Consider the following 144,179-nt stretch of genomic DNA (forward strand, 5'->3'; position numbering starts at 1 on the left):
TTAAATTTGCTGAAATAAAACACTGAAAGTTGTGTAATAAACACATGAGAAAACAGAGGGTGCTTCAATAAGATTCAATTACTGTTACCATCCTGAGGCTGATTATTATAATATTTAATATACCAACAATAAATATATATAAAACCAATAAATATATTAAATATATTTATTTAATATACCCACATGTCATGTAGAGTTTGCTATTTCACATTATTATTTTTAGTAGAGAAATAAAACAATATTTTGTATTTGTTTATATTACCATTGATTAACATGCAAACTCCAGGAGACAATTTATTGACTTTTGCATTTAGGACTACATTTGTCTGTTGTGTTTCATAAAGGGTTTGTATTGAATGTTTTACATTTTAAACATTTAGTGTTTGCAGATTATTTATTTCCTTCTTATTAGTGTCAATTTTTATTTATTTATTTTACAGTTCTTTTATTTTATTTAATAAAACATTTTTTTTTTTGGACGTTTCTTAGTCAACCTATAAATCACAATATATGCAATGTATTGTTGGAATGGCTGAAATAATCATATTATACATTTGTCATGCCTGCTGTTAACTTCTTGCTTTAATTATTTAATGACAATTATACACTTTTATTTAGATCAGTGCCTGAGGCTTGGAGAGATGACATTGCAGCTGAATCCAAAAAAACTGCAGCTAAAATGGTTAAACTAAAGGAATGGATCAAGAGCAATCACTTTAGTTTAATGGAAAAGTAAGAACAGGATATAGATTATTTACTTTATTCAGCTTTTTCGAAAATTTTGTTTGTAATGTTAAACGTAATGAAAATTCTCTTCAGTTTATCCAAACTTCAAGGGACACACAAGAAAAAAAAAACAATTGTAATAGACTGCTAGGTTTATACATTTCATTACTAATATGGAAAAAAGTCAGAAAGGAGGTACAGTATAATCGGTACTTTATTTATGTTTTATAATGATAAAATGCCTGTTGAACAATGCTACTGAATGATTAAAAGTTATATGTTATGAATAATGTTTTAAATGAATAATCTTCATAGTAGGTGTTGCATTGTTAAACACTGTGTTCTTCTCTCTGTAGTTACCCGTGTGAGTGGGACGGAGTCATAGATGGAAAACCGTACGTAAAAGATCTGGATGATTTTGCCAAGGCTGTGATGAAAGATCTGTACTTTGCAATACATAAGCTTTTTGTTAAGGTCAGATAGTAAAATATAAAATAATAATTATAAATAAACGTGTGCTTTGAAATGTAATTTAATTCCTGTTTATTTATGTTGTGGTTTTAAACAGTCATTGACACATAGCAGCTTCAAAAAATAAAAAACCTAATTAAGGAAATTACAGTATTTTAAAATATATGAGGAAATAATAATCAATCAAAATTATCAGGTTGAGAAATCAGCAGAGAAAGCTGCCTCTCAGTACATGAGAAACAACTGAGAAGCAAAGGATTTATAGCTGACAACAGGTCAAGAAAAGTTGCAGTAAAAAATGCAAAATACACATGGTCAGTTCAAACTAAGTTTAAGTTTAATGTTAAATGTAGGTGTGAAATGCATGTGTTTTTTTTAATGTGCCTTCACTAAAACATGCTGTCAGCTATCCATATGATAATGCTGGCCACATTTGGGATTATATCAGTGTCACTGTGTGTGCCTGTGATGGGCATGCACCCAAATCTACTATTGCTCCTCGCTTACTCTGTAGGCTCCCTAGATAGGCGGCACCCCCTTCTGCAGGTATGCAAAGGGACGGAGCTGCCTATGTGGGCCAGCTGGCAATAATTAATGTTAATAGGATCTCGGGCTTGCGCCGCATTATAAAAGCAAGGCGCGGAGTTTAGTCCAAGGTCTGGGAAGTACGTGATCCAGTGGAGCAATAAAAAAGGGGCATGCGAGTGAGGTGATGTGATCATGAGGGAGCGTGCGGTAGCACTGCCTCCGCGTGTGCCGTTTTGCCACTCCGGCCACCACCACCTATGGTTAGCTGTGTGCTAGGGTCGAATCTAAAAACAAAGTAAGAGATACATGCAATGCAATTAGAAATACAAAAAGAAACAAACACATCAAAAGTAAAACTAACTTTTAGAGAATTACATATCACATGCACATCTTCTCTGGTCCAGAAAAAAAGGCCAGGGGAAGATTGGTAAAGAGAATATGAGCAGAGATACATCTATTTAAATTTGGAAGTTGTAGATAATCGGCCTGTGAGACAACCAATCTGGTCTGGGTATCAACTGACAATTTAAAGTCAATTTGGGTAGCAATAACAGATGGATTTTCGATTTTTTTGAGCTGAAGTACCAGGCTTTGGCCATATATGCTTCAAAGCACAAGGAGATTGACTGTTTTCCTCTAAACAAGAACTCACTCTTCCTGTAGTAAATGCAGCAGCCTGATTAGTTGCAGTTTGAGAAGGAGAGGAGTCCACATTGCCCATACTATTGCAAGTGGTTTGTCTTTGCTTAGCTAAAAGATTATCATAAAGTAAAATTAGAACAACAAAGGAATAAACATTAAACTGTGAAATAGTAACAAAAAGATTCTTAAGCATGATTTTGGTCTTGAAAGCTGAACATACAACCAGGAAAATAGAAAAAACTAAGCACAGCCCTGTTATTTTTAAGATTTAATGCAAAAGGTTAAAAGATAATGGGATAAATGTGTATAAAATGGAAGAAAAAGGAAAACAATGAGAAAAATTATAGACATAAAATATGGATTGTGTAAGGAGTCAAATGACTAGGAAGATGATGTAAGATAATATGGTAGAGAAGTTAAAACATATTGGGAAAAAAATGAGAATTATTTTGGTAAAAGTATGTAAAAAAGAGAACCAAGGGAGGAGATAATGTTTGAAACCCTCCCCGGTGAACTGTATATAATCAGTGTGCATTGTACTGCTTTTCAGTCTGCTTTTGACCTTGCTTTGGGTTTTGACCTGAACACAAGTGCAACTCACTTGGGCCTTATTGCTGCAATAAATACTGTTTATTTTATCCAAGTCCTGAGTAATTTTTGGTACTTTTCTAATTAGAGATACAGTTATTTTTTATGTTTGAATTAATTAAATAAGCATTAACTAGTGAAAGAAGAAAAATCTCCCACATTTATTGGTGACCCGAAGTGATTCCAGCATGGAGAGACTCTTTAGGGACCTGGGACCAGTACCAGCCAACAGACCATCAACTTGTGGTCTGTCATAGCAAAGGTGAGCACAAAACCTGTTTTATCTGATTTCTTCATTGGAAGTCCATGGTCTGTTGGTGTGTGCATGGTTCCTAGCCAGAAGGAGTCTGAAAGCAATCCGAGGACATTAGGAAAAAATGCTGAGCCTAAAGACTCAGGACCAATAGTTAAGCAAGCAGCTGAAGTGACTTAGTGTGATTATGGTGTTATTTTAAAATAAAATGTGTTGAATTTTTTGTTGCTTAAAATGTGCGTCATAACTGCTGATGTGCGGCACCCGCTGGCAAGCGATTAATACAAATAGTCCGTTTTTATTCAGGTTGATGGCTGGCTGCTGTGACAACTTTCAGAAAGAGTCTTACTTTTCCTTAAGGTTTGAATTGTGGGCAGGGCTTAGCTACATATATTGAAGGTGAATCTAGCTCAAACGTTAGTGTGCTTTAGTTTTCTAAATTAGATTCTTCTCCACGGCTAAGGTAGGTTTTTAACTTTTGTACTGTTTTTAAAACACGATTGGTTCTTACTGTATACTGTACCTAGGTTTTGCTGTTTGGTAGTGTTGATTGCAATGTGATTGAAGTAGGTCTAAAGCAATTTGTTCTCAGGTAGTTAATCAAGAGTAGTTTCAGGCCTTCTTAAGGTGTGAATTGTGGGCAGGGCTTAGCTACATTTACATTTACATTTAGGCATTTGGCAGACGCTCTTATCCAGAGCGACTTACAAAAAGTGCTTTAATGTTTACAACATTGGATACATACTTACACTGGGTTAACTAGGTTAATAACTAAGTACCATTAGTCCAACACAACTGAGGTTTTTTTTTTTTTTTTTTTTTTTCGGGGGGAGGGGGGTTAGTCCAAGTACTGGAGAAACAGATGCGTCTTGAGTCGTCGTTTAAAGATAGTCAAAGTCTCTGATGTACGGACATCTAGAGGAAGTTCATTCCACCATCTAGGTGCCAGAACAGAAAAGAGCCTGGATGAATGCCGCCCTCGATCCCTGAGAGATGGTGGGATGAGGCGAGCAGTGCTGGAGGATCGGAGGCAACGTGGTGCAGTGCGTGGTGTAATTAGCGCAGAGAGGTAAGTGGGTGCTGGGCCATTTTTGGCTTTGTAGGCAAGCATCAGTGTTTTGAATTTGATGCGGGCAGCTACAGGAAGCCAGTGCAGGGAGCGGAGGAGTGGGGTGGTGTGGGAGAACTTGGGAAGGTTAAAAACGAGTCGTGCTGCTGCATTCTGGATCAGTTGCAGAGGACGAATCGTGGACAGAGGCAGGCCTGCCAGGAGTGAGTTGCAGTAGTCCAGTCTTGAAATAACAAGGGACTGAACAAGCACCTGAGTAGCCTGTGAAGAAAGAAATGGGCGAATTCTTCTGATATTGTAAAGAAGAAATCGACAAGAGCGAGTAAGGTTAGCGATGTGTGGGGAAAATGACAGATGATTGTCCACGGTTACCCCAAGATTGCGGGCGGTGGTTGAGGGAGTGATTTGGTTGTTGTCCATGGATATCACAAGGTCTTGACCTGGAGATGAGTCACAAGGGATAAACAACAGTTCGGTTTTACTGAGATTGAGCTTCAGCTGATGAGCAGCCATCCAAAATGAGATGTCTGCCAGACATGCTGAGATCCGGGTGGAAACCTGAGTGTCAGAGGGAGGAAAGGAGAGGACAAGTTGGGTGTCGTCTGCATAACAGTGGTATGAGAATCCATGCGATGATATGACCTTACCAAGAGACCGGGTATAGAGGGAGAACAGAAGAGGACCAAGTACTGAGCCCTGCGGGACACCAGTAGAGAGTCTACGTGGGGCAGATGTAGATCCCCTCCATGTTACCTCATATGACCTATCTTTAAGGTAAGAAGCAAACCATTGCCACGCTGTTCCACAAATTCCAAGGCTTGTAAGGATAGATAATAGAATCTTGTGGTTCACGGTGTCAATACATATATTGACGGTGTCTCGATTAATAAGCATATCCTGAAACAAAGTTAGTCAAGAATCTAGATAGCAAGTGCACAGAGAATTGCCTCAAACCCCTGTTTACCAAGAAATTACAAGTTTTATAGACAATTACCTCAGTCTAGCATGTGTCTTCAACATCTCTGTCAGTTCTCACAGACCAAGATGCTTTTACTCGCAGATCTCCCAAAAACCACATCTACCCTCCAGTACTGTCTCATTGCCCTGCACTGGTGGTAGGTGGGCTCTGGAACTGCCAATCTGCTGTAAAGAAAGCAGATATTATCTCTGCCCTAGCTACCTACTACTTTTTGACTTTCTGGCACTAACTGAGACATGGATATCCCCTCAGAACTCAGCTACACCGGCTGCCCTATCCTCTGCCTATATATTCTCTCACGCTCAACGAGAAACTGGTAGAGGTGGTGGTACGGGTTTCCTGTTGTCCAAGAGATGGTCCTTCTCGCCTATCCCCCTGTCTCATCTCAGTTTTTCATCATTTGAATTTCATGCAGTTAAGGTAACCTCTTCAATTAACCTCCACATCCTGGTTATTTACCGTCCTCCTGGCTCTCTAGGAAACTTTCCAGATGAAATGGATATGCTTCTTAGTATTTTTCCTTCTATTAACACTCTTCTCACTGATTTCAACCTTCCATCGGACAAACTACAATCCTCTTTCCTTCTCCCTCTCCTTAACTCCTTCTCTTTAACTCTAAACAGTTGCCCTCCCACACACAAGGCAGGGAATTTTCTCGACCTCGTTTTTTGCCGCCCTTCCCCAGTCACAGATATCACTACTATTCCTCTTCATAAATCTGATCATTACCTGGTATCCTTTACCATAACCCTTTCTATTCTATGTAAACCTAAACACCACAATGTCTCTCTTACCCGCAGAAACCTTCACTCTGTCTTCCCTTCTTCTGTGTCTCCCTGCATCCTATCATCCATCCCAGACCCAGACTCTACCACTAGAGACTGCGACTGAAACTTTCCTCTCATCTCTTTCCTTATCCATAGATCTCCTTTGCCCGCTGTCATCTAAACCAAGAAAGACGTCTTGTCCTGCTCCTTGGCTATCTGATGTACTGCGCAACAACAGGAGAGAATTAAGAACTGCAGAGAGAAGATGGAAAAAAGCGCAACTTGATGCAGATCTCATGTCTTACCAGACTCTTCTTTCCAAATTCTCATGTGACGTGACTTCTTTAGAGAAAAGCTAAAGGGCCTCTGCACATGATCCTGGCAAACTCCACAACATCTTCTCCTCACTACTCAACCCACCAATTCCTCCTGCCCCTTCCTTTCTGACTGCTGATAATTTTGGCACATTCTACAATGAGAAGATTGCAGCAATCCGCCAGTCCTTCGCTCCCAACCAAACTCCTACGGCAGAACCTCAGGACCTTCCCTTCCCTCCCTTAGCAGAATTCTCCATCCTGTCATCTGATGAGATTCAGCAGATCTTCTCGTCATCCAACCCAACCACCTGTTCATTAGACCCAATCCCTTCCACAATGCTCTAGGCCATCTCATGAGACCTCCTTCCCTTCACCACAACCATCATCAACCATTCCATATCATTTGGTCATGTTCCTGCTGCTTTTAAGAAGGCAAGGGTTATTCCCATCCTCAAGAAACTCTGCCTGGACCCATCAGAAGTTAACAACTATCGCCCGGTATCACTTCTCTCTTTTATTTCCAAAATTCTTGAAAGAACTGTTTATAACCAAATGTCTCTTTATTTTTCACATAACAACCTTAATGATCCCAACCAATCTGGATTCAAAGTGGCACATTCTACAGAGACTGCCCTTCTGTCAGTCACTGAGAAGCTCCATGCTGCTAGATCTGCTAAACTGTCATCTGTCCTCAACCTCCTGGATCTGTCAGCTGCATTTAACACGGTGCACAACAAGCTTCTATTATCTATTCTTACAAGCCTTGGAATTTGTGGAACAGTGTGGCAATGGTTTGCTTCTTACCTAAAAGATAGGTCATATGAGATAACATGGAGGGGATCTACATCTGCCCCACGTGGACTCTCTACTCTCTACTGGTGTCACGCAGGGCTCAGTACTTGGTCCTCTTCTGTTTGACCTCTATACCCGGTCTCTTAGTAAGGTCATATCATCGCATGGATTTTCATACCATTGTTATGCAGATAACACCCAACTTACTTTCTCCTTTCCTCCCTCTGACACTCAGGTTTCCACCCAGATCTCAGCATGTCTGGCAGACATCTCATCCTGGATGGCTGCTCATCAGCTAAAGCTCAATCTCAGTAAAACCGAACTGTTGTTTATCCCTTGTGACTCATCCTCATGTCAAGACCTCGTGATATCCCTGGACAACAACCAAATCACTTCTTCAGCCACCGCCCGCAACTGATCCAGAATGCAGAAGCACATCTTGTTTTTAACCTTCCCAAGTTCTCCCACACCACACCACTTCTCTGCTCCCTGCACTGGCTTCCTGTAGCTGCCACAAATTCAAAACGCTGATGCTTGCCTTCAAAGCTAAAAATGGCCCAGCACCCACTTACCTTTAAATAACACCACGCACTGCACCACGTTCCCTACGATCCTCCAGCACTGCTCGTCTTATCCCACCCTCTCTCAGGGATCGAGGGTGGCATTCATTCAGCCTTTTTTCTGTTCTGACACCTAGGTGGTGGAACGAACTTCCTCTAGGTGTCTATCTTTGACAATCTTTAAACGACGACTCAAGACGCATCTGTTTCCCCAGTACTTGGACTACACCCTAAAAAAAAAAAACTCTTCCCAGTTGTGTTGGACTAATGGCACTTACTTATTAACCTAGTTAACCCAGTGTAAGTATGTATTCAATGATGTAAACTTTAAAGCACTTTTTGTAAGTTGTCTGGATAAGAGTGTCTGCCAAATGCCGAAATGTAAATGTAAATAACCTTTTCAGGAGTAGATAGAATTAGGGCAACACAGAAAGAGAAACTATGGACAAAGCATCCCACAGATGTAGGATCAGTTAAGTCTGAATGACAAGCTTTGATAACATGAAGACCAGACACAAGATCACCATGTCAAAAACAGTAACCACTCAAGCTATACGGGGTATTTACCCTACATCCATCCATCCATCTTGGAGGCTCTGTTATCCAACTAGGGACTGTGGAGGCCAATAGTGACCATTGGAGGCCAATGTTGACAATTGCATTTATCCCAGTTTGTACGACTGTGATAGGACGTTCGGTCAACATTAACACACATTTATACACTATGAGCAATTTGTGAACACCAATTAGCCTAATCTATGTAGCGAATAACAGGGCTCCCATAGAGAGAACAGTCAATGGATCACATTCCTAAACACCCTCTTCCAGCATGCATGGCACCATCCTGATAACCTTATCTGGTTTGCTATCTTAAGGGGGACGTCTGTAAAACTAAGAAACTCCACAAGGCCAGATGCTTTGAAGTAGACCCCAAAACTGAGGGTGTAAATCGGCGATCCGGTAAACAAAGAAGACAGTTTTACAGCTCCACCCCAAGCTGGGGAGGAAGAGGCCTCATCACACCTGGACAGTCTCTTGACCTCTGGAAGACATGCCTTTCCATGAACAAAGGCATACGGCATGGACACCATTTTAAACATCTTTAAAGTGTGCCAGTAGGGCAAAACGTATTTACATACAGTATATTTACTCAGTTCCTTTTATTCCTGTGTATATGTTTGATTAATCTGCATAACTTTAAAGGTGTAATCAGCATTTACAAACCTTTTTATTAGATAAAGGAAGGAATGAGTGGGTAAGATATGTAAGGTTTGGTGTCAATCTCAAGCTGGCTTTATTTCAAGAATGTTGGTAAACATGGGTAATTGGTAGCATAAACAGAGCTCATGCAAAATTACTTTTTATAAAGTATTAAAAACTCCAACCGGATGGGTCACACGTGACAGCCGAAACACCTGGCTAATTTATGCACGGAAGGAGGAACCACGTGAGGCGTGGCTAAGCCCTGCAATCACATCCGATTGGATGAATCACCTGTGGGACGGACTGACCCCCAAGGGACAAAAACCCTCAGGAAGTCCACAGTAAAAGAAGAGGAGAAGTTATCATCACAACTGCAACCTACAACATCTTCCAAGCAGCTCGGGCTTCGCCCTTGCGGGCGCTGCGCTACCGCTGCAGGCGTCATCCGCTCTTTAAGAACTCTCAACGAGACTTCATGCCAGAACTCCAAAGTCCAGCAACGAAGGAAACCTCAGGAGAAGTTTCAGAGCGCAGCCATCGGTAACCAGGCAACCAACGCCTCACCGAAGGGCTTTTCCGACTGACGTCATCTCTACAACAGCGCACCAACCAATCAGCAACGACGTGATTCCCTTCGCTGGAGGCGAACGCACGGATGAGAACGAAACATAACGCAAGTAAACAAACAAAGCTGCATACCTTGCTGAAGTTGGTGCTCGTTTCATAACTAAACCGTAAGATTGAACCCAAGACTCTGCTCTTGTGACTTTCGTTGATCTAGTAACCAGTACTAGAATAACTTCATTCATTTTCACTTGCCAAATTGTTTGTGTGTATGTGTGTGTGTGTGTGCGCGTGCGTTCAAGTAGTGTAGTTTCATGTATCGTAGATTAGTCAAATAAATTCTCGTTTCTTTATAAAGTACTGTTGTCTTGGTCATGTATTTTAAAGTCTAAACATTTGCCCAGATCGTGGTACCTTGCTCATAAATTGCTTAATACTAGATTTTGTGTTATAGCTGTTGGCCATGTGATAACCAGAACTAGTAAGATACACTATATTGTGCTAAACGCTGGACGGGTAGTCAATATAGTGTACGTTATAAATTTTGATTCAATTAATCAAATTAAACCGAATCGTTAAAAATTCGATACAACTCTGACCCAGAGCTAAAAATTACTTATTAATGATGACGGATGCGTTGGCATTGTGTTCACATTAAAATGTCTATATTTATTGGTGGACAATGCAACCGTCATTCGTTGTCTTGATTATGTAAACCCTACGTATTAATGATGAAGAATGCCGGAAACTATTCATGGTCATTATTATGTTAAAACTCTACCTATATATTATGGTGGAGAATGCCGGCAGCTATTTATTGTCATTATAACGTTAAAACGCTACATATATTATGGTGGAGAATGCGGGCAGCTTTTCATTGTCATTATAACGTTAAAACGCTACATATATTATGGTGGAGAATGCCGGCAGCTTTTCATTGTCATTATAACGTTAAAACGCTATATATTATAATGGTGGAGAATAAAAGCGGGCATTGTTTGGCTTAAAAATACATAAAACCAAGACTGTTCACTGTATCTCTTCTATTGTCCAGAAATAGATTAGAGGCGGAGAAACAGATTTTTGCGATATTGTATACGTACTTGTCTCGCGGCACACAACTGTGTGAATAAATGAAATGCAACACGAACTTACTTTCGTGATTGGATGGTTCAAAACCACCTTTAGTATTGTACTTTAACAGCCACTATTTGTCCGACATTTAGTCATGGTTAATGGTTAAAGTAAACTTGTAAAGACGAAGAAATCTCTTTACATTTTAATATTATAAAGATCGCCTGTTGGAACGAAGAAATCTTCCTTCACCGCGATAAAGATTGATTGGAGCGATGTTCCTCCTATCATCTTTTAAAGGCCTTCATAGCGAGCGCGAGATGCTTGTTCCATTTTCAAGCTCAGCTATATGTTAAAGTAAACTGCAGCTTATAATATTAAACTTGTACTGTAAAGACGAAGAAATCTCTTTACATTTTAATATTATCAAAATCGCCTGTTGGAACGAAGAAATCTTCCTTCACCGCAATAGAGATTGATTGGAGCGATTTTCCTCCTATCATCTTTTAAAGGCCTTCATAGCGAGCGCGAGATGCTTGTTCCATTTTCAAGCTCAGCTATATGTTAAAGTAAACTGCAGCTTATAATATTAAACTTGTACTGTAAAGACGAAGAAATCTCTTTACATTTTAATATTATCAAAATCGCCTGTTGGAACGAAGAAATCTTCCTTCACCGCGATAAAGATTTATTTGAGCGATGTTCCTCTTATCATCTTTTAAAGGCCTTATATTATCATAAAAACAGCGAAGAAACCCTGTTTTTAATTGTAAGTGTGTAGGCAGCGAAGAAACCCTGCCACGCATCTTTGTGCAGCTAATTTGCACAAACCCTAAAGTCAAATTAGTGTGTAACAAACAGCGAAGAAACCCTGTTTGTAGTTCTAAGTGTGTAGACAGCGAAGGAACCCTGCCACACACACCTTTGTGCAGCTAATTTGTCTCAATGGTGAATCTGCCTGTGCGATGTTCCACTTGCAAATTCACTCAAGTAAAATGTGCAGTTAAAAGCCACGTTTGTTTTTTGTGTTTAATGTCGGTATGTTTGTCTGACAAAGGGCTGAGATCCGCCGAGATCTCAGCAACATTGTTGTCTTAAATGTAGTACCAACTAATTTGTGTGCCCTACTTTAACGAGTGGAGTTGACGTCGTTCAGCTATAAAGAGCTAACTAGTGTTGTTCGGGTTGTTCATTGTTAAATGCGCTGCCATTGTCACTGATCACCCATAACTGTTGAACTAGCATGCTCGTTTAAGTGTACGTAACCATAGCGACGTAACCATAGCGACGACTGTGACCCGGAAACTCTAAACGACCTCTTCCGGGATAACCTTTAAGTGCGCAAGCACAGTCCGCTCGCGCTATTTAATACCAGTTGTAAACGAAGTCTAGCATGAGCTACGTCAGTTAGCAAACCTAGCGCGTTTACATTGTAGCCTGTGTGCATGTAGCATCTGTGCTAGTAGCATTTAAGGCTAGCGGTTAGCACTGTTCGAAAGTTGTTAGTGACCTAACCTCATTACACCCAACTTTAATTCACACCAGTGGGTCTTTTTCCTTTTTCTCTTCTGACCCCCTCCTGAGTTCTTACCTATACTCAAAGGATTAAGCAAAATTACTTTCATTGATTTTGATGACATCATGAAATGTTGATCATTGTCTAATTGTTTTAATCTAAAACTTTAATTCAATTTCATAAATTATTACAGATTCGGTGTTCATCGTACACTGTAACTGTAACTACTTATATGATTTTGATGATAAACATCTTTTAAAATTGATCATCGACTATCATTATTAGTTTGAAATTTGTTTTAAATTAAGTAATAAATTAGAAGTTGTGTCTCTAATTTAATGATAGACGATCAATGGAGTTAATAACAAATTGCTCCTACCAATTTTAGTGCTAATCAAGGCTCAATAATTAGCTTTAATTCATAATTTAAAATTCAAATTTAAGAGTTTTTGCATTATCCACCAGGGCTTTTGTCACCCAGTTTTAACTAACTTGGTCAACCCTGTTAAGTGTCCTCACATTAGTAGGAAACCCCACACTTTCTTTTTCTCTTTTCCTCAGTTTTTCTTCTGGTTTGACTACTGCTGCTATTTTAGGATCGTACCTGTGAAAGTCACAAAAGCAGAGAACGGTAGAAACGTTACATATTGTTAAAGCGTAAATTCTTAAGTTCAAAGGCGCCCGACTCTCACCGTACCTTCCCTTTTCGTGCTGGGATCCTACCTAGCCAAGGTTAAAGCAGGTCAACTAGGAAACCGTCCATAAAATTTTGAAGACGCGTTTAAAAGTGTTTCAATCTGTGTATGGTTGCCAACCCTAATGCTGAGTTAACTAATACTGTCATTGTTACCGTTTCTTTCGCCTAGAGGAAATCTTAAATAACAATCACATACTGAGAAATCCCCATCTCGAAACCCCTTCTCTTAGGAGCACCCTTCCAAATCAAACTTAATAAAAACAAAAGGGGGGAGGGAAAAACAAAATTTGGTATTGAACTTATTCTGCCACAGAAATGCGGTTTCTGTTTGTTTTTCCTCAGCTTATCATTAGCTCTAACCTTTCCTTACACAAAAAAAAGGAACCTCCTCTTACAGTATAGGAAAATTGAAAATTACCCTTACTACTCTATCCCTTTCTCTGTTATTGTTCTTGTTCTTTGCACCTGTTCTCTAGCTGTGCTAACTGTGTGTTCACTAGCTCTTCCCACAGAAACTCCCAGTTAGTAGCACGCCCACCAGAGGACCACAGTCACAGAGAACCACACTCGGCAGTAGCCCACACTTACACATCTGTTTGCTGTGTCTGTTGTTTTTTTTTCTCTCTTGTTTTTCTGTTTTGTTTCTTTCTCTCACATCTGTGTCAGTCGTGGTTCTAGAACCCCAGCAAAACATGTCTCGCACCACAGACCTGTCAGTCGCTGAAAAGATCTGAAGACATGGCCAAGTGTTGCAACCGACAGCTTCCTACCTAAGGCTGCCAAAACACTGAAGTACCAGACGCCAGACCAGCTAGACCACAACTTAACGAGCCGTATGAGACAAGACCCGAGTCAGTGCTACAGTCCCAATGAACTGTCCAACATCACCGGCTCCTTAGTTCTCACACTCATCGTCGCCCTCAAGCTGAGCAACAGGCACGCCGCCTATCTACAGCAGGAGCTGGCGTGTGCAACAACGCATCAAGCAACTGAACCTGGAAGCTCAGGAGCGACGGAAAGGGGGTGACGAGGTAGAGCAGGACAAAGTGGAAATCACTGTGCTGCAAGAAATTCTGGCAACTACTACACGTGAAAGTGAGCAAGGCAAGGCAAACTACGCTGATCTCCCCGACAGGCTGCAGTATGCAAAAGAACTACTAGGAAAGGCCACGTCTGACCCCAGGGAGAAAAATGGCAGAATTAAAGCCCTCAAAACTCACCTGGACAAGCAAGGAATGAGATCAGCTACCTCATGCGACAGCTGGACCATAGCAAAGAAGAGTCCTACAGCGTCACTGAGGAACCCAAGCCCGCCTGTGAATGGTGTGACCATCCGTCAAGGTAACTACGTGCACGCATCTTACCCCTGTTGAGCAGGACCAGGTCCCCTGTTCTTGGACCGATACGTAGTGGAAGAAGCGACGGGCGGGGCGACGCATCCCCCAGCCCCCTTCAAAGAACCCTACCTCATGGCAGAACACAAAGAAACTAGTCAAAAGTCTAAGCTAATCCAGCTCAAGCCCAAGCCACAAATGAGCTGAAGACATCACCAATGTCAAGACGTTTAAGAACTGATGAGAAGGATGATTAAAGAGTTGTTCCAAACTGAAAAGGGGGGAAGAACAGACCACTGACACAGATCAACTGTCACAGATCAACTGTCGTATACCTTTCACCACAGTAACATACTTTGGTCCTTCTAGGAAGGTACATACAGATATTTTATTCACTTTTGTAAACAAACACCTAATCACCCTCCTCTGTCTGCACTGCTAGGCCCAACCTCTGGTAGAGAGGAGTTGCTCCACACATGCGAACCTAGTTTAGTTTCCTCAACCTATTTGTGTCCTTGTGGCCCTTTCTCTTTGTGTTTGTCTATTTTTTTTTTCCCCTGCGTTTTCTCTTTCTTTGATCAGGGAATTATCTTAACCAAGCTTGAGTACAGCTCCCAAAAATTAGGTTGACTCTTTCCACCCAAAGTGAAAGTAAATCGTTGTCTGCCAATCGAAACAACCCGATTTGGGATAAAGCCTAGCCAAAAGCACCCCATGTCGTTTTAAGTGTTCGTAACCAGACCATACGAGGTAACTAGGTTATGCACCATGATTCAGTTGGTTATGGAGGTGTTGTTTGTGTCTTGTGTGTGCCTGTTCTCTCTCTCTATGTTTCTACTTCCAGTGCCCGCTGATGTTCACGAATGGAACTTCACCGAGCAAAAAGGGGGATATGTAGCGAATAACAGGGCTCCCATAGAGAGAACAGTCAATGGATCACATTCCTAAACACCCTCTTCCAGCATGCATGGCACCATCCTGATAACCTTATCTGGTTTGCTATCTTAAGGGGGACGTCTGTAAAACTAAGAAACTCCACAAGGCCAGATGCTTTGAAGTAGACCCCAAAACTGAGGGTGTAAATCGGCGATCCGGTAAACAAAGAAGACAGTTTTACAGCTCCACCCCAAGCTGGGGAGGAAGAGGCCTCATCACACCTGGACAGTCTCTTGACCTCTGGAAGACATGCCTTTCCATGAACAAAGGCATACGGCATGGACACCATTTTAACGTAAAACGTATTTACATATATTTACTCAGTTCTTTTTATTCCTGTGTATATGTTTGATTAATCTGCATAACTTTAAAGGTGTAATCAGCATTTACAAACCTTTTTATTAGATAAAGGAAGGAATGAGTGGGTAAGATATGTAAGGTTTGGTGTCAATCTCAAGCTGGCTTTATTTCAAGAATGTTGGTAAACATGGGTAATTGGTAGCATAAACAGAGCTCATGCAAAATTACTTTTTATAAAGTATTAAAAACTCCAACCGGATGGGTCACACGTGACAGCCGAAACACCTGGCTAATTTATGCACGGAAGGAGGAACCACGTGAGGCGTGGCTAAGCCCTGCAATCACATCCGATTGGATGAATCACCTGTGGGACGGACTGACCCCCAAGGGACAAAAACCCTCAGGAAGTCCACAGTAAAAGAAGAGGAGAAGTTATCATCACAACTGCAACCTACAACATCTTCCAAGCAGCTCGGGCTTCGCCCTTGCGGGCGCTGCGCTACCGCTGCAGGCGTCATCCGCTCTTTAAGAACTCTCAACGAGACTTCATGCCAGAACTCCAAAGTCCAGCAACGAAGGAAACCTCAGGAAAAGTTTCAGAGCGCAGCCATCGGTAACCAGGCAACCAACGCCTCACCGAAGGGCTTTTCCGACTGACGTCATCTCTACAACAGCGCACCAACCAATCAGCAACGACGTGATTCCCTTCGCTGGAGGCGAACGCACGGATGAGAACGAAACATAACGCAAGTAAACAAACAAAGCTGCATACCTTGCTGAAGTTGGTGCTCGTTTCATAACTAAACCGTAAGATTGAACCCAAGACTCTGCTCTTGTGACTTTCGTTGATCTAGTAACCAGTACTAGAATAACTTCATTCATTTTCACTTGCCAAATTGTTTGTGTGTATGTGTGTGTGTGTGTGCGCGTGCGTTCAAGTAGTGTAGTTTCATGTATCGTAGATTAGTCAAATAAATTCTCGTTTCTTTATAAAGTACTGTTGTCTTGGTCATGTATTTTAAAGTCTAAACATTTGCCCAGATCGTGGTACCTTGCTCATAAATTGCTTAATACTAGATTTTGTGTTATAGCTGTTGGCCATGTGATAACCAGAACTAGTAAGATACACTATATTGTGCTAAACGCTGGACGGGTAGTCAATATAGTGTACGTTATAAATTTTGATTCAATTAATCAAATTAAACCGAATCGTTAAAGATTCGATACAACTCTGACCCAGAGCTAAAAATTACTTATTAATGATGACGGATGCGTTGGCATTGTGTTCACATTAAAATGTCTATATTTATTGGTGGACAATGCAACCGTCATTCGTTGTCTTGATTATGTAAACCCTACGTATTAATGATGAAGAATGCTGGAAACTATTCATGGTCATTATTATGTTAAAACTCTACCTATATATTATGGTGGAGAATGCCGGCAGCTATTTATTGTCATTATAACGTTAAAACGCTACATATATTATGGTGGAGAATGCGGGCAGCTTTTCATTGTCATTATAACGTTAAAACGCTACATATATTATGGTGGAGAATGCCGGCAGCTTTTCATTGTCATTATAACGTTAAAACGCTATATCTACATGTCATTGGACTGTGGGAGGAAACTGGAGAACCCAGAGGAAACCCACCAAGGGAGAATATGCAAAGCATGCACACAGGCCCGATGCAGGAATCAAACCCAGGACCTGGAGGTGCAAGGCAACAGGGTTAAAAGTGATTTATATGAGGCAGTGCAGGTCCAGAGACTCGCGTGTGGCATACGAGCTGTAAACCATACGTCACAACATGTTCCTTGAGTACAAATACATGTTGGGATATATGGTTTACACCTCGTACGCCATGCACGAACCTACTCTCTGTAAGCTGATTTATCATGCTTGCTGATGAGGCCCACAATGGTCATGTTATTGGCAAACTTGATGTTTTAATAAAAATAAAATATAATTAATTTGCTCAAGTTCAAACTGAGCATCAGGTATTCACTAATTAAGTTTTGGGATGCAATATTGATACCATGTTAATCTGTACATACAATACTGCACATGTATAAGCATATGGCGCGAGTCTCTGCACCTGCACTGCCTCATGTAAACATCAATATACTTATGAAACATCAATACATGTTGTCACATAGGGTTTACAGCTCATAGGCCATGCGCGAGTCTCTGGACCTGCACTGCTTCATGTAAACATCAATATACTCAAAGAACATCAATATACCTACACACACTTACCTCAGGGGTATCATGAGAGTCCATCAATATTTAATCAGGTTTTAATTTAAGAGCAAGCTTCTGTAAATTTTGAAAGTCAGATAATTTAATATTATGATGCTCCTTAGAATTGCATTAAAACCCACGGTGGTGTAAAGCTGATAAAAAAGTCAGCAAATACAAGCTGCGATTCTATAAATGTAATAAGGAATATTTAGGCAGAGTATAAGGAGGAACATACAGATACATATTTCCAAAACAAATAGAAACAATGCAAAAAAACTCCAAACCCACAAAATTTAAAGGAAATCTTTTCTTGTGACTTTGCATTTAACACAGCACCTTTGAGAGAATTAGATGAGATAGATGGAAAAGGAAAAAACAGTGCATTACTGACATGGACTCCAGAAGCATTAAATACTTTTGGACACTTAAAAAGAGAACTCTATACAGCACCAGAACTAGCTAGTCCAGAATATAACAAGCCATTCCATCTGTACGTTTCAGAGCATATGGTTTGGCCACATGGGGTACTGACTAAACAGCAAGGTCCCAGCAAACAATAATTTGCTTACTATAGTATAATATTGAGAAAGGCATGCCTTCCTGTTATTCTATTTGCTTATCACTCCATCAATTACTATGGGTCCTCCTGTCACACTGTACACTATCCTTGCATTGCATGCACTCCTGATTAGTCAACAGAAAGAAGGCAGACAGAAAAAGGAGCAGATTAATAACCTGAGGATAAATAACTGAGAGCTTTGGGTCAAAGCATTTCATGTCCCTGATGTCCCCATGTTGCAGAGCTGAGATAGATGTCACTGGCACCACCTCCCTAGCCAATGCCATGCATCTCAAAGGATGCTTCTTGTTTTAAATTGTAATTGTACATTTATATTTATGGCATTTGGGTTTATCCTGGTTATTGAGCTGTTGACCAAGGAATTTGATGTTCTTTATGATCTCTATGGACGATTCATTGATGGTCAATTGGAAGTGGACCTTCGGTGCTCTCCTGAACGCAAAAACCATCTCTTTAGGCAAACGTTTTGCCAATAAAATGACCAAAGAAATTGATTTGCTGAAGTTCAAGAAGATTTGCCAAAATGACCAAAGAATTGATTTGCTGAAGTTCAAACTGAGCATCAGGTACTCACTAATTAAGTTTTTGGTATGCAATATTGATACCATGTTAATCTGTACATACAATACTGCACATGTATAAACACCATAAGAACACTCAGCTATCATACTGCTTAGAAAGGGAACATTGTACATTGATACCAAGTACAATAAAGTAAAAAAAAAAAAAAGACACTGGACAAAACAGTAAACACTCCTATATGCATGAACTAAAAGGTTGCTTAGCATGCAAGAAGCCACTATATATCAATGAAACAACCAACCAGGGAGGATCTCATGCTTCCTTTTAACCTTCCTAGTAAAGCAGTCAGAGAAACGCACTACCCGTCCTCTTATGGATGCTTGTGTTTTTTGTGTTTTTTGCCATTTGAGAATGAAGGTTTCCTCATACTGAATTATTGTCCTCTTACTTTGCAGCACCACACACATATGTTGTGTATTGAGGAAGATGGTAAAGACAGCCTGTGGCTGGTGACATAAGAAGAGGACATGCTTACACTGGGCTACCTGGTTAGGATACATACATTGAACTTTTCCACATTTTGTCATGTTACTGTTATGTTCTCACTATCACAACATTTAAAATACACTCTTTAATGCACTACGATAACCAAGCACAGCCACAACAGGGATACTTAACTTCTTCACTTCACGTTTTATTTTTAAGGAACACAACTACTAATAATTAATAACATGGTGGTGCCACCTACAGGCACTGGGGGGAATGGCAATATCACATACATGACATCTCCTATCCTCTTAATGAGAAACAACTCCAAAACATTTTCAAAACCACAACTATATATAATGCTTTTAATTATTCTACTCTAAAGGTAGAAGGTAGACTGCCTCTTGCCTCGAGCCAGTTCAGGGATTATTCTGCCCCATATTAGAAAAGGCTCACTAACATAACTAATTATAGTTTAATCCAGCAGTTTCCCTCATAACGTCTGACCTGTGTTGATGTAATGTCATGCTTGCCATGCTTTGTCTGACACTCTTCTGATGTGTCACTGTTAACATCTTGTTTCCTTGTTGGTGGTGCAGAAGAAGTGTCATCTACAGAGGTCTGCACAGGAACAGACATTCTTGTTATCAGTTAATTCTATAGAATTTCAGTTGTTTGTTTTGGAATGGACAAAAGTTAATCAGCATGATGCCTCCTTTCCTCAGAAGTACCTACAGTACATCCACAGTATAAGATACTGGACCACTTTGAGCCGTCACCACTCCTGATGTCCATCTCTTCCCCAAACCCCCGTAATCACGAGCCAGCACTGCATCGCCTACTCCGAAATGTCCTGGCTTCAAGCGACCAGACCGGTGGAGAACATGAGAGGCCTGGGAGAGTCGCATGGCAGTTGTCACACTGGGTTTTAAGGCATCAAGACGTGTGCGCAACTGGCGCCCCAAAAACAACAAGGAATTTGTCGTCGGATGTGTCGCATGTCGTCGCCAAATATGTTATGTTTTCACTATCACAACATTTAAAATACACTTGCATTCTACGATAAACAAGCATTGCCACAACGAGGATACTTAACTTCTTCACTTGTTTTATTTTTGAAGAACACAACTACTAATAATTAATAACATGGTTGTGCCACCTACAGGCACTGGGGGGGAATAGCAGTATCACGTACATGACAGTTACAACCACAAACGTAAATGAATTTCATTGGAATTTAATGTGATAGACCAACACAAAGTGGCACGTAATTGGGAAGTAAAAGTAAAATGACAAATGGTTTTCAATTAAAGGGGAAGGACCATCAGCAGCAGGATGAAGACGACATGAGAGCAGAAAGTACAGCATCACGAGACGAGAAGTACGGCATCATGGCTGCTGCTTTAAATGCTGGTGTGTTAATTCTTTCACAGACTAAAGAGCAGCCAATTAATACTGTGTGTGTCGAGCTTTGTGTTAAACACTGCCTGTGTTTATTCCATCATAAACACACATGGTAAGACATTCATATGTTTAATTGTTTTATCTACAGATTTGGTTATATGTGGAGATTGAAAGGGTCACATGTGGTTTAAAAAGACGCTGACCCTGAAGCTGTGGACTCCAAGGAGAAGTGTGAGTCTAATTATTGACCATAAACTTTTTATATTTTAGTTTGTCTTTAAAGTTTTTATCCAACAAATAGCATCATTTAGTTTTACTTAACTGATTATCTGCTACTGTGACTTCAAGAGCGCTTCACTTTGCACAGCAATGTCACTCATTATATTGAGGAGCTTTTACATCACATTGACATCACTGTAGATGTGATGTAAAAGCTCCTCAATATAATGAGTGACAGGATCATCTCTGCTTCGTACAACAAAACCATCAAAATGTGGGACAGGAAGACTATCAGACAGGTGTGTGTATGTGTGTGTTGTAGTATAGTAATGTACAGTAAAACCTCAGATTACGAGTATTCTGCAAGACGAGCAAAGATTTATTTATTTTTTACTTGAAAAACAAGCATTGTATTTATACCACCGAGTATCATGTATCACGCATGCACTTCTTGTTTTGATGCCAAGCATCGTGTGATTACAACTAAGCCAATGGTTTTTCTCTCTCTTGCACTGCCGAATGGTGAGTAATCGTCTCCCCTGCTGGATCTTAGTGCTCGTCTCTTACTGGTATAATCAACATAACACTGTGACCACGTGTATGTGTAAAACGGACCACTTGGTGGCCGCGTTACAGGACGCACTCGATGACAGCTCAGATGATGACGTCAGTGTGTTTACGAAACCAGTTGTGGGATTCATTGGGAAACTAGCGGAGGATACCGTGCGGAAAACGACTATCAGAACGTTTTCCAACCAGAGGCTGTGGGTGGATAAAACCATTTGCGACGCTCTGAGATCTCTCAACGCTGCCTACAATGTGGGACTTGCTTTGGGGGACATGGAACTGTACAAGGCTGCGTCATACAATGTCTGGAAGGCGGCGAAAGAGGCAAAGCAGCGCTACGGAAGGAAACTAGAGTCACAACTCCAACAGAGTGACTCTAGGAGCCTGTGGCAGGGACTGAGAACAATAACAGAATACAAAGCACCAACATCTGGTATGACGAACGCGGAGGTGACTCTGGAAGACGAGCTGAACACTTTCTACGCTCACATCAAGGCTTCAGCTAAAGACGCTAGCAATGCTAATGCTAGCGGTGGTAATGGCTACAGACAGGAAGACACTTCCAGCACCGGAAACGTGTTCATCATCACCGAGCATGACGTGAGGAGAGCCTTCAAGAGAGTGAACAACAGGAAAGCAGCAGGACCAGACGTCATCTTAGGCCGTATCCTCAGAGCCAGCGCAGACCAGCTAGCACCTGTGTTCACATCAGATATTTAACATCTCTCTATCTCAGTCTGTAATACCCACATGCTTCAAAGAGTCTGTCCCGAAGAAACCTCATCCTGCTTCTCTCAATGACTATTGCCCAGTAGGCCTCAACTCAGTAGTGATGAAGTGCTTTGAGCGCCTGGTCAAGGACTTCATCATTTTATCTCTACCAGACACACTTGACCACTACAGTTGGCTTACCATCAACTGATGATGCTACCCCTTATCTCCTCCACACATCACTTACTCACTTAGACACTAGAAGGGGGAATTATGTTACAATGCTTTTCATCATACTCTTTGTACAAGTATGACTGTGTGGCCACTACCAGCTCCACCACCATTATTAAGTTTGCTGATGACACCGTCGTGGTGGGCCTGATCCATGACAACATTGAGTCGGCCTACCTGAAGGAGATTGGGAATCTGGAGAACTGGTGCTAGAGGAACAACCGCCTTCTAAATGTCAGTAAGACATAGGAGTTGATAGTGGACTTCACAACTAAGCAGGAAAGGAACTACCAGGCCCCCATCATCAACGAGAGCCCAGTGAAGAGAGTGGAGAGCTTCAAATACCTCAGAATAATTTAGTTCACATCACACAGGACCTGTCATGGTCCTGTCACATCAACACCATAGTGAAAAAGGCCCGACAGCGTTTCTACCACCTCAGATGCTTGAGAGACTTCAGACTGCCCTCCAAGGTGCTCAGGAACTTTTACTCCTGCACCATAGAAAGCATTCTGATGGGAAACATCTCAACCTGACTTGGGAACAGCACCATGCAGGACAGATGAGCTCTACAAAGGGTGGTGCGATCAGCTGAGCGCATTATCCGCACCGAGCTCCCTGACCTGCACTCAATCTACAGCAGGCGGTGCTGGACCATGGTCAGGAAGATTGTAAAGGACCTCAGGCTCCCCAACAATGGACTGTTCTCTCTGTTGAGGTCAGGAAAGCGATTCCGCTCCCTGAGGACCAACACAGAGAGACTGAGGAGAAGCTTCTTCCTGCAGGCAATACGGTCTCTTAATCAGTACACCACACAGTACTGATCCATTTTGCACATCCACACACATGGTTTTGCACTCACTGTGGACATTCTGAACATTCACTTACACTAGTGGCCACTGCACAACTACACATTCGTGGACATTAGTTAAATTACCCAATTACAAGTCACTTTAAATACGTCACTTTCAAGGATATTTGCACACCCCCTGGATGTTCTGTTACCCGGATGCACAAGTCACTTTAAACACTTTAAATATGTGACATTTCCATTTATATTCAATTTATTTTCAACTTCATTCCCAAACAAAAAGTCCATAAATTCTATATCTCTGTATTGTACAGCTGTTTCTTATTTTCTATCTATATATATTTTTTCATATATGTTTCTTATATTGTATATTTTGTACTGTACTGTACAGTTATGTTATTTTATTTTAATTTGATATTATTCTTTCTTAGTTAAATGTACTTTTTTTTTCTATTCATAGTCTTTTATTTTAAAATCAGGGGCAGTTCTCTAAGCATTTTACTGTGTATGACTTTGTATGTGACAAATAATATTTAAATTTAAAAACATATTTTATTTTGTGTTCGGAAGCGCGTGTGTACAGCGCGTGTGTACAGCTCGTGTACTGTTTCTTATAACACACGTGTGTGCACGCGCGAGTAAAGCAAAAGAAATTCTCAATACAGAGGTGAAAAAATCCATCTTCTTCCTCAGCTCATCGCTATGTGCGTGTGTGTGCACGCACGTAATTTGACACTGTGCTGTTTCACAAATACTCTTTTGCCTTAATGTCTGTGTGTGTGTGTGTGTGTGTTTGTAAAGCGGAGGGGGGGTTTAGGGGGTGCTTTATACACACATAAAGACGCACACACTCTTCTCTACACAGAAATTCTGCTCTGTCGTGAGAGGTAAAGTGCGGTTTATTTGTTTTTTTGTTTTACTTTACAGCAGTGTGGGAGAGAGAGGTTGATTTATGACGGCTGTTTACAGAAGTGTAGTCCAGTGCGGGAGATGCATTGTAGGTCACGCGAATGCAAGATGTAAGCTTGGATATAGGCTGTTACGCTGTCACAAGCAACATAAAAATAAAGCGGAGAAGCTTTAATAATTTTAAAGAGAACAACAGCTCGGAGCCGGGAAATCCGTATGCGTGGAGTAATTGCAGAGGCGTGGAGATGCGCCGTAGTAGAGAAAACAAGAGCATGGGTCTGAGCCATAAAATCCGTCAGCGTGGCGCCAATGCCGAGACGTTAGGATAAGCCGTAGTCGAGTGAGCGCGAGCGTGGGTCCGAGCCATGAAATCCGTCAGCGTGGTGTCAGTGCTGAGTCGTGAGGCTGGGCCGTAGTTGGGAAACGAAACCTAAAGTTCAAAGCCATTAAATCCAAGAGTAGTAATAAATCCAGATATGAGACGAGAGGCAAAAACGAGAAACAAAGCGAGGTCAGTAACATGAAAAGAATCATAAATCACTTAGTGGACAATTTATTACACGTCGTAGCTGGGAAACGTGGAACGTGGGGTGGATCCGTTGCATGGACGAGGGGAGTAGAAGTCGGACTGCACACGGGTTGATTATCCTGGTTATAGTGAAGGGTCCGATGAACCGGGGGAGAGCTTGCGTGAAAGAGTCTTCAAGGGAATGTCCTTCATGGCGAGCATGGCTCGATCTCCTACACGGTATCTGGGGGCCTTGGTGCGATGGCGGTCTGCCTGTTTCTTATACAAGGAGCAGGTTTGTAGCAGAGTTCTTCTAGCGCATAGCCACGTTTGCTTGCAGCGGCGGACGAAGTGTTGGGCTGACGAATTTTCCTGCTCTAGTTCCTGGGCTTTTATTTAAGGTAAAGTAACTGTCTTTTTTCAGCAGAGCCTCTGTTTTACTGAATAATCCAAGATTTTTCTTGAATATGTAAGACCTATTGACACCTCTAGATGTACCCCCCCCCATACACACAGCAGACCAAATGTCATCAACATGTCCCTCCCCCAAACTCATGACTATATGAGTGACGCACGTGCACTGACATGATTTCCCACAATCCCGTAGCACGAAAGAGAGAAAAGCCATTGTGATCATGTGATACTTGGCAGACAAAGTGCATGCATGAACTTGCTTATTGAAGTTAAAATTTATTACTAATTTTTGCCTGTCTTACAAAGAGCTTGCAGACTAAGTTACTTACAATCCAAGGATACACTGTATTAAGGTTATGGTCAAGTATGTGCACTTCTTTTTAAATTTATTTTGTTGTCTTATTGACAATGCTTTATTCAGATTTTTGAAAAATCTACTAAATAAACACTTATTCAAAGTGTCTGATAGCTACAGTAAATTATTGTGTTAAAATTATGGAAATATTGTGACAACCGTAATATCCCGAAAGGCGGGAATTTGCAAAATTAACTTAATCCGAGTACGCCACCCTGGTGGGGCGCCAAGGGAATACTCCCAATAAAGACACACAAGTAAGCTCCATCTATCAAAGGCAAGAATAAAGATCAACTGAGACATGGGTAGCAATACAAAAGAGATGTTTTTATTTATTAAAAAACCACCAACAACAACAATTTGCACCCAAGAGACACAGAAGCAATAAACAAAAATTTATTAATTAAACACTCCTCAGGAGGGGGGAAGGGGAAATGAAACAGAGACTGACAGGACAAAGCAGGGCAGCTGCAGCTTAGAAAATTGTTCGAAACCCACCCAAATTCACATCAAATTAAATGCCATGCACTCACTACAAGTAGGGATTGTGTTGGTACACTTGCAATTGGTGAAGCACACACCCCAAACGCATGCAGCCAGCCTCCCCTGTCCTGCACCGTGCCTGACTCCTGATCAGAACAATAAGAAAAGAAAAAGAACACAACAACAACATGCACACACGCATCGAAATAGCACAAAATCTACACAATACACACGAAACAATAATCACATCAAACATAAGGAAAAAATATAAACAAACAATTTCACAGACTCAATAGTATATAGAGCACCAAGTCGTCTCCCAGTCCTATATACGACCGAGATCGGTGCCTAAACGCACCAAATTAACATAACAAAAAAGGACAACAACAACACAAACATTCGCGCCGTCACCACATAATACACAGAGCAGACATGCAAAACAATCGGCCACACAAAACAAGAATAAAAGCCAATCAAACACTTACCCTGCCACAATATTATAGCCCCCATAATGGTAAATTGTGCTTATAATTTGTGATTATGCTTGTGACTGTTGAATCTAATTATGTCAATGTAGGATCAGCAAATATGTTTGTCGATTTACGGTGGTGGCCAAAGGTATTGAGACACATGTTTACATAAAATTCTCAAACTATAATAAAAAAATAATTGTAATTTTATGCAGTGAAATGGCATTAAAACAATCAATATTTGGTATAAAGAGAAAGATCTATAGGTGACTTATGCAACTTACAGAATTGCAACTAAAGACACGCACTGTGGTACTGAGAGAAGACAAAATAATGAGATGAAAGACTGTGTGAAAGTGCTGAATGAAGCAAACAAAGAGTCCACAAAGACAGTACAAGTCAAGGCAAGGCCAGGGTACGAAGAGTCATTTCCAGAAAAGCTTTTCCAACTTTTAGTCCGAATTGTTCTGTTTCACTTGAAACTTTGTGCACTTCTTGGGCTCTTAATAAGAATAGTTTGTTTGTCTACTTATATAAAAATTATTATTATTATTATTATTATTATTACTTTTAATCTTTGTTACACAAATGATAGGAAACTTATTTTAAATGACAAATCTAATTACATCCATTTTATGTTATTATACAATATTTCATGATGTGGTATGATGTATTATACAGTATTATATTATGTATGACAATATTGCACATTGCACAATGTATATTTATTTGATACTATACTGTATCCGTATACTGTATAACACACACTTCTCTCACTAGGGTGAATTCACCTGCTCTTATATATTGTACATTACAGTAAAGGAGTGTCGGCGGTTTGTTTCTGTAATGTCCGGAAATGTGAAGTGAATCTGCATCGAGAAGCGCAACACTGTAACGCGTTAGTAAGTCTCTGATTATCCTGCGCTAGTGTTTCTTATCATTTCCACAAACTGTTAAATGATATGTGTTATGCGTGGCTCAGTTTATTTGTTTATTAGTGTTTGCCGAAAAGAATTCGATTTGAAGTGAAGCTGGAGTTATAAAGTCAGTGTGTAGGTTACTGGTTAGTTAGTTAGTGTCAGTATCTGAACCAACACTTCTTGTGTGCTGTCGAAACATATGACGTCATCAAGAAGAAAGTTAAAGGGGAGATGAAAGATGAAAACAGATCCATCCATAAAGCACAGAAATGAGTTTTTCATGAGTTTCATGTTTATTTGTCATGTGTGTAAAAGTCAGTGACAGTTTTATATAAAAATGCTTGTTGTTAAGCAAATAATAAAATAGATCAGAAGGGAGAGAGAGTTTGTTTACAAATACAATATGTATGTACAAAATGTGCAGATCTTATTCTAAATAAATATTTATAAATATTTGTTTTTACAGACATAAACACAAACATTGTAAATGTCAGAGATGTGTGTGTTCATATTTATACAAAAATTCATTTATATTTGAGTTCATTTGTTTGTAAAATGCTTGATTCATTAATATGATATTCATTGTCATAAAAAGGGTTGATGTTTCTTTAAGAAAATCCATACTTGAAGTAACAGGTCACTTGTTGTGCATGGAAACCATGGCATTATGGGTAGTACATATATGAAGGCAGAAACGCACATGCTCTACAGCCTGAAAAGAGAGACGTTTTATCTGCATGGTCTAAGGGCGCACACGGTAATTTATGTTTAACTCTGTTACATTGTGTGTTTATTTTGTGTTCATATCTATTTATGTAACAGTGTTTGAAAATTGTGTACATTGAATCAAGTTTTGGACACACGTGTACTTGTATGTCAGTGGACATTCAAATTGAGAGACTGTGAAAAGAGATGCATGTTTAAATATGCTTATGTTTGCCTTTTGTAGTTTTCACGGTGTCCGCTGAAGAGAGGGAGAGAGAGTCAGAGTTAAATAAACAGCAAAATGACATCAGTATGAAGCGTGGCTATCATTTTATTAGACCAGTGCAGCTACAGTGAAAACGTAACGCCATCACAGTCCACAGCTTGAGGTATTGAACGGCATCGCGTCGGAGAAGGCACGGCAAGATCGCGGGTGCATCACGTTGAAAAAGACGTCGGAGAAAGACGGAGACACGAGCAGACGCATCACGTCGGAGAAGAGGCCATTTTACAGCTAAGGTCAAAAGTACTGCATCGCAACCAGTAGAGGGCGACATTCTTCCGCGGAGATTACAGCCTTTCAGGTATCCTTTCCAAAAGCTTCAGAGAACAGTGTTTATTCCATCTTAGAGTTTGGAAGAGATCAACTCCGCAATCAACTGCAGGTTGGACTGTACCATCTTCACATCTACACCTTTTCTTAAAAAAAAAAAGAGAAGACTGTTTACTGCTTTAATTGGTTTACTATTACAACCTTTCGAATGTTTATGCTTTAGCAGTAATATTATTGTGAAATGTGCTAAGAGTACTTTTGATCTATGAGTAATTACTTTAAAGTGCTTTGGTAAGCGTTTACAATGTCATTCCATGGGGGAAAATCACAGTGTGGTGAATCAAAAGAGCAAACTGCGAATATTCAAGCAGAGTTGATTAGACTAACTGAATTATTAGAATCTCAAACTAATGACATAGAAAGGAAAAGATTAGAGTCCCTCATAGGTGATATGCACTCTAAGATACAGTCACTTAAAACAGTAATGATCGAATCTACTGCTGTTACTTCAGGAAGAGATGAACCCAGGAAGTCTTCACGAGAGAGAAAGTTAACTCCAAAAATGCAGGAGCTTAAACAGCAAGATGTTTCTCAAAAGGAGAACAAATTTATCAAGTTGTATGTGAGCTGGAAAGAACAAATTAAAGCTGCACGTGCCAAAATTAAGTGTGAGTGCTCTGACCAAGACTTAAGTGACCTGATGGATAGTGTAGAAGGAATGGAAACTCAAGTTAAAGATGTGTATGAGCTTATAAGATCTCAATCAGTTCCTTCTACTGAGATGCGAAGAAAAATGGATTCTTGTACAGCAGTAACATCAGATATAATGGGTTTAATGAAGGTGCGAATGAGTGAAGTGGGCCTAGACGAATTTGATGCTGATGCAGAAGATGCAAGAATTCGTATGGTGCTTGACAAAGAATATGCTCAGTCAGTGTACTCATCCACGGGCCCTAGGTCTATTCGTAGTCACCGTTCAAACAGCTCAGTAGACCAGCAAAGCATCACTGCAAAAAGAGCAGAGTGTGCCGCCCAGTTGGCTGCAAAGCAGGCAGAAATAGAGATGGAGGAGGCTATCGCAAATCAAAGGCTAGAACTTAAAAGACTGGAGAATCAGAGAGATCTTCAAGTAATAGCTGCAAAACTCAAAGTGTACTCTGAAGTTGATTCAGCTGAGTCCAGTAAGGATAGTGTAGCAGCAAGCCGCGAGGTACCAAATTGTCCTTTAGCAGCTTCTAAGGAAATAAAAAAAGAACAAGCATGTAAGACAGACAATGAGAGACAGACAAACCATGCTAGCAGTGAAGCATCAATAGTACAAGCCTTACATGACACAATGGTTCTTAGTAGACTGCCTGCACCAGAGCCCTCAGTTTTCTCAGGGGACCCACTCAAGTTCTTAGAGTGGAGAACAAGTTTCAAGGCATTAATAGAGCGGCGATGCACAAATCCAGCTGATAAGTTGTTCTACCTACAGAAATATGTCAGTGGTGAGGCACAATCTGTTTTGGAAGGAAGCTTCTACAGAAAGGATGATGAAGCGTATGATCAAGCGTGGGAAGCACTGAATTCCCGATATGGCCATTCATTCGTAATCCAGCGTGCGTTTAGAGAAAAACTAAACAACTGGCCAAAGATTGGTTCGAGAGAGTCTGTCAAACTGAGACAATTCAGTGATTTTCTAACAGCCTGCAGCAATGCCATACCACATATCAAAGGCCTTCAGGTGTTAAACGACTGTGAAGAAAATCAGAAAATGCTACAAAAACTCCCCGATTGGCTGACATCTCGTTGGAATCGGCATGTTACAGTACAGCTGCGACAATTAGAGGAATACCCTACTTTCAAGGAGTTTGCTGATTTCGTGGCACAAGAAGCGGAAATAGCATGTAATCCTGTAACATCTTTTAATGCCCTTAAGCTTACTGAAGACAAGTCATCTAGAGAACTTAAGCGCTCAAAGGCTAATGCATTCTTCACTAATGTGAAGGCATCAGACAAATCAAAAATAGTGACAAAGACATACAATGTAGGAGTAAGAAACTCAGTGGAATCAAACAGTGCCAATAAAATCAACACTGTCCCTTCAGTTTCAAACCCAGTCACTTGCAGGTGCTGTGGGGAAAGTCACTCCATTCACAAATGTCAAACGTTTGACAGCAAGTCTGTGGAAGACAAAAGAAAGTTCATATTAGACAATAATCTGTGCTTTGGCTGTCTTAGGAGAGGACACAACTCAAAGGATTGCAGGAGCAAAGCAACTTGTAGTATATGCAAGAAACGTCATCCTACAATACTTCACGAAGACCGCCCATCTCCTGCAGCTGTCACATTTCAGCATGCTATGCAAGTAGAACAGAACACGTCTTCTCTTTCTTGTAGCGTTGAGAGTGGTGATGGTGGGAGTACATCGATGATAGTGCCTGTATGGATTTCTTCAACTTCCACTCCTGAAAGGGAGACCTTAGTTTATGCCCTTCTGGATACACAGAGCAGCAACACCTTCGTGGATAAAGAATTATGTGAGAGGATGGGTGCAATTGCAGAGCCAGTCAAGTTAAAACTTACCACAATGATGGGAAGGGATTCTATAGTTCAAAGTAAAAGAGTAAGTGGGCTCAGAATTAGAGGGTTTACCTCCCATGGCTTAATAAGTTTGCCACCTGTCTATACCAGAGACTTCATTCCACTTGAACGTTCTCATATCCCTACCTCAGAAACCGCTAGAAGGTGGAATCATCTGAAAGAAATTGCTCAGGAAATCCCAATGCTGCTGGATTGTAAAGTAGGACTCCTGATAGGTTACGATTGCTCAAGAGCCTTGGCACCACGTCAAGTCATCACAGGAGGCAATGACGAACCGTATGCCATCAGGACAGATTTGGGTTGGAGCATAGTTGGCTCTTCGCACCACATTGCAAAGTCAACTGAAGTCACAGGCCTGTGTCATCGTGTATGTGTCAAGGAAGTCCCAATACTGACACCAGCTTCCATCATCAGAGCTCTTGAGTCAGACTTTAGAGAAACAAGTCCAAGGGATAGAAGCATTTCACAAGATGACATACAATTCACACAACTTTTGAATGACAAAATTCACAAGAACTCGGAGGGACACCGTGAGATGCCCCTCCCCTTTAAGACACGGCCACAGTTACCTGAAAATAAGCAGCTGGCTCTGGTGCGTTTGAAGCGCTTGAAAGGAAAATTTGAGAAAGACCAAAAATTTAAGGATGATTATGTCAAATTCATGGCAGACGTCTTCAAGGATGGTGATGCAGAGAGAGCCAAACACCAACCTAAGGAAGGAAACGCTTGGTATATACCTCATCAGGGAGTATATCACGCTAGAAAGCCAGAGAAGATTAGGGTTGTGTTTGATTGCTCTGCCAAATATGGCGGCACTGCATTAAATGATCACTTGTTGACTGGACCTGATCTCATTAATGGGTTAACAGGGGTGCTCTGCAGGTTTCGCAAATACCCAATCACAGTTATCTGTGATGTAGAAAGAATGTTCCACAGGTTTCATGTGAGCCAGGAAGATAGAGACTACTTACGGTTCCTGTGGTGGGAAAATGGCGATACAAACTCCGAGCCAAAGGAGTATCGCATGAAAGTCCATCTTTTTGGCGCAGCATCCTCTCCTGGCTGCGCAAATTATGGAATGAAGTATCTTGCATGTCAGAACGAAAGAGAATACCCTGCAGCAGCCAGTTTCATCAAAAGTAATTTCTACGTTGATGATGGGCTCATCAGTGTGGAAAAGGTGGATGAAGCTATAAGATTAGTACAAGAAGCCCGAAATGTGTGTGCAAAAGGGAAATTACGTCTGCACAAGTTCATCTCAAATGACAGGAAAGTCATGGAGTCTATCCCTGTCAGTGAGCGAGCCAGTGAAATCCAGGATGTGGAGATCGGTTCTGATGAATTCCCAGTCCAGACAGTGTTGGGAGTTAGATGGAATGTAAATAGTGACACCTTTTCATTTAAAGTAGCCTTGGATGACAAACCAGCAACGCGCAGAGGAATCCTCTCAACAGTTGCATCTGTGTTTGATCCGTTAGGCTTCCTGGCTCCCTTCATCCTATTAGGAAAGAAAGTTCTACAGGAGATGTGCCAAAGGGGGTTTGAATGGGATGATCCACTCCCCAAAGAGTTGATGCCACAATGGACCAGCTGGATAAATGATTTGAAGAACCTGCAAAATCTCCAGATTGCAAGATGCTTTGCTCCTGACTCACTAGGGAATGTCCAGAGGATCGAACTCCATCACTTTTCAGATGCGAGTAGCCATGGCTATGGTCAGTGCTCATATATACGAGTGTTGAGTGAAGACAAAGTCCACTGCTCCTTTGTCTTCGGAAAGGCAAGGGTTGCACCCACCAAAATTGTGACAATACCTAGACTTGAGTTAACCGCTGCCGTGATCTCTTCAGCGGTGAGTAGCATGTTAAAAGAGGAGCTGGAGCTTAAAATTGACGCAGAATACTTTTGGACTGATTCAAAGGTAGTCTTGGGCTACATTAACAATGAAGCCCGTAGGTTTCACGTTTTTGTAGTGAATAGAGTACAAAGAATCAGAGAGACGACTGACCCTGCACAGTGGCATTATGTAGAGACACAGCAAAACCCTGCGGATCATGCTTCCAGGGGTCTCAAAGTGTCAGAGTTGATCAACTCGAATTGGCTTACTGGACCCAAGTTTCTCTGGGAAAGAGAAATTGTAACAACAGAAACAGCTCCAGAGCTTCTGATTGGCGACCCTGAAATCAGGGCAACGCAAGTGCTACAAACAGAGGTAGCAAACAATGAAAACTTTCTGGAGAGGTTTCGTCGATTTTCAAAATGGCACACTGCATTGAAAGTTGTAGCTCGTATTCAGCAAGTTGCAAGAGACAAGTCAGCTAAACCCATTAATGTTGAAGACATGAGAAATGCTGGCATCAGGCTTGTACAATTGGCACAAAGAGATGCCTTCAAGGATGAGATACAAATACTGAGACATGGCAAATTACCACATGGTAATCCATTGTTCCAACTTGACCCAGTACTGCAAGATGGTGTTCTCAGGGTGGGAGGACGTTTGAAGAAAGCTTCCTTACCTCTTGACTTGAAGCACCCAGCAATCCTCCCAAGAGATAGTGTGATTACTTGTCTCATTGTTGATTACTGCCATGAAAAGACTCAACACCAAGGCAGAGGACAGACGCTTAATGAATTGAGAGCAAGTGGTTACTGGGTTGTCGGAGGCAGTAAAGTTGTGGCAAACCACCTTAAGCAATGTGTGACATGCAGGAGAGCTCGTAGGCCATTAGAGACACAGAAGATGGCAGATCTTCCTGCTAACCGTGTTGACCCCTCTCCACCGTTCTCATACTGCGGGATGGATTGCTTTGGGCCATTTCTCTGTAAGCAAGGGCGGAAGGGGCATAAGAGATATGGGCTTATATTCACCTGTTTCTCCTCAAGAGCAATCCACATAGAGATGCTGGAAGATCTAACAACTGATGCCTTCATAAATGCCTTGCGATGCTTTATAGCTATCCGTGGAGCTGTAAGAGAAATAAGATCGGATCAAGGGACAAATTTTGTTGGGGCGAAAAATGAGCTGACAAAGGCTTTGGAAGAATTAGACCATGAGAGATTGACCGCTTACCTATCCCAGAAACAATGTGACTTCATTTTGAATGTACCTGATGCCAGTCACATGGGAGGGGTTTGGGAAAGGCAGATCAGAACAATTAGAAACGTTTTAAGTTGGGCCCTTTCTCAGAGCACTGGAAGATTGGATGATGCATCCTTGAGAACTTTCTTCTACGAAGCCATGTCAATCATAAACAGTCGCCCACTCACCACAGATACCATCAATGATCCCAAGGGGCTAGAGCCACTTACACCAAACCATTTACTCACCATGAAATCCTCTGTCCCTCTACCTCCACCTGGGAAATTTGTGCCAGAAGACCTGTATGTGAGGAAAAGGTGGCGAAGGGTACAATATCTGACACAGCAATTTTGGAGTAGATGGAAGAAGGAATACCTGACAAACATCACTCTCAGACAACGATGGCACTCTCCAAGACGAAATGTCAAGGTTGGAGATGTTGTGATTCTCAAGGAGGAAGAGGTTCCCCGCAATGAATGGAGACTTGGACGAGTGATTGCTGTTTGTGCAGATGAAGACGGACTGGTGCGAAAGGCCAAAATTCAAATGGGAAGTAGGAAGTTAGGGAAAAAAGGTCAACGACTGACCAATCCATCAATTCTGGAACGTCCTGTTCATAAACTAGTGGTACTTGTAGAGAAAACCTAGAGTCAATCTGATTGAAAAGGCTGTTCTTTAGAGTGTTAAGTGTCACAAGTTAAACTAGAAGTTTTGAACCAAAAGCTATACTGTATGGTTCAAATTTTTGGTTTGTGAAATTACTAAATTTATTTAAACATTGACAACGTTCATCATAAATTAGTAATTTGGTGGGAGTGTAAATGTCAGAGATGTGTGTGTTCATATTTATACAAAAATTCATTTATATTTGAGTTCATTTGTTTGTAAAATGCTTGATTCATTAATATGATAGTCATTGTCATAAAAAGGGTTGATGTTTCTTTAAGAAAATCCATACTTGAAGTAACAGGTCACTTGTTGTGCATGGAAACCATGGCATTATGGGTAGTACATATATGAAGGCAGAAACGCACATGCTCTACAGCCTGAAAAGACAGACGTTTTATCTGCATGGTCTAAGGGCGCACACGGTAATTTATGTTTAACTCTGTTACATTGTGTGTTTAATTTTGTGTTCATATCTATTTATGTAACAGTGTTTGAAAATTGTGTACATTGAATCAAGTTTTGGACACACGTGTACTTGTATGTCAGTGGACATTCAAATTGAGAGACTGTGAAAAGAGATGCATGTTTAAATATGCTTATGTTTGCCTTTTGTAGTTTTCACGGTGTCCGCTGAAGAGAGGGAGAGAGAGTCAGAGTTAAATAAACAGCAAAATGACATCAGTATGAAGCGTGGCTATCATTTTATTAGACCAGTGCAGCTACAAACATCTTTGTTGCTTCTGATTATTTCTCCTCTCACGACTTCTCCCTGTAATTATAGGGTGGTTTTCAGCTTAAACTCGTCTACACTCGTGCCTTGTAAGCCGAACGAGTCAGGCCTTAATCAGTCTGAGCTCGTTTACTATTTATAGAGCATTTTCCAATAAATTTAATATTACCTTTTGTTTCATTACGTATTGTAGGATTACAAATTTATAAAATGTTAAATCTAGCCTCCAACATAACAGTATATAAACTGAACAAGTTATGTACATTGGGTTTTACATTTTAAGGTAAAGTTGGTGACATTCTAAGAAGATCAAGTCTTGTACCCCAGGTGTCAGAGACATTAACCTTTTGTCTTTATGTACTTCCTGACCACTGGGTAGGGTCCCAAAGTCAATGTGAATGCTAATCTCAAGGCCAGGCTATGCCTTTGTCTCTATGAGAATGTAAAGGTTTGGGTGATACTGTCAGGCTGATTAGATTAGCACCTATGCATTTAAAAGCCACTGTTATGCTGATGAGATCAGGGCTGGGGAACTTCCGTTACCAGGCTGACTCCTGTACTAGACTATGCTTTGTTTAGATTGTCTCCACCTCTTTGTATCCCTCCCTCTTGTAAAGTATAAACTCTCCAGAGCGACGTTTTTTCGGTCAGACTTTGATGACTACAGCGACGCTCGGCGAGTTCTCAATAAAGAGTCATTTCTGCTTGAATGATATCCCAACGTCTCCTGGTCTCTGAAAAAGTTCCCAACAGTATCATAAGCAACTCCATGTCTGGACATTGTCACAAGATCTTCCTGCCCTGTATACAGGATAAAGTGGTATAGGTGATAAGTGAGTGAGTAAGTGACTGAGAGTGGTAAAAAAAAAAAAAATTCTTACTTAAATAAACCTATGCCGCTCATTTTAAAGTAAAATCATAATTTAGTCAGTAGCTCAGAGACAAGTTTTAAAATATACTGTAGCATACAACAGAAACAGTTTAATGATTTTCTTGTTCCATTTGTTTGCCCTAGCTGGTGTGTTGTTGTTTTTTGCTTTTAAACTAAATATTGGAAATAAAAATATCAGCAAAACAAGTTATCCTTACTTGTACAGGCTCAGATACATATCCTACACATAAGTTAGTAAACTTTTAGGACATAAAGTGAAATATTTATGAGAAAGACAATATAAAAGTTTTGTGCGGATTGGTAAACGTTTGCTTGCACGGTAAACTGGAAGGACCAGAGTTATGCAATACCAGAGAAGAAAGAACACACAGGGATTAGTGTCTGTTATTAAGTGCATGACATGACCGTGAAGCTATACAAGCTAATAGTCCTCATTAGTTATGCTTTAGCTAATGATGATGTATAAAATCTCAGGACTGACACAGATACACTGATGGTGCCTTAAACAAGATATTTAACCCTTAATCGTGCTACTGACTTAATTCTGCTTTTGGATAAATACTCAATACTGCCTGATGACTTTATGAAGGTAAAAAATGACCTATTGGCCTTCTTTAAATTTACTCACTGTTTTGTGAATATGTAAATACATTTGATTTTATTTATTGGCTTGACATTGATTCAATTGTATCTTTTTTTTTTTTTGTTATTCCTCAATTTCAAATGTATAATATTTATGACACTCATACAAGTTAAACACCCAAAAAATAATGTGTAGTTTATAAGTGATTGAACAAAGCACAAGGAAAGATGATACTTAAAGTCAACACTTCAATAGAGTTTGTGGCGTCAATTGCTGTGTGAATCAAGAGTGCAAAAGTTTGTGTAACTCTCAGACAAAATGAAGATGATGCTTATTTGATTTAAGATTTCATTTATTTTCTTTTATTTTATATTTTTGTATTATTTTAGGAGATAATTGTGAAGCACTACGGTGCATTTTCTACAAACATTTGCATTTACCCATATTGCTCTGTCAGGTAAACAAAGTCCAAAGGTCTCCACCACTCCCTTCATTGTGCCATTGATTACGTTTCATGTAATGACAGCACACACTCACTCAAAGCAAACACACTGGCTATATAACCTCTGCTCTTTCTTTCTACTCTTCAGAAACTCTTAGAAAAAAAAAGCTCCTTCAGAAATGAGGGAAGTCGCGCCGCTCCAGCCGGACCCGAGCCCTGATATGGAGGCTCAGCATAACTCACGCTGCACTGGTCCGAGTCTGGAGAACCAGATCCTCACCCAGGCCCCATTGTTCCTCCTCCAGCCTCCTTCATGGGCGAACCTGACCTTGTCATGTCCAGCTCTCCGTCCATCCAGCCTGTCCTCTACAGCCTCGTCCTCTTCTCTGCTGTCCACCTCATCCAGCCTGTCCTCTACAGCCTCGTCCTCTTCTCTGCTGTCCACTTCATCCAGCCTGTCCTCCACAGCCTTGTCCTCTACCCTTTTGTCCAGCCTGCTGTCCTCCTCTCTGCTCAGCACTGAGAACACTCAGTTGATTTCTAACCCCATTACTGGATCTTCTTTCTGCTCTTCCCAACCTCTGAGTTTACTGGTTCACAGCACAGCGCCACCCACTGGCCCAGAAGCTCATAAATGTCTCAGTGGTGATCCTGGAGAGACAAAAATAGAGGATGATGAAGTGTGCTCCACTGATGATCTCTCGTCATACAGTGAGGAGCTAAATGAGGTATGTTTTTGCATCAGCTTTAATAATATCCTTAGAAGGTTTATGCATTATTTTAAAGACAGGACAGGATTGCTTTTTATTTAAATGTGGGATCAGTGATTTCTTTCGAATTATTAAATTTCTTTTAACCTTTAACAAAATTCTTGCTAAAACTTCAAGCCACTTATAGTCCACATTCCACAAGGAGGCGTCTCTACTTGGATCTACTTTGGATTTATCTACACTGATTTTTTTTTTTTTCAAAACTATGAAATAACATATAGAGCATTAGGCAATTAAGTAACAACAACAGCAACAGTTAGTTGTTATATTAAGACACGAAGGTCAGCTGTTCTGGAACAGTTCTTGCAAGACCAGTATTGTTAAGTGCATTTGCAAAACCCATCAAGCTCCATGACAAAACTGTCTCTTATGAAGACCTTTCCAAGACCAAAACTGAGCTCTGCTGCAGAGGAGAAGTTAATTTAGAGTCACCAGCCTCAGAAATCACCAATTAACAACCAGCACCTCAGATTAGAGCCGTTATGAAGCTTTACAGAGCAGAAGTAGCAGATATACATCTCAATATCAACTGTTCAGAGGAGATTATTGTGTATTTTGGGCGCCCTTTTGGATTGCTCTACAAAGAAATAAAAAACAGGAAAGACCATGGATTTATAGGAAGTTTTGAATGGTAGTACAAGTCAACTATTATTATCAACATGTTGCTCCTGAAAATAAAAAGGTCACCTTGATGTAACCACAAGTAATGAAACATAACCATTTGTTTCTTTATATTATAGTACCATGAAGTTGTTTGGGATTAATGATACATTTATCACTAGTATCAAGACATTGCTTCAGAGTATTATAACATCACTTTGTAGTAATAACTTGCGCTGTAGTATCATTAAGTTGCTTCAGAGAATAATAAGTTATTTTTGAGCTATGATGCCAGCAGTACAAATATATTGCTTTTTTGGGTTATGATGTATTGCTCAGGTGTACCAGTAAGGCACTCAGAAGTACCAATAATTCTTTCCAGTGTATTATTATTTTCCTCTGGAGTAATTATATAATTCAATGAATCATTCTGAAGTCAATCTGGAGTAATGATAATTTGCTCAGTACAAAAATTTAGTTACTTATACTGGTGCCATGATATGAACAAAATTAGAATTTGTTTTGGAGTATTATATTTCTTAGTTGTTTCCCAGAAGTAACACTAAGTATGCTTTCTGAAATACTGTTGGGTCAACCCAGAGTCCCTGTTAGTCATGCTACATGTCTAATTTCCATCTGAGTAACTATACTCAGACTATAAATAGACTGAATTAAACTAACTATAAGTCACTCTTGAACAACCCTGTCTGCTTCTTCTAAATCGCTTCCATTCAGAGAACTGAAAATATTAATAATATAATATGTCATAAAACCAAATATTATAACAGTTGCAAATAAAAAAGGCCACACACAGTGCATCTATCCCAGGTTTAAAGAGTGAAATAATTTGTTATCCAATTAGTGTTAATTTTGTCAACAAAAATAATGATGAAAAATATTTGTTGTAGACATTATTTCCTGGGACTAAGACGAGACGTCAGGGACATTAGTGAACAATAACAGTGATGAAAGCAGCATGCAATATCGGCTACGAAAAAGGACGAGACTAAAATGTGGTTTAAAAAATAAAAAAAATACAGTGTAACCTTGGAATACGAGCATAATTCGTTCCGGGAAGCGGGCTTGTATTTCAAAACACTTGTTAATCAAATTGAATTGTCCAATAAGAAATAATGGAAACTCAAATTATTTGTTCCACAACCCAAAAAAAAAAAAAAAAAACTACACAAAATATAAAGAAAAAAAATTAAACAAATTAACCTTTACTTTTGAAAAGAATCGCAACAGAGCAGTGTTTCCATTAGAATGTGTTTGTGTGTGTGTGTGTGTGTGTGTGTGTGTGTGTGTGTGAAAGCAAGGGGAGGAGAGGAGGAGGGGTGTTTGTTTGTGAAGGCAAGAGGAGGTGTGTATGTGTGTGAAGGGACACGGTGTCCAATGACAAAGTGCAGGCTGATACAGAGAGGGAGAGAGAAAAGGGATCTTTAACCTCTCTAATAAGAAGGTGGATAATTATACCAGTAAGAGATATGCACTAAGACCCAGCGGGGAGACGATTACCCACAATGCCGCAGCACAAGAGAGAGAAAAGCCGTTGGCTCGGTTGTGATCAAGTGAGGCTTGGATTTTTATAAAAAATCTTTGCTCATCTTGCGGAACACTCGCAAACCTTGTTACTCGCAATCCGAGGTTTCACTGTATGTGTGACTGTTTCATATATGTGTATACCAGTGTTTCATGTGTGTGTGCGCATATGTAAAGTTTCATTAAAATAAATATAAATAGCTGAAAACATCATATGAAAAGATAAACTTAAGATAATTATTTTGTGAAAAATGTTTAAAAAAAAAGGGTATTAGATTGGCTATAGGGTTAATTAATAATAATCTTATTGCAAAAAAGATTATGTATTCATTGACTAAAACTAGACAAAAATACTTAAAGGTTCCTTTGACTGAAGCTAGACTAAAATGTCCAGACTTTTAGTCAACTAAAACTTGACTAAACAAAAATAGTATAAGATCCACATAAGAACAACATCCTTTATAATAATATTATTTCTGCTTAATATTGCATGTAGTTTTTAATGTGATTGATTATAAGAATCTCGATTACATGCAATATAAGAGTGTGTGAAGTCTGTATCTGTGCTTTTAAAGTCCTCGGCTCATGAGGAACAGATGGAGAGTGACGGTGAGTCCCCAGCTGAGATTCCTGTCCTGAGGCTGAATGAGGAGGAGGAGAAGCAGACGCTTGAGCTGGATGAAGGGTTTGGAGAGTTCGACTCTGGATCAAATGAAGCTGAAGAATTACTGAAGGAAAAGAAGGTGGTTTTATACATTTTATTCTTTTCAGTTTATCTCATTTTAAAAAAACAGAATTTTTGACTCTCATAGTTTTACGCAAGACCCTCCTGTGAGTTGTCTATAGTTTTCTACTGACCCTTTTGAGCTCTTTAATGCTCTACCATCTACCTCAAAATGAGAATGTGACTAACAACTGGTATTTGCTCTACACAAGACAATCAAGCTGTTTATTTTACTCTGCATGTGATTTCTACAATCAGTACAAGCTGCTGAATTTGGTCTGCTGCTCCCTGGTCCATAAAAGCCAATCTCCAGGCCAGGTGGACTGGGATAAAGAAGGGAGTGTGTGGAGTGAAATAAAACTCCTGGGTACCGACATCACCCTGAGCGACCCTGAGTTCCTGCTTAAGGTATGCTTAAGGTGGTGTGTGTGTGTGCGCGCATGTGTGCGTGTGTGTGTGGTGTCTGAGATGTGTCCATAGGGGATGTACTTCATGTTTTTTTGTCTTTAAGATATCTTCAGTTAGTTAAAATTTAAAAATTTAAATTTCTGTTTATAACCACCAGGTGGCTGTTTACACCAGACAGGAACTAAACATCCGCGTCACAGCCAACTTCCTGCTCGCCCTCGCTGCTTACCTGCCCAACTCTAAATCACACCTGAGGAGGTATTTCTGCTCCGCCGTGCGGCTGCCGTCCGATTGGCTGGAAGTGACGAGGATATACAGCACGGTATGCTGGGAGTGTTCATTAGAACATATATTTATTTATTTTTTGTTTTGTTTTCTCTGGCTGATGTTAGTCAGTGACCTTTTTGCAGATTCTTTTTAACAACCTATAAAATTCATATGGTATTCAGGGAGTGTTATGGAACCACACAATATGGTTTAATGTTATATGCGCAATGCAATAAACAGTTGCTTCGTATGAATGTGAAAAACTTGATTTGATTTTATAATATGAGATGCATTAAGCGAGTCATGAGCAATGGTAGAGAAAGTGGAGCACTTTGTCATTTTATTCAGAGACTAGTCCTGGGTAGAGGTAGCTGCAGTAGACATGAGTGGACTAATAAGACATGAGTGGGCTAAAGACACGGATGCCTGAACACAGCAACACAACTGTGCATGCAGTGTTTTAAAGTGTTGTTTTATATTAGGACATTGACTGCACCATTCTTAAAAAGTTTCTCCTACAAGTTTCTCTAAATGGACAAAATGTGTATTGTCTTATTCTGAACAAAGTTAAATTAAAAATAAAATTCTGCCAGTAAAAACAGGTTAATCTAATCTCTCAGAAATGCACATCACCAGCACTGTATATTAATGTAGTAGGTTACATTACTATTAAAAATGTATGCTGGTTGAAAAGTCTCAAGACTCCATGAGGAAATTAGGCTCGAAGCTCACATGCAATAAAAGCCATCCGTGCAACGGCTCAACGTGTACACGTCATAATTTTTTAATTTTATTTTATTGCTTATTTGTCAGACCTTGTCACATGAATGAACTGTGATTAATCAGATTTTTTGGAATGGCCTAGTCAAAGTCTGGACCTTCGATCAAGATACTCGGGTATGACCTTAAACAAGCATCCATGCTCGAAAACCCTCCAGTGTGGCTGATTTAAAACAATAAAGAGCAAATGAGAGTGGGCCAGAATTCCTCCACAGTGTATGAAAGTCTCATAGACAGTTATTGCAAACACTCGATAGCAGTTGTTGCCACCAAGGGTGCCACAATCAGTTATTAGGTTTAGGTGGCAATTACTTTCTCACATAGGGGCAGTTTTGTTTGGAAAGCTTTCTACCTTAAAAAATCATTTAAACTGCATTTTGTATTTACTCTGCTTATCTTTGTACAATAGTTTAAAATTATGTCGGAGGCATGAGGATGCAGTCCGAGTGTTGAATCATCGAAGCTGTGATGATATCCAGCACAACAGCACAACCTTGAGCCTGATATTGCTTTTATATAGTTTCACAAACACCATTTATTAACTATTATTTGTTATCAAGGATCAGTTTATTTATTTACCCAGTTATTTCGCTTCATCACTACGTATCCTTACACAGCTAATTGAACTAACTAACTATCTAACAGTTAGTGACCAACAGTTCGTGTGAAGGTAGTTTTAAATTCTTACCAAAAGTATGTAACCAAAAAGTAAAGGGAATAAAACAGGTGGTGGACAGTCCTGCAGATCTCATAAGTATCTTTTTATATTTCCACTTATTCCGCTTTAGAGAGTCCAATTCCGTTAACTTTCGTAAAAAAAAAGTGCAGTATGTAAGGGGTAAAATCTTTTGTTCCACACACCAAGTAGTGCCTTTGATGTTTGAGAGGGATTTTGGATTCAACCTTGTTTGGAAGCTGGTTATCTTTGTGGCCCACCTTAGGCATGCATAAAATATAATGGAGGCGATTCGGAATGACTTAGAAGTGATTACTAATGATACAGTGTCTTAAGGTGACATAACGTTATCAGATGTGTATTCTTGTTAAAAGTGTTTTTGTGACTGCTTTTGAATGGTGGTTTTGGCAGGCAGCTGTTCTCTCCTCAATACTGTGGACTGTGTACACTTACTGTTACCCACGCTGTGACTGAGAGTTAGTGTAATTAACAATTATTAGAACACACGTGACATGGAGTGATACATACAGTAAAATATCCTAGTGCTGTAACTGTCTATTATCTCAACCTGTGGAATGGCTCATGTCCAATCAGATTACTCAGTCATACAGTAACTAACTGTTATAGTACAGTATAGTATAGTACAGTATAGTATAGTATAGTCTTATACTCTAAAATCTGTAGTGTCAGTGTTTTACTGAGTTCTGTTTCTTTTCTTGTGGTTTCAGTGTTTCAGCAGGTCTCTGCCTTCAGGTCTGAAAAAAGCTCTTGCTGACAAATTCAAGCAGTTCAGCGAGTATCAGCTGGCCAAGTACAACACGTGCAAACACCGCTGTAAACACATCAAGAACAAAGGCAAAGCAATGGTACACACACAGACACACACACATATCCATTAATATTCCTGTTCAGATCATTGTTTTACTAATGTTGAGTCCCAACGACTGTGTGTCTGTGTGTGTGTGTGTGTGTCTGTGTGTGTGTGTGTGTGTGTGTGTGTACACAGGAGTTGTCCCCTGAGAAATGGAATGAATGGGCCAAGCTCCTTGCAGCAGAACCTTGTACTCTTAAGGGATATGTGAGTGTGTTCCTCGTTTCTTTTCTGAGATCTGCCTGGATGTTTAGTTCATTATGTTTCATTATGTTTCCTGATTGGTTGGTTAAAGTCTGTGGCTGTTGCATACAAATAAAAGGTTAGATTAGTTTAGATTAGATTTTACTATATTATCATTGTGCAAAGTTTATACTGTAAACTAAGCCAATGAAATGCAATCAGCAACTCCCAAGTCAAGTCAAGTGGCTTTTATTGTCATTTCAACCCTACAGTTGGTCCTACATATAACATAAATTAACAACATAAATTAACAAAACTAACTTGCTAACTAAGACGTAAGTTGACTAGCTGAAACATTTTTAAAACAGATTAGCACTATTAAGTAACAAGGACTGTTTAAGTACTAAATACAGTAGTACTATTTGAAAAAGACAACATAAAGTCCACGTGCAAACAGAGCGACAGCACGACAACATGACATAATCAAATACTGTTATAATGAGGTAATGAGATGAGAAACCGTAAACATTTCTTGTTAAATAGCAGCGAAGATAGAAACGAGTTCTTGTGGAAATAACAGGTAATAAATATTGTACAAAAAGCACAATAACCAGACTATCCATCCATCCATCCATCCATCCATCCATCCATCCATCCATCCATCCATCCATGTCTCTCTGTCCATCCATCCTTCCAAATGTCAAACTATAAAAGTACTTTTTAAAATATTTAAATAAAACCAAATGTTGGTTTGTCTTTGGTTTGTGTGTGTGCGTGTATGTGTATGCGTGTCTCTGTGTGTGTGTGTGTGGCTTTAGCTAAAATTGGACCAGCGACAATCAGTGGATAAACAACAAAAAGAGTTTAACATGAAGAAGCTGATAAAACAACTCCACATTAAAGAGCCGGCAGAGTCGGTCATGAGCATCCTCGGGAAAAAGTACGTACTGTAGTGCTGTGAGTCACACACATGAATTGCAGTCAGGTTTAGTCAGAATTTTAAAGTCAGGTTCAGCAAAAGCAGTCAAAAGTAATAACATGTAGAACACAAAAACAGAAGCTCACTGAGACTTTACAGGACAGTAAGTTATAGAAACTAATTGAGAGAAAACACAGAAGAGTTGAAGATCTTGGAGAGAGAGAACCCAGTCACAGGAAGGGGGTGAGGATGAGAATGAAACACACTCATAGATCCAAACCCAGGGCACGGGCCATAACGGGGATCATGATGTGAGAACCAGGAAATACATCATATCATATGTTTTATTTATTAAATATAAAGAGATGGACAAGGAGACGCATGAATACCGAATATCATTACAGAATAAAATACTTTAGAGACACCATCATGGAGATTTAGCTGCAGTTGTGTTGAAAAGGGTTTATTAAAGAAGCGATCCAAAGTGAAAGAAATGTGTTAAATTACAGGTACCCGGCGGACGTGAGGGCGTTCTGGCGCAGCGGGCTCAGTGGGGTGTGGCAGAGTGAAAGAGCCAATCAGAGGATGAAACTGAAGCAGCCGGACACGTGGGAGACGCTGCTGAGTCAGAAAGGAAACAGCGCCACCACCTGGGAAAAACTCATAGGTCTGAATAATCATTTCTCTGTCTATCTTTTTGATACATTATTTTTTTCATTTATTAAAGAACAGTCTATTATACTTTTATCCATTTGTTTAGGAGCCTGTTCTCTACAGCAGGTATAAACAGTCTTTCCCTTCCCAACCTCTCTTCTTTTTTCCCTCTTAAAGTTAATAAGACAAAAAAAGCTTTTGCCCTGAAGCTGACTGACAAGTCATTAGTGCTCTCACACTGGAGACTCCTTCTGTAAATGTTAATTTAACATCTCCTTACAGATAATCTCACCATATGACAAATAAAACATGCTTTTTAATTCATTTATATGTAGCCTCCACTGTACACGTCCCTGTGAATGAGCTGTAACTATAGAAACCATAACCATAAACAAGAACATTACCATAAACCTGTGAACTGCAGCTGCTCTACCATCAGAGCTGCTGTTATAAAGAGTTAATCAACACCTTTCTGATCAAACCGAATCCAGAACTCGTGCCTAACCTGAAGTGTGCTGTGTGTTTATAGATAATAACTCTCTGCCCTTCATGGCGATGCTGAGGAACCTGAGGAACATGATCACAAAGGGGATCAGCCTCAAACACCACGAGATGATCCTCAAACGACTCAGCTCAAAGGTTTCTCTCTCTCTCTCTCTCTCTCTCTCTTTCTTACTCTATGTATGTATAGGTATTTATTCTGATGCATATTAATGAGGTGTGTGTGTTTGTGGTCTCAGTCGGCTGTGATTCAGAGCAGACAGTTCCCTTTTCGCTTCCTGTCAGCGTATAAAGTCATCATGGAGCTCAATAAGTTGGGTAAGAATTATTGTAAATGATAAAATAATGAAGCAGTTAATCTGAAAAAAAATCACAAAATCATCTTTGCATGACTGTTTATAATTTTTTATTTAACTTCATTAAAAGTACAGTACCTAAGTACAAACATAGGGATAATTAACATTCTTAGTCATATTTTATACAAATGTATTTTTTTTATTCTCGACACCTATCCGACCCGTCCTATTATGAAGTTATTTAGGCCAGTCACCAACATTGCACTCAGATTCACTCATGATCATGTCTATTTTTATCTCTGGCATAATGCCAGCCTCTCACATCATCCACATGTGTATTTTTGAATAAAAAAAAAAATTAGAATTTAAATTTTTTTTCATCCTAACTCCTCACGCTCCTTTGTGTTTTGCTCTTCTTCAGCCAGTGCTGGTGTAAAAGAGAAAAACAGTAAGAAGGAAGCCTTATGTGGAGTTTTAAAGAAGATGCCAAAGAAAATAAATTCGAGCACTGATTGGTCAACAGCGACCCGGCAGAGGCTGCGTACTACGCTCCGGATTCCTTTCGTCCGTGGGTTATATTACTCAAAACTCAAAATGCATCAGAAAGCCAGGTCTGTATATAACAGTGAGTGTTTATGAAACTCTTCCTGTCTTGACCTTTTTATTGCTACTTGCTATGTGTTCAAGTCAATAAACTGCACTCCTTATAGGCTGCTGAAAGTTATTGGTATAAGTGTCCACAAGAGGGCACTGTGGGCTTAGGGGAGAACTCCTGTGAGTCATTGTAGGTTGTTATGAGCTTATATTGAGAAGATTTCAGGGAAGAAATCTTCAAGAAGAGGAAAAATGTTTAATGTAGCACATGGGTACATCAACAACACCCTGTTACACTGAAAAGCAAAACTTTATCACTTTATCTCTTCAGTGGAAAATAATCAGCAAACTTTTTTTTAAGAATTACATGTAGTAGTACTGTAGTTCTATAATTGCGAAGTATAGGAAATAATGTAAATGCAGATAATCTGTTCCAGCCACCCAAAAATATTATAATTATATTTTTGCATATAAAAACAACCGAAACATTTAGTAAATGAAGTAAAATATGAAATAAATAGACATTAAACCTCACTTAACCTTAATTCATGATACCTCTTGGCACCGGCTGCTTTAAAAACTAAACTGAAAGTGGCTTATCGTCCTTGATAATATTCATGAGACCCATAGTGCTGTCTTCTATAAATCTTGCACAAAATGCAAAAAAATAATAAAACCCCAGATGGAAATTTTCTTCGTTCATCTCTCCACTGATTAAAACAAGTTTTGATTGGCTAGCAGAAGTACGCACAACCGGATGTTTGCGCAACTGGAAGTACAGGCGACCTGCTCAGTTGTTCGTATGCCGAGGCAAATTTCTTTTTCAAGAAAAAAATTTTTGTTCCTATGCTGTGTACAGTATTTCCACAGCTTTCTAAAAAATATCTTCTCTCTCTCTCCCTGTTGCTCAGTCCGAGATGCTACACTCCAGAGCTGTTGCAGCGTTACCGTCAGGCCCTGGACAAAGCCGTAGAGATCTCCTGCACGTACAACATCCCTCCTCTGTCAGGACACACACTCGTCCTCTTCGGGAGGTGGCTGACATTTCATGGAAAGAAAGGAACTGAATTCTGCATCCCTTCCGAGTCTTCAGATGGAAGTACGGAGGACACAAACCTCTCAGCTTCGGTGAGAAAAATAAGGAGGACGGGACTATGAACTTGAAGTTAATGCTAAGAAGTTCTTTTTTATCTCCAAAACAAGGGTCAAACATAGACAAGACATTTATAACACAACACATATTTGATGGGTTTGCAACCAATCCTAGCTGTACCCTGTCTTGTGCATGAGGTTCCTTTAGACAGGCTCCTGCCCCCAATGACATATGAGAGGTATATATGAGAGATGGAGGGATTGTGAATTTTATTTTTTTTACAAATCAACAGAAAAATCAGTTTGTACTTTGTTACATTTGTAAACCCTAAACATTAAGGCATGGGGTAACTCGCAATCAGTTTAGTCAAACACTCATTATCTTTAAATTTAGATGATGAGAAACTTCAGAGGTCACATGACTCAGTTGGTCCTCTCGCTCTGTGCTTTTAGGTCTTGGAGGTGGCGGTGCTTCTGGCCATGATGATCTGCTACTGCAGTGAGCGTGCACGGTTCCTCCTGGCAGGAAGCGACTATTTTGAGGAAGTTCATATTAAGTCAGATGGGCTTTTAGAGAACGTGAGGAAAGTGTCCAAGCTGCTCACGGTCAGTCATTAAGTTTTTAACATTTGTTTGTGGTCATTTGACGACTGCAAAACTTAAAAAGAAATGCTGAATTGTTTGTGTTGTAATCTCGTAAGAATATTTTTCTATATCTTATTTAATGACATTTCCTTATTTATATAAGACTAAAGTTATTTTTCCGATTCCAGAACACACATTAACAAAGTGAAAATTAGAAATGTTCATGTTTCTGATGTTGTAGAAGTTGTAAAATGCTGGAATGTTTGTGGTTAGGATTATTCTAACAACATTTAATAACTCTCTCTCTCTGTCAGAAATGGGAGAAGTTACCTTCAGTAGAACACGATAAATTCTTCGACAAGCTTCTTGAAGAGAAAACAAAGGTCTCCCTTTGAAGCCCATATGAACTCTAATAGTTTTAACACTTTTAAATTACCTTCAATATAATATTCAGTATCTATGCTCGTGTGGTATTGTTTTATCACTCAGGTGGATACCATCATCTTGGTGGGCGATTACTCGACTGATTACATGACAGGAGTGGCAGTTCAAAGATTTAGGAGACTGTCCACCCATCAGCCTTTACTGGTGAACATTTTGATCAACCAGTCGTAAGTTCTGTTCGGGTTATGTTTCATGGGTGTTTCAGGGTATGATATTTACTGCAATGTAGTGACAAGATTTAGAAATGTGCATTGAGGCCACAAAGCTCCTCATACCTTAGAAATATGCTTATGGTTGGAACAAAAGTTGTCTGGTTTCACATAAAATGTCCTAGTGTTTTTTGTCAACATTTTATTTTTTATATTTGTAAAAAATTTTACTTAGGATGTGTTTTCTGTTCAAACTAATTCATGTATTTATATTCAGTGATACCAGGTTTCTGCTTTTTTTTTTTTTTTTTTTAGTAAAACTTTAATTAGAACTGGAGATGATCCTGAAACTGTGACCCTGTGTGGCTTTAGTGAGCAGATCCTCAGGTAACACCACATTTATGTATAAATTAACGTTACCACAGTCTTGTTAATGTGACCGAGCGTTTTTTGCGTTCTTTTCGCTTAAACACTTTGTAATATAAAAAAACAATAAAAAACAAGAGCACACGAAATCCTTTTTAACTGTTTATTCTCCACCATTCACCAAAACTGAACTCTAACACACACACACAGAAACGCACGAAGAGCAAGGGCACGGAGCTTGCGCACTTCGTGTGTGTGTGTGAGTGCGTGATGCGTGAAGTGCGTGTATACCATAAAAAAAACACGGACTTCTGGCATTTTCCACTCGCGTTCACACACATATACAGTTTATTATATGTAGTTTGTAAATATTGTTTATATCTTTGTTTGGTTGTTGTGCACCTTTTTCGTTTACTTTATTTAGTTTTGTATAATACACGTTTGCTTTATCTACTTGTTTGTGTTTGTTCTTTTTGCTCACCGGCCTTTTAACGCAACACCGACACAAAGATAAAAGATCTCTCGATTTTTGTACCCACAGCTAATATAAAATTAGCTGGTCGTTACACGGTAAAACCGACGCCATCTTTTCTATGTATTGACGCGTCTCCAGAGCCGTCGTTCAGTTATGGTCATGGGCGTTTCGTTTTTCCGACACACGCTGTAGCGGTAGACCAGTCATAAATCACCGCGCCATCTGACCAATCACAGCAGTGAGGGCTCACGGAAAGGCGGGGTTTAGACAGACTGAGTCGACGAGTCGTTTACAAATCATTTAGAAATGGGGTAAAATTTAATCTATTTTTGGAGAAAATTAAAATGTTTTTTGACCTTGCATACATGTAAACCTGTTTTAAGAGACTCATTAAGCAATATTAGCAACCTTTAAAATGTCATAATTGGGGCACTTTAAAAATATTATAGCAAATGAAGTTATTTGGGTTCGGGTGTAAATGTGAATCAAAGGGGCCAATGTTGTGCTTTGTAACTGTGGTGGAAATTAGATTACCAACTCTGGAGACTTCAAATAGTATCAGAACAAGAGAATAAAACATAAAACACATACTGTAACGTTTAAGAAAACAACAGACCTGTTCCTTCGGGTGCTGATAAGCAGACAAGTTACATCTCCTGATGCTGAGTTTCTGTCAACGTAGATAGATTAAGGCCTTTACTCCCTATAGATCTTCTTTCTTGCACGTACACATATTCCAAGTCTGTAACTCTAATAGGTCAGCCATGATTATGTCGAATTTTAGTTAGACACACGTAGTCGATTAAAATTTTCTACCACTTAGTTAGCCAGAAAGTTTGTTCACTGGTCATTTTCTTGCCCTGCAGGTTCATTTCAGAGCGCGGGTCCTCCAGATTTTTGGATCACGTGGAGCAAATCGACAAACTGTACAAGATTCCTCCTCCAACAGGTTCTGCCTTAAAACCAGAAAGAAGCAGTGACATCATACCCCTACCTGCGGTCCCCAAACTCAGGTACCTCCACACAACTGAACTAGGAATACCTGAACTTGTGTGTTTAGGGAAAAATGTTATGTATATATATATATATATATATATATATATATATATATATATATATATATATATATATATAATTTTTTTTTTTTAATAGCTAAGACAGAAAGAGGAATATGTTGTGTATTGTAGTGAAAGTCTATGACTAAATAAATCTCTAAAACAATTAATTATATTAAACAGAAATGAATACTACTTACCTAATAAATACACAAACAAATTGTCTTTAGTGATAGTGATGGGAAAGAGGCTCAAATAAAACTGTTTTATATCCAGAAACGGTAAAACTAAGAGGTATAGTAAAATAAATAGACGGGTTAAAGAAAATAATGTTAAGAAAAAAAGTGTATAAGAGAGAAAGTAGAAAATATCTGGAAAAAGAAAGGGAAAATAAATAATTCTTGAATCAAAAAAAATAAATTTTGAATAAAAAATGTTTACTTGTTTACTAATTCGGCAGCGCGATGGTGTAGTGGTTAGCACTATCGCCTTGCACCTCCGGGGTCTGGGTTTGATTCCCGGCCGGGGGCAATTCCCATCTCTGTGGGCATGGAGTTTGCATGTTTTCCCCGTGCTTGGTGGGTTTCCTCCCACAGTCCGAAGACATGCAGATTAGGCTAATTGGTGTTTCCAAATTGCCCATAGTTTGTGAGTGAGTGCGAGTGTATGCCCTGCGATGGATTGGCACCCTGTCCAGGGTTTACCCTATAAATAGTTTTTGAGGAATTACATTATTTAAAAAAAGTAATTATAAACCAAATATAATTTTTTATTGCTTATTTTTCTCTGAAAGTTAGAGTCTGTGGCAGTAAAAAAGCTTACACATTGTCCTCATTCCGTTGTCAGGTGGCGTAGCGTGCGTGTCTTCATCTCGTCTACGTTCAGAGACATGCACGGCGAGCGAGACGTCCTGGTCCGCAGTGTTTTCCCGGAGTTACGGCGGCGAGCGGCTTCCCTCTGCCTCCACCTGCAGGAGGTGGACCTGCGCTGGGGCGTCACTGAGGAGGAATCGGCACGCGCCGCTGAGATCTGCCTCAGGGAGGTCTGTCGCTCCCATTTGCTGCTGGGAATTCTGGGAGAGAGATACGGCCTGGTGCCTCCTCGGCCCTTGCTGCCTGACCTGCCTCACTACAGCTGGGTAAGGAAGAGAAAAGAAAAAGTCTTTACTAATCATTGTAATGAGTTATTTACTGACTATTTATTCATGTTGGATTTTAATTGCTGCGATATTCTGTAGGATGGGTTCTGCTCACAAATCCACATGTTAGTTTTGTAATTTTTGTAATTTAATACAAAATATTTGCTATTGGCTCTGTTGCTTATTGATAAATCCACTACAGCTCTAAGTTTATTGATTTGGCTTGATATTTTATCCTTCCTTCAAAATACTTACTACACTTTTTGTAGTTTTTATTTAGAACAGTAGTGCACAGGCAATATTATTATCATTACACACTTTTTTTTTTTTACTTTTTATTTATGCTATATGTGCTTTTTATTACAATTGTTTTATTTTGGATTTATATTGAAGTTGTATGTGATGTAATTTTATAAATGATGTTACGTATAAAATATAAAGATTTATAGCTTTTTAATTGTGTGTGTCAGTTGAAGTCGGCTCCTGAGGGTCTGTCGGTCACAGAGATGGAGATCCGTCAGTTTCAGGCCTTGTTTCCTGATTCTGCTCAGAGCCGCATGTTCTTCTACTTCAGATCTCCTCAGCTGCTCAGGTACGGACTCACCTTCTAACCTTCTGCTCTCAGAGACTCAGGACTGGATCTCAACAAGCCTCTGTACTACTCTCAACATGTTTAAATAGCAAAATATCTGAAGAGCAGCATTTTATCTGGTTAATGAAGTATAAATTTGTTACAAAATAAAACGCTCATGCTGTTATAGGAGCATTACCATCCTGAAGCTATATTATCATATAGCATAAAACAATTTTATTAAAATCTATAGGTACAATCATATATTATTATATGTTTGTAGTAAATCTTTAAAATTGTAAAACAAAATTTACAGAATTTTCTCCTCCTTTTAAACCTTAACAGTTTATTTAAAACAACATTACTGTTTTTTTGGAACCTTTATATCATGATAAATATAATCATGATATTTTTTGATCACGTCTTGATCTTTAGTTTAATTATAAGTGATTGGGGAGTATGTGACTATTTAATTATTATATGAATAATAAATATAAATAAAATATAGAGGTTGATTTTTACAAATGTAAAGGGCCAGAACACACAGGTAGCAGGTGTCAACTTCTCAACAACAGTTCTTTAATGAAGGGTGGGCGGGCAGCAGGCAGCTATAGGTGAACGGGACTTATAGCTTAGAGGAAAACTACTCACTGGAAGAAGACGAGTGGGCCTTTTAAAAGGCCGTGCAGATGCTGAGTGGGTGATAGTGTTGATCCACTTCCAGCCCAGGTGCGTTCCACAGGCCCGCTCCCTTGATAGGTGTGCTCTGCTGTCGGCGCACCTTACTCTATGTGTGTATGTGAGAAGCTCCTGCACCAAGTGGGCCACTGTTGCACAAATCAGCTAAATTCATAAAATTATTATTAATATTTTTGTTTAGTTCAGTGCCTGAGGCTTGGAGAGACGACTTTGCAGCTGAATCCCAAAAAAATGCAGCGAAAATGGATGAACTGAAAAAATGGATTAAGAGCAATGACTTTGGAGTGATGGAAAAGTAAGAACAAGATCTGAATTATTAAATTATTATGTTTGTTTAGTAAATTTGGTTTGGCAGTTTTGTGTTTAGTCTCATCTGGTAAACTCAGGGAAGGACACAAGCGTCGTCATTGCGTCGTCATGCACTGTAAGTTCTTCTCTGTATGTCTGTAGTTACCCGTGTGAGTGGGGCGGAGTCATAGCTGGAAAAGCGTACGTTAAAGCTCTGGAGGATTTTGCCAAGGCTGTGATGGAGGATCTTTGGTCTGTTATACAGAGGCTTTTTGTTGAGGTCAGGCATCAAAATTATATGTTGTTATTTAATACAATACAATTTCAAGATAATTTATAAAATCTCTTTTACATAAAGAGTTCAGTTTTAATTAGCATCTTCTTCACTGTGACTGACAGACTGAGAGGCCACACCTCCTTTAGTGGACTGTCAGGCACAGAGGGTGTATGAACAGTTCTGTGATCAGATGGCCATTATTTCACCCTCCTCAGTGTTCTTGTTCACTGTTTTGACCTGTTGCTCAGGAATCAGACGAGGCAGATCTGACAGCAGAGATCAAAGAACAGGAAGTGCACCAGGAAGCCCAAAGCCAGCAGTTTTACGGGCGAGCGAAGCTGCTTTCAAAGGCAAAAGAGAAAATTGAAGAATGTCAGAGGAAAGGTGGGGTTCTGCTGGTGCAGGGCGGGGCCGGAGTCGGCAAAACGGCTTTCATGGTAACGCTTTGCATTTTATTTATTGCATATGGCAGCTGACAGGAACAAGTGTCTCACACGTCACAGTCATGTCTCTTTCTCTGTCTCTGTCCCTCTTTTTTTCCTGTCAGGCTTCATTGGCTCACTCACTCCAAACCCCAGACAAGAGGAAGAAAGTGCCCATGTGTGATGTCATATCCTACTCCACAGCTGCTAGCCAGTCAGCTTCTGGGGTTGAGCCTCTCCTACGCTGTTTGGTCCAATGGCTGAGGAAGAGGAAGGAGCAGGAGGAGGAGCTTCCTCCCAGCACACCTTACAGGTGAGAGATATGTAGAATGTGGAAGTATAACAATTTGAAATAAAAAATAAAGGGTAAGAGTTTCATGCTGGCAAAAAGGAAACCTATGGTCTGTGCCTTTTCTTTGAGAATAAATTTAATTGTAAAGGAAACAGAATAGGACATGTAATAGAAACCTGTGTTTCTCAGTGTAGTTTTTACAGAATCAGAGAATAAATGCAGTGTGTATTAACAGAGATCTGCTGTCAGAGTTACTCTCTCAGCTGAAGGAGGTGAAGAAAGGCAGATCTCTGGCTTTACTCATTGATGGAGCAGATCTGGTGCACGATGCTAAAGGGCAAAGAATTTCTGAATGGATTCCACAACACATTCCAAAGGTTTAGTAACACAAACACACACATATATAATTTACAGATATCTAGGGAAAAATTATATAAGGATTAAAATACTTTGTGTTTTCCTGTTTTCAGTGAAATAATATAGAGCTGTTTGTGTGATGATGCTGTCTTCAACCTTTTAGGGTGTGTGTCTGGTCCTGAGCGTTACTACAGGTTCAGATCTCCACAACACCATCAGCAAAAGTAAAAGCTGCACTCTGTTTCCTCTGGGGCCGTTACTGCTGCCAGACCGGAGAGAAATCGTCGAGAAGGAGCTGAGTGTGTACGGGAAGAAACTGAGTGATTCTGCCTTTAATAACCAGGTCTGATATTACATCACAGAGCAAAATGGGTGTTTGAGGGAAACAGGGAAACTTCATGTGTTTGTACCTGCAGCTCCAGACGCTGCTGATGAAGAAGGGAGCTGCGAGTCCACTGTATCTGCGCTTGGCCTGTGAGGAGCTCAGGAACTACGCCTCCTTTGAAAAGGTGACACTAACGCTGATGCTCATATTTGTTCTAGAAGACACACATTAAAATCATTAAGGTGCTTTCCTTTGTGTGGCCATAATAAACTAGTGAAACCATGGCAACTAAATAAAAGACTGCTTTCTAGTGACCGATGTACAACGAATGTAGAGTTGCAAGATGTCATTGTGATTGGTTTTGATTGCAGATGATGGCAGTGTTTTATAAAATATTCATTTTAACAGCATATTTGTATTAAACATTACAAATTGTCATCATTGTCATTGCCGTTATGAGTTGTTTGAATGAGGATGATTTGTATATAGTGTACGTATGATAGCTCCGAACATGCTCATTTCACTTTAGAAAAGAGATCAGTCAACATTTGTTGTAATGTGTTGTAATGATTTTTGCAAGATTTAGTGAAAACTCATACAGTGTAAATCGGCTTAAACCACGTTTCGTTTCCAGATGAAGGAGAACCTTCAGTGTCTCCCGGTGTCTCTGTGTGAGCTGATTCAGCACAGTCTGATCAGGCTGAACTCTCAGTATGAAGGAACAGGACTCAGCTGGACCCTGGCTGCTCTGACCGTCAGCTCCACTGGTATAACTGACCATCCTCATCATCATCATCATCACTAATACATAATAAACACAGTGGTTAAACAGTTATGGACATGTGAATATAATACAATTAAATGTACAGGCATTTTGTATTAGCATGTGCTCTGTTGCTCGTCTCTGCACAGGTCTGAAAGAGAGAGATCTCTACTTCCTGTTGAACTTGTGCACTGATCTGAGCTCCACACACACCCCACTGAACTGGAAGGAAGCGATCAAACACGCCAGGAACCCAAAAACCATGGTGCCCATGGCCACGTTCTCTCAGCTGGCCCGAAACTTACAGAGGTAGTCAGAGTTGTGCTGTGATTTATAACTAACGAATGAGACGATTGTCTTATAGTGAAATAAATTTTCTTGGGTGCTCTAGGAGAACACTCAATGTTTTTGCTGAGCCTTATGACACTGTGCTTTCAGAAAAAGTAAAAAAAACATTAAGGTTTTATGTAGAACCCCACCAACAGTGTGTTTCCCAAATCTAATTAGCTCAAGTGGCACCATTTTAGGATGCTAAGAACACTTAATTATCTTGTATTTTTGAGAAATTTTGTTCCCATAGGGGCTTGTCAGATTTCCCTTTATAGAAACCTTTAACGGTTCTTTCTTTTTTTTTTTTTTTTGGTGTTCTGTACTGTTCTGCTGCAGTCTGATTGGGTCATCTCTGTCTGTGGAACCGGATCAGTCCTTGGTTCTCACAAATCCAGATTTTCAATCAGCGTTTGAGCAACTTTACCTCTCTGATCCAGACGACAGAACCAGAGCGCACATGATTCTCGCAGGTAGGACAACATTTTATATTATAGTCTTCACAAAGAGTGTAATAATAATAATAATAATAATAATAATAATAATAATAATAAATGTGTGTTTGTATTTTTGTAGCTTACCTGTGGGTTCAGTCAGATCCTCATGGACATGACACGTTCCTGCACTGTGACCCGGACACACTCGCACAGCTTCCTGCTCATCTGGTCAGTGTCTCTTCCTACTGACTCACACACTCCTTTCACACCTTTCCACTGTTACAGAAAATCTCACCGTTTTTATTTTCATCTAAAGGTAAAGTCTCGTCAGTGGGAGCCGATGCATTTCCTGCTTTGCAACTACTACTTCCTGTATGCTAATGTGCATCACGGACTTCTGCACAGCCTGATGGAGAATTATGTTCTATATGGTAGGGTTTTATAGCAATCCAACATTTTCAAGAGGTTAAAGAGTCCTGTATTAATGCATAAACACTTGACCCTGCCCGGTTATCTTTTATGTTGTCCTTCCGGCCCTAGCCCCTCATTAATTTTTTTCCCTACACTTTTACTAGAAAAGAGGAACGAATTAAACAAGCCACTCTGTCCTGAAGCATTCGGTACGTTCATCTATGCCTCTTCATCTTAGCTGATGCATGCCAGAAATTTAGCTTCAGGTTTTTTTTTTTTCTCACACTGATGTTTACATGACCATATGTCATATATTAATAGTTAGCAGTAATATATCTGTACATATCAATACGATTTAACCCCATTATAAACATCGTCATCTCCACAGATGGCTCAGACGAGGTTCTGGCTTGTCTTTCGTTCCTCAAGCGCCACGCCCCCCTCCTCTGTCATTGGCCAACTCTGTTTGTGCAGCAAGCCCTAAATGAACCAGATGCCTCAGCTGCTCATATCTGGGCTAAATGTGCAGTCAAGGAAGGAAACATCCATGCTGTCAGATGGATGAACAAGTCCCAAGAATCCCGACAGGAATCTGGGTAGGAATCACTCTATGCCCTCTGACTTACTCACTACAATAAAAAAGAAACCAAATTTTTATATAAATGCTGTTAACAGTTTGTTTACTGTTCAGATAACATTATTTTTGTTGTATATTATTTATTTGTCAGCAGTGTGTAATTCAGTGTTTGTAATTCAGCAGTGAGCTGGTTTCCACATTTAAGTGGACTCCATCGTGTGTGTCTCTGAGTCCTACTGGACGTTTCATGGCGGTGGGGACAGTATATGGTTCTCTCCATATCTACCATACTCACACTAACCAGGTAACAGCCACAGCTCCATCCTCAGCTCATTTCCTGTTAGGTATATAATTCTTGTAGAAAGAGAGACAATTTGATGATTCTCCTTTTTGTTGTTTTCTCTCTCTCACAAAAGGAAGTGAAGTCACTGATTAGTAATTGTGACGGGATCTCAGGCTGTGTGTTTCTGGATGATTGTGTTCTGTGGTCAACCTCGTATGATGGCCAGGTGGAGGCGTGGGACATTAACAGTGGCTGCAGGTTAGTGTGTTAGTGATAATATAAAAAAAAAAAAAAACATCACACCAGAGGTGAGTGCCTATGATGTGTTCAGCTGCCAGAGTCAAGAATGAAAATAATTGAGTTTTAATATATGAAAAAAATATAAACTAATCCAAGCTTCTTTGTAGTATTTATGGTAAGAGATGAACATTATACAAGCAGTGGGAACAAGGACGCCGCATTATGAGACAGATACCAGATTGATACACCTAATGGATTGGTCTGAAAGGGGATATGAGCTTTTGTCTAAAATTAGTACCAAAAGAGGTCAACTTGCACATGTTGAGTACAGACAAGAGGGCAATAGTAGTCCAGAAACAATACTCATAATTGCAATTTTACAGGCAACATCATATTACAATTTGACCTTATGAAAATTGGGACAGTGAGACATCATGTAAGTAAATTTGAGGTAATACAATCAACCACTGGATTATGAGTGCTGTGCTGTTTGTGTGTGGTCAATGCTAATGCCTAATGCACCATTATGCTGGTAGGCCAAGATGGATGGATAATTCTCTGAGACTTGGTCAAAATAATTGTGCATATAATCATACACACGTTGTTGTCACCACAAACACCACAGTTGTCACCTTACTCACAAAGTACACTTTACTGTACTCACCAAGTACTGAATTAAATCATCTTCAAAGAGACTTATTCAGCAAACAAAAATCCAGTGCAATGCAAAAGATGTCTATGTGACTTTCCCTGAATGAAAACTATTGGACAGTATCTGCAGACTGTTACAGTACAGAGGACACCAAGCACAGTATACTGGCTAGAATACTTAGGTAATTGAGTTCTAAGCGCTGGACTTGGGGAAGGAGTGGATTTGTCAAAGTTGTCCTGCCTTCAGGAAACCTAAGTTCGCCCATGTACTGCATTACCTATTATGATTGACCTTTTTTATGGAACCGACTTCCTGTCGAGGTCCGCAACAGTCCAAGTCTCACAGTTTTTAAATCTCGTCTAAAAGCCTGTTTGTTTAGACAGGCTTTTATGTAATGCAGTTTTCTGTCTGTTTTGTTTCTAAACCATTGTTCTTATATTTTGACTGTAAGGTGTCCTTGAGTGCCATGAAAGGTGCCATTAAATAAAATGTATTATTATTATTAATATTATTATTATTATTATCATCAAAGTAGCCAGGAGGAAAAATTTGCACAACTATGGGCAGTAGTAATGAAACCATGACCACAGATATCTCCATGGAAAATATAACAATATCAGCACAAGGAGCAGCAAATAGCGCCACCTCACTGTTTATAGGAGAAGGAGCCGAGTCAAAGGACTTAGGATGACTATAGAAAAATATGAGGAGAAAGTTCAATAAGAAGAACTGAATCGAAAAGTAGAGGTGGAACTCCTAAGCAGGGTTTCAGACATATTATGGACAAAGCATTACATTACATTAAATTTACAGTATTGGGGAGACATCCTTATCCAGAGCGACTTACATTTTATCTGATTATACATCTGAGCAGTTGAGGGTTAAGGGACTTGCTCAAGGTCCCAACAGTGGCAACATGATGGTGGTGGTATGGTTTGACACTGGGATCTCTAATCAGTAGTCCAGCTGATGTAGGCCTAGTAAGATTAACAGGGGTTAGCATTTATACAAGTTAGGCCAACTCCCCTATTAAAGACATTATCCCCTACCTCCTGCTAAGTTAAGAAGAAATAAAACCCATAAAAGAAGGATCAGTAGAACCAGGATCATTGATCCTTGTGAAAAGCCAGTGTACATCCTGATCTTTCCTGTCAGGTCACCCAATTCAAATGAGTGGAGACTTGTACATGATGTAAGAACAGAAGACTAAGTGGTAGAGGTAGAGTTAACCATAGTACCAAATCCATACACCCTGCTGTCCAACATTCCAGAAGACACTAAGTGGTATACAGTCATTGACCTTTGTTCAGCATTTTTCAGCATTCAGCATCATACATGCATACAGCATCACAACATCTGTTTGCCTTTGCTTGCACGGGGCAACAATATATCTATTTGAGACTTCCACAAGGATATTGTGAGTGCCCTTTGGTGTTTAATTGCATCCTGGTACAAGGTTTGGTGGCAGTAGACAAAAATAGTATGCTCTAATGAGCCTGACGAGAAGGCAGTGCCTAAAAGGACTAGCTGAGAGAGCTAAAAACAATCATAAGATAAAAAAAGTAGAATATTTAGGCAGAGTGCTGGAAAAACTACTTGACACATCTCCTCAAATCACATAGAGGTAGTGCTAAAAGCTCCACAACCATAAATGGTAAAGAAATCCTGTCCATTTTAGGTATGATATTATACAGTTTTAGACTAGATATGTGATTTTGCACTAAAAAGCTTTTAAGAGCCATGATAAAAGATGCATTGGAAAACAAAAAGCAATGCACTGCTGACATGGACCCCAGAAGCACTGGAAGCATTCGAGCTACTCAAACAGGATTTATGTATAGGTTTGATGTTAGTGAGTCCCCAGAACAGTAAATCATTCTATCTGTATGTTTCTAAAAAAAAATAATAATAAACAATATAATACGCAATGGCAGTAATAATGCTGCAGCAGTGACCCAGCAAACAACCAATTGCATATTATAGTACATCACTTGAAGGTATTATCAGAGCTATGCCACCATGCTACCAGGGAATAGGCACAGCAGTGTTTGACTACCAAAAAGCTACAAGTAACTCAACTATGCTCAGCCCAATCGGCAAAAATAAAATTATTTACATTGGCATATAAACTAATAAAGGATAAGTCTTGTACAGTATATAATAACTATAACTGTATAATAAGAAGTCTCCCATTTTTTTATTAGAGGATTGGTTTGACATCCCACAGATATCACAAAAGGTCAATCAGAACAAGAATGGCGTGAATCAATAATCTCTCCTAGAAATTTCAGGAGAGATTTCAAGGCTGGTAACACTGCAGCTGACCATAAGGTCCTCAAACTCAGAATCGGGGACCACAGCCGGTGTTTCAGGAAGAAAAAGGAAATTAGGAGAGAGACTGAGGAAGAGGGCTGAGAAATAGTACCAACTTCTGCAAAGAGTACAAAAGGACTACACAGTCAGGCAACTTCTCAGTTGGATTTTGACCTAAATCAATCTCTCAAACTCATGTTTGGATAATTGTTGCAATAAATTCGGCTTTACTTCAAACAGATCAACTAATTTAAGACCCATTTCCATATGCTTTACATTAGTTTGTTTTCTATTATGATTAATGAATCAAGTGCAGTGGTATCTCACATATGAATTTATTCAGTTCTTAAGGAGTAATTTTGTATTGTGAAACGTATTTCCCCATATGACATTATTTAAAAGGAGATCCATTCCAGCCACCCAAAAATATTACCAATGTTACCAATTTTCAACCCCATAATAATAACATTTTTGCATATAAAAAATAGTAACATTTAGGAAAATATTAAATAAATAGACAGTAAACTTGACTTAACCTGAATTTATGATTCCTCTTGGCAACGGCTGCTTTAAAAACTGAAAGTTTTTTAAACTGAAAGTGGCTACTCTTTGTTCTTGCTATCGTTCTAAATAACATTCTTGGGATCCATGGTGCTACAGTGGTGTGAAAAACTATTTGCCCCCTTCCTGATTTCTTATTCTTTTGCATGTTTGTCACACAAAATGTTTCTGCTCATCAAAAACTGTTAACTATTAGTCAAAGATAACATAATTGAACACAAAATTCAGTTTTTAAATGAAGATTTACGTTATTAAGGGAGAAAAAAAACTCCAAATCTACATGGCCCTGTGTGAAAAAGTGATTGCCCCCTTGTTAAAAAATACCTTAACTGTGGTTTATTACACCTGAGTTCAATTTCTGTAGTCACCCCCAGGCCTGATTACTGCCACACCTGTTTCAATCAAGAAATCACTTAAATAGGAGCTACCTGACACAGAGAAGTAGACCAAAAGCACCTCAAAAGCTAAACATCATGCCAAGATCCAAAGAAATTCAGGAACAAATGAGAACAAAAGTAATTAAGATCTATCAGTCTGGTAAAGGTTATAAAGCCATTTCTAAAGCTTTGGGACTCCAGTGAACCACAGTGAGAGCCATTATCCACAAATGGCAAAAACATGCAACAGTGGTGAACCTTCCCAGGAGTGACCGGCCGACCAAAATTACCCCAAGAGCGCAGAGACAACTCATCCGAGAGGCCACAAAAGACCCCAGGACGACATGTAAAGAACTGCAGGCCTCACTTGCCTCAATTAAGGTCAGTGTTCACGACTCCACCATAAGAAAGAGACTGGGCAAAAACGGCCTGCATGGCAGATTTCCAAGGCGCAAATCACTGTTAAGCAAAAAGAACATTAAGGCTCATCTCAATTTTGCTAAAAAACATCTCAATGATTGCCAAGACTTTTGGGAAAATACCTTGTGGACCGACGAGACAAAAGTTGAACTTTTTGGAAGGTGCGTGTCCCGTTACATCTGGCGTAAAAGGAACACAGCATTTCAGAAAAAGAACATCATACCAACAGTAAAATATGATGGTGGTAGTGTGATGGTCTGGGGTTGTTTTGCTGCTTCAAGACCTGAAAGGCTTGCTGTGATAGATGGAACCATGAATTCTACTGTCTACCAAAAAATCCTGAAGGAGAATGTCCGGCCATCTGTTCGTCAACTCAAGCTGAAGCGATCTTGGGTGCTGCAGCAGGACAATGACCCAAAACACACCAGCAAATCCACCTCTGAATGGCTGAAGAAAAACAAAATGAAGACTTTGGAGTGGCCTAGTCAAAGTCCTGACCTGAATCCTATTGAGATGTTGTGGCATGACCCTAAAAAGGTGGTTCATGCTAGAAAACCTTTAAATGAAGCTGAATTACAACAATTCTGCAAAGCTGAGTGGGCCAAAATTCCTCCAGAGTGCTGTAAAAGACTCGTTGCAAGTTATTGCAAACGCTTGATTGCAGTTATTGCTGCTAAGGGTTGCTGCAACCAGTTATTAGGTTCAGAGGCAATTACTTTTTCACACAGGGCCATGTAGGTTTGGAGTTTTTTTTCTCCCTAAATAATAAAAACCATCATTTAAAAACTGCATTTTGTGTTTACTTGTGTTATCTTTGACTAATAGTTAAATGTGTTTGATGATCAGAAACATTTTGTGTGACAAACATGCACAAGAATAAGAAATCAGGAAGGGGGCAAATAGTTTTTCACACCACTGTATGGCACTAAATCTTGCACAAAATGCAAAAAAAAAAAAAAAACCCACTAAAAATGTAAACTTGCTTCGCTTGGCTTTCCACTGATGCAAACAAGTTGTATGTGCAACTTTGCTGGAGTTCAGTTTAGTTTGTTTTTATCCGCTTGTATGCCCAAAATGCTTTGTATGCTAGGGCAAATTTCTTGCAAAATTAGCAAAAAAGCAGAAATTCTTAAGGCTGTTCATTTTCTTAAGGCTGTTCATTTTCTTAAGACTGTTCATTTTCGTAAGGCTGTTCATTTTCAGAGGTAATACTGTATTAGTTAATTATTTCCCACAACGTGTTCTAGAAAACATTTGCCAGAATTAGTGTATCAAGCACAGACTTGATCCTATGCACCTGGCTAATGCGACATAGAGCAGGTGATTATTCCCCTCAAGCCGCATCTAATTCCTCTGCTCCTCGGGCCTATATGGTTCTTTGCTCTCCACAAACAAGGGGGTGCTGAAGTGACGCCATCCATTCAGCACTGCGGCAGATGATAAGTCAGGTTTTTTATTTATTATGTAGGCTGCTGTCCTGCCATCACAATGTTTCATGTTTAAAGAACTGAAAATAATAAATCTCTGTCTCTGTGTCATTTTCTATAGGACGGTCCACCTGACCGCCCACTCCAACAGGATAACAGGATTTGATGTCAGCTCAGACAGGAAGCACTTGTCTACTGTGTCCTTAGACTTCACTCTGAAGGTTAGAATTGCTCAGATTTAAAGTTTCTTGTATAGCGTAAACATATATATATATATATATATATATATATATAATTTATGTGTAGGTGTGGTCCTCACGTACGGGGAAGCAGGAGGCATCTCTGGAGAACCCCTGCCCTCTAAACTGTGTGAACTTTGACCCTGAGGGGAGTCTGGTGGCGGTGGGTTGCTGGGACGGAGCAGTGCGAGTGTGGGACTGGATCAAACAGGAGAACTGCATGGTAAGAAGGAAACAGGAAGTGAAGTAATGATTTTGGATATTGGAGTCCTGTTTATCAACGACATGTTACTCTCTCTCACTCTACTCTATCTTTCTATCTATCTTCTCACTTATATTCTATCCCTTTATTCTGCATAAAAGTTCCTTCTGTTTGTTTTTATCTCTTTTTTTAATCTCCTTTTTCCCCTAATATCACTTTTTTCTTATGTCATATCACCCGTTTCTCTTCTTTTCCTTCTTTTAATCTTTTTGTACCCTTTAATTCTGTTTATCACTTTCATTCATTCTCTTTATATCTTTCTATCTCATAATCGGTTTCACTTTCTCGCTCTTTTGTCTGCATATTTTCTTTTCCATTTGCCGTTGTTCTTGATCTGTACTGTTTTCTTCTCTTTTTTACCACCTCTATATCCTGTTCTCACCTTTTCAATTTTTTCCCTCCCCTACAGACTCTGTCAGGCCACGAGTGCTCAGTACGCAGTGTGTCATTCTCTCCGTCCTCCTCTCTCTCTCTCCTCTGTTCGGGGGCATTGGATGGAGAGATGAGGTTGTGGTCGGTTCCCGGCGCATCCTGTGTGTGGCGCCTTCATGCTCACCACAGCTCCACAGAGGCGCTTCACTTCCTCTGTGATGGAGATTCACTGCTCAGCGCTGGACATGATGGCATGGCAAGGACACACACATGCACACACACATGTAGAAAGGTTTTATACATTTTTTAATAAAATATATATTTTATAATCATATATATTTTATCAATTATATATGTTTGTGTGTATGTGTGTTAGGTCCAGCTGTGGTCTGGAGGTCTTGGGCGCTCAGTTTCCATGTTGGGGGAAGAAAAGGTATTTCAGGTGTTAATGAGTGAAAATACTCAGTGTCCAGGAGCAAGATGAGCTCAGAGTCTCCTGTCTGTCTCCCTGTCTGTCTCTCTTTCTGTCTCCCTGTCTGTCTCTCTGTCTGTCTCCCTGTCTGTCTGTTTTTGTCATTTATATGCTTGTTAGTTTGTTGATGGGCTGTATGGTGGTGTAGTCGGCATTGTCGCCTGGGTCCGTGTTCAATGCCTGGCTAATTCTGCCTCTGTGTGCATGGAGTTTGCAATTGAAATTGCCTGTAGTGTGTAAGTGTGTGTATGTGTGCGCCCTGCGATGAATTGGCACCCCTGTCCAGTGTGTACCACGTCTTGTGCCCTATGTTTCCTGGGATAGGCTCCAGGCCTCCCGCGACCCTGAATACAGGATTAAGCATTATAGACAGTGAGTGATTGAGAGTGAGTGAGTCTGTTGATGTTTTTTAGGAGGTGGTCATAATGATAATGATCATAAGGATGATAAAGAACGTCTCCATTACAGAAGCTGTTGAAATCCTCAGAGGCCAGACAGGAGGTCGTGTCTGAAGCTGCTGCTCTCTGTGTGGCTGTGAACGGTCACTATGTCGCTGTGGGTTATCATGGAAATGGGCTTAAAATCTACAACAGAGACTCGGGTACAATTAAACGTCATCCGTAAACCATCCTAGTGTTTTATATAAGTGAATTATTTACACTTGAAACATTTTTGTCTGTCAAGCTGTAACCTATTCATATAAAGCTACAAGGCTTCGGTTTATTTTATAGATGAGTTTTAATTGATTGTAGTAGATTTGATGTATTTATTTAGGACGTGTGTGTTGTAGGGAGCTGTGTGTGGTCCACTGAGGACCTGCGTGTGTCTATGCTGTGTGTGCTCTGGCTGAAGACTGCAGCAGATGATCTCTTGCTTTCTGGAGGGTTAGATCAGCGCCTGCGTCTGTGGAGGAAGCGGAGCGGACACAAGGACACAATAACTCTTGCAGCAGTCTTTGGTGTCCAGAAGGGTGCTGTTCTCGCTCTGAACCAGAACATTACTTATGTAGCCTCCGCGTCGGGTCAGTACGACAAACTGTCTCAAAGCTGTTATAGCTGCTATGACTAATGTGTCACAATATTAAATGTAACTGTAAATTGTAATTTTTTACACTTTGTGTTGTTGTTTTTACTTCAAGGTAATTTTATTACATCACTCTTGTTAAAGCTCACTGGTTTTAATCCTGTGTTTGACCACTCAGATGACTTTACCATCGCATTGTGGTTGAAGAGGGATTTGACTTCTGACCCCTGGGCTGAACCAAGAGCAGTATGTGTCCTGAGGGGTCACAGTGGAGGGGTCACATGTTTGGCCTTCAGTCCAAAAGGAGATCAGCTGCTTTCAGGAGGAAAAGACACGGTACACAACACACCAACCAGAACACACTGATTTTCTGTAAGAACACACACAAATTGTATTCATAAGGTGATTATCATGTAATGGGTGCGACCCTTTTTGCATGGGTGGCACCATAAAGCACAGACACGAGGTGAGGTCTTATGGGAAAAAGGGTAATTTAGGGAAAATAGGAAAGGAAAGGGTTAAAGGAGGGACGATAGAAAGATAGGGAATGAATGATGTGCACATGCACGTCTGTGGGCGGTGCTCCGCTGGCATGCAGGCACAGGCTGGTGAGCGGTGGCATCGGACAGAATGGCAGCATGGGCCCACATGAACAGCATTTCCTGCACAGTTCGCTTGTGCTGGCTCTGCTTTTATGGGATGAGCCATCTACCTAGTAAGCTTTGGAGTGAGCAAGGAGCGATATTAGATTTGGGCGCATGCCCATCACAGGCGCACGCAGTGACAATTAGTAGGCTTTGTTGAAAATGTGTTTCCACCCAGGAGTTGATTAGTTTCCTATAACAGCACATGTCCAAGTGTTTTCCCACTTTTGCCAACAATTGTTATGTTTATTAAAGAATGTCATTATATATATATTTTTTTCGCTATATAAAGCTCTCTTTGCAAGACATGGTTCTTAGTGGGATGTCTCTAATAGCAAGCACGACATTCTGACCTATGCGGTACTTTAGAACTTTAAAGCAGAGGTGACCAGCGTGAGAGAGCATCTGGCTTGGTGTTTTTTAACCCTGGCTGATAGAAGAGGATGAAACTAAATCTTGAGAAAAATAATGACCATCTGGCTTGACAAGCATTTAGCCTTTTGCCAGTTGGTAAACACTTAAGGTTCCTGTGGCTGGTCCAAACCAGGAACGGGATCTCAGCCCCTTCCAGCCAGTCCCTCCAGTCCTCCAAGGCCAACTTAATAGCTAGAAGTTCTGGGTCACCAATATTGTAATTTATTTCTGCTAGGGATAGGTTATGTGTAAAACACAAACAGGTATGCAGTTTGTTGTCCTGGGATGGGATGGGGATCGTGAGGATAGGAGCGGATGTGAACCTTCTCTTGAGATATGTGAATGCCTTTTCTTTTTGTCTTTTCCAATGAAAGTGGGTTTTGATGGAGGTCAGAAATATTCCTGAGAGGTACTTCTTAATGAAGACAGTGATGAAAGATTGCAAAGACCAGGAAGTTCTGGAGATCTCATTTTAAGGCTGGGGTCAGCCATTTAGTGATGATTACGACTGGATGAGGAATGTCGTGGATGTCTTGTGAAAGTTGCACATCCAAGCCTTGGCATGCAAATTACTTTCAAGAAGTCTTCGGAGAACCTAACAAACATTAAGACAATACTCCTCCAGGCTGTGAGAAGAGATAAGGATGTGGTCCAGATGGACCCCGGAGGAGCTGAAAAAGCTGTTGCCACGAGTGAAAAGTAGCTAGAGGTTCTTCAGTCATTTTATTCAGCCCTAAATAATTAATACAGAGAGAAAGGGATCCATCTGGTTGGCAGAAACCCTTAAAGCTAGTGAGGAGGTTTGATGTGTAATAGATTGTAGTGAACTCCCATCGAGGGCTTGGGCTATCCTTCAGCATGTGATTGTTTTTTCCTGCAGTAAAAACATTCTTGTTGAATTCAACAGCATTACTTTTCCTCTGAAGAAATGCATGTTCTGTCCAGCTGCATGGGCTCTTCTTGATTGTTCTGATGTTGAGGAGGAGGCAAGTGTGTTCTCTTGGGGGATGTCTTTATTGCCTGCCATTTTAAATGTAGGCACATATCAACCGGACCAATTAAGTCTATGAGTCTGTAAAGGGTCTTTAAAAGGTCCATGAGTTCGTGAAGGGTCTTTAAAGGTCCATGTGTCTGTAAAGGTACTTAAAACTGGTCTTGTAATGTCAGACAAGGGCGGTCATTCCAACCACTTAAATCTGCTAGGATCTGAAACTTGATAACGTAATCGTAGGTTGAACGAGATCCTTGGGTCTCGTCTTAGCACCTTGGTCTACACCTCCCTATCAAAATAGGATTAGATGGAAACCCTCTTCCTTGAAGAATAGAGAATTCCTTGAAGCTGGTGCAGCAAGAGTCATGAGCATCCCAAGGTGAGGTGCTCCACTTCGTGGCCCTTCCCGTTAGGTGAAGTGAAGACAGGGAATACTAGGAGAGAAGGAGCAACATGTGCCCAGCTCCCCCATGCATTGGTTTTGCCAGTAGGACTCCTGTTGGAGGTGTTTGCACCAGGTGCAAGTGCTTCTTGAAGTTGTTGCAATTGGGCTGTGATGTCAGCAAATGCCTGCTGTGTCATGTGGAGCTTTTGCTGATGTGCTCCAAGGAATAGCGCCTTGGTTTTTCAAGGCCGATCATCTGGTCAAACTCTGTCAGGGAGAGAGAGGTAATATAGGAGGCATGGGAGATCAGATCAAAAAAAGCATGACAATGTGGGAACATTTAAAGAGTGCTTCAAGGAGGTGACTTGGCCAAAAATGGGGTCATGTGAGGCTGGAGTGGTGCACTGGTAGAATGAATAGAATGTTTTAAGTGCTAGCATTCTTTTATGTTGCACATTTTATTATATATTTAACAGTGCTGTGTTTGTGTCAGGCTCTGAATGTGTGGAATATAAACTCCTCGCCTCCGTCTCTCTCCTGCGCTTTACCGCACTGTCATGGAGACTGGATCACCGGATGCGCTTGGACTCCTTCTGCCGTGGTGAGTGTGTGAGGAGTTACAGATATTTCTTGTGAAATTCAACAATTGTACAACACAAATGTACTGTACATTGAGCTCCAGACGTATTGGCACCTTTTACAAAATTACTCTATGTAAATCATAACATACAGAGTGCACTTTATTATTGATTATAATGCATTTAACCCATGGATAAGCAGCTACTAAACAGTGTATTTATAAAGTGGTGTGTGGTTAAGCTTTACAGTGCATTCAGAAAGTATCCACAGCGCATCACTTTTTCCACATTTTGTTATGTCACAGCCTTATTCTAAAATGGATTTAAAAAAAATTCCTCAGAATTCGACACACAACACCCCATAATGACAACGTGAAAACGGTTTACTTAAGATTTTTGCAAATTGATTAAACGTTTAAAAATTGAGAAAGCACATGTACTTTACATAAGTATTCACAGCCTTTGCCATGACGCTCAAAATTGAGCTCAGGCGCGTCCTATTTCTCCAATTATCCTTGAGATGTTTCTGCAGCTTAATTGGAGTCCACTTGTGGTAAATTCAGTAGATTTGACATGATTTGGAGAGACACACACCTGTCTATATAAGGACCCACAGTTGACAGTTCATGTCAGAGCACAAACCAAGCATGAAGTCAAAGGAATTGTCTGTAGACCTCCGAGACAGGATTGTCTCCAGGCACAAATCTGGGGAAGGTTACAGAAAAATTTCTGCTGCTTTGAAGGTCCCAATGAGCACAGTGGCCTCCATCACCCGTAAGTGGAAGAAGTTCGAAACCACCAGGACTCTTCCTAGAGCCGGCCGGCCATCTAAACTGAGCGATCGGGGAAGAAGGGCCTTAGTCAGGGAGGTGACCAAGAACCCGATGGTCACTCTCTCAGAGCTCCAGAGGTCCTCTGTGAAGAGGGGAGAACCTTCCAGAAGGACAACAATGTCTGCAGCAATCCACCAATCAGGCCTACTGTATATAGTAGAGTGGCCAGAAGGAAGCCACACCTTAGTAATAGGCACATAGCAGACCTCCTGGAGTTTGCCAAAAGGCACATGAAGGACTCTTAGACCACGAGAAACAAAATTCTCATGTCTGATAAGATTCTCTGGCGACTCTACCATATAGGCCTGATTGGTTGGATTGCAGTGTGTGTAGGTGTGTGCCTTTCCAAATCATGTCCAATCAACTGAATTTACCACAGGTGGACTTCAATTAAGCTGCAGAAACATCTCAAGGATGATCAGGGGAAACAGGATGATCAGGGGAAACAGGATGTGTCTGAGCTCAATTTTACAAAGGCTGTGAATACCTATGTACTTGTGCTTTCTCATTTTTTTTTTTTTTATATTTTTTGCAAAATTCTCAAGTAAACTTTTTTCATGTTGTCATTATGGAGTGTTGTGTGTAGAATTCTGAGAAAAAAATGAATTTAATCAATTTTAGAATAAGGCTGTGACATAACAAAATGTGGAAAAAGTGATGCACTGTGAATACTTTCCCGGATGCACTGGAGAAGATAAACCATATTAATACATTTTAACGTATCTGTAGATGAGCTGCTCCAATGACTGCAGGCTTAAACTGTGGGACATTCAGACAGGAAGTTGCATCAGAGAGGTCTCGACTGCATCCTCTGTGGGCTCGCTGTGCTGCTGGGTGAGTCCATGGGTGTGTTCCTGACAGTAATAACTAAAACAAGGTCACTGAACTGTCCATCTGTCTATCATTCTTATGTGTCTATCTTTCTGTATATTTTCTAACGTCCTGCATATGTCCCTGTCTTTTAGACTCTATCTATCTATCTATCTATCTATCTATCTATCTATCTATCTATCTATCTATCTAATTGTCTGTCTGTTTTTGTCTCTGCCTGTCTATCTTTTTCTACTAGTTACTATATATATTTAAATATTGTAAATTTATGTGGGTGTAATTATGTACTCTGTGTGTGTGTGTGTGTCGGCTGCAGGAGGACTATGTGATGTTGGGTTCTGCTGATGGACTGCTGACAGTGTGGAAATCTAATCTTGGAGTAATTGCTGAAATCAAAGCTCATCTTTCCCGCATCCACCACACCACTATCATACCTAAACCAGGTTACTCTCACACACACACACACACACACACACATTATATAGAGTTATACTTACATAAATATCTGAACAAAAATCAGATAACCAGTATCAACACACAGACTCACACTTTTGTAAGACACACACGATGTCTCACTTTGCCATTACTTGCTAATTTTCTGCAGCACATCTTCCCGTTCACAGCCACTCGGCCACGCCCACTGCTGCCATCGTCTCATATCCGCATCAAAAATATAACTGGAATATAACACAAAATTATCATTTATTAGTTTCTTGAATATATTCACAGGACTGGTGAAGAATCCCGAGGACGTCCTGATCGCTACAGCATCTGATGATGGATCTGTAAAGCTCTGGCAACCGCTACAGGTAAAAACTATCTCAGATACTGAATTAAACCTGGTCATGAAACAATATCACTAAACTGTTACGTTATCACGGTGGAACCTTTGGGCTACTGTGTAGGACAACTTTGACATAGCTCGTCTAGCGAAACACTCGCAATCCAGGTTACTCACAGTCCGAGGTTCCACTGTATTTCTATAGTAACAGCTCATAAACACATTTAAAATGTGTGTAATGATTAATATGGTAAGGTTTTCTTCAAGGGACATTTATTTAACGTTATTTCCTATGTAGAGTTTGTGCAGCTGTCTCATAATTCATCTCTGTCTGTAGGTTGAGCACCGCAGCACTCTGCTTGGTCACAGTGGAGGTGTTCGTGCTTTAGCGAGCGGCTCTGGTCCACACTTCCTCACTGTGTCTGACGATCGCAGTCTCAGAGCCTGGAGCGTTAATACAGGTGTGCAGTCTGATCATCATCACCCTTACGTATTTATTTGTGTCTCTGTTTCTATTAGTTTAATATTAAAACATTTACACACTCATTTCTGTTTTAATAATGTTATAAAATCCAAAGTTACAGCTTTACCTCTGGGTGTTTCAAAGCAATGACACTGGAGACCACTTTCAGAATGCTTAAACACGTTTATACTTGTGTGTGTGTGTAGGCCTGCCCCCCAGAACGATGGAGAGTGTGAGTGCGATGTGTTTCCTGGAGCTGCAGGATGTCCTGGTGTGTGCTTTCAGCTCCGGCAGACTGGAGATGTGGCAGCAGCTCAATCTCCTTTACTCCAATAAGGTGAGTTTAACAAAGCGGCGTGTTTATGATTATCCTCACGTACCAAACTACACACGTCACATCGTCACATAGTCATGTGCCAAAGTGGATTTTCGACCTGCTTTATTTAGATCATTAAAATCACCATCATGTAGGTCACACCTCTGAGGCTATTTTATCTGGAGTATTATAAGTTAAGTGTCTGAGTCAAGGCTTTTTTAACAAACCAATGCTTTTATACTTAAACACTCACTTTATGCTTTAGGGAATAGAAACTGCAGACTGAAGAAGCAGACCAATACATTTATATTTACATTTGGGCATTTGGCAGACGCTCTTATCCAGATCTTATACATCTCATTATACATCTGAGAAGTTGAGGGTTAAGGGCCTTGCTCAAGGGCCCAACAGTGGCAATTTGGTGGTTGTGGGGTTTGAACCTGGGATCTTCCGAACCGTAGTCCAATGCCTTAACCACTGAGCTACCCCTGGCCCAATAGTCAGACTGATGTTATGAGACAGACAGACAGATGCGATACATATATCAGTTTGTGCCTGTTAATCAATGTGTCTATATGTCTGATGTTTTTTGTTAATATTCTCTTTGTATAGTATGTGGATATGCATAAAAAGGTGTGTGTGTGTGTGTGTGTGTGTGTGTGTGTGTGTGTGTAGTTGAGTGATAGCTGTATCACTGCATTATGCAGTTTGCCAGATGAGCGGTTAGCGGTGGGTTGCACTGATACGTCGGTGAACGTGTGGAAGCTGGAGAGAGACTCACAGCAGTGTATCACTGGGTAAACACACACACACACACACACACACACACACACACACACACACACACACACACACAGAGTTATAACACAGCAAGCATGATATGTAAAGGTGCGATTAAGTTATATACTATAATAAATCATTGATAACTAGAGTTTAGAAGGCTCGAGGATCATTCCCTGCTATGACTGTGTGTTCTAAAAGTGCAGTTGCATAACAGGAATTGTGTTTTAGTTTATTTATAGTCCACTTTGTTGTGGTTACCAACTGTCAACCGATGTAGACTTGGGTACAAAACTGTTTATTGTAATTTCAGTCCTAAAACTATTCGAGCGATTTCACTCACAAGCATCATGAAAAAGTGAAATGGTTTGTGCCAAACGCAGTACTTGGAAACATCAGTGGATCGGCCCCCAGTAATCAGATGTATCTATAATCAGACCATATGAGACATTCTCAGCAGCAGTTGTTTTTTAATTTAATTTATTGACAAATGTAAAAGATAATGACTATTTTTATTTTTATTGTAAATTTTACTGTTTTTCTTTTTTTTATTCCAGTCTTTCTAAAGTTCACTCGTACAATCTGAAGAGCAGTGCGTTGTTCCTGCACTACAGCACCACTCTGCTGGCAGTGCGTGTGGGCGTCAACATTGTCGACATCTTTCCAAATGCACGAGGGAAACACCGAAGTACTCAAAGTTCGGAGTAAGCCAGATCTCTCTTTCTCTCTCTCTCTCTCACACACACACACACACACACACACACACACACACACACATTTTGAACCATTGCATAGTCCCTAAATTAAAACTATTTGCAGTGTAATAGATTTTACTTTAAGACTGCATTAAGACTGGTTAAATTACTGGGCTGCATCAAGCACCGGAAACAATTAAGTAGACTTAAAATTACTGAAACTGGGTTAAGAAGAGTCCAATGCATTATTAAACCCCGTAAGGACTGAGCTGAATCTTCAACTTTGTGAAAGACATGTGGTCAAAAAGATCACGAATGGAGGTAAGTTAAACGTGGTAAGATGCATGGTAACATACTGACCTTAGAAATCACAGCTTTGTTTAATAGTAAGTAAGAAAGTAAATGTGATGAGAACTCAAAGGATCGGGACTGAACTGCTGTGTGTCCATATGAAAACCACTTGTTAGTGAGACTCCACTAGTGTCCACAGTACAAGCCTCTGGAGACAGTGTTATAATCTGGGGTTGCTTCAGTTGCTCAGGTCTAGACTCAGCAACGTTATGTACAATAAGACAATAAAATGAAGTCAGCTGACGACCTGAATGTACTGAATGACCTGGTTATCACATCCATGGAGCTTTTCTTCCCTGATGGAACAGGCATATTCCATGATTAATGTTGTGAAATTGTGGTTCAGGGAGCATGAGGAATCATTTTCACACATGAATTTAAAGCTAAAGGCAGCCAATTTATTTATTTTTTTTGGCCAGGCAGTTGCACTAATATACAATTTTTTTGGAAATGTGTGTATTTTTTCCAACTCAGTAACGCAGATATGTAAAAATAAGTAAAATTAGAAATGTAAAAAAAAAAAATAATAAATAAAAAAAATATATATATAAAATATTTAGCCTAATTATTGTGCTCTTTAGCCTCTTGGTTTTTTACCTTAAAATAGTAATTATTGCGTTCTTGGAGTTTCCTCAGACAACCCGCCTAACTAGTGGACCAAAAATAGAACTTTATAAAACGCCATATTGCACTCAGACATGCAATTTTTATCCCTAGTTTTGAGAGTGATTGTTTTTCTCACACTGAATTGTGTTCATCTCAGTTTTCATTTTGATGACCACGTGTTGTGTATTGAGGGAAACGGCGAAGACGGCATGTGGCTGGTGGTGGAAAAGGATGACATTCCTGTACTGGCATACCTGGTGAGTTTAGACACACAAGCACGCACACACACACACACACACACACACACACACACACACACACACATGTACAGACTATGACTTGTAGTACTCATACAGTGACTTGCAAAAGTATTCATACCTTTTAAAAAATTTCCACATTTTCTCACATTACAACTACAAATATAAATGTTTTTTTTTTGGATTTTATGTGAAAGACAAACACAAAGTGGGACATAATTATGAAATGGAAGGAAAATAATATATGATTTTTTTAAATAAACATTTTTACTTTTTACAAATAAATATCTGAAAAGTGTGGTGTCCAGATTTTTGCCCATTCTTCTGTGCAGAATAACACAAGCTCAATTGGATTTAGGTCTGGATTTTGACTGGGCCATTCTAACACGTGAATATGCCTTGATCTACAAACCCGATTCCAAAAAGTTGGGACACTGTACAAATTGTGAATAAAAACAGAATGCAATGATGTGAAAGTTTCAAATTTAAATATTTTATTTAGAATACAACATAGATGACATATCAAATGTTTAAACTAAGAAAAAGTATAATTTTAAGGAAAAAATAAGTTGATTTTAAATTTCATGGCATCAACACATCTCAAAAAAGTTGGGACAAGGCCATGTTTACCACTGTCTGGAATCCAAACTTCTTTTTATAACAGGCTGCAAACATGATGTTGTAATTGATGCAGTACTGTATGTGGTCTGGCGTTTTCATGTTGGAAAATGCAAGGCCTTCCCTGGAAGAGACGACGTCTGGATGAGAGCATATGTCGTTCTAGAACTTGGATATACCTTTCAGCATTGATGGTGCCTTTCCAGATGTGTAAGCTGCCCATGCCACACGCACTCATGCAGCCCCGTACCATCAGAGATGCAGGCTTCTGAACTGAGCGCTGGTAACACCTTGGGTTGTCCTTGTCCTCTTTAGTCTGGATGACATGGCGTCCCAGTTTCTCAAAAAGAACTTTAAATTTTGATTCGTCTGACCACAGAAGAGTTTTCCACTTTTCCACAGTCCATTTTAAATAAGCCTTGGCCCAGAGAAAACGCCTGCACTTCTGGATCATGTTTAGATGTGTTTTTTTTATAAAAATATTTTTTACCTATAGAGTTTTAGCCGGCAATGGCGAATGGCACGGTGGATTGTGTTCACCGACAATGTTTTTTGGAAGTATCCCTGAGCCCATGTTGTAATTTCCATTACAGTAGCATTCCCTTAAGTGATGCAGTGCCGTCTAAGGGCCCGAAGATCACGGGCATAACTGTGCTTTGAAGTTCTCCACAACTTCCCTGACTTGTCTGGCCTGTGTTCCTTGGGCTTCATAATGCTGTTTGTTCACTAATCGTCTCTCAAAAACCTCTGAGAAAAAAACCTATCTACTAATTGGGTGACTTCTAAATTCTGCAAACCATTCATCATTTTACTTCCACTACATAATTCTGTGCCGCTTTGTGTTGGTCTTTCACATAAAATCCCAATAAAATACATTTACGTTTGTGGTTGTAACATGACAAAATGTTGAAACATTTAAGGGGTATAAAACATTTGCAAGGTACTACAGTATAAGCATATGACTCCTAATTCTGGTTCTCATTCAAGATTAAGACTTATTTATCATTGTATTTGCAGCATCCTCGTTACAAAGGAAAAAAAGGGGAACAAGGAAGAAAAAGAAAAAGAAAAGGAAAACAAAAAAAAAAAGAAGCTAAAGGGGGGCTGTTGTTAGAAGCAAATGTAAGCCTGAAATCAGGTATCGATCAGACGCAGACGGAGGAGGGGAAGAAAGACCATCATCATCAGGAGGAGGAGGAAGAAATGCAGGAGGGAGAGGAGGAGCAAGATCATCATCATAAGGATAAAGACACGGAGGATGAATCGGGGAAGGAGCAAAACCATGATCATCAGGAGGAGGAGGAAATGCAAGAGGAGGAGGAGGAGCATAATCATCATCAGGAGGAGGAGGAGAAAGAAATGCAGGAGGGAGAGGAGGAGCAAGACTCTCGTCAGGTGGAGGAAGACCATCATCCAGAAGAGGAAGACGATCATCAGGAGGGGGAAGAAATGCAAGAGGACGAGGAGGAGGACGAGCAAGATCTTCATAAGAAGGAGGAGAAACGTAAAAACAGGAAGTACAGGATCACGGCTGCTGCTTTACATGAAGGTGTGTTAACTTCACACACTTTAGAGCAGCCATAAGGTTATTTTTGTATTTAAATAATTTTTTATGTAATTTGTGAACATACACACACACACACACACACACACACACACACACACACACACACATTGCTTAGGTGATAATGCATCAGTTTGTGATTTATTTTTATTAACATTTCCATGCTGTTAGTTAATTGATAAATAAATAAATGTAAGTAAATAAAGAAATAAAACAATACTTTATTAATCTAGTAAAATATACACTGGATTACAATGAAACCTTGGATTGCGAGTAACACTTTTTAATACATTTTGACTAGGTAAACGAACATGTCTTGGTTTGCGAGTACCGAGTATCATGTATCACACTGGTATAATCAACATCCATGCGCGTGTACTGTTTACTATAACACCGTGACCACGTGTGCGTGCATAAAACATATTTTAGTTTGTGTGTGAAGGTGCATGATTTTAAGTACTTAGGGTCAACGGTCCAGAGCAAAAAAAAAAAACAACCATTTACATATTTGGCAGAGGCTCTTATCCAGAGCGACTTACATTTTTATCTTATTATACATGAGGGTTAAGGGCCTCACTCAAGGGCCCAACAGTGGCAACTTGGTGGTTGTGGAGTTTGAACCTGGGATCTTCCGAACCGTAGTCCAATGCCTTAACCACTAAGCTACCTCTGGCCAATTAGAGAGAGAGAGAGCAAAAACTTTAAGAGTGGACAAATCAAAAGTCTGATATGTTCTTAGAAAAAATGAATGAACCGGTGAACTCAGCAACATCCATAGGTCAGGAAGAGCACAAAAGACAACTAAAGTTGATGATCACAGAATTCTTTCTTTGGTATAAAAAAAAAAACCTCATTCACAACATCTAGCCAAGTCAAGAACACTCTGCTGGTAATTGATGATGTGACTGCAGATAAAAGTATCAGGGTGAATTCTGAAATGTATAAAGCTCTACCCTCTGCTCAGATTCCCAACAAACATAGGGAAAGTACCCCAAGGGACAAAAATGGAATGGAATGGTGTAAAAGAGCAGAGTATTTCACCTGACCTCAACCCACTTGAGCATACTTTTTAGATACTTTACTGAAGACAGAAATGAAGGTAGAAAGGCCGACAAACAAACAGTACCTGAATGGCCTGGCAAAGAATCTCAATGGAGCAAAATGCATATGGTAATGTCCATGGGTTCCAGACTTCAGGCGGTCATTGGCTACAAAGCTTTTGCTTCCAAGTATACATTTTAATTCAATTTTAATGGTAGAGCACATTGAACAATTGACATGGTCACAACGCAGCTTTACCAGAATAAAAATCCTAGATACAGTATAAATTATTAATATTTCTCTATTATTAAATTATTATATTTATCTCTATTGAGAAAGTCAGAGGTAAGGTAACTGATCAGAAACAAACAAGAACATCACTGCAGAGTGGAAGGAACTAAAGATCCTGTTGCCAAGGCAGGAAGGACCCTTTAAACATTTTAAATATTATAAACAAAATAAACAGGTGAAAGATGCAGCCGTTGGTGAGTCACATGCGGAGCTCAAACCATGGCAGAGTAAAGTTAACTTTATTATCATACTGCTTATTGAAATGATGGAGAGAACATTTTTACTGCAACATCAGACTTTGGTATGTGAAAAATATACCAATGTTCTACAATGTGCAAACACGTTGTAGAAACTTTATTAATAAACAAACATTTTAAGTGAAATGAATAATGTGCGTGTGTGTGTGTGTGTGTGTGTATTAAGGTCAGGGTTTGTCTTGCACCCTACCTTTATTCCACCATAAACACACTCGTTATGTCAGTAGACACACAATGACACATTCTCTGTATTTTATTGTTTTATCCACAGATCTGGTTGTATGTGGAAATTCAAAGGGTCACATGTGGTTTAATGAGACGCCGACCCTGAGCTCCTGGACTCCGAGGAGACGTGTGAGTCTGACGCTCATCTACGTTGAGAACCTTTTCATATTTTAGCCTTTCTTTAAAGTTTTATTTAACAAACAGCTTCATTTACTTTTAATCATTTAACACACTCCCTGCTGCTGATTTAGGAGTTAATATTTATGCTATTTATAAAACACCTACGATGGAGACTCTTTTATTTACTAAAAAGTTGTAATTTACACTACTGTCAGAGCTGCAGGTTTAGATTTAAATCATCGTGGTCTGATGGATAAGTGGACTGTGGTGTAAATATAGAGAGTGGAAAAGTTTAAAGTTCCTGAATCTACACTGAAGTAAATGTGATGTGAATGCTGCAGGTGCACAGTGACAGAATCAGTGTGCTGCGTCTGACGGAGAGCATCATCATCTCAGCCTCGTACGACAGGACCATCAAACTGTGGGACAGGAAGACTAAGAAACAGGTGTGTGTGTGTGTGTGTGTGTGTGTGTGTGTGTATCTGTGGTATAGTAATGTGATAGTAATTGTTTAGTGTGTGCTTAATCTCTCTCTCTCTCTCCCAGCTTGGCCTGTTTGTGTGTGACGCTCCAGTCGAGGTTCTGCAGGTGAACCCGAATGACCCGAGTCAGATCGTGTGTGGAGACGCACTGGGGCAAATCTACTTCCTGTCCTGGAAGGGCTAATTAACATCCTCACACTGCACACACCATCAGTTTAACACTCAACATGCTCTGATTTTGTCACTTTATCACTTTGTACAAGTGCAACTTGGTACAAAACATAAATGTTTACACACTACACACTTGCACTTAACTTTATGTTGTGCTTACTTTTATGCACTTACCTAGATGTAGTATATGTGAGGGGACAAATAAATTAAAGACCAGGAAAAGGAGCGTTTGTTTGTGAATGTTAGAGAATTTTAATGGTGTTTTTTTTTTTTTTGGATGTAAATGCAAAATAAAATTTACTTAAGGCCTTCACGTTTAAAAATAATAATAATAAATTGGGATTAAAGATTTAAACTGATGTTGACTTGTGACAAAATTATTTAATCCAATTCAGTTTAAAAGTATTTTTGGAAGAATTAAGAAAGTTTAACCCTTTGTGCACGTATGGATTTGTTAAGGCTGATTTTCTGTTTGATTTTCATGGTTTATCAGGGTTCATAGAGATCTGTTTGTTTAAATCTAGAGATCGGGCTGCTTTAAGTCTGGAGATTTCTTTCACTTTGGTTAATAAAATTCTTCCTTGAAGGTATAGATCTCTCTGAAGCCAAAAATGGAATTGTTTTCTGTACTTTGCCTGTAATCGGGTTTGAAAAAATAAAAGAGCATCTGCTGTCATGATTGTTTGTTTATAAGTGTTTGAATCTTTATCCAGTGATATTAGAAATAAATGGAACATTACAGCTCTTTAGTGAAAGGAGCTCACATTTACTGAAAGCCCAGCGGCACTGGAGAATGTTTCGATTGTATTAACAGCATCTGAGACCCAAGAGGCATCCTTTGAGAATGAGGTGATATCATCAGCCAGCTCAAAAATAACGATTTCTTCTTCTGCTTTTGTGATAACTTACAAGGGGTTAAGTAAAGAAATCACACAGTAACTGAGCACAAATCAGGAATAAGTACAGAGAGACAAGACAACCCTCTCTGACTGATCTAAATTAAATCTATGAAAGGTGCCAGAACACAATTGAATAGAACAAAAAAGGGAAATTAAATCTAGACATCTCCGAATTGCAAAATCTCCTGTGTTGGACACTTTGTAGAAATAAAAAAAAAATAAAATAAAAAAAAACTCAGCATAGTCAGTAGAAATGTCTACATGGGTAATGTTGCTTCAATCTGACTTAAATAATTTCATTTAATTGTTTACAAGGATACTGATCTAATAATGTGATTACATACTCAAAGCATTTAATTAGAAAAACTTTCTTTGTCGTGTGATTCTGCCTGCTGTAAAGCATTTAATCTCCCGGGCATAGAAGAAGAGGAAAAGGAGGGCAAGAGTTGATTTCAAGTCCACCATATAGGAATAGAACCAAAATTTCCCCCACGGAAACTTGCCACATCACCTGCCCCCAAGTGGGGCAGCTTTAGTGATGGGGAGTTTGGATCATTTAAGTGACTCGGTTCTTCAAATCTTGTTCATCGAAACGAATCATTTAGTTCGTTTCATTCTTTTGATCAGAAATAAAATAAAATGTCACATTTTCGAAAAACAGACCCCCAAGACGTATACAGTAGATACACAAACTTGGGCTATAGTTCCAGTAATTAAAATATTTTAGTGCAGCTAAAAACATATTATGATAAAATGTAAGATTTACTTTGTGATAGAGTTTTATTTTAAAGGAAGAAATCTGATTTTCCACAATATACACTACAGTGGTCCATTACTGGAATGCAGACTGTTGATTCTTGTTGTAATGCTACAGCCTTATTTCTGACTCTTATAAACCTTTGACACTGTAAAGCTATATTAGAACTAAGATTATAAACACTTTATTTTGATGGGCTATTTTTTAAAGCAAAATGGTAGGAAATTTAATGTTATTTAAAAATGTATTTGCTGCACCTCTAAACCTTACAGTCACAATGAAATTATACTTTTTTGCTTTAATTAATTATTGGCATGAATTAGTGACTAAGCACCTAAAAATAGAAATTGTGTAATGGCTGATTTAATTTAAAAGCTTAATTAAAGGTTGATGAAAAAAATCTTTATAGAATTATAAAGTGTCATGATGCATCAGGATGACTGACTTATCTTAATAAAATGTTTTATTGTGATTATTTTTTACAAAATACAATGGATTCAATTGCATGCAGCAGCACAGGAAGATTAAGTTCCATTGTATGCATTGCAGTTTTAATGTTTCTTTAAAAAACAAAGATAAATCAGAATATTTGAGACATTGTACACTATTTTTTAATCAGTATAAAAATGAAATCTTACAACCGATTTAAAATTTTACTAAGCACTTTTACTGACATTTAATTAATAATAAGAATTATATAATGATGATGATGATCTTTGCCTGTGTGTATATTTTGGTACACAAGTGTCATTGTAGCTTTTTCCATTGTAGAAAAAAAAAACATTGACTGTACTGGTACTTCCAGTAAAATGTGCATTGTGAAGTTTAATAAACATAATATTTAATCATTAAAACATTTAGCAATATAGTAACAACTAGATAAAATACTGACAGACTCTTAACAGAGTCAAAACACAAACTACAAAACAACTTTTACTACTGGTTTAAAAACCCATGTAAGACCCAGTACAGGTTATTTTACACAGTCATGAGTTCTCTGAAATCTTAAAAGTGAAATGAGCCCATCCACTGTGCGATACGAGTTTCTATTTGCAAGATACACGGCGTTGAATCCAATGAGAGGTGCCAATGTAGATGAGACCAACTAGCTTTGACTGGTATCAATTTGAGCCTACAGTAGGTGGCTTGGGTATAACATTGCTATCTTTTGGGATAATAATGAAAAAATCTCAAAGTAAATACAGATGGAGCCACGCCAAATAGCCGCAACCGTGTGAATGGCGTACGGCTGCCCTATGCACGCCGTAATCCCCCCTCCTTTTCCTTCGAGAAAGGCGTGTCAAGATTTCACAGTAAACACGCCCATTCAAGCCCTATTTATGCATTTACCTGGTTCCACCACTAGATGGCGCTTCGTTCTCAAGGACACGTTAACACAAGCCAGCAATTTAGCTGCGCTGAGTGGCAATCACGTGATTTTAACAACCCGCCCCCACCCCCACCGAACTGACGCTGCCAAACTGCACTAGAGATGAAGATGGCGGCATAATGGACTATTCGCGGTAAGCGGTGTTTTCATTTATAAAATTTGTTTGGGATTAGTTTACAGTTTATTTCCCAGTTTAGTTTTTTATCGGCCGTTTTGAAAATCACTGGCAGCACCAGCAGCGGTCAGATGTAACTTTAGATAAGTTAATGATCTGTTTACCAAGTCTGGAGTTAACATTACAGCTTACTGTCAGTGTCAAAAACTCACAATGCCACTCCTCTTTAACTAAAAAAGACACTAAAGCTTCGAAAATACTATTTATGTCCCTATTACAAAAGCTTCACTAACGGTTTAAGAGTGTTTGTGCTCTATAAAAATGCCTTTAGAATCTGACCGCGTGTTGTCTGGATAAATTCAGCATTTATTTATTCTTTGGGTAAGAGTTAATCTGCAGGTTATTTCTGTGAATATAATGTGATGCAGTTCATGAAGGACACAAGCTGAGGATAGATGTACAGGAGCGCGTGAGCTAAACGTTTATAACCAGGTGACTTGGCGCGGTAGCGCGAGCGCTTAGTTACCGAGCTGGATAAAAACTCTGAAGTGTTTATCAGTTAAGGGGGAGGTGTGTGTGGGGAGGTGTGTGTGTGTGTGAGGAGGCGTGGGGGGCTTCAGTACTCGGGAAGTTATAGTTTGGCTTCAGAGATGAACTAATATATACGAGTGTTATATCGCTTAACTTAATTTGTATGAAAAGCGCATTAAGTAAATTCTCGGTTAATTTAATGCAGACGATAATACAGACAGATCGGGGTTAACACTAACAAAGTTCAATGGTTAAAGTTAGCACAGTTTATTTACATTCCAGAATTCCCCAAAACAGTATTTTACACACTCTGTGGTGTAGGTTTACTAATATCTTTTATATTTATTACAACTAGATATTCTGTAAAGTTTATTTATCTTTGTCTTCACTAAATTCTCCTGTTGTCTTTAATCAGAGCTCTGCTGTGGAGGATTGGGGGGTCAGACGGATGACGGTTGGCCTTTTGGAGCTACTGGAGGAGCCTGAACAAGCTGCTGAGGGAGCTGTAGGAGGGATGACGTCACAGTGCAACAGCTTACTTTCGTTACTAGACTATTTTGTCTGCAAGTGAAATACATCGATGCGTTAATAATTTACACCACGATAACATTACTGCAGAAGGATCTAGAGACGTGACTTTGAGACGTTCACAGTATATTCGAACCGTAGACAGTGTATATATATATTTTTTAATGTTCAAATTAACGTTTCAGAGTTGTCATCTGTTTACAGCGTAGGCTGATTTCGTGATTGAGACCCATGGGTTACATTGAAATAATTTTTATTAGTAGTAGTAAGCCAGGCTTTAGTAACCTTGGATAAATCACAATATAAGCCCTCTCTCGCGCACGCGCTCTCTCTCTTTCTCTCTCACACACAGAGTGGACTTTTCATGCTTCAAGCGGCTGTTTGACGTGGCTCCCACTGTATGACCCCACAGCAAACCCGCTCTTGTTTCGTGAGTAAAAAGTCAGGGTGTGCCTCTTTTAGGTGAAATAGCAAAAATAGACACTTCTGTGTAATTTACCCCCTGTAGGGGTAGCTCAGTGGTTAGGGTATTTTATTACTGATTAGATAATCCCAAGTTCAAACCCCAACAACACCAAGTTGCCACTGTTGGGCCCTTGATCAAGGCATCAACCCTTAACTGCTTACATGGATAAGGACATAAAATTACTCTGTCAGTAACTCATAGAATTATTATTCTAAATGAGACCATAATTGTGACTGCAGCCCTAAGTATGTGGTAACCGTGCTCCTTTTACTTTGGATAAACCATTACCATCGAGAAAAAAAAACCAAACTTTAAACAGATGTGAGAGATGGGTCTAACCCATGCATTTAAATTACATTTACTTTAGATCACATAAATTCACAGCTGAGTTATAATAACATATCCTGAACCCAGCGAACAGAGGCTGAGTGAATGTGGTGCGGACTCTGTGGAGGAGACTCATCGTGTCAGAGATGCTGATAAAGGCCAGAGTTCCTGCACTGTGATCCACATACACTCCTATCCTGGATGGTGATGGACCTGGGAGCTTAGTCTGAATGTTGTTGTGCCAGAAAGATACAGAAGTAGGATAACATTGCAGATTCCAGGACTTACTGTTGTATCCAAAATCACACTCTTTACTCTCTCCTTTCCTCCTGATCTCTTTATATGAGACTGATACGTCCACACCCATACCCTTACACTCTACCTCCCAGTAACAGCGTCCACACACACTCTCTCGACACAACACCTGAAGCGAGGAGTCAAACCTCTCTGGATGCTGACAGTATTGCTGTGCTTCCTTAACCCGTGTCACTGCTCTGCTCCTCTCAGACAGAATGAGCTGATCGTGTGCTGTGTTGGGATCCAGAGTCAGATAACGAAAATCTAAAGCGATAAAATGTCCACAGGTTAGATGTTAATCACAAGGTTTATAATAAAGTGCCTTGAAACCTTAAAAGTCAATACAATGACATTTTAAAAGTGCTCTTTTGCCTTCATTTTAGTGCTTTTCTTGAGACTGATTCTGTCTTTAATAATAGTTCCATTGAGGTGTATTTTATTTTTTAAAAAGGCGGGTAGCAGGGGGTGTAAGAAGGAAGTAACTTGGAGTTAAACATTAGGAGGTTAAGCTCTCCAACCATATAGGGATGTATGAGGTCCACCTTTTTTGCAAATAGGCTGTTTTTATAGAATAAAATCACTGTCAAAAATAATCATGCGTAAAAAATAAATAAATAATATAATTCTGTTTTTTGTCCGAGTTTGATTCCAAAATCTACGTACTAGCGTACAGGTACGAGATTTTGTGGATGGGGTGCATGCGCCTAATCGATTCCTTTTCCCTCTGATAGTAATGCCTGTGTGTGGCCTTGATGAGGTATATTTGATAGTGGTGTAACACACTACATTCGTGGGTGTAATTTCTCAATTCGTCCGTGTAACAGAGGAGTTGTAAAAACGAGTTTTGTGTCTGTAAACGGTCATATATTTCGGAGTTGTACTGTAACAAACACAAAATCTCGTATCTGTAAGATTTCATGGCTGTAGATTTTGGAATCCAACTCGGACAAAACACAGAATTACACAGAAATCCTTTTTTTCGCACAATTATTTTTGACAGCGATTTTATTCCATAGTTTCACGTTAATTTTAAGATGAAGAGACAAACCAAAACAACATGCTCTGCATATACCAACTAGTGCAGCTGAATAACATTAAATCATTTTTATTGTATAAAAGCACTAACATTTAAATTTTATTCTTTGCTTGCCAATTAGAGTAAATTAAAAAAGCCCATCGTGTTGGGGAGATGGGGGGATTAGACCTGGCCAGTCTTGATTATTAATTATTGTTACAACCCCCTGTAATTAGGCCTATGGGGGTAATATTTCACAGGTATGGGTCATTTATAAACCATTTGTGTTCTTGTTAAGACAATATCTTTCAACTTGTGCTATGTGTGTGTTTGTGTGTGTGTGTGTGTGTGTGTGTGTGTTTTGCTTTTGTGCTTTTGAATGTGTTTTATACGTACACTGCAGAAAATCTTCTCTTTTTGGTTTTGAGAGTACACCCGTCTGAACTGCAGCTGTGGAGACACAGAGACAAAATAAAGACTAAAAAATAAAATAAAACATTTAGAGCCTCAACCAAGATACTGACAAAAACTTTCCTATCACTGTGCAGCGTTATAAGATTATAAGAATCAGTATCTTTAAAATAAACACAACACTTTAATGTGTTAATAACATAATGTGTCTTTTAAATTTCTGCTAGACTTAATGGGGAAAATGTAGGGTTGTGGCTGCTGTTGAGCTAAGATCAGTTTTTTACTCTTTACTGTTGGATTTTATTTTTTTACTTGACCTCATTTATATAGCATACTTATAAAATTCCTTTAATGATAGTAGAATTAATCTCAATTTGATGTAACTTCCCAGGTTAATATTCATATATGGTTGTTAAGGTAGTCTTATTTCTGCTGATTTCTCGACTTCTTATTTCTGCCTGTACGTGATGTCAAACATAAGATTTTAGCTTAACAGGTTCTCTTACCACGTGGATTAATTTTGTTGAATTCTTCCTCAAAGATTTCTTCAATTCGTTTTCTCAGATCTGAAAGAGATTTCTGCACTCCATCAAATGAGAGATGTTGATTGACAGTAAAGCTGGGTGAGTCCTCACATCCAGGAGAAACACAGAGAGACGGGAAACTCTACAGAGAGGAAACACATCATAGAGAAGGAGAAAAGTGTAGGAGAGGAACGAATGAATCTCAGACTGAATCAGACCAAAGACACACTTGTGATCTCAGACAGGAACATTTATTGTTGCTGTAATGAGATTTTAGGAGGAAACTTTGTGAGGAACAGCGCCCTCTGTAGATCAGACAGTGAGTGTTACCTGGAGGAAGTGGACATCATCTTCTGTTTGTGAAAGCTTCTTCATCTCAGTGACTCTCCTCTTAAGATCAGCAATCTCTTTCTCCAGTGGCTTCAGGAGTCGTTCAGCTCGACTCAGTTCAGCTTTCTCCTGAGCTCTGATCTTCTCTGTCACCTCCGAGCGCTTTTTCTCCATAAGGCTGATCAGCTCAGTAAAGATCTTCTCATTGTCATCTACTGCTGCTCGTGCACGCATCTGTTAGGACACACACACACACACACACACACACACACAGAGAGGGGGGGGGGGGGTACCTTTAAGTTTGATAACTTTCTTTTTCTTGGAAAAGAGGAGAAGAGAAAGTAGGATAGTGTTTTTAAGGAAATCTCTTTTCTTACTTTAATTGAGTCAACAGACTGTTTCAGCTTCTGCATCCTTTCCATCTTCGTTTGTATCCTCTGCTGGAATTGCAATTGCATTTCCTCTAGCTCAGGCTGAGATCAAATAAAATATTTTTAATTGTTCCTGTATCAAAAGCTCAGTGTGTCAATATTATTAGCATTTAAAAATCTTAAATAATTCTTTTGATTGTGTAACGCAGCTTTGTGACAATGACAGTTGTTAAAAGTGCTATACAAATAAATTTAAATTGAATTTAATTTAATAAAAAAAAAAGAAACTTATTCTACAAACTGTAGGTTAATAGTAAATTATGGTTGCAGGTTAAGGCATACTTTATTAATTAATTAATTAATTAATTTGTTTATTTATTCATTTTAAACCTGATTCCTGTAACAATATGACTACTGATATAGTACATTACAGTACATTAAGGTAGCCCAGAAGTCTCCAAAATCCAATTACATTCATACAAAAAATCTTAGCGTTTACCTGCATGAATAGTGAAACAAATGATATTTGTATGAAAGACCACACATAAAGCTGTGTTCTTTTTTTCCCTTCCTAATGAACTTATTTACTAGACATCTCCATCTTACGTTCCTTTATTACTGACAAAGGTTCGACATACTGTAACTCTCCCCTAACCACATCACATGTAAACCGTTATGCTCATACTGTACTATACATTTTCCTAACTGAAGTTTATAATATAAAGATGTCTAAAATAAAATGTATTAGCGTAACAATTCAGAGTTTCTAAAAAATTTACATATTATAAACAAGCAACAAGCTTTAACACACTTTAGTGGTAAAACACTGTTACAATGTTGCTGGGCTTGGCTGTTTAAAGTGCACTGACAGGTCAGACCTGTTTCACACTTCTTTATAAAAAGCCCTGTGTGTTCTAATAAAATAATAAATAAAAGCCCTCCACATTGAATGACTGAATAGAAATTATATTAGAACTCCTGTATTATTTGCATACAATTACTTAAATAAAAGTATAATGACAATAAGTTCTCACCTGTTGTTTACTTCTTTCTGCTTCAGCTAAAACTCTATCATGATCTTTATGTTCTCCCATCATACACATGTAACAGATGAAGCTTTGGTCAGTACGACAGTAGATGTCGATCAGTTTGTTATGCTGAGAGCAGAATTTCTCTTGGAGCTCACAGGCTTCCATTAATTTGTGCCTCTTAAAGGCAGGAGACTGAAGATGAGGTTTAAGATGGTGTTCACAATAGGAGGTCTTACAGTCCTCACAGGACTTGACAGCTTTGCGTTTTCTCCCGGTGCAGGAATCACACTCCACATCTCCAGGTCCAGCGTAACGATCATCAGGAGAAGCAGTGTGGTCATTAAAAAAACCATCCATTTCCATGCACTAACACACCGAGAGTAAGAGAAAGAAAGCACACGAATGAGAGAGCTGGAAAGAGAAAGAGGAACTGTCAGGTAAGTTTCGTTTCCTTGAAGGAGCTTAGTTAATGTGGCTGGAAAATTATAGGAAGTGCAGGTGTGGCTAGTAGTTCAGGGATTGAAGAACTAACATATTCAAACATATGCAAATGTAGGCCTGAAAGGTTATTTACAGCTAAAAAGAGTAAAATATTGCCCCTATTAATTTATTATTTTAATTTTAAGTAAAAAGGTAACGTTTGGAAACTACTAGGCTGAGAATTGGGCGTGGACACTAGTAGAGTGTAAGTGTTCAGCATGTGATGAGTAAGTTCAGGTGTACACGCGAAAGAGAGTGCTCCTGGTTTAAAAGTGTTTTCATATAATTATTTTACAGAAATAAATGTGTTGCCCAAGTACGAGCACAGTCTCATTCTTAAAAGTGTAACAAAAAGAAAAATACAGTTTAAAGTACTTATTTTTCATTAACACTATCAATTAATAACAAAAACTGAAGTTTCTTACCTGCTCCAAATTTTTTGTTGACCACTTGACCAAACTGTTAGGCCTAGTCAATTCTTTTTATCTTTATTTGTTTGGTAAGTTTATATTTCTTCATAGATCTGCGAGCTGGGAGCCTGGAAACTAAAAGTCTCTTTCTGACACTTTGAGCTTGCAACAACTCCTTGAATTCCCCGCAGCTCTTTGTCCAATATCTTGCCAGTTTTTTTGCTTGAGTATGTTTGGGCATGTCAGGGAACTTGTTTGTTCTATGAATTAATTAAATCCTTAAAAAAATGCCAAAGAAATTTCCTGTTAGAACATTTTTCTCATATAAAATGTGGCATAATTTTACAGTTTTGGCCAACAATGTACATATTAATAAATTTATAAAGTGATGTCATTGCTGCATACCTTTTATCTTTGGTCATTTTTTTCTTTCCTTAATTTGTTTTAAACTAATTATAATTTAATTTAAACCAACACCTAATGGCTTTGAGTTTTTTTTTATTTTTTTTTATTCCATGTCCTCAGGACATTACCCACCTCTCCCCAATTAAGAGAGAAGATTAAACCCCTGCATCTTGGGGATGTGTATGTAGACTGGTTATATATAATTCTAAACGATTTCACACAAAACAGAAACATTAATTATGCCAGTAAAACTATACAGTACAGTTTATATTTACAGCTTATGAATGAACTGTGGTTTATTTTGTAGCAATTTGTAATATAAAAGTGTTTGATACATTATGCCATGTGTTTAAAAAGGTTATACTTAAAATAATAAGTAAAGTACCTGTAACTCTAATAGCTCCATAAGCACAACACTTGAGTTCATCACATTCTCCTCTTCTGTACAGGGAAATGATCAGGGTCCTTAAAGTAATCAGACATGGGGCGCATTTAAAGCTAACTTAAGCTAACCTGTATATCCTACACCATCTTATACATGCATTTAAAATGTCACCATAAGATGCACATACAATTACAGGAGATGCTCTCAATCTTAATAACGTTAGTATTTAATATTATCTTACAGGTCGCTCGCAGGCTCTCTGCTGGACCAGACTCCACATTGTCCAGTTCAGGTGATAAAGGTAGATGGTGTCGTGAGACACTGAATACTATTTATTTTTATTATTATTTATCTTTTCGTATTCCTCACTTCAGTATCACACCATGTGTTGTGTATGGCTTGAGCCACACTCTGTTCAGCTCTTCAGCATTGCTTAATATTGCTGCATGGATACTTACGTAAATATCTACATTTTTATGTATAGTGTCCGATTGTCTTTAGACGGATGTTTTCCGTCTGCCTGAATTTTGAGCAAACACTGTACTTCAGCATACTGTAACTTCACAGAGATTCTTTAGCAGCCACATTTGTTTGGTTACGAAATCAAACAGTAATTGTGTCATTTCCTGTTTTGAGTATGAGTGTGTACACATGTCCCACCTACATTGCTTGGGAATGCATTAATCATTCAAGTGTGTTGTAGTGTAGTAATGTTTAAAGGGATGATTAACACACTGTCCCCCCCACACACTGTGTACACTATCAGTTTAACATTCAACACTCTGTGCTCTGAGTTTGTCACCTCATCACTTTGTAAATGTGCAGTTTGGTGCAAATTCACTTTAACATACTGAACATTTACAAGTACACACTACACAATTGCACCTTAAGCATGATCCTATAAGAAACATGGACTAAAAACATCTCTGTATGTTTAATTTTATTAGGAATGTCAGTAGGTATGAATTTGTATGATTTGCTAATTAGACTCAACCCTATCTTCCTGCTTTTCCAAACATCTGGCTATATTTTACCTACGTTTTCTAAGTTATATTAGGATTTTGGTCATAAACACTTTAATTAACTATGCCCTGTTGTTGCACAACGTCAAAGCAATAAATGTAGAAACTTTATAGGTATTAGAAAATTTATTAAGAATAAAGCTCCTCACCAAGCATTTTAACTTTAATTCAATTTTGTAATACCTAATTACACAATGAACACTTAAAAAGTATTGGTTGGGTATGTGTAATGGCTGATTTCTCTTTTAAAGCCTCAGCAAAGGTGGATAAAAACACAATACATCATAATGCATCAGGATGACTGACTTCACTTGATAATTTTTTTTAAATCATTAATTATACATGCAGTAACACATCCAAGGAATTTTCTAGATGTAATCTAGAAAACAAAAAAGATTCAACCACCATCAGTAGTACAGAAAGACACAGCATTTATGATTTATTATTTCTCAAGAAAAAGTATTTTTCCAAAGCCAAAACAGAATTTTAGAGACATTGTGCACATTTTCAATCAGTATAAAAAATTAAATATGACATCTAATTTTTAATTTCAATATGCACTTTTATTTACATTTTATTTATACTAAGTATGATTAATGATGATGATGATGATAAAAGAAAAACAGTCACTGTACTGCTGCTTCCAGTGAAGTCTGCATGTTTTTATTATACTGTACATTATACATTACAGTACTGTATGTTTTATATACATTTTTATGCATCAAAACTTTTTGCAAAACAGTGACCACAGTGACGACTACACTGTGTGCACAACTGTTAGGCAAGTTGTATTTTTTATGATTGATCTAATTATTACAACTACAGAATATTAATCAACCCAAAATATTAATAAACCTCAAACCTGAATATTTAAGGAAGTAAAAGTAATTTCTTAGGAGACTATTCATGTGTGGCAACTATTAGAATTACTATACAACTAAATGAATGAATAAAAATTTCCTATATCATGTTTATTTTTATATATAAAAAAAGTAAGAAAAATAAACAAATACCTAAAAATTTGCAAATAAACATATTTGGCATGGAAAAAAAATATTGACCAATATAGCCACCCTTCTTTTCAATAACAGTCATAAGCCTTCCATTAATGAAGTTTTTTATTTTTTTTTACTTGTTGTGCAGCAGCATCCACAGCCTCCCATTTATCAGAGAGGTGTACTGTTTATCCTCATCGTAAATCTCCCATTTTAAAAGGGCCCACAAGTTTTCAATAGGGTAAAGGTCAGGTGAGGAAGGGGGCCATGTCATTTTTCTTTTATCTTTAAGGCCTTTACTGGCTAGGCATGCAGTGAATTACTTTAATGCATGCGAGGGGGTATTTCTTGGCCCAGTCCTAATGTTACAACTTATGTGTCTTGTTCTGTGGTGGTCGGGTTTCAGCCTTCCTTACCTGGCCATGTCTCTGAGCACTGAACACTTCTGGGTACGATAGGTACGTTGCAGTTCTGGAATATGACAGCACTGGAGGATAATGGGTTCCTGGTAGCTTCACTTTTAATTCTTCTCAAATCTTTCGCAGTTAATTTGTGTCTTTTTTTTCACAACATGTTACTTGCAACCCTGTTGACTATTTGCAACGTTTGATGATTTTGTGATCACACCCCAATATCTTAGCAATTTAAAGAGTGCTGCATCCCTCTTAAGACTTTTTACCTTTTTTTTTTTTTTTTACTTTTCAGAATCAATTAAATCTCTTCTTTTGGTCCATTTTGCCTGAGGAAGCCAACACCCTCCCTCATTACAGATATACACATCATCTGATATGTTTAAATTTAATAAGCATTCGAGTTTACACAGATTGGAGTTAGAAAATATGCATAAAAATTATGATTTGGTCAAAATACTTACTTGCCTAATAATTGTGCATACATACGTTTTGACAGAATCACAACAGAAACTACAAAACCACATTTACTTCTGCGTTAAAGTAAAGAAGTGAGACCCAGAACGTTATTTTACGCATGTCGTGATCAGTGATGTTCGATCAGTGGATTAAGCATAACACGGCTATCCTTTAAGGCAATAATGAGAAGATTTTGATGGATACATGACACCACAGCAAACCCCCTATTGTTTTAGAGGTAAAAATCAGTGTGTGTTTTGTTTGAGTTTTGTTTTATGGATCTTTTTTAGGTGGAATAGCAAAAAAATGACTTGACATTTCATCTAAATAATGAAAAAGAAATTGCAAAGCATTACCTTTCATTCAAGACCAAGATTATTACTATATCTGAAGGGGTTTTAAAGTAAGAAGGTTTTTTCAACATGTTGTACAGTATTGGTATACAAATTTTACTTTTGAGGTCTCCAATTGATGCTATAAAAAATACTATTTTTATTTTCATTCATTCATTTTTAATACCGCTTATCCTGTACAGGGTTGCTGGGGGCATGGCGCCTTTGAGCTGAGACAGGGTGCCAATCTATCACAGACACACAATCTCACACGTTCATTCACTCACTACATGTAGCTTGGGAACGCCAGTTAGTCTAGTCTGCATGTCTTTGGACTCCCCAAGCAGGGGCAGAACATGCAAACTCCATGCACACAGACCCCGAGGCAAGAAACAAAATATAAATTAAAATTTTTATTTGTCACGTACACAGTCATACACAGTACGATATGCAGTGAAATTTTTCGACTGCCAGTGACCTTAAAATAAAAGCTTAAACATAAGAAATAAATGAGTTATGACCAATAAATCTGACCAAACCTGACTTTATGTACAGTAAAAGAAAAAAATCTATTGTATATATATTTTTATATGATCAGTTTAGAGGTGTATGAGTGAGACAGATATAAAATACTTCATTCTAGCTTCTGTTACTCTGTGTCAGTAATTCATACAATTATTATTTTAAATGAGACCATGATGATAAATAGTGCAAAGAATGTGGGAACTGTGCTCTTTTTACTTACTGGTTATACCATTTCTTTTTTTTTTTAAATTAAAAAGAAGTGACATTTAACAGGTTAAATCTAGGTTTAAGTCTTCTTCATTTACATGGAAGATGAATCGTCACTATCTTCGACATTTAATTTTGGATCACATAAACTTATATTTGAGTAAAAATAACGTATCCTGAACCCAGCGTACAGAGGCTGAGTGAATGTGGTGTGGACACTGTGGAGGAGACTCATCGTGTCAGAGACGCTGTAGAAGGACAGAGTTCCTGCACTGTGATCCACATACACTCCTATACTGAACAGTGATCCTTGTGAAACAGTGAGTTTTATTTCAGTGTTGTCATGCCAGAAAGATAGAGACTTAAGATAACACTGCAGATTCCAGGAATGACTGTTGCGTCCAAACACACACTCGTCACCCTCTCCTTTCCTGCTGATATTTTTATATGAGACTGATACGTCCACACCCATACCCTTATACTCTACCTCCCAGTAACAGCGTCCACACACACTCTCTCGACACAACACCTGAAGCGAGGAGTCAAACCTCTCTGGATGCTGACAGTATTGTTGTGCTTCCTTAACCCGTGTCACTGCTCTGCTCCTCTCAGACAGAATGAGCTGGTCATGTGCTGTGTTGGGATCCAGAGTCAGATAACGAAAATCTAAAGCGATAAAATGTTCACAGGCTAGATATTAATCACAAGGTTTATAATAAAGTGCCTTGAAACCTTAAAAGTCACCACAATGACATTTTAAAGATGCTTCTTGGCCTTCATTTTAGTGCTTTTTTTAAAACTTTTCTTAAAAATTCTGTTTTTTGTCCGAGTTGGATTCCAAAATCTACGGCCACAAAAGCGTACAGGTACGAGATTTTGTGGATGGGGTGCATGCGCCTAATCAATTCCTTTTCCCTCTGATAGTAATGCCTGTGCATGTGACCTTGATGAGGTATATTTGATAGTGGTGTAACACAGTACATTCGTGGGTGTAATTTTGTAATTCGTCCGTGTAACAGAGGAGTTGTACAGTACAAATGAGTTTTGTGTCTGTAAACGGTCGTATGTTTTAGAATTGTACTGTAACAAACACACAAAATCTCGTATCTGTAAGATTTCATGACTGTAGATTTTGGAATCCAACTCGGACAAAACACAGAATTACACAGAAATCCTTTTTTTCGCACAATTATTTTTGACAGCAATTTTATTTCATAGTTTCACATTAATTTTGAAGAGACAAACCAAAACAACATGCTCTGCATATACCAACTAGTGCAGCTGAATAACATTAAATCATTCTTATTGTATAAAAGCACTAACATTTAAATTTTATTCTTTGCTTGCCTATTAGAGTGAATCAAAAAAGCCAATCGTGTTGGGGAGATGGGGGGATTAGACCTGGCCAGTCTTGATTATTAATTATTGTTACAACCCCCTATAATTAGGCCTATGGGGGTAATATTTCACAGGTATGGGTCATTTATAAACCATTTGTGTTCTTGTTAAGACAATATCTTTCAACTGGTGCTATGTGTGTGTTTGTGTGTGTGTGTGTGTGTGTGTGTGTGTGTGTGTGTGTGTGTGTGTGTTTTGCTTTTGTGCTTTTGTATGTGTTTTATACGTACACTGCAGAAAATCTTCTCTTTTTGGTTTTGAGAGTACACCCGTCTGAACTGCAGCTGTGGAGACACAGAGACAAAATGAAGACTGAAAAATAAAAGAAAACATTTAGAGCCTCAACCAAGATACTGACAAAAACTTTCCTATCACTGTGCAGCGTTATAAGATTATAAGAATCAGTATCTTTAAAATAAACACAACACTTTAATGTGTTAATAACATATTGTGTCTTTTAAATTTCTGCTAGACTTAATGGGGAAAATGTAGGGTTGTGGCTGCTGTTGAGCTAAGATCAGTTTTTTACTCTTTACTGTTGGATTTTATTTATTTTTTTTACTTGACCTCATTTATATAGCATATTTATAAAATTCCTTTAATGATAGTAAAATTAATCTCAATTTGATGTAACTTCCCAGGTTAATATTCATATATGGTTGTTAAGGTAGTCTTATTTCTGCTGATTTCTCGACTTCTTATTTCTGCCTGTACGTGATGTCAAACACAAGATTTTAGCTTAACAGGTTCTCTTACCACGTGGATTAATTTTGTTGAATTCCTCCTCAAAGATTTCTTCAATTCGTTTTTTCAGATCTGAGAGAGATTTTTGCACTCCATCAAATGTGAGATGTTGATTGACAGTGAAGCTGGGTGAGTCCTCACATCCAGGAGAAACACAGAGAGACGGGAAACTCTACAGAGAGGAAACTCATCATAGAGAAGGAGAAAAGTGTAGGAGAGGAACGAATGAATCTCAGACTGAATCAGACCAAAGACACACTTGTGATCTCAGACAGGAACATTTATTGTTGCTGTAATGAGCTTTTAGGAGGAAACTTTGTGAGGAACAGCGCCCTCTGTAGATCAGACAGTGAGTGTTACCTGGAGGAAGTGGACATGATCTTCTGTTTGTGAAAGCTTCTTTATCTCAGTGAGTCTTCTCTGAAGATCAGCAATCTCCTGCTCCAGTTGCTCCAGGAGTCGTTCAGCTCGACTCAGTTCAGCTTTCTCCTGAGCTCTGATCTTCTCCGTCACCTCCGAGCGCTTTTTCTCCATAGAGCTGATCAGCTCAGTAAAGATCCTCTCATTGTCATCTACTGCTGCCTGTGCACGCATCTGTTAGGACACACACACACACACACACACACATAGAGAGAGAGAGAAAGAGAGAAAGGGAGGGTCCTTTAAGCTTGATAACTTTCGTTTTCTTGGAAAAGAGGCGAAGAGAGAGGAGGAGAGTGTTTTTAAGGAAATCTCTTTTCTTACTTTAATTGAGTCAACAGACTGTTTCAGCTTCTGCATCCTTTCAATCTTCGTTTGTATCCTCTGCTGGAATTGCAATTGCATTTCCTCTAGCTCAGGCTGAGATCAAATAAAATATTTTTAATTGTTCCTGTATCAATTGCTCAGTGTGTCAATATTATTAGCATTTAAAAATCTTAAATAATTCTTTTGATTGTGTAACGCAGCTTTGTGACAATGACAGTTGTTAAAAGCGCTATACAAATAAATTTGAATTGAATAGAAAAAAAAACTTATTTCACAAATTGTAGGTTAATAATAAATGATGATTGCAAGCTAAGGCATGCTTTATTTATTTATTCATTTTAAACCTGATTCCTGTAACAATACGACTACTGATATAGTATATTACAGTACATTAAGGTAGCCCAGAAGTTTCCACAATCCAATTACATGCATACATACACAAATCTTAGCATTTACCTGCATGAATAGTAAAACAAATGATATTTGTATGAAAGATCACACGTGTTCTTCTTTTTTTCCCTTCCTAATGAACTTATTTACTACACATCTCCATCTTTCGTTCCTTTATTACTGACAAAGGTTCGGCATACTGTAACTCTCCCCTAACCACATCACATGTAAATCGTTATGCTCATAGTGTACTATACATTTTCCTAATATAATAAAATAAATTGTTATGCGTAACAATTCAGAGTTTCTAATGAAAATCCACCTATTATAAACAAGCAACAAGCTTTAACACACTTCAAGTGGTGTTCACTTTAGTGGTAAAACACTGTTACAATGTTGCTGGACTTGGCTGTGGCAGGTCAGACCTGCTTTACACTTCTTTATAAAAAGCCCTGTGTTCTAATAAAATAATAAATAAAAGCCCTCCACAACGAATGACTGAATAGAAATTATATTAGAACTCTAATATTGTTTTAATATAACTCTGCATTTTTTGCATACATTTACTTAAATAAAAGTACAATAACAATTAGTTCTTACCTGTTTTTTACTTCTTTCTCCTTCAGCTACAACTGTATTATGGCCTTTATGTTCTTCTATCGCACATATAGGACAAATGAAGCTTCGGTCAGTACGACAGTAGATCTCGATCAGTTTGTCATGCTTAGGACAGATCTTCTCTTGGAGCTCACAGGCTTTCATTTATTTGTGCTTCTTCAATTTAGGAGACTGATAGTGAGGTTTAAGATGATCTTTACAATAGGAGGTCTGACACACCAGGCAGGACTTAACCGCTTTGCGTTTTCTCCCGTTGCAGTAATCACACTCCACATCTCCAGGTCCAGTGTAACGATCAGCGAGAGAAGCAGTGTGGTCACCCAGACGCTGATTACTCGAAATACCAGCCATTTCCATGCACTAACACACCGAGAGTAAGAGAAAGAAATAAAGTAAGAAAGAAAGAAAGCACACGAATGAGAGAGGTGGAAAGAGAAAGCGGAACTGTCAGGTAAGTTCCGTTTTCTTCAAGGTTTTTTGTTCTTCAGTAAAAAAAAAAAAAAAAAAAAAGGAGCAATGATTGCATTATCCTGTTTATATACTCAGCAAAAAAAGAAACGTCCTCTGACTTTCAAATGTTTTTACTTTCAGTAAACTTAACGCGTAAATATTTGTATTAACACTAAAAGAGTCAACACCATAAGACATGTTTCACAATGTGTCCCTAAATGCCAGTCAGTATCTGGTGTGGCCACCAGCTGCTTGAAGTACTGCAGTGCATCTCCTCCTCATGGACTGCCTATTGCGGACAGTCTGAGCACTGATGGAGGGATTGTGTGTTCCTGGTGTGACTCGGGCAGTTGTTGTGGCCATCCTGTACCTGTCACGCAGGTGTGATATTCGGATGTACCCATCCTGTGCGGGTGTTGTTACACGTGGTTTTCCACTGCGAGGACGATCAGCCGTCTTTCCTGTCTCCCAGTAGCGCTGTCTTAGGCGTCTCATGGTGCGGACATGGTGATTTATCGCCCTAGCTACATCAGCGGTCCTCATGCCTCCCTGCAGCATGCCTAATGCACGTTCACGCAGATGAGCAGGGACCCTGGGCATCTTTCTTTGGGTGTTTTTCACAGTCGGTAGACAAGTCTCTTTAGTGTCCTGCGTTTTTAAAACTGTGACTTTAAATGCCTACTTTCTGTAAGCTGTTAAGGTCTTAACGACCATTCCACAGGTGCATGCTAATTAATAGATTATGGTTAATTGAACATGCATGGAAAACATTGTTTAAACGGTAAACAACTGTTTTAGCAACTTATCAAACATCGTATTTAACAAAATAATTACTAATATATACTCTTTAACATGTTTAATGTCAAAGAAATGAACTTACAGCATTGCCTCTATGATGCCTCTTAGTGGATGCAATGGATTGTTGAGCACACTATGACTATGTCATTGCCTTCACTCAGAACTGCGATTACACCGGAAGTGACTAAACAGGAAGTAACCAAACAGGAAGTGATGTCATCACATAAAAAATAATATGTTTACTAAATGAGGTAGATAAAGGAAAAGTCATTATAAACTTTATATTTCCACTTGAAAAAATGTACCAAAAAATTTAAAAGAAACTATTTACAAGTTAAATTTCTTAAAGGACAAAACACTCCTTACCTGACCTATGTGAGGTCACTATAAACTTGACAGCGTGCTAAACCTAGTCTCTAGATCAGTCTTTGGGAAGAAGTAGAACGACTTCTGCAATTGGCCTTAGAAAGGTTTTGATATTGTCTTGGTCAGTTGTTGTGACCTCAACCTTTCTTACATGCCCGTCTTTCCAGGGTATACGGCCGAGGTTCTGGCCATGGGCCAACAGTTGCGGGCTATCTGCTTGTCCCTAAGCAGAACTAGATCCCCCACTTGAAGGTTTCTGCGAGGTACTGTCCACTTTTGTCTGTGTTGCAAGCAAGGTAAGTATTCACAGCTTCAGCGAGTCCAGAACTGGTTTGCAAGAGCTTGAACTTGTCTCCATTGCTTTGTGTACAGGTCTTTGTCCGAGAAGTCCCCGGGAGGAGGCAGAACTCCTGTCTTCTGTGTAAGGAGCACTGACTGTGAAAGTATGAATGTTTGTTCCGGATCTGCAGACACAGGTAGGAGTGGTCGTGCATTTATAATAGCAGTCACTTTTGCCATTAGTGTGCAAAGGACTTCATGGGTTAAGCGAGTTTTCAGCTGCAGAAACATTGAATCCAGGATTCTTCTGGCAATGCCGATCAGGCGCTCCCATGAGCCTCCCATGTGAGAACTGTGTGGTGGGTTGAATTCCCAGCTGCACTCTTGCTCACTGAGATACCTTTGCACTGTTTTGTCCATTCCAAGCTCCTTGCATGCTCCGATAAAATTGGTACCACAATCGGAACAAAGCCGTTTTGCAGAGCCTCTGAGTGCAAAGAAGTGCCTGAGAGCATTTATGCAACTTGACGTGTCCATAGACTCAATGATATCGATGTGCACAGCTCTTGAACTCATGCAGCACAACATAATGGCCCACTTCTTGCTCTCTGCCTGTCCTTCTCTGGTGCGTCGGCTTATGACTGACCAGGGACTGAATACATCGAGCCCTACATGTGTAAAGGGAGGGCAGACTTTGAGACGTTCAGATGGCAAGTCTGCCATGTTTTGTTCAAGCTTTCCACGCAGCTTGCAACAGGTTACGCATTTGTGTAGTACTAAATTAATTAGTGACTTCCCTCCCAAGATCCACAGTCCTGCTGCCTTGATTGCTCCTTCCGTCAGGTGACGGCCTTGATGTTTCACTTGCTCATGGTGATGTCGAGTGAGCAGTAGGGATACATGGCTATCTTTGGGAATAATTATTGTTTTTTTTTTTCCTAAGTTGTAACTTCAGAATACTTAAGTCTTCTTCCAACACAAATGAAATTGTCCTCCATGATCGGACTTAGTTTTCGCAAGCAGCTAGTTTTGGATACAGTTTGGTTAGCCTGGAGGGCTGACAGTTCTTTTGCAAATGCATCCTTTTGTGTTGCTTTAAGTATAACATTCCTTGCTTGGTCAAATTCGTCTGGAGTACAAGGTAAGTCACATCTGTGCCAACCTTTGCATTTGCTGTTTTGGTTTGTGTGGTTGAAGGATTTTGCCATGTGAACTAGAAATGCTACTCCTCTTACTAGGGAGGTGAAGGTAGAAAACCGTTGGAATCGGTTAGAGGTAAGCTCTGGTTCTTCAAGGTTAGTCGCACATGTTTGTATTTGTGGTCGGATTTCCAAGTCACTTTCAGGTTCAATTAGTTCAAATGTCTCTGTTATTTGTGTTCCTTCTGCAGATGGCTGAGGCAGGAATGAGGGGCCGGTGAACCAAGAAGTCTGAGCCAGATGGGATGCAGGTAAAGATCGCGACGCATGATCTGCAGGGTTTTCTTCTGTACGTACGTAGTGCCACTGCTCACGTCTTAAAGACTGATGAATGCGTTGGACTCTATTGTGAACGTACACATAGAATCGTTTTGACACATTATAAATGTAGCCAAGCACTACTTTGCTGTCAGTAAAGAAATTTAAGTCACTTAACTCAAGATCTAACTCATCCTTAATGAGATCTGCCATCTCTACTGCTAAGACCGCAGCACACAGCTCAAGCCGTGGGATTGTAGGTTCGGAGAGGGGTGCCAGTTTTGCCTTGCCCATAACAAATCCTACCTCAACCTGCACATCTTTCTGAGATGCTTTCAGATATGCTACTGCACCTATGGCCTTAGTTGATGCATCTGAGAATACACACAATTCTGTGTGCACCGCTTCAATTAGTGAGGTTGTTGTGTATGTACGTGGAACAAGAAGCTGTTCTAGGTTTTGGAGAGAATCTCTCCAGGCTTCCCATTTACTCAGTTTAGGGAGGAATGTGTCCCAATCTGACTGTTTAGAGGCAAGTTCTCTAAAAAGGGCTTTTCCCTGAATCGTGACAGGTGCCACCAGACCTAGAGGATCAAAAACACTGTTGACAGTGGAGAGGACTCCGCGACGGGTAAATGACTTGGTAATGGTCGATGCAGAGTAAGTGAATGTGTCAATCGTGATCTCCCATAGCAGCCCTAAACTCCTTTGTGTGGGTGAAGTTTCTCCACTCAGATCTAGGTCCTTAATTACTGGAGCACAATCTTCTAGCGGAAAAGCTTTTATGACTGTCTGAGAGTTCGAAGCAAACTTATGCAAACGGAGGTTTGACTCGGCTAGTGACGCCTGTGTACGCTGGAGCAGATCGATTGCTTCAGCTTCGGATGGAACGGATATCAAACCATCATCAACATAGAAACATCTTTCCACAAACTTGACGGTATCAGCACCATACTCCTGTGCACCTTCTCTGATGGCTCTCCACAACCCATAAATGGCCACGGCGGGAGATGGCTGATTGCCAAAGACATGGACCTTCATTCAATACTCGATAATTTCCTTGTTGACGTCATTGACCTTGGCCATAGGAATCGAAAGAAGTTACGATGGTCATCACACACCAAGATACAATGGAACATCTGTTGAATGTCCGCTAGGATGGCAACCCTCTCTTTTCGAAATCTTAGCAGGACGCCAACAAGGGAGTTATTGAGGTTGGGACCTGTGAGGAGCACATAATTGAGCGAGATGTCCGCGCAACGAGCACTGGAAATAAAGACCACCCTGATCTGCTTGGGTTTTTGAGGATGATAGACCCCAAATGTAGGAAGATACTGTTACATCCCTAGGGATGTATGCATATTAATATTTATTTGGGGTGTTGTTTTTTTCCCGCCCTTTGGGTGTGGCTGCTGGTTCCTTTGCTGTGTGCTCTTTTACTCTCTCTGCTTGCTTGGCAGTTAAATGCTCCCAGGTGATGCCAATCAGGGGGTGGCTACAGACGGTGCTGCTACAAAAGATCAGTGCACGCATTCCCGAGGAGAAGCTCATTTCTCCCCTGCTCCAGAATTGTGTTAGGGGGCCTGCTATCAGATAATTGTTGTTGTGGTGCAAGTATCAATGATTATAGATAATGGTTCAGTGAGTAGGTTGTATGTTTATTTTCTCTAGTTGGTGCAACCTACTTTAATATATATTTTCTTTGTTAGTGGTACTAAGAGGTATTGTAACTTTTTTTTTCTTTTTGTTATAGTTAAATGGGAAGACGTAGGGAGAGGGTGCCCTTTTATTTTGTTTAACCCATGTTTATCCCTGTTTTTCAGTTAGTAAGGGAGTGGACGAAAGCCTTTGTTGATTATTTCTTTTATTTTACTCGGTTAGGTTATTTAGTTATCCCCTTAAACAGCTAAAGTGTGTTTTGTTTGTTATGTTGGCCTTGACCCTCTCCTGAAATCATTTATTGCTCCAATGTTTTAGTACCTATAAATAAACCCTTGCTTAATTATCAAAAAGTGTTGTTGCATTTCTGGGGCAGTGGACTGAAGTGATCCTTCCACATTTTTTTTGTTAATTTCTTCCTTATAAGTTTAATTTCTTTTGTTACCCTCACTCCCACCCCTGGATCGAAGAATTCAGGTCTGGCTAATGAACTATTGCTCTGGTCGTATAGAATTACGTAGGCTTTGATGGCCATGTCTTTGGAACCTTCTGGGTACAGCTTTACAAGGCAGATTTTTGAGCATGAGCGGCCCCACTGACTTGGACCACAAACTTTTGTACAGCTTATATTGACTACAGCGTTATTAGAATTATCTTCTCTCTCCCCGCCATCCTCTTGTGATGGTGAAGGAGCCTTGACTGCTTGGGGTGATGGGCCAGGGTGCATGGCCACATCATGATAAATGCTTCCACATTCGGAGCATTCCACGGATTATGCATTCCTTGGCGAGGTGAGAAATCGAAGAACAGCATTTGAAACATATTCCTTTCTCCTTGAGGAATGCCTTTCTGAAATCGAGAGGTTTGTTTCTAAATGTTCTGCATTTTTTTCAAGGGGTGCAGTTTATTGTGTAATGGACAGATTTTGTTAGGATCATCACCGGTTGCACATACATCTGTTTTGTGAACTGAGATGGATTTGTTGGTTTGGAAACTCTTCACGATGGATCTGTCTGGTTTTGCAGTTGTAACACTGCTTTGATGCATAAAGCTTGGATCATTTCATTTTTTTGCTTCGTAGCACACAAAGTTACAGAAATCCTCAAAGGGAGGAAAGCGACCATAATTCCCTTCTTTGTAGCATGACCCAGAAGTCACCCACTTGTCCTGAAGTCCATATGGAAGCTTATCTATAATTGGTGCAATTCCACGTAAAGTGTCAAGGTATGACAGACCTGTGAGATAACCATCCTCTTTAGCTTCCTGGATTTTCATAAGCAAATCCCCCAGTTCACGTAATTGAATGTGGTCTTTAGCTGAAAACCTAGGAAAACTGTCCAATCGTTGATTCAGTGATCTTTCGATGATTTCTGGTGCAGCATAGCACTCATGTAGTCTTTCCCATGCTTTTTGTAGAGCCAGATTGGGATTATTGACATGCACTGAGCGGATCCGTTTCACTATTTCGCCAGATTACTTTCCCAGCCATTTCGTCATGAGGTCTAATTCCTGGGTTGCTGTGAGGTGAACTTTACGAGCTGCACTTGTGAATGAAGAATACCATGACCGATAATTTTCAGGCTTGTCATCAAATTGGTACAGTCCTGAATTAACAAGGTCTCGCCGAGCTAAATACTGTGCCAAAGGCTCTGCCTGTGGTGGCGTGCTATCTAGAGAAATGTACTGAGCAGTGTAAGACTTGGCAGGTGTATTCATGATGGGGCTGGTCCTCCCAACTTCAGACTTAATCACACCTTCAGACAGATCAGAGAGGTATGTTGCAGGTAAGTGCATACTATCTGCTTTTTCAGACTTCGGCTTGTTTTTGGTAAACTGTGCGTTTTTAATGTCTTTCACAGCTGGACTCCACGTTATGAAGCTGTTATGTAAGTCGCCATGAAATGGAGGAGCAACGGGCAGAGCCGACAAGCGTGGAGAAGGAGAATGATTCTGAAGGTTGATTTAAGAATTGACATATTCACTGGTACGTTCAATTTTAACTTTCTCTGATTCAGATCCTCCTCTTTCAACTGCGGCATGCATTGCTACTTCAGCATCTTCCAGCACTTGTGCCTCCACAGCAGCTGCATCAGCTTCCCGTTGTAGTGTCAACACTTCTAACTCGGTGTCTATTCTTACTGTTTCCAGCTGATTTTGAGCTTCTCTTGTGGCCTTTTCCATTTTCAGTTTAGCCTCTTGGCTGGCATATGATGCTCCCACTTTGGCCGCTTCAGCTCTGGCCCGTGCAACTGGTCGTTGATCCGGATGACTTGCCACTTCTTGTGCTGCACACAGACGACTTGCTACTTGTGGCCATTTTAACCACTATTTCAATAAATAATGCCTTTTCACAATAATGTTCTCGTGCAGAGTGTTGAACTCTGACTTAACACCAAGTTAAACCGTAGCCAATGAAGACAGAGTTGTGGTAACATCGATCATTTACTGTCACTCTTCATCATTAACATTTACAGTGAAAACTGTAATAAAACAATAGAGCAATATTCAGTGTCCGTGTCTTACATTGCATTACTATGCCTGTCTATAACAAACTACTGTTCTCCTTTAAATGGCAATTACAATGGCTATTAGCATCACTGAAAGCTTGCACTCAACAGTAAATTACTAATATATACTCTTTAACATGTTTAATGTCAAAGAAATGAACTTACAGCATTGGCTCTATAATGCCTCTTAGTGGATGCAATGGATTGTTGAGCACACTATGACTATGTCATTGCCTTCACTCAGAACTGCGATTACACCGGAAGTGACTAAACAGGAAGTAACCAAACAGGAAGTGATGTAATCATATAAAACGAATAATATGTTTACAAAATGAGGCAGATAAAGGAAAAGTCATTATAAACTTTACATTTCCACTTGAGAAAAATGTACCAAAAAATATTAAAAGAAACTATTTACAAGGTAAATTTCTTAAAGGACAAAACAGTATAGTTATTTGGATTTTTACAACATTATTGTTGAAATACACAGTCCTAAAAAAGGGACGTTTCTTTAATCCTTGAAAATGCCAAAGGGTCCCCGCAGCTCTTTGTCCAATATCTTGCCAGTTTTTTTGCTTGAGTATGTTTGGGCATGTCAGGGAACTTGTTTGTTCTATGAATTAATTAAATCTTTGAAAAATGCCAAAGGGTCATGCAGAAAATAATAATTTTAAGAGATTTCCTGTTAGAACATTTTTCTCATATAAAATGTGGTTCAATTTCACTGTTTTGGCCAACAATGTACATACTTTTAAATTTATAAAGTGATGTCATTGCTGCATACCTTTTATCTTTGGTCATTTTTTTTCTTTCCTTAATTTTTTTTTTAAACTAGGCACCTAATGGCTTTAAGTTTTTTTTTATTATTATTATTTTATTCAATGTCCTCAGGACATTACCCACCCCAATTAAGAGAGAAGATTAAACCCCTGCATCTTGGGCATGTGTACGTAGACTGGTTATATATAATTCCTAATGATTTCACACAAAACAGAAAAATGAATTATGCCCATAAAACTATACAGTACAGAATATATTCACAGCAGTATGAATGAACTGTTGTTTATTTTGTAGCGATTTGTAACATGAAAGTAATTGATACATTATGCCATGTGTTCAGAAAGGTTATACTTAAAATAATGAGTAAAGTACTTGTAACTCTAATAGCTACATAAGCACAACACTTGAGTTCATCACATTCTCCTCTTCTGTACAGGGAAATGATCAGGGTCCTTAAAGTAAGCAGACATGGGACGCATTTGAAGCTAACTTAAGCTACAGTAACCTGCATATCCTATACCATCTTATACATGCATTTAAAATGTCACCATAAAATGCACATACAATTACAGGAGATGCTCTCAATCTTAATAACGTTAGTATTTAATATTATCTTACCAGTCGCTCGCAGGCTCTCTGCTGGACCAGACTCCACGTTGTCCAGTTCAGGTGATAAAGGTAGATGGTGTCGTGGGACTCGATCACACTGGATGCTATTTATTTTTATTAAAATATTTATCTTTTCGTATTCCCCACTTCAGTATCACACCATATGTTGTGTGCAGCTTGAGCCGCACTTTGTTCAGCTCTTTGCTATTGTTTAATCAGCAAAATTACCATCATTGAGTTCTTTAGTTATAATAGAGACACCCTTGTTTCTATTGGTGTACAATGTACTCACAATTCAACTTTTTTTACTCCGGATCTGAGCTGGCCGAGTGAGATCCTGAGGTAGAACAAAATTTTCAAATTCAAATTTTATTTGTCACATACAAAGTCATACACAGTATGATATGCAGTAAAATGCTTATACGACCGCCGGCGACCATAAAAAGAAAACAAAAAACTATATATAGGGAATAAATATCAATAAAAGAAATAAAATACAAAGGAAAATAAATGTAACTAGTAAAATTAACAACTGTACAAATGATGGCATGTAAAAATATCACAAAAATTGAATTTTGGAATATGGGGGGGGAATATATATATAAAACTTTTTTTAAATGTTTTAAAGTGGCATTAAAATGTCTTAAAGTGTCAGAGTGGCAAAGTGTCATGTGCAATGGCAGGTAAACATGTATTGTATAAAGTGACATGTGCAATGGCTTCAGATATGTAAATATGTATTGCATGAATGTGTCCATGATTGTCCAGTCAGTGTCAATGTTTAAAAGACATTACTCCTGTGTGGTGTGATGTGATTGAGAGACCTTATCGCCTGCGGGAAGAAGCTCCTCCTCAGTCTCTCTGTGTTGGCCTTCAGGGAGCGGAATCGCTTCCCAGACCGCAACAGAGAAAACAGTCCATTGTTGGGATGGCTGAGGTCCTTCACAATCTTTCTGGCCTTGGTCCAGCACCACTTGCTGTAGATTAAGTGCAGGTCAGGGAGCTCGGTGCGGATGATGCGCTCAGCTGATCGCACCACCCTCTGTAGAGCTCGTCTGTCCTGCATGGTGCTGTTTCCAAACCAGGTCGTAATGTTTCCCGTCAGGATGGTCTCTATGGTACAGGAGTAGAAATTCCTGAGCACCTTAGAGGGCAGTCTAAAGTCTCTCAAGCGTCTGAGGTGGTAGAGACGCTGCCGGGCTTTTTTTACCACGGTGTTGATGTGACAGGACCATGACAGGTCCTGCGTGATGTGAACACCGAGGTATCGGAAGCTGTCCACTCTCTCCACTGGGCTTCTGTTGATGATGGGGGTCTGGTAGTTCCTCTCCTGCTTTGTACTAAAGTCCACTATCAGCTACTTTGTCTTGCTGACGTTCAGGAGGAGATTGTTCGTCTGGCACCAGTTCTCCAGGTTTCCAATCTCCTCTAGATAGGCCGACTGATCATTGTTGGTGATCAGGCCCACCACGACTGTAAGCAGCAAACTTGATGATGGCGGTGGAGTTGGTAGTGGCCACACAGTCGTGGGTGTACAAAGAGTACAGCAGGGGGCTCAGAACACAACCCTGAGGGGCTCCAGTGCTGAGAGTGAGTGAGGCTGAGACATGTCCGCCCATCCTTACTGCCTGTGGTCTGCCAGTCAGAAAATTGGAGATCCACTGACACATGGATGAGCTGAGTCCCAAGTGCTCCAGCTTGGTGGTGAGTGTGGAGGAAATTATGGTATTAAATGCAGAGCTGTAGTCGATGAAGAGCATTTTAACATAATTACCTTTCCTAGTGTCCAGGTAAGTAAGTGATGTGTAAAGGAGATGAGAGATTGCATCGTCTGTGGAACGGTTCTGGCGGTATGCAAACTGTAGTGGGTCGAGTGTGTCCGGTAGTGAAGAAATGATAGTCATTCAACGTCCTGACCAGGCGTTCAAAGCACTTCATCACTACTGAGGTGAGGGCTACAGGGCGATAGTCATTGAGAGAAGCAGGATGAGGTTTCTTTGGGACAGAAACAATGATGGACTCTTTGAACCATGTGGGGATCACTGACTAAGATAAAGAGATGTTAAATATCTCAGTGAACACAGGTGCTAGCTGGTCTGCGCAGGCTCTGAGGATACGGCCTGAAATGCCGTCTGGTCCTGCTGCTTTCCTGGTGTTTACTCTCTTGAAGGCTCTTGAAAAAGTTGTGACTAGTTTCCTCCCGTAGCGCTGCTTCGCCTCTTTCACCGCCTTCCAGACGTTGTATGACGCAGCCTTGTATGGTTCCATGTCCCCCGACGCAAGTCCCGTGTTGTAGGCAGCGGTGCGAGATCTCAGAGCGTCGCAGATGGTTTTATCCACCCACGGCTTCTGGTTGGGAAACATTCTAATAGTCTTTTTCTCCACGGTATCATGCGCTAGTTTCCCAATGAATCCCACAACAGCTTCCGTAAACACGCTGACTTCATCATCGGAGCTGTTTCGGAACATGTCCCAGTCTGCGTCATCGAGTGCGTCCTGTAACGCGGCCACCGATTGGTCCGTCCAGCGCGCGACCCCGCTCTGAACCGTAACTTTCTGTTTCAGCCTTTGTTTGTATTTTGGCATGAGGAAGATGGCGGCGGGGTCGGATTTACCAAACGGAGGGCGAGATTGTGCCTTGTAGCCGTCCTTGACCGTTGTATAACAATGATCCAGTGTCCTTTCACCCCTGGTGGGGCAGATGATGTGTTGATAAAAGTTCTGCGCTGTGCGTTTGAGGTTGGCACTGTTAAAGTCCCCTGCCACAATAAGCGCAGCGTCCCAGTGTTGTGTTTGGTGCTGTGTGAGTGCCTCATGCAGCTCACATAAGGCAGTGTCCGTGTCCGCTTGTGGTGGAATTCAAACGGCGCTGATTATAACCGATGTAAATTTCCGAGGGAGATAAAAAGGACGGCACATGATCTCCTCCATTTTTCTGCCTGGCAGACCACAGGCAGTAAGGATGGGCGGACATGTCTCAGCCTCACTCACTCTCAGCACTGGAGCCCTCCAGGGTTGTGTTCTGAGCCCCCTGCTGTACTTTTTGTACACCCACGACTGCGTGGCCACTACCAACTCCACCGCCATCATCACGTTTGCTGACGACACTGTCGTGGTCGGCCTGATCACAAACAACGACGAGACGGCCTACCTGGAGGAGATTGGAAATCTCCTGCATGGTCCTGTCACATTAACACCGTGGTGAAAAAGGCCCGGCAGCGTCTCTACCACCTTAGACGCTTGAGAGACTTCAGACTGCCCTCTGAGGTGCTCAGGAATTTCTACTTCTGTACCATAGAGAGCATCCTGACGGGAAACTCTACAGAGGTAAGTGCGATCAGCTGTGCGCATCATCCGCTACAGCAAACGGTGCTTGACCAAGGCCAGGAAGATCGTGAAGGACCTTAGCCATCCCAACAATGGACTGTTCTCTTTGTCGCGGTCTGGGAAGCAATTCCGCTCCCTGAAGGACAACACAGAGGAGCTTCTTCCCGCAGGCGATAAGGTCTCTCAATCACACCACCACACAGGAGTAATATCTTTTTTTAAACAATGACATTAACTGGACAATCATGGACACATTTATGCAATACATATTTATATATCTGACCATTGCACGTGACACTTTCTCAAGCCACTTTTCATGCATATTTGCACAGCCATTGCCACTTTATTTCTATATTTTGTTATATTTTTATTATGCCCTTACTTGTACAGTTTATTTTACTAGTTAAATTTTCTTTCGTATTTCTTTTTATTAAGTTGGCTTGAGAAAGCCAACTTACTGATATCCGACTTAAACTTATTATTATTATTCTGAGACTAAAATTATCAACTCTAACTCCTCCTAGAGCTTTAACTGTACAAACTCCAAGCTCAGCCCAGATCTTCAGACTGATCTGACCGGGTGTGCTATATCTTTTCTAACTGATCGGACTTACGGTTTTCCTAAAAATGACGTTTAAAACTGGGAAAAATCCCATAGACTTACATTGACGGAATGTTCAAATGAGCCAGCTTTTTCAAATTCCAACTGTCAAAATCCCCAGAATCCTTTGAGACTCATTCAAACTTCCCTTCTATATACTGTATTTCTAATCTATTCAAACTCATTCAAACTCATCTATCTATCTTAGAAACATGCTAGCAACTTTGCTAATCATGCTAGAAACATGCTAGCGCCTTTGCTATTCATGCTAGAAACATGCTAGCAACTTTGCTAATCATGCCAGAAACATGCTAGCAACTTTGCTAATCCTGTTAGAAACATGCTAGCAACTTGCTAATCAATCCAGAAACATGCTAGCAACCTGCTAATCATGCTAGAAACATGCTAGTAACTTTGCTAATCATGCTAGAAACATACTAGTAACTTGCTAATCATGTTAGAAACATGCAAGCAACTTTGCTAATCATGCTAGAAACATGCTAGCGCCTTTGCTAATCATGCTAGAAACATTTTAGCAACTTTGCTAATCATGCTAGAAACATGCTAACAACTTGCTAATCATGCCAGAAACTTGCTAGCAACTTTGCTTATCCTGTTAGAAACATGATAGCAACTTGCTAATCATGCTAGAAACATACTAGCGGCTTTGCTAATCATGCTAGAAACATGCTAGCGACTTGCTAACCATGCTAGAAACATGCTAACGACTTGCTAGTCATGCTAGAAACATGCTAGCGACTTGCTTATTATGCTAGAAACATGCTGGGAACATGCTAATCATGCTAGCGACTTTGCTAATCATGCTAGAAACATACTAGTGACTTTGCTAATCACTAGTAGCATGATTAGCTAGAAACATGCTATCATGCTAGAAACATGCTAATGACTTTGCTAGTCATGCTATAAACATGCTAATCATGCTAGAAACATGCTAGCGACTTGCTAATTGTGCTAGAAACATGCTAGCAACTTTGCTAATCATGCTAGAAACATGCTAGAGACTTTGCTAGTCATGCTAGAAACATGTTAGCCACTTGCTAATCATGCCAGAATCATGCTAGCCACTTGCTAATCATGCTAGAAACATGCTATCCACTTTGTTAATCATGCCAGAATCATGCTAGCCACTTGCTAATCATGCTAGAAACATGATAGCAACATGCTAGCAACGTCCCAATCATGCTAGCAACATGCTAGTAACTTACTACAAATTCTAGCACCATGCTAGTAACTTGCTAATCATGCTAGCAATATGGTAGTAACTTGCTAATCATGCCTGAAACATGCTAGCAACATGCTAGTAAATTGGTAGTCATGTTAACAACATGCTAGTAACTTGCTAATCATGCTAGAAAAAATTCTGGTAACTTGCTAATCATACTAGCAACATGTTAGTGACATTCATCAATGTGTGTAATGTGCGCTGCAGGTGCAAAACATTTTGTATTATTATCCAAGTTGTAGGCTAGTCAATATGGGTGGTATCTGACATTAAGGATCCGCAACTGTAACCACAAACTTCATAGTGAATGAATCTATCTATCTACAGATGTGGCCATTAAGACTGCGCGTGTTTTCCCGCGGAATGCCTCAATTTAGCGCAAGGCGCGCTGCGACTTGCCGTAAGCAACATTCGGGAATTTAAATAAATGTGTTGTGCTTCACTGAATATCCGCCAGATGGCGCATGGAAGGACTTTATTTAAACGCCGGACCAAGTACTGTACAACGAAGAATTGTGTATAATTACTTCGCCTAAAACAATATTGTTTCCAATGCTGAAGCAAACATGAATTTTATTTTGCTTTACAACAGATCTTTCATGATAAATGTGTATATGTGCTTCATATTTTTTTCATAATGATGAAATGAGATGCCCAAATTCGTGCTTTAAAATTCTTAATAAGTTTCTTATATATTTTTTGTAATGTTTTAACAGGGACAAAACAGTGAAAGACATGGCAATGTCTCGGTTTACATGGTGTTGAAATTAATTTAATTTCCTGATAATAGGCTATCTGATAGTCTTAACTGCGAATGTCCTGATTCGTGAATATGCCAACATATCTTATTTAAAACGTAAAAAATGTGTTGACATCATCAGAAAACATGAATGAACTATATATATTATATTATTAAGTAAATATTATTTTATGAACACGAACTTCTTCTGGCTTTTTATAATAATCATCATATTTGCTGTTTGTGTCCAGCATTTAATAATTATTTCATACATTATTTAACCACGGCTGGAAATAATAGCTGGAATGTGATGTGATTGTGAATTCATGACTGAAATAAAGCAGTTTGTCTTTTGTAAAGTACTTTCACTTTACAAAAGGCAGCGTTTTTTCAAAAGGTTGATAAACGCGTGTTGTACAGTATATACACCGCGACAGCGCGCGCAGTTACTCACTTCTCACCTTTTATGTAGGTCTGCTCGGACTAATTCATTTTAAACCCCTCAAAAATGCGTGTGTATACAGCTCAAAACCTCCATCAGTTAAAGATAGCATCTATTTAGAAAAAATGCCCAGTGATTTCGCAGCTTCAGAAAATCTCCCGGCGCTCTGCGCATAACACCGGGCCAACTCATGTCAGAAAGAATTTATAAACGGTTTCTAAACGTGGGCTATTGTTTTTTTTACTTATAGTATTTGTTAATTTAATTTAAATGAGCTTTGGGCTCAGGACTTCGATTCGGCATCGTGATTCTCCCCTTTAATTTACTCCATAGTTTTAATCAGCGCTCAGCCGCATGCATAAAGTTTTCCAGAGCGCACCGGCAGAATGATTATGAACTCGTCGGGAAAACAGCAAGCAGACTGACTCTGACCATTTAAAAAAACGTTTGCGTTCATTTTCTGACGCGCTCAAGTTCACCAAAAACAATACAGAGCAGCGCAGCTTATTTGCTTTCAAACATTTATAAAATCACGTTTTTTCGTTATTGTGAGTGCGCTTAAATAAAAGTTGAGTCTTATAAAGGCATGTAGTCTTATATAGTTTTATTATATAATTTTTGCACATTAATCAGAGTCCTCATCTGTTACATTTTTAAGGACAATATTTTTTTTTCAGCCTGTCACGGCGTGCGCCCAAATCAATATCGCTCCTCGCTCACTAGTTAGGCGGCCTCCCCTTCAGATATGCGAAGAAGCGGGGCTGCGGAATTAGGCACGAATAGTGAAGAAAAGCTCTTCTTGCTAATATTCCCCGGCTTCCAATCCGCGCTATAAAATACTCGGGGTTTGTTGGTTTACAGTGGATTTTACTAGGCAGTGTGAGCGAGACGCGCGCACACAACGCGGAAGTGCGGCATGCAAACGGGGCAATTGGAACGCGCCCCAGAGACTTCAAAGAAGAGCAAGCGCGAGCGGACGGAGGCAGGAGCTGCTGTCCGCGGATGGCCGTCGTACTCGTATTTTATAGCGCAGGGTGCAAACCCGGATCATTGGCATGGATGAGCTATGTCCAGCTCTGTACCAGCATGTCATGTGGGCATTATAAGACTAAAAAGTGGCAGCTGGCACGCCTAAAAATAGACGCAGGTTAATTTTTTTATAGTCTAAATTAAAATCCTCCTCTTTAGTGCCTCCTATTCCTATTAATCCTATTGTTCTTTTAGTGTCACTGCGTATGCTTACAATGCCAGACAACATTTAAATGCAAATTATTCACTCTCCCCAAGTGTAAATCAGCTGTTCTCACCTATACATATTAACCTATACGTTCTCACCTAAAGTGTTTAGGTAAAATTCCACCTATACAAGTGTGACAAATATGCAAAGAAAAAAAATAGGAAGGGGCAAATACTTTTTCATGCCACTTCACATGTAGTCAGATTGTTCCACTGGGCTGAAACTGTAGCAAGTGGAGTTATAGCACTTTTCAAATCACACTAACTATACACTGATATGAATAACTTTGAATGATAAATGCTACGTTAATATGATCTCGGGCTTGCTCCACATTATAAAAGCAAAGCGCGGAGATGGAGATCAGGGAAGTACGTGATGTGATGGAAAAGAGGCAGTGGCGGTTCTGCACTGAATTGCTCCGCGGGCGAGACTCCCTCCCGCCCCCCCGTCAGCGCCACTTCTAAGCAACCAAACCCCCTGTCTGAAGTCTGCTCGGTCTTGTTTTAAAACCCCCAATTCTGTGAATTTCCCCAGCAGCGAAACCGGTTTGATGACTTCACACCTGTTGTAAAGGTGAGATGGGGGATTACAGTAACTGTGGGTGCGCTTCACCTCGGAGCGCGCTGTCGCGTTGTATTCAATGAATAGACTAAAACAAAATCATGTTTGCTTCAGCATTGGAAACAATATTGTATTAGGCTAACTTTATTAAAGATTATACACTTTTTTATTCTTTGTTCACACACGTGGGCATCTTTAAATTTTTGGATATTGATCCTTTCTCGATGCAGCGAATTTTCTGAGCAAATTAATAATAATTTCCATGAATGAAAAGGAGGAAGAAGAAAAGGTTACGCGAAAATAAGAAAAAGTTTTAGAGGTAAATGCTGTGAAATGCTTCAAATAAACAGATTCTGCCTATAACAGGTCAGGGACAGTGAGGCTGGACCCAGCAGCGCACCACATCCCACATCATAATACATGCTGATGATGACCAACACGTCTCCCCTGATCTACCAGAGCCAAGTAAAAAGAATGGCAATCAAACAGAATAAAATTAGTAGCAGCATTAACTTGTGCTAGTTATTATGATGGTGGTCAATATTCATTGAAATAATGTTTCTCAGCATTATTTCGTGGTAATATTGACTACCATAATAATTAAAGAATTAAATAAAAAATATTGTCTTTATAGATTTATATGTTGTTTGTCTTGATGTTCTTTTTTTTGTTTGTTTCTTTGACCCAATATATGTTCAGTGAAATTTCAAATAACATGTTTAAATAGCATTGATTTCTGTATTGTGTGATATTTTTATACTAGTAACTGGTGTTAAAAATGTATCTCTACATTAATGAGCCAATGTATTATGGTGTGGGCTGCTGTTGGCCAGGAAGTCCAGGGCCACTTTTTGGTCCCAGTTCGCCCCTGTAATAACGAATGGAGAAAGCGCAGTCAAAGCCCGGGGATTCTGTGTTCCGCGGGGGCCAGTCGTGAATAGCTGTCACTCAGTGACAGCCAATGAAATTGAAGCATTTTTGCCGCTTTCCACGTGGTGTGGCGTTGCTTAAATAATATCCGTATAATATCCGTATATCCTATAAAATCGTCCAGACTCTGGTTAGAATCCCGCTCTGGGTGAAAATGTAATAAATGTGAATCCTTTGTTTTACACTTTTTGCTTATGATAATCATTAAATTATAGCAACTGTGTGGTGAGTGCTAATGTGTTTCATAGCTTAAGCAAAAAAAAAATTCAATTGCAAACATGCATTTAGTACTGAAGCATAACTTGATAATGTAATGGCTATATATTTATTAACATAAATAGTGTTGGTACAACGAATTTTTCAGTTGTAAATTAAGTTGATCCAACTCAAGTAAATTTTAATTTTAAGCCCTGGTCAACAGAATTCGGGGAAGGAAGGAAACATAAGACAAAGGGGATAAAACGGAGATTTTTATTTTATATTTAATAAAAACCATGTTTTACACCAGCAGCAACTTACAAATGAGGTTTGAATTCGAAAAGATGTACAAAACATAAAACACAAATAAGTACTAATTATAGAGAAAAAATAAAAAATAAAAACCAATCGAAATGTTTTGTACTTTATAACTGTACGTTATGACTTTGACCGTTAGATACGGTTGGTCAGGAAACTCCTCAAGTCAGATGCAGACAGGACACTGTTCATTTACAAACTGTTGTGAAAAAAACAGATTTAATTAAAATTCATGATATTTAAATTAGCAAATATATAAAAAAAAAAAAAAAAATATATATATATATATATATATATATATATATATATATATATATATATAAATACTTTGTTCCCATCACTTCACAACTCATGAGAACAGACCGAATTAACCACTGATTAAGCACCGCATATAACCGTCGGTATTTTAATTGTGATTAAAAATAAAAAAAATAGCTTAAACCAAAATAACGTGACTAAACATTGCTAAACAGCAAGTGACATTTATGTTCAGTATTTCGTTTCTATTTAGAAAGATGGGAATTAATTCCTGCTTACCTTTTCCACACGCCCGTCAAACGTTTGTCTTCCCAACAAACTGTTCTTTTCTCGCGATGTTTGCTTTGATATTTCCAGTTTTAATAGTGACAAGATCTCTTTGGTTTATCTCAACATAAATCGAATCTAATACATGTTAAGTTGTTGAATTTCATGCAAATACAACAATTTATTCATGTTCATCTTGGAAACATGAAATTATGTACAAAACACATATTATATTTTGGTACATGTTACAGGTAGCCAACTTCCTTTCTTTGAGTGTATAATCCAAAGGATTTTGCATGCACCCATTCGGATCTTCCTCATCCCCAAAGTCATTAATACACACCTTACAGTAACTGTAGTCAATGGATCTTTTAAGAGATTTAGACACACTGGACTCTCTTGATCTGTTAAAATACCTGCCTCTGCCATTTTGCAGGAGTCATACACTGGGGTGAGGGTATGTGCGTGGGTTTGGAGATTGCCTAAGAGGTGGCCGAGTTTCGTTTTCTGGGAAAAGAGCTTCATATAGTTCTTTTTATGGTTTTGTGTAAAGGTGTGGCTTTAAAGAGACAGATTTTTGTATTGTAAATCAGTTTCTGTGATATACCCATATAAAGTTAATTTGGCTTTATGCAAACTTGAATGCATTTACAGTATATAATGTTAATGCATAAAAAAAATCCATTGATAGTGCTGACTAATTAAACCACAAAAACTGACATTAATTTCACAAAAAATATAAATGCATTTGAACCAAATAAAATTAAAACAAATGTACAAAGCAGCGGTCCATTCTTCATACGTCATTAACTCAGTTAGCTGGATTTGATTGTTGTGGATTTGTCCTGATCTTGGATTGTTTCGTTCTTCGATGCGCTTCTCGCATTTGCTGTCATATCAACATATCTGTAAGCTTAAACCCGCTTGGAAGCAGGTTTATTTAATGTGAACAGGATTTGGGCTCCGCTCCAACAATAATCAAAGGCATATGGCAGAACATAGGCTCTATGGCAAGACAGACAATTAAGGACATATACAAACAAACTAAGCAGGGAGCTAAAACGGGACAAGACTAGAAACACAGTGGGACTAGAGACACTAAGACTCCAGAGACCGGGCTAAAGATGAGACTAGAGACACACGAAGAGACTATGGCTAGAGGCATGGCAGTTAGCTAAACATGATAATTAGCTAAACATAGCAACTAGCTCAACATGGCAATTAGCTAAACATGCACCTAGACAAACACGCACTTAGCCAAACTTACCAACTAGCTAAACACACTGGGAAATAACAGGACACAACCAACAATACTTACATAAACATTAAACACACACCACACCTCACATGACCGAGTCAGCTCCACAAACATAGACGCACACTGAACATAAGACATAGCTAACACTACAGCCTTTTTATCTTAACAAAACAAAACAAAATGCCCACATAACGACAGTAATCTTTAAACAATGCTCAACCCAGTTTCCCAGACTAAACAGCTATTTATAGATGATCTAATGGTCTACCTTGGTTCAGGTGTGCACTCGCATCACCTGACCGAGGTGCCTTCTGGGAAACAAAAGAGTCTGCAAACAAAACTACAAAAAAATTAAAACAGTGACCTCTAGTGGTGGTCCCATTCTGACAGAAAACTACTGCAGCGGCAAATCACAGCTTTTGCTATTTCCAGTTATCATGGGCTGTGGATAGTTAATAGTAAATACTACATGCACAATATACTTAACATTATAGTAAATAATTATACTTAAAATTATAGTAATTGAATTGCTTTAGTGAAAATGGCTAACGTTATTGGATGCAATGCTAAATAAGGTAATTTAACTCACTTTTTTCAGGATGGGTTTGCTAAAACATCCAACTTGCAAACTAAATATAAACATAAATAATCACAAAGTATATTAAAATTATATCCTCTTTTAATTTAATAGTTTAAATCCACTTTTTAATGTCGAGTTACATTAATGAAATCACAGCCGTGCGTCAGTTGTTTGTGGCCTGCTTCCCTTCTAACTGAAAATTCCTGCGGTTACTTTGGACAATCAAAAAAGACCAGCAGCTACTTCGGCCAACCGGTGCTTTGTTGCTTTGCCTAATAGGTAACACAGCAACTGATCATTCATGAAACAGTAATTGTGGTCAGATTTATGCAGAAGTGAATAATAAATTCCATTTTTTATTGATAGCTACAAGTGTTGACTGAATGTATTTATTATTTAATTAATAAATACATTCGAAAATGCTACGATAACATTTATTAAAAGGTTTTCAGAAGTATTTGGTTTTTGCAATATATGTTTTAGTTTTACATTTTATTTTCCAGTAGTTTTTTTTTAATTGCTATTATAATTAATATTTAAGATAAATATTAGAAAATGTAAATGTTGCTTCATATTTTGATGTGGAAATCTATGTTTTGTTCATAGAGTGTATGCTATCTGCACATGTAATACAAAGGGAGTAAACTAGCAGTGAAGGTTACTGTACCCTTGATGTAAGAACAATTATGTACCTTCAATTCAGTTGTACTTTAAAAGGTAAAAAAATGTATCTCCAGAGGTCTTTTGCGTGACATTTAGGGTAGATTTATCAAAAAGGTACAAAACTGTTTTTAGAGAAACATTATTTGCACAACTGTGTAAATTTTTTTTCTTAGAGTGTATAAAAAAAGCACCACCTATACTTATACATGCAAAAAGGGTAAATAAAATAGATTTAAAATGTACTTTTGGATTAAATATTTAAAATAAAATTAAAAAATTAAAATTAAAAAATTAAAATAATAATATTTTGTCTATTATTGTCGGTACTTTTATTGATATAACACCACATTATAATTTGCCACCAAGAATATGTAGAAAAAATTTCTCTGCTAAAAAAAATCTTATAATCAAGAATCTCACTTTTAATACTAAATACTAACATTATAAAAAAAAAACACATTCTGTTATAGTTGGGTTTTTTGTGTGTGTGTCAGTTACTGTAAATGTAAATGGAATAATTTAACTTTTATTTTAATAGGACTCTTGGGTAATATAGCATATTGTATTAGCTGTAAGCCTTAAAATGTAAAAATCTTATACACTTAGTAACAGACGTTTTAACATAGTTAAGTTTATTGTCTTCACTTTTAGCGGAAAGCAGAATCAATCACAAGACACATCAAGACATGCAATTTTCTGCTAAATAGTGAAATTCTCAAGTAAGCTTCTCAAAACAATAAAGTTTTTAATTTACTTAGCAATTTTCCACAAATTCTATTTTGGATCACATAACCTCATAGGGGAATCATAACTCCATATAGAGAACCCAGCGTACAGAGGCTGAGTGAATGTGGTGTGCACTGTGTGGAGGAGGCTCATCGTGTCAGGGACGCTGTAGAAGGACAAAGTTCCTGCATTGTGATCTACATACACTCCTATTCTGGAGGACGCTGAACCTTGAAGCTCAGTTATAATGCTATTGTGCCGGAAACAAACAGAGGAAGAAGAACACTCCAGACTCCAAGATTGACTGTTGCGTCCAAACCTACACTCTTTGCCCTCTCCTTTCCTGCTGATCTCTTTATATGAGACTGATATTTCCACACCAAACCCGCTCCACTCCACCTCCCAGTAACAGCGTCCACGCATACTCTCCTTACACAAGACCTGAGGCCAGGAGTCAAATCTCTCTGGATGATCAGAGTATCCTTGCTGTTTCCTACTGAGAGTTACATCTCTGTTGTTTTTAAATATAAAGAGTTTGCAGTTTGCTGTGTTGGGATCCAGAGTCAGATAATTAAAATCTGAAACAACAAAAGTGTCCTTAGGTTAAATATTAGTCACAGGATCCAGTGTGTGTGTGTGTGTGTGTGTGTGTGTGTATTGCACCCACACTCTAGCAAATCTTCTCTACTTTTTGGTTTTGAGAGTGGAATCATCAGAACGGCTGCAACTGTGGAAATAATATGAAAATTATATAAACATAATGGTAATTATGTTTTCTTTTTTTTACCTAGACATGCTGCACTATCAATAAACACATTCCATATAGTTTATGTTCCTTAATCCTTAAGGCCACCAGCACCGATTGGTGCATAGGGCAATTAGAGTTCTCCATTGTAGAGGACATTTGCTGTTTCTGTAGTGATTGTTTTTTTCCCGGGGCGGGTTGCTAGCCCTACGCCCAACCATTCTCCTTTCTCATCCAGTGCTTGGGAACCGGCACCGGCGGAGCTCTAGACCTCCAGCTGCGAGACGTTACTGTACAGCCTCACCCGGGAACCGAACCAGCTATCTCCGGATGATAGGGCGAGCAGTTTACCACTGCACCACTAGGAGGCCCATAGTTTATGTTACGGGTCGTGAAATTGCTGAAGGCTCGTAAATGCAGAACTACTCCCCAGTTTCTGTTGTTCTTCACCTTATCTTTTATTAACATTCCAGACCAGATGTAAACGCTCCTGCATCCTCCTTTTTGGTGCTTTTTTTGTGTGTGTGTGTGTGTGTGTGTGTGTGTGTGCGTATGTGTGTGCATATATATACTCCTGTCTCCCACAATAAACTTTGAACATCTCACTGAGCACTGACTTGTGTGTTTCATTGAGAGGTAACCTGGCCAGATGGGACAAGCAAAATACAGGCTGAGCACTTGAGTAGACAAAAGGGGGTCTACCAAAATGTAAGAAATCCTTACAGTGTGACTTTATGGAGTCTTGTTTTTGTGATGCAGAACAAATGTTTGTTTCTTTACCTTGTGAATGAATTTTGTTGAATTCCTCCACACAGATTTCCTCGACTCGTTTTCTCAGATCTGAGAGAGATTTCCTCACTCCATCAAATGAGAGATGTTGATTGACAGTGAAGCTGGGTGAGTCCTCACATCCAGGAGAAACACAGAGAGACGGGAAACTCTACAGAGATGAAACACATCATAGAGAAGGAGAAAAGTGTAGGAGAGGAACGAATGAATCTCAGACTGAATCAGACCAAAGACACACTTGTGATCTCAGACAGGAACATTTATTGTTGCTGTAATGAGCTTTTAGGAGGAAACTTTGTGAGGAACAGCGCCCTCTGTAGATCAGACAGTGAGTGTTACCTGGAGGAAGTGGATGTGATCGTGTGTGTGTGAAAGCTGCTCCAGCTCAGTGACTCTCCTCTTAAGATCAGCAATCTCCTGCTCCAGTTGCTCCAGGAGTCGTTCAGCTCGACTCAGTTCAGCTTTCTCCTGAGCTCTGATCAGCTCCGTCACCTCCGAGCGCTTTTTCTCCATGGAGCTGATCAGCTCAGTAAAGATCCTCTCATTGTCATCTACTGCTGCCTGTGAATGTATCTGTTAGGGCACACACACACACACACACACACACACATGCAAAGAAACATTTAAGACTCAAAAAAAAAAAGAAGAGTGTTTGTGTTTAATAGTTGTTTTTTTTTAAAGAGCTTTCTTGGCATGATTTTAAAGTCACAGGAAAAGCAAGAAGAGGAGGGTGTTTTTCTATAAGTTGATTCTCTTACCTTTATGAAGTCCATGGATCGTTTCAGGTCCTGAACACTTTCTCTTCTCTTCTTTATTCTCTGCTCAAATCCCCCTAGCTTTTTCTTCAGCTCTTTCTAAAAGAAAATTAAATCATTTTAATTATTTCAGTATCAGAAAATCAGTTGGTCATTATTATCAGCCAATAAAAAAAGGGTTCACTCATGTTCTAGGTGACTTTAAATGTGAATACCTGTTAAAGTTTCACCTCTCTATGTGTACTGTGCAAAAGTCTTAAGCCATCATACACCGTACACAAGTACCCGACGGTAACCCACCAAACACGGGGAGAACATGCAAACTCCATGCACACGAAGACGGGAATCGAATCTAGCCGGGAAAGCCACCCATCTATTCATATTAAATATAATTAAATAAATTTAGACTAAATAAAAAAAATGGGAACAAAGTTTCTACTGTGACAGACTGCAAAGTGCCCACAGTATAAACAATATACAGTACAGTGGAACTTTTTCTTTTCTTATTTGAGTTTTTTACAGAAAATTTAAGGAAGTGTGTATGTGTGAGAAAAATGTGTCTGAATAATAATGAGATGAATAAATGAATGATAAATGAAATGTCTCTGATGAGCGAGCCAAGGGTGACGGCGACAGTGGCAAGGAAAAACTCCCTGAGATTGCAATAGGAAGAAACCGTGAGAGGAACCAGATTCAACAGGGAACCCATCCTCATCTGGGTGATAACAGATAGAAAGTAAAAATAAAACAAATTAACCTGCACTTTATCTTTAAAAATAAATGCTACAGAGCAGTGTTTCTGTGTAGAGCAGAGAGTGTGTATGTGTGTGTCGAGAGGAGGAGGGGTGTGTGTGTGTGTGTGAAGGGGCACGGTGTCTAATGATAAGCGAGAAAATAGATCTTTAATCTCTTTTGCTTTCTTTTTGCTTTACATGCGCACACACTTGTGTTATAATAAACAGTACACGCATGCTGTACACACACGCATACAAACACAAAACAAAATATGTTTTACACGCGCACATGTGGTCACAGGGTTATAGTAAACAGTAAACAGAGTGAGAGACACGCTCTAAGATCGAACAGAGGAGACGATTACCCACAATTCCGCAGCGCAAGAGAGAGAAAAACCGTTGGCTGTGTTGTGATCACGTGATGCTCGATGTCAAAACAAGAAGCGCATGCGTGATGCATGATACTCGGTACTCGTAAACGCAGACTTGTTCATTTTTCAAGTCAAAATTTAATAAAAATGGTGCAGAACATTCGCAAACCGTGTTACCCATAATGCGCGAGTCCACTGATTGTATATTGTAACTAGTTTTGGTTTTGTTTGAATGTGTTATCTTGAAGAAATAACAACTTTTACATTACATTAAAATAGACCAGAATTATTCATTGTACTGAAACACAACATGAATTCAATTGCATTCAGACATAAAAATCTTATCTTTTATCTACATGAGTTATGAAACAAATGATACTTGTAAGAAAGACCACACCCAAAGCTGAGTTCTTCCTTTTTACTCGCCAATGAACTTATCTAAAAATGAATCTCCATGTTCCTTTCTCTACCACACGACTGCTCTGACCTGTTTTATACTTTCTGACCAACAAACCTCTTCTAACAAAAATTCCCCTTACAGTGAGTGACTAAAAAAGGAACTACTATATTATTACTTACTTAAAAAAGTATAATGATTACAAGTTCTCACCTCTTTTTCAGTTCTTTCTACTTTAGCTAAAACTGTATCATGATCTGTATGTCCATCCATTTTACACAAGTAACAGATGAAGCTTTGGTCAGTACAACAGTAGATGTCAATTAGTTTGTCGTGCTGAGAGCAGATCTTCTCTTGGAGATCTGCACAGGCTTCCACTAACTTGTGTTTCTTAAAGGCAGGAGACTGATAGTGAGGTTCAAGATGATCTTCACAATAAGAGGCCAGACACACCAGACAGGAATTAACAGCTTTGCGTTTTCTTCCAATGCAGGAATCACACTCCACATCTCCAGGTCCAGCGTAAGAGTAAGCAGGAGAAGGGGCTTGGACTTCAGTCTTCTTTAGTTTCACCACCACTTCAGCCAGAATGTTGTTCCTATGTAGAACAGGCCTTGGGGTAAAAGTCTCTCTACACTGAGGACAGCTGTAGACACCCTTCACATCCTCCTGATCCCAGCAGCCATTAATACACACCTTACAGTAACTGTGACCACAGGAATTAGTCACTGGTTCTGTCAGGACATCCAGACACACTGGACAGGTGAAGTGATCCACTGACAGCTTATCTACTAAAATATAGTCCTCTGCCATTTTTCTACACTACCACACTGAGAGAACGGTTCTGTGTTTGAAGGTAAACATAGAGATTGCTGAGTTTCGATTTCTTGTAAATCCACAGGAAGAAAATTTGTGGTTTTGTAATAAATAGATCTGACTAACTGAAAATATGTGGGAATTACCCTGTACCCTAAATAGCTTTTATTGATTTTAAAATTGATTGGTTTACAAATAATGCATATATGAATGTGTTTTTATATAATCATTGCAATTTGTATGCCTAAAGAATAATTGAAAGCACACAATGATTATGACCATGGGCGTCGCTAGGCCATTTTTAGGGGGGGCTTTAGCCCCCATAAAATTTTGTACTCAGCCACCCTTAAAATTCTCCATAAACTTCACACAAGTTGCTGATCGCCCATCGTCCCCTTTAAATTTTGTATGAAAGCAGCGGCAGACTTCGGCTCCTTCGGCTCCTCCCCGTCTTTCAGCGCGGCCTTTAATTCGCCAACACAGAGGGAGGATTAAGGCAAGGTGTGTGTCTGCATCAGTTCAGTCCTTTCTCATAAATACAGTTTACTAAATGTCCTGAGGGATTAATCAGTTAAATCCTTGCTATGTCACCCTCATCATACCAGCTGTTTCCTTTAGTGAAAATTAAGCTCTTAATACATCAGACTCTATGAACCTAAAGTCTACTTTATAAAACAATCATGCCGTTGCAAAACCTTATTTGGAAAACCTAACTGTCTATACAAAACATTACACAGTGCTTATGGCATTAACTACCATAGAGTTATGCACATAAATTAATAAAAATAGTGACAGACTATGGGGGGGTCGGCCCGGAGGTCGTGGTGCTGGGCGGTCCGGCCGTGTCAGGTGGAATTCTGTAATGAGCTCTCTGCTTAGCACATCACGGGCCGGGACCCAGCTGCGCTCCTCCGGTCCATACCCCTCCCAATCGACCAAGTATTGCAGGGCAACTCCTCTCCTCCAGGAGTCTAGAAGTCTTTTGACTCTGAACGCAGGGGCGCCCGCTATTTCCACAGCCCCGGGGAGCGAAGGCTCTGCGACGCCTCCGTCCAAGGGCCCCCGCACTACTGGCCTAAGAAGAGACACATGAAAGACAGGGTTAATACGCATATGAGCGGGGAGCTGTAACTTAAAAGAGACAGGGTTAATGCATGCTACAATGGGAAAGGGGCCGATGTATTTAGGGCAGAGTTTGCGACATGGGAGGTTGAGGGAAAGGTCCTTTGTCGAGAGCCACACTCGATCGCCTAACTGGAGCGGAGGACTTTCCCTTCGCCGTCTATCGGTGAATTTTTTAAAATGGCGAACTGCTTGGGAGATTTTAGTGTGCGCATCCTCCCATACTTTTTTCGCTCTTTTGAACCACTGATCCACCATGGGGATATGGGTGGAAGTGGCATCCCATGGACAGAGCGGTGGTTGGTGCCCCAGTACACATTGAAACGGCGTTAAGCCGGTCGAGGAGTGTTTCAGTGAGTTTTGTGCATATTCCGCCCAGAATAAGCAGTCTGCCCACTCATGTTGTCGACTACTACAATATGCCCGGAGGTACCTCCTGAGATCCTGACAGCTCTGCCTGTCCATTAGATTTGGGGTGATAACCCGACGTTAGGCTAACAGTTGTCCCCAACTTCTGGAAGAAAGCTTTACAGACTCTCGCGATGAATTGGGGACCACGATCTGAAACAATGTCCTCCGGAATACCGTAGTAGCGAAACACCGAATCGAATAGGGTTTCTGCCACCTGGAGGGCGGTTGGAAGCGAGCTAAATGGGAGAAATCGGCATCCCTTAGAGAAGCGATCTACCACGACTAATATTGTAGTGTACCCTTTAGACACTGGCAGATCCGTTACAAAATCCACGGCGATGTGGGACCACGGCCTGTTCGGTGTGGGCAGGGGCATTAATTTTCCAACTGGCAAACATCGAGGGGTTTTAGTTGTTGCGCAAACAGCACAAGACGAAACTACTGTTTTCACGGTTTCCCGCATGTTTGGCCACCAGAACTTTGGTTCTACAGTAGGAGATGGTATGTTCTCAAAACTCCGGGGTGTCCTGAAGAAAAGCTGGAATGTGCCTCTATCGTCACTCGTTCTCGAAGTACTCTCGAAGTTCTCGGACGTAGGTTCGGCCCTGTGGACAACCCCGCGCCACGGGTTGGGAACGCATCGCCTGGGTTATCTCCGAGTCGATATCCCACAGTACCGGAGCCACGACAAGTGACGGAGGCAATATGGGTTCAGGATCCGAATTCAGATCCGGCGTCGGGAAACAGCGGGATAGCACATCCGCCTTTATATTTTTAGAACCGGGACGGTACGTGATGGTAAAATGGAAGCGCGTAAAAAACAGCGCCCATCGGGCTTGACGAGAGTTAAGTCTCTTTGCTTGTTGGAGGTACTCCAGATTCCTGTGATCTGTTAGTACCACGAATGGGTATTTAGCTCCCTCCAACCAATGCCTCCACTCCTCTAACGCCGCTTTGACTGCTAGCAGTTCGCGATTCCCGATATCATAATTGCGCTCGGCAGGTGTCAGTTTCCGTGAAAAAAAAGCACAGGGGTAGAGCTTTTCTGGGTGGCCGTGGCGCTGTGACAGCACTGCTCCCAACCCCACCTCCGACGCATCGACCTTGACTAAAAAAGGCTTCTCGGGATCAGGCAGTTTTAGAATAGGCGCGGAGGTGAAACCTTGTTTTAGTCGCTGGAAAGCCGTACGTGCTTCCAGCGAAAACGCGCGTAGCCGTTGTGGTTTTCCCTTTAACAAACCGGTGAGCGGTGCTGCCATCATGCTGAAGCACCTAATAAAGCGCCTATAGAAATTAGCAAACCCAAGAAAGCTCTGTAGTGCCTTTACTGACTTGGGTTCCGGCCATTGTTGCACCGCTGTTACCTTGGCTGCATCCATTTCGACCCCCTGTGGCCCATGTGATAGCCGAGGAATGCGATCTCACTCTTGTGAAATTTGCATTTTTCTGCTTTCACATAGAACCCGTCTTCCCGTAGTAGACGAAGGACGGCGGTTACATGACGGACGTGTTTAACATATGAGTATATGTTTAACATATGAGTATATTAGAATATCATCTAAATATACTATAACAAAACGGTTCAACATATGCCGAAACACGTCATTCATGAACCCCTGAAACACCGCAGGTGCATTTACCAGTCCATAAGCCATCACGTTATATTGGTAATGACCTGATGTAGTGCTAAACGCAGTCTTCCATTCATCACCCTTGCGAACACGAACGAGGTTATAGGCGCTGCGGAGGTTGAGTTTGGAAAATATGGACGCGCCGCGGAGCTGGTCGATAGCGGCCGGTACCAAGGGCAGAGGGTGCTTATATTTTACTGTGATTGCATTGAGCCCTCGATAATCAATACATGGACGTAGACCCCCGCCTTTTTTTTCGATAAAAAAGAAACCTGCCGACGCGGGTGACGTGGACCTGCTGATGAGCCCCTGACTGAGAGCCTCAGTCACGTATTCCTCCATGGCCCGAGTTTCTGCCGCGGACAATGGATAAATGCGTGAGCAAGGCGGTGTTTTCCCCAGCAAGAGATCAATCGCGCAGTCCCACGGACGGTGAGAGGGAAGTCGTGCGGCTGCCCTAACGCTAAACACATCTTTAAACGAAGTGTACTCAGATGGCACTGTGGTAGATACCTGGGCGGTCGGGCTTTCAATAGTGGTGGTTTGGACCGTTAACGTGGACGGTGTACAGAATTTAGCGCATCTTGGGGCCCAGGAAATGATGCGTGAGCCTGCCCAATCAATATTGGGATTGTGAGAACTGAGCCACGGTAAACCCAGTACGACGGCTTGGTCTAGCTGAGGAATCACAAAGAATTTTAATTCCTCCGCATGACCGGGAAATTTTAACCGGAGGGGCACGGAAAGGTTCAACAGGCGAATACGCTAAGGTTTTGCCATCTAGAGCCTTAATTGCGATCGGATGCGGAAGCTTCGACACTGGAGCTTGCAGCGAGGAAAGGACAGCAGACGAGACGAAGTTTCCAGCCGACCCAGAATCTATTAGGGGAAACACAGAGACAGAACGATTATTATATGACAAGGTGGCCTGTAAACAAAAATTGTGGTGTGTGCGAGGTGGAGTGCGTGTAGTTACTTTAAGTAACGGACAGTTTCGGAGCTGATGTGTACCCCCCCACAGTATAAACATAACCCCGACGACAGCCTTCGGTGCCTCTCCTGGGCCGACAGGCGGGATGTGCCCACGTCCATGGGCTCCGGCGAGCTCTCCTCGCGCGGCTCGACGGGGGGTTTGCTGTCGACGCGGTTCGGACCCTCCGCTGGCTCCTTTCGCTGGATAAGGTCTGCGATGTCCGCGGAGGTGCTGGTCCAGCTTAATCGCCAGTTGGATGCTGTCATCTAGCGACAAACCCGCGTCCCTGCGTGCCAGCTCCAGCTGCAGGTCGGGGTGCAGTCCATCTCTGAACCTGGCAAGTAAGCTCTTGCTGCACCAGCCACTCTCCGCGGTGAGGATCTGAAATTTCACGGCGTAGTCCGCCACTGTAGATTGTCCTTGTTTCAGCCTCAGCAGTTGTTGTTCCCCCGTCCTTCCGTGGTCAGGATGGTAGAACACCGCGCGAAACTCGTGGAGAAACTGGTGGTAACTGGACGTGGTGCTCCTGCCAGCGTTCCATACTGCGGTGGCCCAGTTCAGCTGTTGGATGACAAAACTGACCTTCTTTCCCTCTGAAAGATCAGGAAAGTCGGCCAGGTAGAGCTCGCAGGCTAGGAGGAATTTCTTGCACCCCTCGGGGTCTCCTGCGTATCTCTCCGGAGGGGCTGCCCGTGGTGGAGAGCGTGCGGACCGGCGTTGGGGCGTGGCCAGTGGTGAGGTTCTGAACGCCGCGCGCCAGGTCGTTGACTGACCTCGCCAGCACGTCGATCTGTCGTTGCTGCCGTCGGACGTAATCGAGGTAGGGGGGTTCATCTTCAGGGAGGGGAGGTCTGTTCATCTGTCATGTTTAAGGAGGAAGCGAATGCAAATGCAGGGTTAGAAAAAATAACGAGGGTATTCTTTAATGAGTCCAAACAAAAAACACAGAACACAACAAAACTAAACACAATGAATGGGGGAAAAGCTTCCCCAGGCCGGGTCTGCAGGCAGGAAAATGAAGAGTACTTAGGTCACACCAAACAAACTGGATTTACAGCCTTGCGAGGAACTCAGCGCTGCCTCTTGGTCAGCCTTGAACTTGAACTTTTCTTCGTGAGAGAACAAAAAAAGGATCTTCCGCCTGCAGACTCCCTCAGTCCTGGGTCAACACAAAAGACACACAATGATTAGACACAGGGGATAAACAAGACATGGTACAACAGTGAACAGACGAGGGGCTACGGGTTCGACTGGAATAAATAGGGACACACACGGGGTAGACACAGGTGCAGGTAATCTAGGAATCAAGGAGGACATGTTACACACGCAGACACACTAGGGGGAGACAAAGCGACGGCTCAGTAGACAGGTGAGCCAGATCTTACTCCCCAGGACTGAGGAGGCTCAGATGTGACACAATGTTTGTCTATGTTAATGAATTTGAATAAATAGCCTAGTAGCTATGAACTTTTAAGGGGTTGAACAGAGAACCTACTGTCTTATTTATGTAGCACTAAATTAATCTAGATAACATGATGATCAAAGTTTTAATATTTATATTTAACTGTAAATGTAAGGTTTTTCAGGTCACATGAAATAAAAAAAATGTTCTATTCTTACCTGCTGCTCATTTGGAGACCTACTCCCATGTGACCTGAAAAAACCTTCCATCTCCAGTTTTCTGTTCAGTTCTACAGTTCAGTTCTCTGAAAGCGCAGCCTCTCAGGCACATTAACACTGGGTTCCCAACATTGATTAAAGTCATTGCATCAGAAGATATTTTTTACATTTTTTTTAATGTGTGCCAGTGTACAACAAAAAGCAGCAGTATTGTCAAAGAATCAACAGATAAATGTTTGGCATTATTGGCCCCCACACAGTTTATTCCATTGTCCAGTCTCATGGGTGTGTTGTTTATATTGCTAATAAATGCAAGTTTAAAGTTATATGCTGTTGTCTGGTTACATTTTTCTGATTGTACATGTACATTGAAAAAGGTTAATACAGTAAACAGTGTGTGTGATCAAGAAGACTCATTTGAGTACTGATTCTGAACAAGCCAAATATGTGTTAAACATCTATGGGGGCTGAGCCCCCCTTAACTGAAAATCCTAGAAATGCCCCTGTAATCAGTCTCTGCTTATTTATTTATTTATTTATTTATTTATTTATATATTTTTTTTGTAACTTCTCAAAGTTCTCTACTAGATTCATCTTTGTGCTGTTATCTTTATGCTGGACCATGAACACACTTCAGTGCCATGAGCCTCCGGGGAATGTGTCACTTCATGACATTTTCAAGGGCTTCATCTTGCATAAAAAAGTGTCTGCTGCTTTCATTAATTCATTCATCTGTCATGTAGATGTGGGGGAAAATGTTGCTTAAATGTAGATTTGTCGACCTGTTTCATGCTCTATATCATCACTTGGGTGGGGTGTTTAAAATAGTGAACTATGCACTCATTACTTATGTAGGCTGTTATCTGACATGTACTTGATGATACCCATCACTGAACTCAACCTACACATTAAACATACTTTGGTAAGTAATCAAACATATGCAAATGTAGGCCTGAAAGGTTATTTACAGCTATAAAGAGTAAAATATTTCCCCTATTAATCCATTATTTAAATTTTTAAGTAAAAAGGTAGCGTTTGGAAATTACTGTAACATTGACCGGTAATACTGTGCATGTTTCTTTAAGAATGCTGTTCTTGTACAATCAGCTACTAGCGGAGGCTCCCTTATTGGTACACTAGGCTGAGAATTGGGCGTGGACACTAGTAGAGTGTAAGCGTTTAGCACGTGATGAGTGAGTTCAGGTGTAAACGCGAAAGAGAGTGCTCCTGGTTTAAAAGTGTTTTATATAATTATTTTACAGGTAAACTGATGTTAATTAATCTGCAAGTAATGCACAACAGCATTATGTATCATGCAACTGTAGTTTGTACCATTTCCAAAATGTTGAACCTAGTGTTATTTAAGAGTGCTTGTGCCTAAATCGGCGCTTGTGCCTAAACAATGGCGCTGATAATCTGGGTTAAAGGTCATAATTTTGGCGGGTACAAAAATAAGAAACAAGTGCTTAAAATACCTCGGCTTAGTCATAAAAGTGGGTAAGGGGTCAATGATAATGAACTGAATTGATGTTTAAGTACATGAATCAGCTTCTAGTGCGTTTTCTTCACTTTAAAAAAAAAAAGCAAAATAAAATAGTACCAGCTGCAGCAGACAATCAAAAGTGGAAACTGACATCCAATAGTAATTGAAAAACTTGTGCGGAAATTTTCGCATTTCTTCATAAACCACAAAAAACCTTCCTTCCTTTAATCCGACGTTGTGCAGTCAGAGAGTGAACCCAGTAGCGGCGACGATTTTTTCTTTCCCTGCGTCGCCGTATTACGAGACTTTTTAAAACAAGAAGATTAATGTCTAATAGAGCAAAATAGTCCATATTAAAAGGAAGCACCTTAAATAAAACAACAAGGGCTTTCATATCCAGTTCCCGACACTGCGTCCACAGGTTAACACACAAACTACTATTTGGGCTGCAGGCTGGCGTTAGACAGAGACAAACGAACGCCAGTGTAGAAGTCAATTGAGCGCCACTACAAAACACAACATAAACGTCTAGGACGTCCAGAGCACGTTCGTTTATCCAAAAATTTAACGCCCGTGTGAACAAGGCCTTAGTCATTTAGTATCTTTCTTTCTATTAATAGGTCGTTCATGAACGATTCGTTGTTTTTGAATGAGTCTTTAACGTGAAGAAGAGTAGATAGAAGAACAAGTAGACTTGTGATTCATTCGTTTTCTACTGGGGGCACATGCGCAAAGCATCCCAAAACCTCTGTAGGTTATGTACAGTAGTTACCTTTGAGTCTTTGGTCCGAATCGTTCGTTCTTTTGTCACATTACTCTCATAGACTAGTGATGGGAAGTTTGAATCATTTTAGTGACTCGATTCTTTGAATCTCGTTCATCAAAATGAACGAATCTTTTTTTGAGTCATTTAGTTAATTTTGTTCTTTTGATCAGAAATAAAATAAAACATTGCATTTTCAATAGAAAGACTCCCAATACGTCTACATACATTTCATATTTCCATTTTCCAACATTGATAACTGTATAAATCTGTCTCACTGCTCATTTTCAATAAACAGACCCCCAACACATCTACATTAGTAATCAGCAATTAATGTAGGAACTTTAAAGGTATTAAAAAATTTATTTACTGCACTTCTAGAATAAAGCTCCTCACCAAGCATGCCACTATGAAATTATACATTTTAGGAATTTTCTTTATTTTAATTGAATTTTGTTATACCTTACACAATGAACACTTAAAAAGTATTGATTGGGTGTGTTTAATGACTGATGTCTCTTTTAAAGCCTCAGTAAAGGTTGATAAAAACACAATACATCATAATGCATCAGGATGACTGACTTCACTTGATAATTTTTTTTATTATTAATTATACACGCAGTGACACTTATTTAAGGAATTTTCTAGATGTAATATACAAAACAAAAAAGATTCAACCACCATCAGTAGTACAGAAGACACAGCATTTATTATTTATATAATTTAAGAGACATTGTGCACATTTTTAAACAGTATAAAAATGAAATCTGACATCTAATTTAAAATTTTAATATGCACTTTTATTTACATTTTATTTATAATAAGTATGATTAATGATGATGATGATAAAAGAACAGTCACTGTAATGCTGTTTCTAGTAAAGTCTGCACTGCATGTTTTATTATACATTATACATTACAGCATGTTTTATATACATTTTTATGCATCAAACCTTTCTGCAATACAGTGACCACAGGAACTACTAGACTGTGTGCACAATTGTTACCATTCGATTAGTGGATTAAGCATAACACGGCTATCCTTTAGGGCAATAATGAGAAGATGTTGATGGATACTTGACACCACAGCAAACCCCCTATTGTTTTAGAGGTAAAAATTAGCATGTGTTTTGTTTGAGCTTTGTTTTATGGATCTCTTTTAGGTGGAACAGCAAAATGATTAGACATTTCATCTAAATAACGAAAAAGAAATTGCAAAGCATTACCTTTTATTAAAGACCAGTATCATTACTATATTTGTTTTTCAACATGTTGTATTGGTAATCAAAGTTTCCTTTTGGGGTCTCCGGTTGGTACTCTAAAAAAAATACTATTTTTATTTTTATTCATTCATTTTTAATACCGCTTATCCTGTACAGTGTTGCAGGGGGCATTTGGGCATGAGACAAGGTGCCAATTTATCACAGGACACACAATCTCACACGTTCATTCACTCACTACATGCAGCTTGGGAACGCCAGTTAGCCTAATCTGCATGTCTTTGGACTGTGGGAGGAAACCGGAGTACCCAAAGGTAACCCACCAATCATGGGAAGAACATGCAAACTCCATGCACACAGACCCCTAGGCAGGAAACAAACCTGACTTTTTTCTGTAAAAGAATATATATATATATATATATATATATATATATATATATATATATATATTTTTTTTTTTTTTTTTTTCTATATGACCAGTTCAGAGGTGTATGAGTGAGGCAGAAATAAAATCCTTAATTTTAGCCTCTGTTACTCTGTGTCAGTAATTCATACAATTATTATTTCAAATGAGACCATGATGATGAATGTAATGCAAAAAATGTGGGAACTGTGCTCTTTTTACTTTGGTTATACTATTACTGGATCAAAAAAAATTAAAGGGGTGAAATTTAACAGGTTAAATCTAAGTTTAAGTCATCTTCATTTACATAAAAGATGAATCGTCACTATCGTCGACATTTAATTCTGGATCACATAAATTTATATTTGAGTAAAAATAACATATCCTGAACCCAGCGTACAGAGGCTGAGTGAATGTGGTGTGGACACTGTGGAGTAGACTCATCGTGTCAGAGACGCTGTAAAAGCACAGAGTTCCTGCACTGTGATCCACATACACTCCTATTCTGGATGGTGATGGACATTGGAGTTTTATTTCAGTGTTGTTGTGCCAGAAAGATACAGATGTACGATAACACTGCAGATTCCAGGAATGACTGTTGCCTCCAAACACACCCTCGTCACCCTCTCCTTTCCTCCTGATCTCTTTATATGAGACTGATACGTCCACACCCATACCCTTACACTCTACCTCCCAGTAACAGCGTCCACACACACTCTCTCGACACAACACCTGAGGCCAGGAGTCAAATCTCTCTGGATGCTGACTGTATTGATGTGCTTCCCTACTGCGTGTCACTGCTCTGCTCCTCTCAGACAGAATGAGCTGATCGTGTGCTGTGTTGGGATCCAGAGTCAGATAACGAAAATCTGAAAAATTAAAATGTCCACAGGCTAGATATTAATCACAAGTTTATAATAAAGTGCCTTACAATTTATTCAAGTTTCTTAAAAGTCACTACATTCATCTGGATTACAAATTATAGATGTAATGCTCTTACATTTTAATTTTTAACTTTTTCCATCAAAATGTATTATTTTTAAGCAAAACCTGAAAAATGCTGTTTGCATAAATATTCAAGTTTTTCAGCCTAGTACAGTATATATATATATTATTTGCAGCTTTAACAGCTTTAGATCTGCTGCGGTAAGATAGCATGATGGTTTTTTTACCACCACATTTTATTTTAGTGATGCTGATGTTTGTCACGTCTTTGGTTCTTTTTAAACAATTGTTCCTCGACTCGCTCACATTAGTATCTGTCATGTTTTTGCTCTGAGTTTTAAGGCATAGTCTTTTCTAGGTAGTGCTTGGGTGGTGTGGTGCAGCTTTAACTTCTTCACAGCTCACAGCACTTACTAAGATGCCCAGCCTCTTAGATTAAATTCAGTTTAATTCAATTCAATTTAATTTGTATGTATAGTGCTTTAAACAGTGATCTTTGTTGCAAAGCAACTTTACCGAAATGTGTATGAAATGTGAGAAAATGTGTATAAGTCAAAATGATCAGATAGTCCCTGATGAGAAAGCTGAGGTTGATGGTGGCAAGGAAAAACTCTCTGAGATAGCAACAGTTTTGTGCAGTGGCTGTAAATACGGTTCATCATGATACACTGCTTGTTTAGGCAAGTTTTGGCGCTGTGATTAGGTTTCCATCTTTCCGCACGTCGGTCCTCGCATAGCGGGGTTTGTAGGATGCCTTTCACACACACACACACACACATACACTAACTAACGGTTTGGGAATGACTGCTGTCTGGCTAACGGATTACATAAATTGTCTGAATAACGGATTACATTTTTTTTTAAATAACAAAAAAACTGAGTACTTAAATGGCGGACCTAAAGGGTTACTAGTTACATCAAAAAAGTAATTCAAGTACTCTAATGTGTTACTTTGTAACGCGTTACACTCAACACTGGGTAGGACCCACTTATAAAGCAGGTCACACTTTAGAATTAATATTATCCTTAAAATTAATTATAGGAAATATAACCATGAATCCACAGTCTGAAGCTATCTCAGATCATTTCTTGTCTCAATTAAAGTGTGTCACAGTAATAATGTTCGCACAGCACTGCACTACCACATTAAACGTACAAGCAGGCACTCCGGTAGGACTAACTATGACATTATAACTAAAAGGGAGAGCCAGAAGGAAACACAGACATGAGGGCTCCCTGAGATGTAAAGCAAACAATCACCTCGCCGTCAGCAAACCTGAGTGATCAATGAGAGTGAGGAGGACAGCATCTAAACATACCAGTTCACCATAATACTCTACGTCCATGAGTCCCCCAGATCTGCTCCTTTACCTATGGCAAATCTATTTATAAAAATGCTAGGCTAAATAAATAGGTTTTTAGCCCTGACTTAAACACTGAGACTGTGTCTGAGTCCCGAACACTATTTGGAAGACTATTCCATAACTTTGGGGTTTGGAAAAGAAAAAGCTCCGCCCCCAGCTGTAGTTTTCATAATATGCGGTACTGACAAGCAGCCTGCATCCTCTGATCGAAGTAGGCGTGGCGGATCGTAAGACACTAGCACTACTACCACTGGGTGCCAATGCAGTGTGGATAAGATAGGGATGATGTGCTCATATCTTCTGGTTCTAGTGAGGACTCTCGCTGATGCATTCTGGACTAACTGAAGCTAGTTTATGCACCTAGTTAAATCAGCTGTAAGGCATTACAATAGTCCAACCTAGAGGTGATAAAAGGATAAGATAATTTTTTTCTGCATCGTTTAGTCACAATATATTTCTTATTTTGGCCATATTTCTGAGATCAGATAATGCTATCCTGGTAATATTATCTACATGACCGTCAAATTACAGATTAGAATCTATAATCACACCGAGGTCTTATACTGTTGGACTTGATGGAACAGAAAAGCCATCCAGAGTTACTGTGTAACCAAAAAGTGTAATTCAAAAAGTTATTCTTTGCTTGCCCGTTAGACCTAATCAGAAAAGTTTGTAATATAAATAAATCATTATGATATGTTTTTTTTTTTTGGTGGTGGGGGTCATCTGTGTGTGTGTGTGTGTGTGTGTGTGTGTGTGTGTGTGTGTGTGTGTGTGTGTGTGTGTTTATTTTACACCTACACTTCAGAAAATCTTCTCTTTGTTTTGGTTCTGAGGGTAAACCCTTTTGAACTACTGCAGCTGTGGAGACACAAAGACAAAACTTAGACAAATGTAATATGTTTAGAGCCCCATCAAAAATACTGACAGAAACTGTCCTATCAGCAAATCCAAAAATGTTAAAACATGTAAATAACTTTCACTTTCTGCAAGAATGAAAGTATCAAAAAGCAGGATTATAGCTGCTATAAATAGGTTAAATCTAAGTTAAAGTCATCTTCATCTATATAGAAAATAAATCGTCACTATTGTCTACATTTAATTCTGGCTCACATGAATTTATAGTTGAGTAATAATAACACATCCTGAACCCAGCGTATAGAGGCTGAGTGAATGTGGTGTGGACACTGTGGAGGAGACTCATCGTGTCAGAAGGACAGAGTTCCTCCACATACACTCCTATTCTGGACGGTGATGGACCTTGGAGTTTTATTTCAGTGTTGTCAGGCCATAAACAAACAGAAGTAGGATAACACTGCAGATTCCAGGAATGACTGTTGCATCCAAACACACACTCGTCACTCTCTCCTTTCTTGCTGATCTCTTTATATGAGACTGATACGTCCACACCCATACCCTTACACTCTACCTCCCAGTAACAGCGTCCACACACACTCTCTCGACACAACACCTGAAGCTAATCTTTCTGGATGCTGACTGTATTGTTGTGCTTCCTTACCGCGTGTCACTGCTCCGCTCCTCTCAGACAGAATGAGCTGATCATGTGCTGTGTTGAAATCTGAAACAGAACCTGTAATAACTTTACTGTGATAACTTTAAACACATAACAAAATGTGTGTTTTTACTTTCTGCTAGACTTAATATATTAAAAAGCAGGATTATAGCTGCTGTCTAGATGAGTTCAGTTCATCATTCTTTACTTTTGGATTTCTTCTATTTAACTTGACATCCATTCTTTAGCATATTTACAACATTTATTTTGTGAGATTCAGTGAAATCAGTTTCTGGATTTGATGGTTTAAGGTTATGGATTTGATACAAAGTTAATATTCATCTATGATTGTTAATGTAGTCTTGTTCCTGCCTACGTTTTAAACCTGCTTCTTAATTTCTTCTTTAATTTGATTCCAAATAAATGTTTTTAGCACATTACCGCATTTATTAATTTTGTTGAACTCCACCTCAAAGATTTCCTCAACTTGTGTTCTAAGATTTGAAAGAGATTGCTGCACTCCATCAAATGAGAATTTTTTATTGACGAAGAAGCGGTGTGAGTCCTCACATCCAGGAGAAACACAGAGAGACGGGAAACTCTACAGAGAGGAAACACATCATAGAGAAGGAGAAAAGTGTAGGAGAGGAACGAATGAATCTCAGACTGAATCAGACCAAAGACACACTTGTGATCTCAGACAGGAACATTTATTGTTGCTGTAATGAGCTTTTAGGAGGAAACTTTGTGAGGAACAGCGCCCTCTGTAGATCAGACAGTGAGTGTTACCTGGAGGAAGTGGATGTGATCGTGTGTGTGTGAAAGCGGCTTCATCTCAGTGACTCTCCTCTTTAGATCAGCAATCTCCTGCTCCAGTTGCTTCAGGAGTCGTTCAGCTCGACTCAGTTTAGCTTTCTCCTGATCTCTGATCTTCTTTGTCACCTCCGAGCGCTTTTTCTCCATAAGGCTGATCAGCTCAGTAAAGATCCTCTCATTGTCATCTACTGCTGCCTGTGAATGCATCTGTTAGGTCACACACACACACACACACACACACACACACACACACACACACACACACACACAGAAAAAAATTAGAGACTCAAAATAATAAGATGGAAACAGTGAGATTGTTTAGGTTTAATAGGTTTTCAGACAAAAGCTTTGTTGGCATGATTTTAAAGTCACAGGAAAAGCAAGAAGAGCAGTGTGTTTTTCTATGAATTGATTCTCTTACCTTTATGAAGTCCATGGATCGTTTCGGGTCCTGCACACTTTCTCTTTTCTTCTTTATCCTCCGCTCAAATTCCCTTTGCTTTTTCTCCAGCTCTTTCTAAAAGTAAATAAAATAATTTTAATTATTTCAGTATCAGACTATCAATATTATCAGCAAATAAAAAAAGGATCCACTCATGTTCTAGATGACTTTAAATGTGATTACCTGTTAAAGTTTCACCTAAAGCTCTCTACAGTATGTGTACTGTGCAAAAGTCTTATGCCACCCATCTCACCCACTGACTCATCATCTATATCGCTTTATCCTGTATTCAGGGTTGCGGGGGGCCTGGAGTCTATCCCAGGAGATTTGGGGCACGAGGCGGGGTACAACCTGGACAGGGTGCCAATCCATCGCAGGGCACACACACCTACACACACACTCATTTACACACTATGGCCAATTTTGAGATGGACAATTGGCCTAACCTACATGTCTTTAAACTTTGGGAGAAAACCGGAGGACCTGGAGGAAACCCACCAAGCACGGGGAGAACATGCAAACTCCATGCACACAGAGACTGTAATCGAACCTAGCCGGGAAAGCCACCCATCTATTCATATTAAATGTAATTAAACAAATGTAGACTAAATTAAAGAAATGGGAACAAATTTTTTACTGTGACAGACTGCAAAGTGCCCACAGTATATACAATATACAGTGGAACCTTGGATTATGAACATAATTCGTTCCAGAAGCAGACTCGTATTTTAAAACACTTGTAAACCAAAGCAAATCCTCCATGCAAAATAATTGAAATCCAATTTATTCGTTCCACAGCCCAAAAAAATAAATACATAAAAATAATAAATACAAAATATAAAGTAAAAATAAAACAAATTAACCTGCACGTTACCTTAAAAAAAAAGTACAAATAAATCCAGACAGATAAGTTTCCGTTTATGTGCGCAGGTGCTGTGTGTGTGTGTGTGTGTGTGTGTGTGTGTGTGTGTGTGAAGCTAATGCAAGAGGAGAAGGAGGAATCAGACCCTACCCTCTCCCTCTTCTTGTCTTACATAGTAACCCTTCTTCCTCTCTTCTTCCTCACACACACACACACACACACACATTAACGCAAGGACTTTTTTATCGGGAAAATTTACAAGGAACATCGCTAATGACACTCGCATGAGCACATACTAATGGAATCACTGCTGTAAAGTAAAAAACAAACAAACAAATTAACCTCGCACTTTACCTTTAAAAAGAATCGTGACAGAGCAGTGTTTCTGTGTAGAGCAGAGAGTGTGTATGTGTGTGTAAAGGGGCACGGTGTCCAATGACACGCAGACACACAAAGTGCAAGCTGATACAGAGAGAGAAAATAGATCTTTAGCTTTCTTTTGCTTTCTTTTACACACGTGTGGTATAAGTAAAAGTACACACACGATGTACACACGCGCATACAAACACAAAACAAAATATGTTTTACACGCACACACGTGGTCACAGTGTTATAGTAAACAGTAAACAGAGTAAGAGACACGCTCTAAGACCGAGCAGGGGAGACGATTACCCACAATTCCTCAGCGCAAGAGAGAGAAAAACTGTTGGCTCTGTTGTGATCACGTGACGCTCGGCATCAAAACAAGAAGCGCATGCGTGATACATGATACTCAGTACTTGTAAATCAAGACTTGTTCGTTTTCCAAGTCAAAATTTATTAAAAATCTTTGCTCATCTTGCAGAACACTTGCAAACCATGTTACTTACAATGCGTGAGTCCACTGTACATATATTGTAACTAGTTTTGGTTTTGTTTGAATGTGTTGTCTGGGGAAAATAACAATGTTACTACTTTTATAATACATTACATTAAAATAGACCAGAATTATTCATTGTACTGAAACGCAACATGAATTCAATTGCATTCAGGTGAAAAATCTCTTCTCTTTTACCTACATGAGTTACAAAACAAATGATATTTGTAAGAAAGACCACACCCAAAGCTGAGTTTTTATCTAAACATATCTAAAACTTATCTAAAAATGAATCTCCATGTTTCTTTCTCTACCACTCAGAAAGTTTCGACATGACTCAGCTTTGCACCAACCACATCAATCACAAACCGTTATGTTCATACTATACATTTTCCCAACTGTTTTTTAAGTTTAATTTACATGTATTAGAGCAACAATTCAGTTTCAAATGAAAAGGCAAATATTATACCCAAGCAGCACAGCAATAAAACTAATTAAAGTACACTGACTGCTCTGACCTGTTTTATACTTTCTGACCAACAAACCTCTTCTAACAAAAATTCCCCTTACAGTGAGTGACTAAAAAAGGAACTACTATATTATTTGTATATACTTACTTTAAAAAAGTATAATGACTTTAAGTTCTCACCTCTTTTTCAGTTCTTTCTACTTCTGCTAAAACTGTATCATGATCTTTATGTTTATCCATTGTACATGAAAAGCAGATGAAGCTTTGGTCAGTACGACAGTAGATCTCAATCAGTTTGTCGTGCTGAGAGCAGATCTTCTCTTGGAGATCTGCACAGGCTTCCACTAACTTGTGCTTCTTAAAGGCAGGAGACTGATAGTGAGGTTTAACATGATCTTCACAATAGGAGGCCAGACACACCAGACAGGACTTGACGGCTTTGCGTTTTCTCCCGGTGCAGAAATCACACTCCACATCTCCAGGTCCAGCGTAGCAGTGAGCAGGAGAAGCAGGCTGGAGTTCAGTCTTTTTCAGTTTCTCCACCACTTCAGCCAGAATGTTGTTCCTATGTAGAACAGGCCTTGGGGTAAAAGTCTCTCTACACTGAGGACAGCTGTAGACACCCTTCACATCCTCCTGATCCCAGCAGCCATTAATACACACCTTACAGAAACTGTGACCACAGGAAATAGTCACTGGTTCTGTCAGGACATCCAGACACACTGGACAAATGAAGTGATCCACTGACAGCTTATCTACTAAAAGAGATCCCTCTGCCATTTTTCTACACTACCACACTGAGAGAAAGAGTGTCTGTTTGAAGGTACACATAGAGATTGCTGAGTTTCGATTTCTTCCACCGGAAGAAAATTTGTGGTTTAACTGACTAACTGAAAATATGTTTAAAAATATGTGGGGAATTACCCTGTACCCTGAGTAGAATCTTTTATTGATTTTAAAATGGATTAGTTTACAAATAATGCATATATAAATGTGTTTTTATATAATTGTTGCAATTTAAAATAATTTAGAGCACACAATGATTATGACAATGATGCAGTTAGCAACACAGATTGTAATAAAAGCTTTTAAAAAATCTGACTCTAAGAAACTTTATAATGATGTAAGAGTTGTGAAGCAGTGCCATGAGGGGACAAATTAACAAAACTAAACTAAATGCAAAAAAAGGGAAAGAGCCGGATTAGACTTTTAAAGACTCATATGATATATAACCAGTTTCCTTCGTTAATTGACTTTTAAAACAAGAAAGTAACTTGAGGCATAAAAGCATTTAAGGATCTCCGAGTTGCTCAGTGGTAAAGTGCTCGCCCTATTATCCAGAGATCTG

General features: G+C 39.6%; 5 protein-coding genes across 7 annotated transcripts; 1 reads left to right on the forward strand and 4 right to left on the reverse strand.

Annotated features, from left to right (window-relative positions):
- The first annotated feature begins 27,093 nt into the window (after positions 1 to 27,093).
- On the forward strand, positions 27,094 to 81,240 carry LOC128533041 (telomerase protein component 1-like). 2 transcript variants are annotated; one of them, XM_053507242.1, is made up of 56 exons: positions 27,094 to 27,133; positions 37,539 to 38,118; positions 40,878 to 41,045; positions 41,285 to 41,434; positions 41,592 to 41,756; positions 43,886 to 44,023; positions 44,164 to 44,235; positions 45,030 to 45,151; positions 45,640 to 45,797; positions 46,314 to 46,423; positions 46,525 to 46,603; positions 47,003 to 47,192; positions 48,087 to 48,303; positions 48,721 to 48,873; positions 49,167 to 49,235; positions 49,342 to 49,463; positions 49,761 to 49,832; positions 51,153 to 51,299; positions 52,188 to 52,479; positions 52,950 to 53,071; positions 53,931 to 54,044; positions 54,200 to 54,317; positions 54,563 to 54,751; positions 54,862 to 55,049; positions 55,264 to 55,405; positions 55,549 to 55,728; positions 55,802 to 55,894; positions 56,345 to 56,477; positions 56,623 to 56,782; positions 57,140 to 57,273; positions 57,377 to 57,465; positions 57,554 to 57,668; positions 57,813 to 57,857; positions 58,037 to 58,244; positions 58,406 to 58,529; positions 58,642 to 58,766; positions 64,620 to 64,719; positions 64,805 to 64,960; positions 65,409 to 65,627; positions 65,748 to 65,804; positions 66,312 to 66,444; positions 66,634 to 66,864; positions 67,045 to 67,202; positions 69,794 to 69,901; positions 71,441 to 71,545; positions 71,859 to 71,985; positions 72,272 to 72,351; positions 72,661 to 72,784; positions 72,993 to 73,123; positions 73,778 to 73,899; positions 74,440 to 74,586; positions 75,692 to 75,791; positions 77,427 to 77,958; positions 79,834 to 79,916; positions 80,249 to 80,353; positions 80,454 to 81,240. In XM_053507242.1, exons 2-56 carry the CDS (start codon positions 37,570 to 37,572, stop codon positions 80,571 to 80,573), a joined length of 8,190 nt encoding a protein of 2,729 aa, XP_053363217.1. In that variant the 5' UTR covers positions 27,094 to 27,133; positions 37,539 to 37,569; the 3' UTR covers positions 80,574 to 81,240. The 2 variants fall into 2 exon arrangements, with proteins under 2 accessions (XP_053363217.1, XP_053363218.1); XM_053507243.1 differs by having other exon boundaries at positions 58,409 to 58,529.
- Positions 81,241 to 85,310: 4,070 nt separating this feature from the next.
- Positions 85,311 to 89,925, reverse strand: LOC128533500 (tripartite motif-containing protein 16-like). 2 transcript variants are annotated; one of them, XM_053507776.1, is made up of 6 exons: positions 89,556 to 89,925; positions 88,528 to 88,623; positions 88,151 to 88,384; positions 87,803 to 87,962; positions 87,282 to 87,335; positions 85,311 to 86,134 (listed from the first exon to the last, which is right to left on the reverse strand). In XM_053507776.1, exons 1-6 carry the CDS (start codon positions 89,913 to 89,915, stop codon positions 85,605 to 85,607), a joined length of 1,434 nt encoding a protein of 477 aa, XP_053363751.1. In that variant the 5' UTR covers positions 89,916 to 89,925; the 3' UTR covers positions 85,311 to 85,604. The 2 variants fall into 2 exon arrangements, with proteins under 2 accessions (XP_053363751.1, XP_053363752.1); XM_053507777.1 differs by lacking the exon at positions 89,556 to 89,925 and adding an exon at positions 89,021 to 89,080.
- A 4,104-nt stretch (positions 89,926 to 94,029) lies between these two features.
- LOC128532865 (tripartite motif-containing protein 16-like) lies at positions 94,030 to 99,505 on the reverse strand. Its single transcript, XM_053506981.1, has 6 exons — positions 99,062 to 99,505; positions 98,069 to 98,164; positions 97,685 to 97,918; positions 97,337 to 97,496; positions 96,811 to 96,864; positions 94,030 to 95,848 (listed from the first exon to the last, which is right to left on the reverse strand). The coding sequence occupies exons 1-6, from the start codon at positions 99,221 to 99,223 to the stop codon at positions 95,277 to 95,279; spliced, it is 1,278 nt and encodes a 425-aa protein (XP_053362956.1). The 5' UTR covers positions 99,224 to 99,505; the 3' UTR covers positions 94,030 to 95,276.
- Positions 99,506 to 121,380: 21,875 nt separating this feature from the next.
- Positions 121,381 to 125,938, reverse strand: LOC128532864 (E3 ubiquitin-protein ligase TRIM16-like). Its single transcript, XM_053506980.1, has 6 exons — positions 125,337 to 125,938; positions 123,625 to 123,720; positions 123,206 to 123,439; positions 122,858 to 123,017; positions 122,000 to 122,059; positions 121,381 to 121,910 (listed from the first exon to the last, which is right to left on the reverse strand). The coding sequence occupies exons 1-6, from the start codon at positions 125,934 to 125,936 to the stop codon at positions 121,381 to 121,383; spliced, it is 1,680 nt and encodes a 559-aa protein (XP_053362955.1). The 5' UTR covers positions 125,937 to 125,938.
- A 9,694-nt stretch (positions 125,939 to 135,632) lies between these two features.
- LOC128532866 (tripartite motif-containing protein 16-like) lies at positions 135,633 to 143,640 on the reverse strand. The gene is made up of 7 exons (XM_053506982.1): positions 143,012 to 143,640; positions 140,624 to 140,719; positions 140,176 to 140,409; positions 139,828 to 139,987; positions 139,393 to 139,452; positions 138,675 to 138,734; positions 135,633 to 136,433 (listed from the first exon to the last, which is right to left on the reverse strand). Exons 1-7 carry the CDS (start codon positions 143,609 to 143,611, stop codon positions 135,868 to 135,870), a joined length of 1,776 nt encoding a protein of 591 aa, XP_053362957.1. The 5' UTR covers positions 143,612 to 143,640; the 3' UTR covers positions 135,633 to 135,867.
- Positions 143,641 to 144,179: the final 539 nt, after the last annotated feature.

The sequence above is a fragment of the Clarias gariepinus genome, chromosome 11, assembly GCF_024256425.1.
Source record: "Clarias gariepinus isolate MV-2021 ecotype Netherlands chromosome 11, CGAR_prim_01v2, whole genome shotgun sequence".
In the NCBI taxonomy this organism is placed as follows: Eukaryota; Metazoa; Chordata; class Actinopteri; order Siluriformes; family Clariidae; genus Clarias; species Clarias gariepinus.

Excerpts from the sequence above, each read along its gene's own strand:
- LOC128532864 (XM_053506980.1), bottom strand. The coding sequence starts at position 125,936 with ATGGCAGAGGACTATATTTTAGTAGATAAGCTGTCAGTGGATCACTTC. Across the intron at positions 123,018-123,205 it reads ATCACATCCACTTCCTCCAG|AGTTTCCCGTCTCTCTGTGT; the intron begins GTAACACTCACT and ends TCATCTCTGTAG. Across the intron at positions 121,911-121,999 it reads TAGAGAAGATTTGCTAGAGT|ATTTTAATTATCTGACTCTG; the intron begins GTGGGTGCAATA and ends TTGTTGTTTCAG.
- LOC128533500 (XM_053507776.1), bottom strand. The coding sequence starts at position 89,915 with ATGGAAATGGATGGTTTTTTTAATGACCACACTGCTTCTCCTGATGAT. Across the intron at positions 88,624-89,555 it reads CAGAAAGAAGTAAACAACAG|CCTGAGCTAGAGGAAATGCA; the intron begins GTGAGAACTTAT and ends ATTTGATCTCAG. Across the intron at positions 87,963-88,150 it reads ATGATGTCCACTTCCTCCAG|AGTTTCCCGTCTCTCTGTGT; the intron begins GTAACACTCACT and ends TCCTCTCTGTAG.
- LOC128532865 (XM_053506981.1), bottom strand. The coding sequence starts at position 99,223 with ATGAAAGCCTGTGAGCTCCAAGAGAAGATCTGTCCTAAGCATGACAAA. Across the intron at positions 98,165-99,061 it reads GAGAAAGAAGTAAAAAACAG|CCTGAGCTAGAGGAAATGCA; the intron begins GTAAGAACTAAT and ends ATTTGATCTCAG. Across the intron at positions 97,497-97,684 it reads ATCATGTCCACTTCCTCCAG|AGTTTCCCGTCTCTCTGTGT; the intron begins GTAACACTCACT and ends TCCTCTCTGTAG.
- LOC128533041 (XM_053507242.1), top strand. The coding sequence starts at position 37,570 with ATGAGGGAAGTCGCGCCGCTCCAGCCGGACCCGAGCCCTGATATGGAG. Across the intron at positions 47,193-48,086 it reads AAAATGCATCAGAAAGCCAG|TCCGAGATGCTACACTCCAG; the intron begins GTCTGTATATAA and ends CCTGTTGCTCAG. Across the intron at positions 71,546-71,858 it reads TGGGCTCGCTGTGCTGCTGG|GAGGACTATGTGATGTTGGG; the intron begins GTGAGTCCATGG and ends TGTCGGCTGCAG.
- LOC128532866 (XM_053506982.1), bottom strand. The coding sequence starts at position 143,611 with ATGGCAGAGGGATCTCTTTTAGTAGATAAGCTGTCAGTGGATCACTTC. Across the intron at positions 140,720-143,011 it reads TAGAAAGAACTGAAAAAGAG|AAAGAGCTGGAGAAAAAGCA; the intron begins GTGAGAACTTAA and ends ATTTACTTTTAG. Across the intron at positions 139,988-140,175 it reads ATCACATCCACTTCCTCCAG|AGTTTCCCGTCTCTCTGTGT; the intron begins GTAACACTCACT and ends TCCTCTCTGTAG.